This window comes from Sinohyriopsis cumingii, chromosome 16 (assembly GCF_028554795.1).
Source record: "Sinohyriopsis cumingii isolate HCF-2022 chromosome 16, ASM2855479v2, whole genome shotgun sequence".
Taxonomy (NCBI): domain Eukaryota; kingdom Metazoa; phylum Mollusca; class Bivalvia; order Unionida; family Unionidae; genus Sinohyriopsis; species Sinohyriopsis cumingii.
Window position 1 is genome coordinate 62,684,301 of NC_142976.1, and position 110,014 is coordinate 62,794,314.

General features: G+C 36.1%; 3 protein-coding genes and 1 pseudogene across 7 annotated transcripts in view; 1 reads left to right on the forward strand and 3 right to left on the reverse strand.

The window, feature by feature from the left end:
• LOC149780564 (uncharacterized) overlaps positions 1–621 on the reverse strand; it is a 1,267-nt pseudogene extending 646 nt beyond the window's left edge.
• Positions 1–8,149, reverse strand: part of LOC149780565 (uncharacterized) — an 8,795-nt gene extending 646 nt beyond the window's left edge. Inside the window, exons 1-4 of one of the 4 annotated variants that reach the window (XM_089937611.1) lie at positions 8,010–8,149; positions 2,347–2,515; positions 1,643–1,701; positions 1–831 (exon numbers count right to left, since the gene is read on the reverse strand). The exon at positions 1–831 is cut by the window's left edge and continues 646 nt beyond it. In XM_089937611.1, the coding sequence (XP_089793737.1) occupies positions 632–831; positions 1,643–1,701; positions 2,347–2,453 (366 nt within the window). In that variant the 5' untranslated portion in view covers positions 2,454–2,515; positions 8,010–8,149 and the 3' untranslated portion in view covers positions 1–631. Of the gene's footprint in view, positions 832–1,642; positions 1,702–2,346; positions 4,413–8,009 lie in introns of those variants that run through there. The other 3 variants (XM_089937610.1, XM_089937609.1, XM_089937608.1) reach the window with 3 other exon arrangements.
• Positions 8,150–12,797: 4,648 nt separating this feature from the next.
• Positions 12,798–72,597, reverse strand: LOC149780566 (short transient receptor potential channel 4-associated protein-like). 2 transcript variants are annotated; one of them, XM_089937607.1, is made up of 24 exons: positions 72,466–72,597; positions 66,341–66,460; positions 65,860–65,973; positions 64,081–64,141; positions 59,565–59,629; positions 56,615–56,774; positions 54,379–54,489; positions 52,469–52,531; positions 49,401–49,463; positions 48,097–48,219; positions 44,814–44,947; positions 42,576–42,655; positions 41,889–41,949; positions 39,399–39,457; positions 37,673–37,728; positions 37,231–37,276; positions 36,016–36,099; positions 34,017–34,107; positions 31,944–32,084; positions 31,084–31,198; positions 29,630–29,733; positions 26,905–27,053; positions 24,225–24,291; positions 12,798–20,869 (listed from the first exon to the last, which is right to left on the reverse strand). In XM_089937607.1, exons 1-24 carry the CDS (start codon positions 72,565–72,567, stop codon positions 20,747–20,749), a joined length of 2,292 nt encoding a protein of 763 aa, XP_089793733.1. In that variant the 5' UTR covers positions 72,568–72,597; the 3' UTR covers positions 12,798–20,746. The 2 variants fall into 2 exon arrangements, with proteins under 2 accessions (XP_089793733.1, XP_089793732.1); XM_089937606.1 differs by having other exon boundaries at positions 48,097–48,237.
• A 231-nt stretch (positions 72,598–72,828) lies between these two features.
• LOC149780567 (uncharacterized) lies at positions 72,829–76,714 on the forward strand. The gene has a single exon (XM_089937612.1). The coding sequence runs from the start codon at positions 73,359–73,361 to the stop codon at positions 74,772–74,774; it is 1,416 nt and encodes a 471-aa protein (XP_089793738.1). The 5' UTR covers positions 72,829–73,358; the 3' UTR covers positions 74,775–76,714.
• Positions 76,715–110,014: the final 33,300 nt, after the last annotated feature.

Below are 110,014 nucleotides of genomic sequence, written 5' to 3' on the forward strand. Positions count from 1 at the left end.
TTCTTTTGCAATGTTAAAACCACTGACTACCATTATGGCATCTCCTTTTTTAATATAACCAATTGATTAGTTTTAAGCATATCATAAAAACCACATTGTTCTGTGATAGATTTATTTAAAATTGATCCTGTAAATAATTCTGAAACAAACATTACACAACCCTTAGGATCACAACCTATCAACCCCTTTAGAGTTGCTGCAGATTTATAATCACTATTAAATTGGATCTGTAGGCAAAGTGCACTTGGAATTTTTAACTTCAGTTCCATCTGTAATAAAAATTGTAGTGGGAAAATCTTTCCTATATTCAGATGGCATGTTTTTTATTAGAGTATCTCTATTTGGCCAAACTGAATGCTGGCCAAGTTTTAAATACAAAAGATCGAGCCATGTCTTAAACACAACACTAGCTGACTGTACTGAGAGTCCAAACTGTGTGGCCAGATCTTTTAAACCAAAACCATGCCTAAGCCTACATATTGTTAAAAACAGTCCATCTTCCTGGCTAAGGCTTTTTGTATCCCTTCATCCTGGTCCATATTTGACTGGACACTCTGTAGGGGCTAGAAAGGCCAACAAAGCTAAAAATCTTATGTATTTGATTCCAGTATAGTATTTTTTTTTTTAAATTTCAGTAAGTTTCTTTATAGTTCACAATTGCTACACTCAATATTTGTTTCTTGGCAATTATTTTCTTCAAATGTTGAATTTCTTTATCTTTTGATAACATTTTAAGTTGAAGCTCTTGTATCTCTCTTGAACTATTTGACAATTTGAGCCTTAGATCCTGATTCTCAGCTGTAACTGCTAACATATCCATTGCTGATATCCCTGAAAAAATAAGAAAAGTATTTTTCTTCATTTCAGACAAAGTACCTGAGAGAAACTACACAAATAACTCAGGACAGTGGTAATACATCTGTGACAAGGGCTTCTCCAGTGTGTTTACCAAATGAGTTCAAACCATTCCATGAGAACACAAAGTGCATAAATTCATGTGACACTGAGGTACAGACAAGAAATCAGGCCTTATCGGATCACTGGTGTCATGAGAGAAAAGACTTACTGCATCTACTTTTAGAAAAGTAATATCAAGAAAATCTAAACCCAGTGAAAAGTTTATTAACAGTTTATTTTCAAAAAATGATGCGAAAGCCAAAGCTCTTGAATATGGTAAAAGACACGAGAAAACTGCTAAAGAAAAGTATCTTGAATTGTATCCTTCTAGGCATTTCCATGAATGTGGCTTTGTGGCTAATAATGACTTTTAATTTTTGGGTGCCTCGCCTGATGGGAAACTATGTGACAATGGAGTACGTGGAATTGTGGAAATTAAATGCCCCTCCTCTGCTAGAAAAATGACCAGTGAAAAAGCATGCAATGATATACCAGATTTCTATTTACAGAAGGATGAGCATGTATCATTAAAGAAAACACACAGTTACAATGCATAGATTCAAGGTTAACTTATGGTTACAGGTTATGAATTTTGTGAATTCATTGTGTACATACAGGAGGATATGTATTTGGAAATAATTAAACCAAACATTCATGACTTCAGTGTTACAAAAGTTAGCTGAATTTTACAGCGATTATGCAATTCCATAACCACAATCTTCAGAATAATGATTAAAATACTTACACGTGTTTTCAGTCTGTGTAGACATCCTTGACTCACAGATCATATCTGGACTGTTCAATCTGTAAGAAATAAATACTTATGCACAATGATCAACAAGTAGTTTTCATGTTTATATATATATATATATATATATATATATATATATATATATATATATATATATATATATATATATATATATATGTGTGTGTGTGTGTGTGATTTTGATTTTTAACGTAGCTTTAACAATTTTTCAGTCATGTCACTACGATGTCAGCAGTGTGGCAGTTTATAGTGATGCCTAGCACTGGGGCATCATGTCGCAGACATGTAGCATGATGTCCTACCCAGTCACATTATCCTGACACCAGGCCGACCAGTCCTAACTTCTTAATGCTGAGCGCCAAGCGAGGCAGCTGTTAGTACCATTTTTGTAAGTCTTTGGTATGACTTGGCTGGGGATCGAACCCATGACCTCCTGCATCCGAGGCGGACGCTCTAACAACTAGGCCACCGGAGTGGTCTATATATATATGTGTGTATTTATTGTGAAGTATAAGCAACATATGAAACACTTTTTAAGCATTATCAGTTCAATCACTTGCTAGCTTTGCATATTTACTTAAAGATTAAAGTCTGAATTTATTCTGAAATTAAACTTGTTATATTTCATATGTAAAAGATTAATAAAGCTAGACATATTCTGTGAGTTTCTTGGCCCTTACGCAGTTGTGTTTTTTTCCAAATGCAGGCATTTGCATTTATGTTGGCTGATTTCATTTTGTTGTGAAGAAGCTCTCTTCACTGAAGTTTTCTTGCTGGCATAGTACATGGACCATCAGCTTGAATGGGGTCTAGGTAATTCTCAGTTTGTCCATTTCCTCCGATAAAGTGCTTAAAAATATGTATATTTACAAAACAATTCATTATATGACAATCATAAAAGCAAATTAATCCGATGCAACGTACTTGAATTGATATTTTTTTATTAATATCAGCAAAGAAACATTTTATATCTATATTTTAAATTAGATGTATCAACAATGTAGTCTGAAATAAAGAATTCTTATTCTTATTCAAGACCTAGTCATAAAATAAATATATGCTTCATTATACATACACCAACAATAACCCAATGTATTAACCTGTTGTTAATTCCTTCAATACAACATAAAAATATAAAGAGGGCTGGTATGGGATAAATGTATACTTATAATTAAAGCACTAATATTACAGGGTGACCTGGATGCCCGAGTGGTCAAAGTCTCTCGCCTTTACCGGTCACTGCCATCTCACCTATGTCCACATAGGTTCTGATCTGGAGCTCGGTCAATATGAGTATGTGAAAAAACTTTTTAGTAGCTGCCCACGAGTCTGTGGTTCTTCCTGGGCTTTTCATCCACCAGATAAACCTGGCCACCAGGTATAGCCTATGATGTACTGAAAAAATATAGTTAACCCATGATAACAACAACAATTACATAAACCAGCCTTAGGAAATATGTATTAAATATTTTTCTATTTAACATTATTTTCTAGAAAACTACATATACTTGTTTACCATAGTGAAATCTAAACTGAATTACCTTCGAGCAAACGGCCTTGTGTTGGTTTATTCTGGCGATATTAAGCCATTCATGCAGTTGACCATGCGCTTTTATCCATTGTTTCACCTTTTCCAAATCAAGTTTTGGAGTCGGAAAATGTATAAAACGGCCTCCTTCCAACCTTTCCGGATATCTCTCATCTGTACTGCATGTTCCCCATGCACATCGAAACACCATTTTGTCAATATATCCCAAAAATCACGAAAGTCTGTAATGCAGCTGTATTCTTTCTCACCACACTTTTATCGGTAAAACATGGCGGATGTTACTGTAGCACCTGACATTCTTATCCGATTGGTCAATTTTTGTCGATTTGATTGACAGGTCAGATCTACGCATTAGCAATAAAATGTTCACTATGGCAGCCATATCTGAGGTCAGATCGGCACTATTACATTCAGGGCCAACTAGATATCATAAGAAATCTTCTGGTGAACACTCAGTGTTGATATTACTTTTTACAGACGTTAAAAATCCAAATCACATACACACTTTCTCGTGGTAAATCTATATATAGTCACACCATGAAAACAATCATTCATCTAACAGAAATTGGGTGCTTATTTGTACAACACCAAGTTTTATTCCAAGGATGTGACTTCTTGATGTTTCAGCTATTACGTAGCTGAATGGTTTATACTTTGGGCAGAAAATCAATCTTGTGTAGAAGTGTGTCTAACAGACATAACTGAATCTTTCACCCATATTATACAGTCAGTATTGCCATGCTGAACATGTCCACAAAAATTCCTTGCAGCAAAACAAGGCCATCATGTTAACTTATTTAGGATTCTCTGGCAGACTAAAGCTTTGCACATTTGTTAGCAAAGAATCAACTTTTGAATAGCGTCAACAACTTAAAATGAGGTAGTAACGATAGGTTTCACTAGCAAGGTTCTATTGTATGTGCTTATAAAGTGAGTAAAATTACTGCCAATTATATCATGCACAACACAAGTGCAAACTGTACATTGCTGATTTTATTCAGGTGTGGATCTTTTTAGAATGAAAGCTAAGTATGATTCAAGGCTAAAATTTGCAACACCAGGTCCTACAATCAAGATGTAAAACTGTCAACATTACTTGACAGTTTGATCACAGGAACTTCTATTTCTGATATTTACTCACACTGATGCCTGTACACGTATGGTTAATTCTGGCAGTGACCTCAGATAATGGCAATGACCTCAGATAATTGTTAAGGTTAAAAGAGATATATATATATATATATATATATATATATATATTAAAACTAATATTACAAACACAATGCAGGTCTAAACTAGTTTCTCTGTAGGAGTGTCAAGAGCAAAAAAAATGAGACAAGATGGCATCAAAATTATTTTTTTAAAAAGTATTTTCATGATTGCATAAATGATAAGTGCATTATGCATCGCAATAAAAAGTCATTTCATTTTACTATATATGTCACATAATGAATAACTATGAATATACATTTCTTTACGTTACACAGAATAAGCACTATATATAATAAAAAGTGATGAGAAATAAGAGGTTTCCAGTACTACCTGCCCTTACTTTTGGTATATAAAAAAATCCTCTATAAAAAATAAGACATGACAAGTGTTGTTCAAAACTCGTCTCACCTGTGTCAGTTGAGGTGTCACATAATACCACCCATTCCCACCACCAACTGTATAAAATCTGCAAAAACATGATGAAAAAAAAAAAAAAAAAAAATATAACCATCCCTAGTGTATTTAACTTGTAAAATCTGTGAACAAAAAACTTTAGCGGAAAATGTTAGAATCGCTGACGACAATGTCTCCACTGATAAAGTGATACCTATGTTTTATGATGCTTACACAGATGAGACAAAATCATTGCTCCTATATTGTATTTGTATTGAGACCCTCTCAATAAGGAAGTGAAACTTGTCATACTAAAGATGTTAAGTCAAAAATATGTTCCCGTATTGCATCATCAACAAAAACAAAGAACAATAAGGATACCACTCACAAGTCCGATGCATGTGAACCAAAAAATTGTGCTCCTACACCTGTGTTTAGATGCAGGTGAGAAAAACAATCTTGCTGCTATCTTACATGATCAGCCATAGACTAACAAACCAATGAAAAGTGATACTTATGTTGTACAATGATTCAGCAGTGGGATAAAAATCTTGCTTCTATCTTCTATTAAGTATCACTATAAGAAATAGTGATACTTATGTCTTACAATCTTTACACCAGTGAGACAAAAACATTGCTCCATTCTTTTATTAAAAAATGTATAGTCTACCCCAATAAGTGATGTCCATGTCTTACAATGCTCATGCAAACAACACATCAACTTTTCATCTCTCTTAAGCACTTTATAGAGACCGATCAAATAATGGCTTTCATTTAAGTCCATACTAGAGACCAATCAAATAATAGCTTTCATTTAAGTCCATACTCAATTATCTTGTCAGCCTTGGCAAAGATCTCAGTCATACTACGCGACATATTATTTCCCAGTACATTTTGTGTGGACATAAAAGGGACCTATCCTTGATAATTTTTCAGGAAAGTATTTTGTATTTTCTGAAATTTTTTTTCTTCATTAAGCTTTAAGTACTAGGGATGAAGTAGTGATGAAATGTAACAATTTATTGCCAATTAAAATAATTAAAATCAAAGGTGAACAGCGGATTTATCTATTATTGCACTTTCGATGAATATAATGAATGCATGCACTATGTACATTATTATATACAGACCTCCAAGCACAATCCAGTTTTTCTATCCATGTAAAAAATATACTGCATTGTGTACATCATTGTTTATAACAATGTAATCCAAAATGTTTTCCCACAACCTAACTAGCTGTACTAATGAATTCATTAAAATTAATAATTACATTGATATTTCTCCATTGTGATTAAATATTCATATTTTGGAACAGGACGGAATCCCAATTTTCAGAACCGATTCAGGTTTTCAAGAGAGATGGAGGAAAACTCCAGAAACTTCAAGTACCAGAATGTGTGAACTTGATGCTTTAAATACTACCATGAGATACCCGCAGTTGAAATCATATTTGTAAGCTTGCCCTATTCTCATATGAATAGAAAATGACACAGGAGATGTCAGAAACTCCAAATGCCTTCAAATGTACGACATTGAGTTTTGCAGCATGGTTGCATTTATAAAACTGCATTAAAACGCAGGTGCTCTGAAAGATTGTTGAAACAAATGTTTTCCTAATTATGTTGCTTATAGTGAGATTAACCAAATGACCATTTTGGCCCTTAGAGTGATCAATGAATCATCCGACAACTGGTTAAAAAAAATTCAATGTTAAAATATGAAATGACTAAATCTGCCGACAGCTGGTTACAAGACAAGAATAGGAATATTCAATTTGTTCATATGAGACAAAAATGTTTAATACTGAGCTGGGAAAAAAGGAGATCCAAGTGAATGATATTGCTCACCTGCCTTACAGAACTTAAAAGTTGATCACTACACTTAGCAGGCTTTTGTATTATTTTAAGAACACAGCCAATGTAAACTATCTTGTAAACTTTATGCTATACTGATTGCACATATTTTATTACATTCTGATAAACATTTTTTCTGATGATAATGTCATGATTAACATCCAGAATCCTGAAGATATAAACATCTACCATGAATCAAAGAAATTGGGTGAGAATAATAGTTTCTACTTCAAGAAAGATAACAAGCCTAGCTAATCAGATGCAAGGTATCTCATTAATATAGCCCATACTTTAAGTTGGATAAAAAATCTGAGCTAAAATATGGATTCAAGAGTGGCAACTAACTCAGCCAATCAGATGCAAGTCAACTCATTAACATGCATGGCTCTTGTTCACTTTCAATACCGTCCAAGATCATGATGATAATTGTCCCTATTCGGATCAAAATTGGATAGAAATACGACTTTTAGACTGGTTAGCCAATCAGATGCACAAGTACATCATTAATATACATGTATCTTGCTCATTATCAAATGCGTCCAAAATCTTGATGACAGATGTCCAGATCTCAAGTCTGATCAAAATCAGATCAGAAATACAGCTTCCAGCGGAATAACAAGTTAGCCAATCAGAAGCAAGTCACATAATTTGTATGCATGGATCTCACTTATTACAACTTTAGAGCTTAATGATATAAGCATACATTTCAAGTTTCATCAAAATCAAATCAGAGATGTGACATAAATAAAGGTAGCAAGCTCAGTTAATCAGATGCACAATCCCCTAATTAGTACCAGTGAATCGAGGACACTACTGAACTCCACTAAGGATCTTACTGATATAAACACATGTTCGGAGTTTGATAAAGGCAACAAGCTCAGATGCAAGATCACTTAATTATTATATGCTCATTTTTTTTCTCCGTTAACTTTGCATTGTCAAGAGTCGTTTAATATTACCCGATGCTGAACTCGCGTGCAAATACACATATTGCATTCATGTGCATAAAGGAACTACTTTCTATTGTAAACAAAAAATGGATGCAGACGCCAGTACTTTTGATTTGTAAACAAATCATGTACACTTGCCTAAGAGGCGCTTTACGTTGTGGTTGTTTAAATTTGTTTCTGAATGAACTAAAACATGTTTCGTGGGCTGCCACATACCAGCTGCTTTGGCACATTCCGCGTTAACTTTGTTGATACAATGTTTTGGATTTAGGCTAGCTACAGTATACAACAGATGCAAGAATGGGTCCATATAAATAACATACAAGTGACAAGTCATATACTGTCTTCTTTAGCTGGTGACAAGAATGGTAAAAAAATATGCTTACCGTTTTACATCCTGAATTTCCTCAAAATGTACTTTCTTAGTTCTGCAAATCTGAATTACATGAGCCATGTCATAGGTTCTCAATCTTGATTACACATTTCGAAATAACTGTATTCTAATTTCGATGATAAGTGCAATTACATCCTCCTTATTGCACTCAAAATGAAATAAGCATTAAATTCCATAGCGTCTTTTTGATAATTGCAATTGAAAGACTTCATATTTTTCCCAAATTATGATTTCAAAAATTCAGTGACAGAAACAGAAACACATTTGCAGATGTCAACACACTTCTCCCTTGCTTCTTCAATCCCATGTATTTCATGTGGAATTGTCACATATAAATCCAGTCCATAATCACGAAATTTCGTAGAATTGAAAGAAATACCAAAATCTATTTATTCCAGATTAAATGGAAAAGTTGTTGCAATGCACATTCATTCACAATATGACTTCAAATTTCAATTTTAACTAGACATGCCATTTTCTTTCAAAAGTTATGCCAAGCGCGCGACTAAGTTCAAATTATCTGGGCAGAGTTATGTGCACAGTAATGATGTTGTTGTTGTGTAATGATGAATATGCGCTTGTGTATTTATTTTGGAATGCGGCATACATTCAGTTACTTTGTTTCGTGTAGTGTATTTTGTTAATATAATTAAGCATTAGGTAGAATTTAAAAAAAGCATATAATAAAAAGGTTACTGCATTTGTATGGGAAAATATGATCTCATTTTGTAGGATGGATATAATCCCAAGGTCATGCAGTATTTGTTTTTCAAAAAACTCGTTCATATTTTCCCATACAAATGCAGTAACCTATAATTAATAAGAGTGGATCTAGCACACTAATGAACTCGACCAAGATCTTAGTGATATAAGCGCATGTTTAGAGTTTGATAAAAATGAGATCAGAAATGTGACCTCCTGGGTGGTAGCAAGGTTAAACAATGAGAAAGATTACCTCATTAATATGCATTAATCTTGCTCACTAATGAAATCATCCAGATTTTGATGAAATAAACCAATATTTTATGTTTGATTGAAACTGAATCAGAAATATGGACTCCAAAATAACAACAAACAATTGTTGATGGGTAAACACACAATGTATGACAGCTGCAGGACAAAACCATAAGCTTACTTGGACTTATGGCCAGGTGAGATAGGCACTTTAACACGGAGCTTAATTCTTAAAAAACCTATTATTATTTCCAGATCTGTCATTATAAAATGTTATTACAAATTCTCAAGTTCTGAATGATTTCAGAGACAAATTTTTATCTCAGTATTCATTTCCACTTGACTATAGGGATTATACTCCTTTCCACGTGAACTAATGCTACATATTAAAGTTTTATGATGTCACATGAAATTATGTACAAGCCTTGTCTTTGGGCATTATACCCAACTAAATACATTAAGAGTAAACAGCTACCTTAGAAGAAGGCAATAACAGAATTGTATAATGCCTTGGTAGATCATGGTCTATATACTGTTTGCCTGAAAACTAAGTAGAACAAACAGCTTAGATAAGTTTACAATTTTCATGGTTAGGATGTGTTACTGTATGTACTTTATCAAGTTACATTCAAATGAAAACAACACCAACCCAGACCCACCACTACATGATGCACTGTAGATCAGAGTCCATATAGTTTGTTAGGATTAATCAAATGAATACTGAATTTAGCTGATCTGCCAGTACCTAACATTGTTGGCAGATGGATTGCAACTTACAAGTGTATATGACATACAAGAGCAAATTCATGTACAAAATATATCCATGCACATACTGGCAGAACCATTGGAATTAATGAATCACTATTTTTGCAAAATGAAGCATCACTTCTGGCCTTGAAGTGTTCAAACGTATACATCTGAAATGATCAAAGACACAAATCAACCATAATGGACTGTTCGTTTTTTTTTTTTTTCCTTTCTCAGAAGAATATTCATCACTTGGGGCCTAGTTCACTTCTAACACAGGTATGGCAGTGCATAAATCTTGTGGGAGAACTATGTTACTAACATCCAGCATGCACACTACAATGCCCATTTTCTCAGATGGACTAGGACCCAATAACTATCCTAATAAAAGTTCAAATGGACAGGTCATGTTCCCTTAAATATGCTATTAAATATGCCTCAGTGTGTCCTTAGGATCCCATTTTCTCAGCATGATGGACAATAATGTGTTAAAAGTGATATTAAAATCAACAACCTAAACCAAAACAGAAAAAAGGTTCTGCTAAGTATAAAAACGAAATAAGAACAAATTTGAGACAAATATTTGACAGACTCTAATGAATGATTTACATGCATCTTGAACAAGAATACTGTAAACAGTACATTATATGCCTGCCATTTGGTAAACACTAATGTTATATTTCTTGCCAGTAAAACCTTCTTTGATTGGCTGGATACTTGACCTTTTAAATCCAAAATCAACAAGTCACAAATTTTAGTCAAGGTAAAAGACACGAAACTAAAGTTATTTTGCAGATACTAATGCTCTTTCTTAAGTCTTGATAACCTTGACCTTTGACCTATTAACTCACAAATCTATTGTTACATTTCTGGTCTCAAATGCAAGACATCCATACAATCTGGTCATAGTTTGTGCATGGAACTTAAATTATTTTTTGGAACCCATTTCCCTTCTTAGAGTCTAAGCAATGAACTAGTAAATCCCCCCCAACACACACACACGAACAGGTGCCTTCCATGTCTCAAATGCAATCTATCTACAAAGTTTAGTCACGGTATGTTATTTAGTTTTGTGTATATCATTTTTCATTCTTAAGTCACAGTGAACTTAATCTTTGTCTTTTTAACTCAAAAATAAATAGGTTTTAATTATTGTTCTTCCCATTTCTAAAACTATATTAATCACATCATTTCTCTTATTTTTATTCATTTTTTATCAACACATAATTTCTTGTCAATCTGGTTTGAAAAAATTTAACTTCTGACAGACATCTTTACCATTACTAATTCTTGGTATCAGAAAATAGATAAAGGAAATCTTACTGGTGTATTGCTGTTAGATTGTTTAAAAGTATTTGACCTGGTCAGTCACTGTATTATTACAATATTCTAAAACAATACGATTCCCTGTATCCATTTCCTGATTTTCAAAATGTAATGACATTTTTGATCTTGTATTTAAACATCAGATCTGAATTTGTATTACTGGTCTTTTGTGTCCTCAAGGGCTGATATGAGGACAAACTCTCATTTAATTGTTGACCAATGACACCCCCCTTCCTATCTCCTCATAGTGATAGGTCTGTGTGTGAGTGATGGCACAGGAGCTCAAACGTAAGTACAATTACTGATGAAATTGAGAGCAAGTTAAATTATGCCATGACTGACTTCTCAGCATGGTGAACCAACAATGCTACATGCATAATTTCTAAATAAAATCCTGAAAGTTTTACTGACACATATTAAAAGAAAAGAATAATGCAAAGTAACCTTTCTGTGTACTGCAGAGATGACAAGCATGAAAACTTTTAAGAGTCATGGCTAACAACACAGTCATAGAATAAACAAGCCAATTCTGCACTTAGGAAAACTTCATTTTAAAAGTGTTAGGCATTTTTATTGCCAAAATCACAAATTATATTTTACATTTCATGAATAGTCAACATAACTTGTGAAACTTTATTTGAAGAAAAAAACTCAAAAGGTCATCTTTTAAAGATAGAGTAAAATATAAAATGCATGAATCATCATTAGCCAAGTTTAAAACAACCTAGCAACAGATTATCTGAATACTTTCACTAGTCTCACTGGCATGCCATGTGCTCTTCTTCCCGATATACAAGAATGAAATGTTTGATAGGAGTTTTATATACAGTTGTTTTTTAATGTGACATTATATACAGTTGTTTTTTAATGTGACATTAATTTATGTAAAATCTTGTTGCTTTTAAACACAAAAGCATTTTAGCCCCAAAACAGAATTTTATTTTTATCTTACAAATTGGCTGTATTTTATTGCCTCCAATCTGTGAAAATACTTATCTGATGTAGTTAATGTATTTTGTTGTACATAATGTGAACAATGTTTTAATGCATCTCGATATGGTGTGAGAAAAGCCTGCAGCTCAATAGTCCATCAAGAATAAATTAAGTCTATTATTATTATTTGCAGTAGCAGAAGTAATTTTTTTACCTCAATTGCAAGCCAGTCACAAAGTTTGATAAAAGTAAGTCATGAAGATATCATGTAGAAATAAAAAATATTCTTATCATTCTGTAACCTTGACCCTGGAGTTTTTTGGACCCAAAAAAATAGACCTGTTAACCCTCCCAAACATTAAATCTTGACAAATTCAACCCATTCACAAACTTTGGTCGAGGAATTTGGTAAACAAGATATTGTGTGCAAACAGTTTTCCTTCTTTTGATCAATGTGACCTTGACATTTAACCTCTTTTGCCCAAAGTTTAGCAGCAAAACATGGTCAAGAACATAAGAGTTATAGTGTATGGATGAAACTGTAAATATATGGATGAACAGACGTCATAAAAAGCTCCATTTTGTAGCAGGCATGTACAAGTTGAATGTGGACAAATTTATATTTTAGAAAAGTAAAAGATATAACAATGAGAATAAGGCATTTACATTTGAACAAATAATGAAATTAATATTATTTGAGACATTTGCACTTTCACGTATATGTGTATTTGCATTTTGGAAATGATAATGGCAGATAATAGATTGAGTTGATGAGAACCAAGATTTAAGTAAATAAAAGGAATGAAATGTCCAATAAAAATCAGTTCAAGTTTTTTATGTAGCAAGATCATATGTAGAAAGCATCATGTTTATTCACTAGCAGTAGCTACATTTCTTACAACACAGAGTAGCTACATGTGATGAAATTGATGGGATGAAATTGATGGCTACATGTGATGAAATTGATGGGATGAAATTGATGGCTACATGTGATGAAATTGATGGCTACATGTGATGAAATTGATGGCTACATGTGATGAAATTGATGCAGTCATAAAATCATGCCTTGCTGATTATAATAAAGAGTAGATGATACTTGCATGTCCATGATAAATACAGAAATTAAACTTTAAAGCAATGAGAATTGAGATGCTGGGTTCAAATACCATATCAAACAGGACAAAAAACATTAAAGTATCTTGCAAGGTATTAAAAATCATGTTTCTTGTTTTTCTTCCCAAAGTTGATATCAATCTGCCACTAAATCAATGTATAAAAAAGCCAGTACCATAATCCCCCCCAAAATACATTTAATCTTAAAGTCTTAATTATAAATCTTTAAAATCTTTTCTTAATTTTTCCTAACAAAAAATTCATTAAAAAAAATTATGACATGTTTTGAGGAAAATATTAATTAACAAATAAGCAGTTAACAATCATGAACATTTTCTATTGACATAATTGTGTCTTGTTTGAAGTGCTTTGCATGGACTGTCAAACTATATCAATATCCAACATGGCTAATCATTTCCTCTTGGGAGTTAATGTTCATTTGTATATCTGTATAGGCCGATGCAGGATGAAGAGGTCTAAATACATATGGTGCTATATTATTTGAAATTATTCTTAGTAAGAGATGAGCAAGCCAAAATTCTAAATCAAAATTGTACTCATCCCTTGAAGTTGTCACAGATCACCATGATTTATTTCTAAAAATGAATTCTGAAGTGAGGACCACACATTGTCATATTTTTCTGCCCAATCACATAGTCATGGGTAAAAACAAAAAGCCCAAGTTTACTATAAAATTTTACTCTTCCTCTTTGCTGGCATCCAACCAAATTGGAGTCACTTTGTGAAACCACACTTTCATTTTGAGACATAATTTACTTGGCATGTGTCGCCTTTAAATCGATCAACTTTAAAACGTAAAAAAAACCATATAATTGACAATGCTGTTTAATTTGAAACAACAAATGCATCACACACAGTGTGAAACATATACTAACATGATATTTCATGGTTAATTTTGAGAATCACTACAATAATAGTTCATCTATATTTGAAAATTTTACAGCAGGATGACAGACATAATCAGTGTAAACCATGTTCTTTTTCTGCCTACTGGAAACAACACTCCAGACCATAAACAGCGCATGTAATTAGTCCAGGTTTAGCTAAAGATTTTTCAATAACTTCATGAAATGCAAACTGAGTGCGATTTAGAAAGCTGCAGATACACAAATTGGCTTTAGTTTTAACTAGCATGGGAAATCAAGGGAGATTATCACTTTACTGGTGTCAGTATGAGACAAGGTTGTAAATTTTTACTCTATTTAAATAACACATGCCCTGCTATCACATAATGCACCATACCAAATCACAAAAACTGTCAATGCCAGAGGAACACACGGTATGATGCAGATAAGAAATTTAAATGATGCTGTACAGAATACATTATATACTAGTGGCTCAAACTTATGTTTTAAGCTGTAACTTTTGATCTTCTATCACTGTCATTCATACATTAAACTGTTAATTGCCTCTGGCACTGACCATTTAAGCAATCTGATATGCAAGGCATGACCATGGTATGTAATATACATTCTACTCCTGATTCTTTGCAAACAGTGTAGGATCTGATCTATCAAGTGCATCACATAGTAGCAGCTCCAGGTCTATGTGGTTTGTATCTGAATACGTATTACACAGAAACAAGGATGGTAAATGACAAGTTTAACATCACTTGCTTTGTAGATGTCAGTAATTTACAAAATAAATAACCCCAATAAATCTGTCATACACACTGACTTCAAAAACTATTTATTCATTCATACATTCATTCATCTTTCTCTTCCGTACAATGGCTATGAACCTGATGTGCTGATGCGAGACATATAAAAGATCGTATTTTTAAAAGAAAGTATAGAAAACAATATACATATATTACAGTTTACTACCTATGGCACAGTATAGATTTGTACATCTGCATTTCCTGTAAATTAGAATTCTACTGAGAAAAAAAAAAAAAAAAAAAAATTACTTCAACAGGATTCACAGAATGAAACCCGTCATGAAATAAATGCACCGGAACTACTTCTCACTACAAGATTCAAGTATTTACAAAACTTTGTATTTGAGCAACAACAGTAACGCAATGAATCATCATGTGTTTATAAAAAGGTGCTTTTATCAAGAGATTATTTGATATAAATACTACACATAAAATATCTACCCATAGCACATCCATGACATTTTTACTGTAATTTTTCGTATTAATGTCACTAATGTATTAAAATCACTATGTACCTACTGGGTTGCATTTAGGATTTGGTAAATGTGGGCATTTGCCCCCACTGAATCTGAAAAAAGGGGATCCAACAAAATGAAAAGGGGGGACCTACCATGATGACGCAAAAAACAAAAACAAGTTTCAAACAGAGCAATAGCAAGTATAAAAAGTGTATTAAATGCATATATGTTCTAAATATTACAGTAGAACATTAAATACATGTGCTCTGTAAATTACAGTATAACACTGAAACCAAAATCTTGTTTTATAAGAACAGTATTTTCTCTACACAATGACCATTACAGAATCAAACCATGCACTGCAAAACATGTCACTCTGTCCATTCTTAATCTTAAACAGTGTCACATATTTACTGTGTCACTTGATAAATATCATGCAAGTATTTTTCTCACTTCGTTTCGAATCCTGAATCGCCCATCTGTGGGCTGAATTCAATGTGTCTGTCAGGGGTTGATGTCCTGAAATTAACAATTCCAAGTATGAAGGAATTTTCGTTGACAGTTTTTACACACAAATTGTAAAGCATGATTTATTTTATTCATTTCCAGTCAGATCGATTTTTATTTCCAGCCTAAATTTTTAAAAATTCTGACGTTGGAAGAACTCCTCAGTTTCAGCAACACCACTGTCATCAACGTCTGATATGAGGATTTGTTTGTTCACTGTTGCTGTGCCTATTGATGAAAAAGCTGCACTCTATTATTATAAGTACATGTATTACTGATAAAATAATGAGAAAGTCTCAGAGTTTTAATTGGTTTTGCTACTGTATTTAACACAATGTTCCTCCAAACTAACCTCAAACATCGATAGGCCCTTTCAATCAGGTCATGAAATAGGTCTTTGTCAAATTGATATAAAAGGCAGAGGATGTTACTATTGCATTATGTGCTCTTCTTGTCTTTCTTAGTTACCAATCAGAATTGAACATGTGACACACAGGAAATACATGACATATTTCAAAACTACACAAGGACAACATATCCACTGAAAGTGACAACTGGTTTTTTTTACATTAAAAGAAAACATATCAAAATAGCACATTTTCACAAAAAAGTGTGCACAACGCTAATTTTTTGCATGATTTAGCCTGCACAGAATTTGAAATTTTATAGCAAATATTTAATGGGGGGATTTTTCATGATCGCGTGTCCTAGATGCAACCCTGTAACTAAACACGTGATTGATATAAATTATTTAAAACCATTGATGACTGTTTTGTTTCCAATCATTTTCTGCATAAAAAATGCCAGCACTTTGGAATTCACACATATACAAGAATCATAATTATAATATAAAACTGCCCTGATACAGGTCAAAGTAAAACATCACAAAATGTACATGTCCAACAATCATTGCAAAGGACATGTCATGAAAAATATTTAATCAATATAACATTATTTGAAACCATTTAATAATGTTTCATTTCTAATCATTTTCTGTATGAAAAATGCCAGTGTCATAATTGGTACATAACCTAATTAGACAAAATCTCAAATTAAAATCCAATTAAACTGCCACTGTGCTATAGATTATGTAGCAGAGAAAATAGTAAAATCATAGTAAATTACTCCTCAGATGACATGCATTGTGTTCTATTTGCTAAGTCAATAAAAACAACCATTCTACTCATTCTCAATTGGCATTGATAAAAACAAACAAATTCAAAATATGCTGTGGATTCTGATTCACTTTATAACCTTCATGTTTTAATGATTTGTGTTTCAATACATTTTATGAGCTAAATTCTTGTCATAAGTCACTATAAATTTTCATTTCTGCTAACAGTACAGAATATACATCACTGCTTAATGAGTATTTCTTCTGATTCTAACATCACGCAATTGATAATTACTCAAGACAACAAAAATTTCAATATTTTGAAGGAAACAGATTGATTTTTAGTATTTGATCACGATTAACCAACATGCAAATGCAAGCATCTTAGACCCAGATCTGCCAACATTAGTGATGCTACTGTACTGTGACATCACAACTTTGGTATACTTTTTTCTGCAATAATATCACCATTTTTATACCAATGTAAAGCAATGGTTACAGCTCACTGACACTTCCAATTTCTATTGATATTTGACTAACAAATAATATTTTAAATATTCTAATGCTGAAAATGTAGCAATTATCGTAAATGTTCTTCTCAGTAAAAATGTTCTGTATTGGAGTCAACTGGAAGCAAGTCATGGGGGCAGTGCATGTGCTCGATCTCAAAATAATATCAAGATCCAACGAGTATGGTAAACATGATACTCTCAATTAGTGTTCTGCCAATACGTATTTAGCAGATGTTGTCACTGCAATGAATCTGATGATAAATCGTAATGATACACGGCAGACCTGCCAACCCTTACCCTGACAAGACCGTCTCAGCAAGGCAGTTGATTCCCACCCCCACCCCCAGTTTGACCAGTTTTCAGAAAGATGTAACAAAATATCATAAAGTGCTACTGTAAAGCTGGAAAACGTTTGGTACTTTGAGAATGCAGAGATGGAAAACATTATGTTCAACTGAAAAGTTTGTCAAGTACACGTAGACCTTATTTACCACTAGTACAGTTGCACAAACTTCAGTTCCAACCTATGCAGCTTAATGGATTGTTGCTATCTCTCAACTTGACATAATGCCTATAGTCTTTTTGTCCATTTCACATGATGACAGCAATCTTAACTCCCGTCATGAGTTATACTCAAACTGACACATGATGTGCAATAAACATAATTGTGTCAATTCAAGCTTTTATTCACAAGAATCTTAATATTCCTTTTTATTCTTCTGTGCCATTTATTAACATTTTTTAAGAGGCTTAATTTCCTTTTTGTCTCCAATATGCATCACTAGCTAGATGCCATTTGTAAAAAAATTCTATACTCAATAGTTTGATCATGCAGATGCTTCACATGAAAAAATATATGCAGTTTAAAGTGTCTGAGGTAATGCTACTAAGTTAGTCTGGTTCCCTAATTCCAACATGAAACAAGGATCCAAATCAAACATGGATGAAACAATTATCTGGATTTTTAGGTAACAATCATTTTTCTGTAGTGTTTGCTTTTATTTTGCAAGTCTTTATTTTAAGGGACACTTTCATAAAGACTTATGGCAAAATCATAAGGGTTGGCAGGTCTGTCATGGCATTACTAGCCATAGAATAATGTGCTGTCAGAATTAGGTCATTCATGTTCATGGTTTGGTTCATTTCATGAATAGATCAGTATGATAAAGGTACAAATCTATTTTAAACATGAAAATGGCATCAGAAATTAATGTGGAGTAAAATAAACTCTGCAAATATAACCAACAAATACAACTTGCTAAACTGTCATATGCAGGCTTCAGCTGATTTAGAAATAGACAGAAAATAGTTTAGTAAATTCACCCCATATAAAGCAACTTTAGCAACAATACTGATTCTCAGCATACATGATCTTCTATAATTAATGGTATCAGCAATAATTTACCCATGATTAAGTATGAGCATACCACAAGCAAATTTCAATTTAGCTGATATAGCTGTACATAAAGCTATTTCAACCCTTGAGGAATATATCTATATATTAAATCTGTCACTTGTTAATTTCTTAAATATATTTTAAAACATTATGGTTCACAGTGAATTGAACTGACATTAATTGAACAACTGACCACCATTATACTCATGTTTCTGAAGCATATTTATCTTATACTAGGAAAGTGAAAAAAATTAAAATATGTAATAAATAATTGATCATTATGTTCTTGCAACCTGAGGTGCCATTCAAACTCGTTCTCCCATTATATAAAACATATTGTCAACTGATATGAACAATTGTCAAAAGCTGACCACAAGATATAACTATATCCAAGTTTTTGTTAAAACTAGCTAGCTGTGATACATGCACTGTAAGTTGACATGCTCTCTACAATCTGCTTGACAAAGCTTTAAAAAATACTTCTGTAAGTAAACCAAATGTTTCTTAAATTGGGAATTCAGGGCCCATAACTCCTCCAAATGATGATGATGTAGACTTGGAAATCCAACTCATTCAAGGTCTTTCTAATATAAAGTCGTATGATAACTTGGACCTAAAATGCTATATTCCTTGGTAAAATTTTGCTATGGAAAGCAAAATTAGGAGGGTGGGCCATCAGGGGCCACAACTCTTTTAAATGATAATATGGAACACTTGAAAAGAAACTCTGCTTCAAAGTCTCGTCTATATAAAGCTGCATATAAAATCTGTTTGAAATGCAAACATGTAAATCTGCATATATCCACATAAGGAGAATGGGAAATCAGGTGCCATAATTCATGTGGAATGCTGGAAATCAAACTAATTATTCATCAATCTGACTATACAAGTCAAACTTGGTTGAAATTCAACAAATTTTGCAGCATTATCTTGCACAAAATCGAAGTCAAGCACCTTGTCCCTTTTAGTTCTTGTGTAGGGTTACAGAGTTATGCTGGTACCAAGCAGCGTGAACCAACAGATCAATGAATGGATTTGCAGATTGACAGACACATAGAAAATATTAATGTAGCATACTGCCTTCCTCATACAGGCACTAACAACATAACCTCAAAGACCTGCTGACTGAAAATATTTTGGCTGATCTAATACATTTCTGAATGTCACTCACTACTCCATCTAAAAACTAATATAGGACACATATATTTTAAAAATGAAACATGACCAATTTTGCTCAATGTAAATGACATTTATTTGGCATGCCATTTTACTCCAGAAAAATATTTGCTTTTTTTATATTAATGACTGATCGATTACTAATGGTCAGATACCAGCATCGTGACCTCTTTTATGACCCCAATTATCTTTATCCATGTAAACCCACATCCTCACTGTCAGGCACTGGAAAAAGTTGAAGAGCATATAACAATCCAAAGTAAAGATGGACAGACTTTTCAAAATGATTCAAAACTGGTTCTTGTGAAGGAACTTGGCAAACATACGAACACACGAGCAGCACAAGCAAGCTAAACAACCAATATTCTAAAATGCATCCATTTTTGTTGTGCTTGGCTGTAGAAATGTTGTACACTTACAGAAGGTGAATTAGACATTTCTGATGCACTGGCATCTGTCATTAGAAAATAATAATGCCTGCATTACTCAATATTATCACAACGGTGTACAACATAAACTATATAACACAATCCATGACGAGTATCATGGGATCTTTGGGCTTCTATTGGCCAAACAGCTCTCTAATATTTTAATGTTTTCTATGAATTCTTTTGAAGCTTCTGAATCACCAGCATGACCAAAAAGCCCAAGGCAACATTCCTTCAACTGGGTTAACTGCCAGCACTGCTTTAATCCTTCGATATACCAAAGCCAGGTGCAGAGAAGAATGTTCCCATGTAATGACGGCCAAATGCTATTGGCATCATTAGTGAAAGACTGGTACAAATGATCCACATTTCAGGTTTCCTATATCAGTTAGTCCTCTCACATGGCAAGCGAGATGTGTAGTGAATAATAGCTGTGGGTGTTTCATGCTCCTCTGCCACTAAAATTGATACAGTATCTTTCCAGTAATCAAAGCTGATTCTTGAAGACTGAAAATACAAAAGCAAGACAAATAATCTTGGGGTTTTAGAAACAAACATATTGATAATATTAAGAATTATGAAATAAAAACTTAGAAGAGTGAGAAGTCTTGCATTATGTTCCAAACACCTGAAGAAAAAAAAAACCCAGGGATGATTGAGTTACAGACTTCAAACCACCATACAAAATATTTTCACTAAATCATAAAATCTGGATAAAATGTCTGCTGAAATCCTTGACCCCACATCTTCCCCTTCACCTAAAGCTTATTTTTTCTTTCAAATAATTATTTTGTTTGAATTATGAACTGTAAACCAATCAGGTCTACTTGTTATAATTTACTCTCACTGGAAATGCTGCTTTAGGAAAGTGCACACAGATGTGTGGTTCCAAGTTGAAATAAATCGTTAAGATAAATGACTTGTTCATACCTATCCTTTAAATTAATTTAACTGACCATATTAACTTTTGTGCTTTTTTCTTACAGAATCACACATTTACTGAATCTGAATGCTCCTCCAGTGCCTGGTGAACCTCACCTAATTAAAAGGACATTAACTAGAAGCATGTTGGAATCGAAGGATGTATACAAGAGTAATACTTAATACCTTAACCAACATCATACTGGAGAAGAATGAATAAAAATGCCACCTACCCATTACTCCAATGCCAGCCAATTTCATGGTGGACTGGGGCAAAAATTAGTAACCAGTCTGTCTGGGTAGTTGCATTTTTAGGCATACTGAGTAACTTAAATCAACCAATTATATATTTTTTTATGATATTAAAAATATTTAAAAAAACCAAGTAAAAAATAAACCAAACTGTTTCTGATGATCCCTCATGAAAATTGATGAGATGACAAGATAAATAACTCGCACTTAATCTGATCACTCGATTTTAATACCAAATAACGACTCTTCTTAGTCAAGGTGATGTCTGACGATACATGCTACTTCCAATTCCCAACATCAACACGTGGAGGCATTTGGATGCAAAGCAAATGCAGCCAAGGAAAAAAGAACTATTCAAAAGGAATACGACACTATCGAATGAAAAGGATAGTTAGTGATTACAGAATTCACTCGGAATATAGAACAAGGATGCATGAGTTTGTTCAGCTCATCAGTGTGAATGATATCTGAGACTTTAGCTCAGTGACTTTTTATATGAGCCTCTCAAAATGTACCTAAAGTTACCAAATTTGTTTCAACATCATTTGTATCAACATACTGAGCAACACTACTTGTCTGATATATCCTGAAAAAAAAGCACATTTAATCAATCATGCTGGGCCTGGAGTTATGGAAGAGTTCTTGTTTGAAACAGGACTAAGCAGTTATGGGGGTTGTCATGTGCCAAATAAACATACATGGTCAACTCATTAGACAAACTGTATCACAAACATAATGTTCAGTAAAATATTAAATGTGACTAAAGAAAACTAGATGATGCAAATGTTTGAATAAGGTAAATTTATATATATATTTCAATACACTGATACGAAAATTCACTAAGCTACAGAAATGGATATCATTCCTGATGCTGAGCTGAAAGGACTGTAACTATTCAGCTACATTGTGCTGATGAGGATGCATTTGATCCAATTGGAGGTCCAACAATCTACTGGTGAAACTTGTCTTTCCCTAGACATAATGTCATTTGACACCACACTCATCATTGAATGCTAAGCTGAGTTTTGGTACGGTACTGATGACAAGTCAATGGATGAGAATCCTGTCTCCTTTACCGGCTATAATTCAGACTGGGTTATCTATGGTTAGATTACGATGCCCAGTAGTTAGACAAATTAAGTATTGTCGTGTTCTTTTTTGTTGTTGATCTGACATGTTTTGAAGTTTGAAAAAGATCCATTTGCTCTATCATATTCCATCAGATAACATACACAATTAACACAGTAAAGCGTCTTGCTAAAAATCTGGCGCCATTTTGGTTAAATGTACAGATTTGTCTGCCACCTAACTAGGTTGTAAGTATAACAAATCTGTCAGGAAAAGTTCATATTTGAAGAAATCTGCCTGTTTTCTTGGAAACGGGTCATATACAGTTGCTATAAATAGCAAATAAGGAAAGTACTCATATGCTATTCTTATTCAGAAGTCATCTTTTAAGAACATTCTCAAATTTATGAGTAGAATTAAAAAGATAATGTTAAAAATTACAGTATCAACTTTTTATTGCTTTAGTTTTATTTTTAACGTACCAAAAAAAGCAAAATCCACATACAAGCAAGCATAAGATGTAATGGTGAAAAAATGCACAACGATTATGCCAAAAATCTAATAGCTGGCATGTTATAAAAATCTTTTTTTGTGTGTTTTCGTTCTATTGCATGTTTCATTATATAAATAACCTTACTGTGAGCTGATATTTATATAATTTGCATACTTATTTGGCAAATTTTGCACACTGCTTAACCCTTTACCTCATACAACCGTCTTTGGACGCCTCTACAAAAGTCGCATCGAAAGCAACTTTTTACACTTCTACAAATGTCCCATGGAAGCGCCTTTTGACGTCTGCTGTAAACATCGGCCATTTTAAGCCGGTTTTCGTAGCGCCACCTTCGGGGAAAACCCCCTATTAGATACTACATTCATTTCTGTGAATGACAATTATGTCAGATCATGTGGTCACTGTTTATGTACTGGTCGATATCTGCTATTTAAAGTAACTGGGTCGTAATCTCCACACTCCAAAATGACGGTCGCGGATTTCATTCAGTACTTACGAAGTTTTCTTGATCAGAATCACAACTATGAAAGATTCAATAACCTAGGTAAAGGCTCTGATATTGATATAGGCTGCAATTAGTTTTTATAAATTATCAAATTTAGATGACTTAGTGATGTAGACAGACGAAAAACTTGTAAATTTCGAGTATGAGAAATGGCAGCTACGGTTGGTCACACGGCCTCACTGACATGATGGTGAACGAGTTCTCTCCAGATTTTAAAGCACATAACAAATTCTTCCGTGATAAATAATTACACAGCTATAACAATCGGACTTTACTCTTAAATTTTTCCACGTATAATAGATGTGTACCAAAAATGTAAAATGGTTAAAATTGCTGTTAAATGTAACATACACTACATTGCTTAACAGTTCACAGGCAGGCTATGCATATGCGGTCAACTAGATAACCTGTGTTCTATTTATAGCGAGCTGCACTTTGTCACTATGCTCTATGAGGTAAAGGGTAAAGAATAAAAATAACATTCAAATAAAACCCTCCTGAGGATCAGAAGAAACTGACCAAATCATTTGTTGAGACTGAAGAAATATCGCTAACCACAGTAGGGAAGATAATTAATTGGTACACAATATAAATCAACATACCTTTTCCAGGGCACTGCAGTCTTTATCTTTGTGGAGGTAGTGGTCCTGCCAGAATATCAACAAATCTCTGAAATTAAATTTCACAATAATTAAACTGAAAATGAACTAGTTTACAATTTTCCCAAGTGCAACACTTCAATTTACTCCAACACAGCAAAATTTTTCATAGTTCAATTGCTTTAAAATTTTAACTGAAACCTATTTTTAGAGTAAAATGATTCTTTGATGATAATTACCCAATTATAATGTTAGTACATCGGTAACCAACAAAACATTCCCATCCAAGATAAAAGAGACATTACTCATGTTCTTTGTCTATGTTTTTAGCAACAGAATGGCTAATAAAAATCGTTTGCTTGATATGGAAGTCAGACAAGAGTGGTCTTCTAGATACTGGTGCCTAAATCCAATAAATTGTCAGTCACTACTAGTGAAGATGTGCAGACTTCTAGATACGTAATGGATGGGAGGGGTGTGGGAGATTATGCGTTTTCTGATACAGAAAGTATTATCAAAGAATCAATACTTTACTCCCATTTTTTCCATTTCTTTGTTTTTTTCTTTAAAAATGTTGCATGCATTTTGGAGAATGGGTAAGAGGAGGGAGTTAACCTATTACCCTGGAGCTGACCCTGTCTCCTGTTACTTCAAGCATGTTAAGCAGCTTCCAGTTTTGTGTGAAATACAAACACGAGTTAGCACACAGCGTATGTATGGTTTTGTGAGATACAGGCATGGGTTAACAAATAATTTATGCATGGTTGTGTGAAATACAGGCATGGGTTAGCACATAGTTCATGTATGGTTGTGAGAAATACACATACGGGACTGCATCTAGGACAATAAAGGTTAAGCAGGAATATTATTTCTTCGTTCTCTGAGGGGTAAGAAAGAGCAGTATTTCCCTCTCATGATTGGCTCAATTCTCTTTAGGTACCATTTCAGAGCCCTAATGCAGTCCTGCTGATGCCTGTGGACAAGATTTCAAAAGAAGGTAGCAATTTCATGACAAAAGACTGATTCTCATGAGTAGGAACTTGTACATGACAGTGACAGCAGAAGCCATCTTGAGTGAAACAAAATAACTGCAAGAACTGTAGATATTTCATGCCAACATACAAGAAACGTATCTCAGTGACTCCGCAGTTTTCTCCATCTACAAAAAATAAAAGGTCCCTAAGAGACTCCTAAGTTGAACTTAAACGCCCATTTTGCTTTCAGGGGTCTCTATTATCTTATTCTTTACTATGACCTATTACATTTCCACCATCTTTCTTTAAATTACTTTAGTAAATTTACATTAGTAGTTCTTGTTGATAATAATTCACTGCTCAATTATTATTAATTCTTATTCAATATTGGAATTTTTAGATACTTCAGAACTGAAATAACAGTGCCTATGCATAGCTCTTTCTTGGGTATTTTCATTAAAATTTTTGCAGCTATAAACAAAATGAGATCACATATTTTAACTTGGTCATTTTCAAGTAAAAAACTATTAAAGATATTAACAATATGATTATTCCATTCCCCTCTGCAATTTTATGAACTATCAATCCTATTCATGATATCAGATGTTGCTGTGATGTCGTCACTGTTATCATTAATTTTACCTCAATCGTTTCCTTTCACTGCAAACCTCTAAACACCTTCATTGACCTATGCATTCGGTGTAAAGATGTAAAATATTCTTCAATTCTTTACAATTTGCTTGCTTAAAGCTCTTACCGAAGCAGGACATGTTAATCTTCATCAAGAATAAATTTACCAAACTTGAGCATCTCCATGATTTGGTGGACTTGTCTAACAGTTGTGGAACAGATGCAATACAAGGTGCTATTTTTAGTGTGCCTTTAATGCACATATAACATGCCACATCGTCAAGGTTTCTGTGCATCCTTTTGAATTCTACTGTAAACATGACAAAAGGGTCCAGCCTAAAGAAAGCATCGATTCAGCCTGTTGTACCAAGGACAAGGAAGCAGGTTTAAACAAAGGCAGTCATGAATTCTCTAGACAGTGGTTTGAAAGGTGTCTTATTGAACCATCAAAACTAACAGATGATTCCATTTTGGACAAAGGGTTGAGAGAAATCAAAACTTTGCAAGAAGGTTTAGTTATTTCATATATCCTTTCTGGAATGGTAGCCCTCATGATACAATCCATCTCACTCTAACCATAGAGTTGTAGGCAACAAACAGTAAGCTGTCTCCAGTACCGATGCTTGTAAAGATGTTCTCCGAAATGCATTAAGTTTAGGTGTTATGCATTACAAACCTCAGGTTATGTCAGTGTGCTTGATATATATGTTAAACATAAGTTGACCAACAAAAGTGTGTATCAGGTTATGTCAGTGTGTTTGTTATATATGCTAAACATAAGTTGACCAACAAGAGTGTGTATCGGGTTATGTCAGTGTTTGTTATATATGCTAAACATAAGTTGACCAACAAGAGTGTGTATCAGGTTATGTCAGTGTTTGTTATATATGCTAAACATAAGTTGACCAACAAGAGTGTGTATCAGGTTATGTCAGTGTTTGTTATATATGCTAAACATAAGTTGACCAACAAGAGTGTGTATCAGGTTATGTCAGTGTGTTTGTTTTATATGCTAAACACAGGCTGACTTATGAGTATACACCAGGTTATGTCAGGATGCTTAAGAAAAGAACTAGTACCTGAAATTTGACATAAAAGAGGCAGATCCACTGACATCTAACATAACTTCTTTGTCATCTTTCAAGGCCTGTAGGTACAATGGCAGCTTGTTCTTCCTGTTGGCAAACATCAGAAACACTAGAGTTGTGTTCAAACAGCTGACATTCTCCTGAAAAAGTTCATAAAACATAAACTGGAATTCTAATGCATTTACATGTAAAGCATAATCTTTGCTTGGTTGAATGTCAAAATTAAAAATATCAGATCCCATCATGATGTCATAATATTCATTGTTATCAACAATTTGCATTAAAGAATATGAAAACTTTAATGATGATTCTGACACTGCATATATCCCTCTCCTCCATCTGCAACAGTAACAGTGCATTACCATTTAAACAGCCTCAAATATATAAATGTCCACTAAAAGACTCAAGCATCATCAAGAAGTGTGATTGGTCTTTAACAGCACCTTTAACATATTATTGGACAAATTTTGCTTGAAGCAGGGCTTAAATGCATTTCTAAAGGAGACAGCAAAAAATGCAAACTTTGGCTGGTAACAAACCTTGGATTGCAAGCCTGATGCTCTATCAACCAAGTTAATGCAACTACAAAACAGACCGCTCCAGTGGCCTAGTGGTTAGAGCATCTGCCTCGGATGTAGGAGGTTACGGGTTCAAACCCCCACAGAGTAATAACAAAGACTTATAAAAATGGCACTAACAGCTGCCTTGCTAGCTGCTCAGCATTAAGAGGTTAGTGTTAGGACTGGTGGGCCTGGTTTCAGGATAATGTGACTGGGTGGGACATCATGCTACATGTCTGTGGCATGATGTCCCAGTGCTAGACATCACCATAAACTGCCACACAGCAGACATAACAGCAACATGACTGGAAAATTGTTAAAGCTACATTAAAAATACAATATCACAAACTACAAAACAGTCTGGTAAAAAGTACTCAGCTGTTATGCCTCCTGGTGCTCTGGTTTCCTCCACCCTAAAAACCACAGTACACCAACATCAGACCTGTCATCAACACACCATATAGCACAGTTAGAACTTTTCTTGTCTCTCCTGCATTTTCATACAAGTATTTTGTTACATTAAGGGCCTGTACAGCTTTAAGGTATCCAATTCAAAGACATTTAACAGACTTTCCAAGACATGTAAAATCATTGTCAAGGACTTGAATCATGACAAAACATCAGACAGTATAAATTTGTTTTTTCAAACTTTTAAAACTCAAATTATGGAGTAATTATCCTGCACATTAAGCAACACACTTTGCTTAAAATACAGCATTGTTCTAGTTCAGTTAATGCAAATAATCAAACGACTACCACAGCTTGAGAAAAATGACAAGTGACATCTGACCTTCCTTTAAAAAATCAAGGACATTCAAGCACCTTTTATGTAACATGTCATTTTCAAACTTTAAATCCACAAACTTTGCCATCTTAGAATTCAAGCACTCGAGGTTTCTAAGAACTTGTATGAACCATGTATATTATTTATATCATTTTTCCCTTTAAGTCACCTGAGGCTCCTTTTGAAATATCTCCGAGTACATTATATGCTCCCACATGATGTAAACAAAACAGCAAAGTCTGAAATGTCGGACAATGCATAATATACCAATATATCTGGGTCTATCATTATGAGTTTTAGATAAGAACTGGGTACTTTACTCCCCAATCTGGAAATGCCTTTTTAAAATTTGATAGTGTCTTTCGTACACACCAAAAACTAAAAATCTGAATGCATTACAAACTTTTTTTTAAAAGTCAATTTGCATAATAAACAAATATGCTCTCATTTAGTCTGTTCTCTGTTCAAATTACTTAAAATTTAAAAATACAAAAAGAATTTTTTTGAGCAACTTGTGTTTCTGAGAATAGGTACCAAAATCAAATGGGAAAACTAAACGTCGCAGCCTCTAAACTCCCATCCTCCTGAAAAGATGACAAATTTGCCATTCCATCAATAGCTCAGGTAAAGGGAGACAACACTCACAAAAAAGAGAAAATGCAAGAATATGTGACCTCTACCATAGTCACCCTTCTTAAGTAATATGATTATATTCTCAGAAAAGGATAAAATTTACTCTAATATGATGGAAGCAAAATAGAAATAGTAGGAACTTGATTAGAAATTTGCCCCTTGTGGGATTCTGGGCAGTCTGATGACTTGCTCATTGACTTATTCTACATGCCCTCAAGGTGTTAATTGAGATCTCGGATAATACTCACCTTTGCAACATACTGCTGACACTGTATAAGACAGCTATCAAACAAATGAATGAATGACGTGCAGTGCCTACTATACAATTCAAGAAATTCACTGGTGGATTTAAGCAACATGGACGACATGTCTAAATCACAATGCTGATGGCTGTTTTGAAAAACTGAATAGACTCGGGCAGCTTAACTGCTGTCATTAGTCTGAAATGAAATTTTAAACTGGTAAGCATCCAGTATACTGGTGACCCGCATAGCGCGGCTCAGGGGAGGTAATTTGTAAGAGTTATTTCCCTTTATCTATACAAGCCATACTTTTTTTTTCTTTCAGGGAGAAGGATTTGAGTTGTAGCAGTTTTATTAATTAATGTTAATATGACTGGGTAATGTATTCGATGGAAACAAAGTACAGCCTAATCTGCAAGTGCATTATACACAAATGCAAATATAGGTCTGCAGCGTTCTTGGTCATCTTCATCAATGTCATCTTCCCAGTGACCTACCTGTGTAAGGTTGTGTACATCAATGATTGTGATTAGTCTGTAGAGGTAGTCTAGCTGCTGGCTAAAGTCTGCGATGTAATTCAACAGTTTACTTCCTTGTTTCTCTGCAAAATCAACAGAAAGAATATTCAATTAAACAACCATAACACACGAATTAGTTCTCTCTTTAAACATGTCACCAAAATAATGATCTGCAAGACATATCAGTGGATATCATCACAGAAGTGTATAGCCAATATTTGAACATGATGACTGCATGCAGTGTAAAGATTGCAAGACGTTTTTATCAACTAGGTTTTGTATACTGTAGCTAGACTTATGTTTGTATTCTGAAATTAATCAAATTCAATTGCACACATTTCTTGTGATCAGTCTACAATAATCTATTTAAGATCATTATGTGAAGTGCTTTTTGCTGATCTACCAGCATACTGTGCAATGGAACATCAGTGTTGATCATGTTTGCAGTGCTGTGTGTAACATACATGGATAAACATTTCTCTTGACAAAGTAATTACTTGAATTTATCAAAGTATTGAGAATACTGAAGGTCTGGCAGTTAGGGAAAAAATGTAGAAACAGGATGAACACAAAAAGTGAGATACTGATATCAAATTACATTTATGGTCACATGCAAATACTAATATTATATATATATATATATATATATATATATATATATATATATATATATATATATATATATGTGTGTGTGTGTGTGTGTGTGTGTGTGTGTTATCTGAACTTTCTTTATATCTTAAATGAACATTCTGATCAAACATATTTAAGCAATTATAAGCACTGTGTATTGAAACAATGCTACAGTGAAGCTGTCAAATATCAAGAGAGGTAATCACTGGGTATAATCATTTCCTTGTAGAATTAAAATGAATTATGTCCATTTACAAAGAATGCCCATCTTTTCAAGGCCAAAATAACTCAGCTCCTTCACAAATATGAACATTTGAGGGTGGACTGCATGGTTTTGTGGGGTTTAATGTCACTCTTCACTACATGAAAATAGAGCGGCCAGTTTATTGTGATGAATAACCTGGGAAGACATAGTGAGGAACCACCAACCCATGGGAAGCTATTGGCAAACTTCCTCAAGTACCCATGCCGGTTGAGCTGAGACTAAAACTCATACACAGAGAGGCATAAGGCCCAATTTATCTGTCAAGGCAAAAGTCTGAGACCATTTGACCACATGGGACCTATCCTCAATTATGGAACTAGAAAGGAGTTTCTGGAAAATGAATGACCAATTACTGTGCCTAGCAGCTGACCTAAATAAAACTAGATTAAATTGATGCACAGCTGGACAAAGGTTGCACTAAATATCCTCAAATCATGTCCCCTGAAAAAGACAAGAATAATTATGAATAAGTGCAAACATGCTTATAATTAATATCTTGACATGCTAATTTACATACAAATGTAAATATTTCACTTACGCAGATCAAATTCATCCAATTCTGTTTGGAAATGCTCTAAGGACAGGACTAGACTACGAATGAACATGTTTGAATCTACTAGATTCCTATTGACTGTGCTGATGAACTTTTCAAACTGAAAAAAGACAAAAGGATATTCTGTTTAACAGGTGCTCTTCCATGATTAAAAAGTGTGGCAAAATGTAAATAAATTCAGTGCAATGAGTAACAGAATTTCCCATTATGTCTGGATAAGTATTATATTTTAAAGGTCTTGTTGCCTGACATCTCTTTATTTCCTAAACTTTCATAATGTGGCTCTAAAGATGGAGATGCACTCTTCTTCCACCGGATTTTTAACATAGCTTCAACAATTTTTCAGTCATATCGAAACGATGTCTACAGTGTGGCAGCTTAAAGTGATGCTTATTACTGGGGCATCATGCCACAAAACATGTAGCATGATGTCCCGCCCAGTCACATTATCCTGACACTAGGCCCACCAGTCCTAACACTAACCTCTTAATGCTGAGTGCCAAGCGAGGCAGCTGCTAATATAACGTTTGTAAGTCTTTGGTATGACTCAGCCAGGGATCAAACCCACGACCTTCCATATCCAAGGTGGAAGCTCTAACCACTAGGCTGCCGGAGCGGTCAAAGGAAGGATGAAGCTCTTTATTTAAGTACTACAGAAATACACAACTTGTGAGGGCCAAAGAATTTTTGTATAAAATGGAAAGAAATAAGCTATCCAAAAATCTTCAATCTGGACAATGTCCTCTTCATCAATACACAGCAGATCTCGGTCTATGTTGCTTGTTCTACTGGTTATTTTTTTTTACAAACTGCAGAGACCCAGATCTACTTATTCCCAGCTTTACCTTTTGCGGTGTTGTGAAGATGGAATCAAATGTTTTGAATGCTTCAATGTTGAATTTGATGAGCTCTCCCAAGAGATCAAAACTGCTCTGCAGGATTTCTTTATGTCTAATTTCATGTTCAACAATATTTGTGGCTACATGCTGAAAACAAAGAAAAAACAATTGTCATTTAGATTTTTTAGATGTAGCTTTAAAAAACAAAAACAGAAATAATACTAGGATATCTGCAGTGTGGCAATTTACAAGTGATGTCGAGCTGGAAAATCATGCTGCAGACATGTAGCATCATGTTCCACCCAATCACATTATCCTGACACTAGGCCAACCAGTCCTAACACTAATCTCTTAATTCTTAGTGCCAAGCTGCTAGTAATTATAATAATTTCCCTTATCAGAGAAAAATACTTTGATGATAGTAAATTTAAAATGATCTTGATCTGCAGCTGTTACATTCTGTAAACTTCTTACATGTTGGAAAACAAGAATTCTGCAGAATATACATCCAACCTGCTCTATCGGGGCATAATCCAAACTCCTGCTATGTTGCTTGAGTAAGAAACCAACTTTTGCCCACAGTGAGTATTGCCCACAATGAATTCTTGCATGATATTTCATGACTGTTCATGCTAGTGTAGTCGATAATTAGCTAATGCACAGACTTAATGTAATCATCTAAGTGTGAAAAGTAGGCCACTGTGACTTACATGTGGTGATTAGTATCCTCCAGGATGAATATACCCATGAAGTTCCATGACTGAACATACAACAGTATCTGAGAAACAGAACTATGTGCAAAACCATAATGTAATTAGTGGACTCTGAAGTCAGGTCACTGTGATTCAAAACTAAGTGAAAAAACTTAATATAACCAGTGGACTGTGAAGTCAGGTCACTGTGATTCAAAACTAAGTGAAAAAACTTAACATAACCAGTGGACTGTGAAGTCAGGTCACTGTGATTCAAAACTAAGTGAAAAAACTTAATATAACCAGTGGACTGTGAAGTCAGGTCACTGTGAATCACTTTTGCCTGTGGAAAGTAGCATTCTCCAAGATGAATAAGATGAATATACCCATCAAGTTTCATGACTGAACATATAAAAGTGTCAGAGAATAGAACAAAATGATGAAATTTAATGTAGATGATTATGCTATCTCTATGTTACATCTATGCTTTGTGGTTGAGACAGTGAGACTCTCATCCACATGGTTTAGCAAGTTTGGCACTCCAGTTGTAGTTACATTATGGTCCAGAGGAATTTATGAAGAACAAACAATTATGGACTTTTGGTGACAGTAGATACAGCTTCAGGAACTGTTAATTAAACCAGACTTGCACAACTACTTCAAAAAAATGATTTTCCATGCACTTATTGTTTTCAACAGCTAAATCCATCTACTGAATATAACAAGTAATGCCTCTTAAAAAGGCACATGTTTTCTCTGAATAAAAGGGTGAAAAGAAAAAATGTAAATGACATTCACAATCCTTGAATCAAATTATATTTAAAAACTCTTCCTTCAAAAACCATGACTATTTGCATTGCAAACCCTGATGTGTTAAGTCTGAGATCTGAATTCTGAAAAATCAAAATGTTTGTGTGACAAATGCAAATTATAACCTCTCACACTAATGTATACCTACATCAGGACTGTAATTAAAACTTACTTTTTTAATTAGACCAATCTTTTCTTATTTCATACATTTCCTCAGATACTGTCATGGCATTTTTGATTCGATTTGATATATTTCTTACACTTTTAAATATCATTTTTATACAGGACTCTTCCCCCCCCCCCCAATGATGTTTTGCGTGAAGATGATGATATTGTGCATTATACCAATGGTGTTAGGCACTATATATACTCACAAGTCGAGATCTGTTATTGAATCACATGCAGGAAGATCCGGTCCATGCAGTTTGTTATGAGCAATCAATCCAACAAAAAAACAGAACCTGATCTGATGTTGCATTATGCAACTGCAGATGAGGGACTATGCTGTCTGCAGTTGAACCTGACCTGTAAGCGAGTACATACAGTACATCCCACACAAAATCTACAGTGTACAAACCTGTAATAATCCCCTCCTCATGAGGAAAATCTGATCACAGTAGGATGTGCTACCCCGGAGATAGCTTTCAACGGCTCTGGCCAGCCAGAACCTAGAAATATACACAGATGTGCACATTATGCTTTGAACTACCTAATAATCTATAAGACCCAAAGCAGAAACATATACAGCTCTTGTATAAAACCAGAACAACCTAAGCGAAAATGCATCGATTGTAACTCTGCCAAACCAAGTGCTACGTAAGTTCTGAAAATGTGACAAATTTAAGCCAAATTACTTTAGCAAGATATCAAGATCGACAGCTAACACTTAAAAAAAAAAAAATGTTAACATGTAGTCCACCAAGATAAATGATAAACAATATTCTCTAAAAAGTTGTAAAGAGTAAAAAATGTGAAGTTCTTAATATATTGGGTAATGTGTTAGAGTCAAAGCATGCATGTATTAGCATTTAATGAAACCAGGAACTAGGGGCTATTCCATTTAAACATACGTGGTACCCTGAGAAGGCACATGTTTTACTCTATGGGTGACAATTGTACATTAAAAGTGCCTTGCCTAGATCCCACGTATATTTTACTGGCACAGCCCGTAAGATAAAATTTTCCAAATGAACATAAACCATAAAGTAAAAGAAAAAAGGTAAATATGCTAAAATTCTGTAAATATGTTTATATAATAAAAGATAAAGGAACAAAAATACTAAATCCTTGAAAAATATGGCCAAAATTGATTATACAAAATGCATTTCTAAAGTGGAGTTCACATAAAAAACTTGTTTCTCATAGGATGGACATAGTTGTACTAAACAACAACAAAAAAGGCATCACTTTCCTTGAACATATGCAGGATATGCCCTTGAATCAAGGTTCACCTTTCAGTAGGTATGTACTGTTCGGGTATTTGAGTATACACAATCAGAAAAAAAACACATACTGATTGTGATTTGCTCAGTCTATGAGCAGCCTGTTTACTATAATCAGCTTTGTCCTTAGCACTGATACATTTCAGTCTGTCATTTTTGTTAGATATAATAGCAACAGTCAAAAGACATTAGTCAGTAGACAAAAACAATGGAATTTTTCCACAAGCTCTAACCCTGACCTTGGTACATGTATTCATATTGCAAACACTGCAAAATTACTGCAACAATGTTATCAAAAGAAGCAATATTTAATACATCTTAGGCTCATGATTAGTGATGGGAATCGGTCAGAATTTCATAATCAATAATTAGTTCCATTTAACCAACTGATAATTGATTATAATTGGTTAGCAAGAGCACAAATTATTTGTTTGTTACACAATTATATCCTTGCTCAACAGTCCAAAATATTACATTTTTTCTATTGTGTGCTACTTTTGTTCTACAACTGTTAAATGAAAGCAATTTTTTTATGGCTTATCAGTCTTATATAACTGAAATACTGCTGCCATCCTCCAAAATCCTTTCATTCATATGTGATGTGTCTATAATTTAAAGTATAGAAGGACATGGTTTTCTTGTATGTCATTATTTACAAATACTACCAAGGATTTTACATTTTTAATTAAAACAAATCATCAAAATGTGTTTAAATTTATTAACTCAACAACTTAGCAGCTTAATCATGTAATTATGACTGTATGTTCCTAATTATGAAAGTTTGCACCTATGGATGATATGGTTTTATATTTGTAAGTTGTGAAGGGAATAAAATAATTCAGATCAACTTTAGTGGATTGGAAGCCCTATTTAGCTTACCATTTACAAGGCAGTTTTACTAACCTTTGTGTTTTGCAAGCAACTAAAAAGAAGTAGTCTCCCTTCATACACAATCAATTATGGATTCACATATTGACTATCTTATTGGTTTGCTCAACCAACTGATGATCAATTATAATCAATAATTGGAACAACACTACTCATCATAATATCACCACTGGTCACCCCTCCATGGCTGAGGACTTCCCTACACTTACAATGCCTTATTAAACTGATAACACATCCTGTTCTCACCTGAAAGTTGATGTTGTTGGTTCTTTTTTCATCACCTCCACAATCTTTGTCAGAAGCCCCTTGCTTCCTCTACACATGAGGGTCCTGCAATTATAGGAGGAACACATTTGATCTAGTTTGGTTGTATGTCTTCTGCTACTTGCATGATGCATGTTAGAAGCCAGTCATGACAATGATCTTTTGGCCAGACAGGTTTCAGTGTATTTACAACAACCAGGCACGTTAACAAGTGACAAAAGATCATCAATGAACTGCTTATTTCAGACAGTAGTTTAATCAAACTGTACTCAAAGCAGATGTAATTTCAAGAGAAAAAGTTTTCAAATATTCACAAAGAAATTATGTCAATCCTCATTTCAAATAACTTTATATTAAACATTAATTTGTAAATCACACCTGTGAAATACATCTTTATTTCACTGAATCCCTGAACCAGAATAATCTGATATCCTTCTATTTTACTCATCAATAAATGGAATACACAACTGTGTGTCATGTGGCAAGAAAGATGCATATAAAATTTACCATATACACTTGCTTATTTATAGGTCTAGTCCAAATGAAACACAGACCATGTGGTTGTAGATCAGGGTCTATGTTTGTTCTACTTATCACTCCTAACACTGCTCTGGTGGCGCTTTGTGCTCAGCATTAAGGGGTTAGTGTTAGGACTGGTCAGCCTGATGTCAGGATAATGTGACTGGGTGGGGACATCATGCTACATGTCTGTGGCATGATGTCCCAGTGCTTGACATCAATATAAACTGCCACACCGCAGACTTCTTAGGGATACGACTGAAAAATTGTTGAAGCTACGTTAAAAATCCAAATCACACGCACACTACTCCTAACAAACTACACAGACCCAGATCTGCCCATACATCATGCAACAGCTGATCTTGGTCTCTGCACTTTGCAAACGGACTCCTCTCCTGAACAATTATATAGGGTAAGCAAAATTTTAAAACATCTTGAAAAACCTGGCAACTTGTTCATCAAAATAATGTGAATTAACTGTCATTTAACTGCAGAGAAGAATATTTTCTTGAAATATATACCGAGATCCACAGAACATTAGTCTGTTGAATTTCTTTTTATACAGAAAAGACATGAAAATTGGAGAAATGTACAGCTTTGAGCGTTTATGCAGATAGTCCAACATTCATGTCTAAAATCCTTACTTCCTAAGGGATAAAAATATAAAGGTCCACTCACTTGTTGACTGAGTCTAAGTTTGGTAAGGCAAGACTTCCTGCCTTTGCTGAAAATCAAGAACAAATACTAATGAATCTTCAAACTCTAGAGAACTAATAGTCAAATATCCAGCTGGAATAAGTTAAACATTTCTGTTATCAAGGTATACCAATGAGCAAGTTGCAAATGACCAACATAAAATTATATCTCAACTCAAATTTCAATCTGACAGAAATGAATGTAATGGTGTAATACAAGGTAAATAAGGATGATGAATCCGTTTAAATTAGAATGATTCCCATCACTGTACCAGAATGGGATACATGTTAAGTATTACCCAACACAAGTGAGATGAAATGCAAATCAAAAGGCAGTCAATTAACATTTCTACAACACACAACTGTCTTAAATATTTACTTACAAACATACAATAAGAAAGCGCATACCAAATTAAACTACTTACAATTTATTCTCTTCACTTCATTGAGCTCGTTCTTTGACAAAAGCAGATGTTTGTAGCTGAAAAAAGATGACAATTTAGCTTTCTTCTTGCCCCTGCCTAAATGCATTGAAAATACTATATGTTCTTCTCTGGGGGCTCACACTGTTAATATTTTGCCAAACCCTCAAACTGAGATCATTTAGTTGTTGTTGTTGTTGTAAGGTATAACGCCATTTTTTAGCACACGATAGGCTATACATGGCGGCCAGTATTAATGGTGGAGGAAGAACCCGAGAAAACCCCAGAAAGAACCACTGACCCACGACAAGCCACTGGCAAGCTTTCTCACATATCCACATTGGCTGAATCCGAGACTCGAACCCATGCAGACAGAGGTGAGATGGCAGTGATCTGTAACGGAGAGCGTGTTAGACCACTCGGGGCCCCGGTCATTTAGTTAATAATGTGAATACTGAAACTAACATTCATATGTTGCTGGAATGATTTTTCAGTTCTAAAATGATACATTTTCCCTCCTGCTTTAACTAATCTACCATTGTAAGTGGGAAACAATTACAAATTCTTTTTTTTAAAATAATGTTTTTAACTCTTTACATCAGGATGAAAAATTTAGTTCTATAAAAATCAAACAACCACTAACAAATTAAATTCCTGGTGTGCCCTGGAGAGAGGACAATTTGAACAAAAAACTACAGTATTACTCATAATTGACAAGTATCATTCATGCTGAAATATGTTAGAATTTATGTACAACTGTGTGTGAAGGTTTACAAAATCTACAACTGACAAAAGATAATATTTGCATATTCATCCCTTTAAAAGAGACAACAGCTATCTTGAGTATAAGATGCATTGTACCAAACTACCCATTTATGACTGTTTTGTTTGTTTTGCTGGTTTAAATGACAATTTTAGCACATTTTTGGTTACATCATGCCAAGCAAATGGAAGCCAAATGTCCGTCCCAAAGACACACTGAGGCATCCAACCTTGACAGGCCATGGCAGGTATCAAACCCATGATTGCTGGATTGCAAATCTAATGTTCTACCAACTGTGCTGACATGGTTCACTCAACACTATGAAGGACCAGTTAATTAGGTTTTTCCATTCTTAGCCACAATGTTGATATTAAATTTGAAGGAGTGGTCATACGAAGTATAATGTAGTAGTGTTTTACTCAACATCCACACAGCAGTGGCTATATGATGCCAACAAATAGTAAAGTATTAACAGGTCATATGAAGGTGAGAGCAGTCATATGTTAACTGCCATGGTCTGTAGGCTTGCATAAAATAATTTACAATGTAAATTTTATTAAAATTAAAAAGTTAATTAGCTTTTCCAATAATTAACCATGAACTGGATCCGACTTGATCCTGGGATCATACAGTAATTGATATTAGATCAGAATTGTTACAATTATCTTTGTTCTAATGGAAGCGAGAAAAACATATCACAGCTTTCAACTGTCATAGCTTGATCTGCATAATTACTTCAAAGGACAATTATTGCAGCATTCATGCTGTTACTACATGTGAAGTATGTATAATTTAAAAAAAGATTTCTTTCAATATGGTATTAGGCAACATTACAACACCAAAATGGAACTTACGAAAGTGATTTTTTTAAAAATAAAATCAAAATGAGATGTCTTACTTCTGTCAATAATTTGCAGTTGCTCTTTAATATGCTCTAAATTGTAATGTAACAACATCAATACTTACTCTGAATGATCACAGAAACTATGCACTAATCTGAGGAATTGAATCTTTAAGGCAACCTCCTGATAAAATCAGAAAAGAAATCAATGAAATACACAATGTAAAATGTGAACAAAGTTATAATTAAGTATTACAAAATGTCTAAACTGAAAATATGGTTATTTCAATGAAAAGGAATGCATACAGTGATCAACAAGGAATATTAAAAGGGAAGTAACCCATATATTGTAAGGAACCTAAATATCACCATGTTTGATGGACATGTCTTTCAAATGTGTTCAAAACTATCAAATGACTGTTTGATAACTTGACATTTCAGACTGTGCACAAGATATCCATAAATAGCTACTACTGGAAAGCTTTCTCACATACCTGCATTTGCCTCAAACCTACGCAGACAGGTGAGATGGCAGTCATCTGTAAAGGCAAGCACTTCTGACCAATCAGCCATACCTGATCCCCATTGATAAAATATTCAAAGCACAACCATTCAATAATCTCCTTTTGGCAAACAGTTGTTAAAGGAAAGCATTGTTTTCATTTAATTTCTTCACAAATAAATGCTGTCACTATTTATCATGACAAGATTACCCAATACATGAAAATGTGGCTGGAAATAAAAATAAACCCATCACGAATAAGAGCAACTTATTCAATTCCTTGATCATGGTATATTGTAGTTCTTGACAATACAGTTGATGCTTTGATTAAGGAATTATTCCTGTATGATGTTTCCTACTTCCTGTGTCATGTGAATGTCTGTTTTGATGTCAGACTTTCCCTAGCTTGTTGTCAACAGCAATGGCATCAACCCTATCTTTTTTAAATCATGAAGTAATTGTACTAGTCTTATATATCTATATCTATTTCAGATTAAGAATAAACACTTGAGGTTAAATGACCTTCTTAAAAGCTCCTTCCCCCCACCTTTCATATATGATATATGCAAAACTAATGCAACAAGTACCTGTTCAAAAAATGTTTCCAATAAACACGAGTGACGTCATGTTTACACTTTATTTTTGGCTTGGGTTTGTTACTCAGAACATGTCATTCCAGCTGTAACTTAACCTGAGCCAGCCTACTTTACCATACACATCAAAGAATCAAAAATGGCTTCATTGCATATTTCAAAAGAATATTTTAATGGTAAATAAATCCTTTAAGAAGGAAATTACATCAACTGCCTTCAATCTTAATCCCACCCCTCCTTACACAGGATGGGGGTGATGGTGTGGCACTTTCAAAGATGATTGTGTGTATTTGGTTCAGTTTGATAACTGACATAACAAACCTGTTTTAACATGTAAAGCAAGTCTGAACCTGTACTTTTTTCCCTCCAAAACTAAACTAGAAATTTGCTTATAGAGCATGGATGCCCAAGAAATGATCTAGTAGAAACAATTAACACTATGTGCCCTTGACATTCTTATAGATGGGGAATAAAAATTAAAACTATTTAGCATATATTCCAAATAGAACAAGAGGCTTTTGTAGGTGTAGTGTAAGGCTTAATCTAATTAGCTTTGTGATGTGATGTGATTGTTATTTTTAACGTAGCTTTAACAATTTTTCAGTCATATTGCTACGATGTCTGCAATGTGGCAGTTTATAGTGATGTCTAGCACTGGGGCATCATGCTGCAGACATGTAGCATGATGTCCCACCCAGTCACATTATACTGACACCAGGCCGACCAGTCCTAACACTAACCTCTTAATGCTGAACGCCAAGCAAGGCAGCTGTTAGTACCATTTTTTAAGTCTCTGGTATGACTCGGCCAGGGATCAAACCCACGACCTCCCGCATCCGAGGCGGACGCTCTAACCACTAGGCCACCGGAGCGGTTAATTAGCTTTGTAATATCACTTGACAGTAAAAAGTAATCAGATATTCCACACTGGATTAGAACTGATTCACACCAACAACTGGTTTATGTTATACATTCAACAAGGGTTTATGTTCCATGGGAAAAATATTCTCAGTGCAGTCTTTACTCCCCTTCAAGCTGTATTGATATATTGTATTTAATAAATTGTACAGAATGCCTTATGCAGTTTTTCTTCAATAACAAATAAATTACAGTAGGTATGATTGCACTTATGCAAGTGAGGATGCTGAATGTCAAATTATGGATGTAAGTAGGGAGGTAATTCCTTAAGATTTACTTTATGGGAGGTAATTCCTTCAGGTTAAGGTTAAGGGAGGCAATTCCTTCAAGTTAACTTTAAGGGAGGTAATTCCTTCAAGTTAACTTTAAGGTAGGTAATTTCCTAAGGTTAACTTTAATTATGTATGCTCTATGGAGACCATGATGGTAAAGAAAACCAATTTACACAGGAGTTGAGTGGCAAATACAAGAGCATTATTTAAAGGTTTCAAAGTACGTGAACATTTATGGCCAAGTCCAATTTACACAGGGCCCAGTCAAAAAAGGATGCAAATATTTACAAATAAAACCCTTAAATCAAAATAATGTAAGAGAATACTAACAGGACTACATTCACAAGCTGCATTGTGCCCTCTTAACCTGTGTCGACTGCTGTATCTACCACTGAAAAGAGATATACAAATTCAGAATTTTATTTAGTCATCAGAAAGAGAAACAAAACAAATTCTTCATCATACACCTGATCTTCTTTCTAATACAAAGGGTATTTTCTCAAAATTCATAAGCAAAACTTCAACAACAAAAAAAAGAGGCTCTAGCCTTTTGTTTGTTTAGAGTTCTTTAAGGCTGCAAGCAAAAGAACACTTCATGCCAGGACTGAACAAGTTACTGGAGTGATGCTGATAATTTAAAAGAATGGTTTGATTTGATGTTTTGTGAAACAAAAACACAAGTTATTTAGTTGTGGTAATTGGAGTAAAGTGCCTTGCCCAAGAATGTATCTCTTAGAATATATAGGAGGGCACACCAGGTTTATTCTACATCCCTTAGCCAACAGTTTTACTGACTGCATTAAATAACAAAATGTAGATCTTAAACAGCATCTGATACCAGGATAAAGCACACATACATTCAGAATACTATGTCCTCCAACTGTCACAGCATTTTGAGGCTGATGTTATTGTTCTGTATTATTAATGCCTTGAAACCATCAAAGTAAACTATATTGATATTTCTCTTGCATAAAGAAATATATTTATCTTATTTCCCTATAGATAATTTGTACTTACACTTGGCACTTCCAGATAAATTGATCAAACAAATCACTTAATCCTGGAGCTAACTTTAACTCTGCTAATTTTCTTTGTACCTGTAAAAATTAAGTTATTATAAATGAATCTCCAGAACATTGTATGTGCTATTATTAAACACACTGAGCCAATAATAAACACATCTGCCCTAAACAATCAAAAACATAATGAAGTTTAACATACATTTATATCCCCTTTATCCTTTCAGTGTTTTCTAATAAATACTGGGAATAATTAATTTCCTGTGGTTTGAGATTACAATGTTAATTCATTTTATGTTTGTCATAGCACAACCAACAATGAACCTACAAGAATCATGGATCACTGCCTAGTAAATAAAAAAAACGCTACACAAAACTCACAATTTGTGCCAAATAATGAAATAATTTGTTTCCACACTAATCTGTCACATCATCAAGTCAGGTTTAAGCATTATCTTTTGTTTGAGAATGTTCTTAACTACAGACAATGCACCAATCAGAGTGTTAACAACTTAGGTATCATGTATCAAAATGCCATTGCCATAAAATGAAGAAGAAGGAAATGGTGGGCATAGTCAGCATGAAGATCTCCTAAATTTGATTTCTGAAAGAGATTTTAGCAACTAGCATATATACTTGCTTAGCGGGACTTTGAGGAATTTGAGTTGGGAAATCAAACTAAGCATCCAGAAGCCACAACCAAACATGGGGCCAATTATAATTGTAATCCTAATCAAGCTGTAATCATAATAATTGAATTTGGAGGCTTTATGATCATGATCGTCCTTCATTGGCAGTGTAATTACATAAATGTAATCATGATTGCAAATGATTACAAACAAAAACAAAAAAGATAACAAGCAAATACAAAGTGTAATCATAATCATTAGTACCAAATAACCTGTAATCATAATCATTAGTACCAAATAACCTGTAATCATAATCATTAGTACCAAATAACCTGTAATCATAATCATTAGTACCAAATAACCTGTAATCATAATCATCAGTACCAAATAACCTGTAATCATACCCATCAGAACCAAATAACCTGTAATCATAATATCAGTATCAAATAACCTGTAACCATAATCATCAGTACCAAGTAACCTATAATCGTAATTGTAATCAAGCACCTTTAATCAACTCCATGCCTGGCCACAACTCTCCTACCTAATGACTTGGAATACTGGAAGTCAAACTCACACGTCTCATGAGGTTGCATTACAAATTTTATTTAGCTGAAATCCAATACATCTTAGCAAACATACGCTGCATAAAGCCAAGTGTAAAAGTGTAGACAATGAGGACTCATATCTCTTGCAAATAATGTGGTGGAACACTGGAAACTAAACTCCTTCAAGGCTTTATTGACATAAAGTTGTGGTCTAAATTTGGCTGAAACCCAACCTTCCTTTGAAACATAAAGTTGTGGAAAGAAAAGTCAGAATGATGGAATACAAGTTATAATTTAATTGGAATGCTGGAACTCAAACCCACCCAAATTCTCATCAACATAAACCAGCAAGCCAAATTTACTTGGAAACCAGAATATCTTGGTAAAATAAGAGGGTCAAAGTGATAGGTAATTAGTTACATACACAAACCTCCTGTAAATGACGTGGAATGCCAGAAATTCACAAGATTTCATCATTGTAAGGTTGCATTAAAAATTTGGTTGAAATCCAACAATTACTGGTAAAAGGAAGCTACAGAAACCAGTCTGGTGTCAGGTAATTAGGGGCTATAACTCTAAAAAAAAGATGAATTATATGATTGCAAATCAAGCTCTTTTTAGGCAACATCAAAACAAAGCTGCACACCACACTGATGTAATCTTGTGGAAACAAAATTGGTGACGAAAAGACAGCTTTAAATAGCTCATCAACTTCATCGAGTGAAGCGCTAATGAATGAAGTCAGTGAGAGCTAAGTGAGGATCCACATCAAAATCAAATCTTAAAGGAAAAAAATCTAACAAACTAAAAGAAATAATAAATATGTTTACAAGTAAGCTTCTAGTATTCCTTCCTCTGGTCATCAATGGTACTCGAGTAGCATATAGTTTTCTGGTCAGTTCATATAGCTAGTACACTTGCAGTATCAGGAATGTCTTATGATTTATCTACAAAGCTCTACTAAGCTTTGTACTAAAGTCAAAGACTGATTATGAAATGAATGCTGTGCTCTTTTGTTTATATTAGCATGTTCTTTAACACTCAGAGATATTCACTGACCTTTTTCCTGTGTTTTCCCAGTAGAAAGAGCCCTAGAACATAAACAACCTCCACCTTTTGAATAAGCTGTTCTGTAATTTTAAGTCCCTGCTGTACTACCATGGGAGCGCCAGCTATGGTGGGAATTGTGATTCCTGAAACAGGTAATTTAATATGCAATTTAGTCGAGATCAAGGGAAAAGGTGTCAGGTTGGGTGTAATCATATCAAGGACTATACATCATAGAAGAAGAAAATAGCAAACAGGAGTGTATATGACAAACATGTATCTGACTACCAGACATAATGGATGCAGAGACTTCAAAACATTTTCCGGGATACAAAGTGTTTCCCCCAAGAATATCCTTAAGGACATGTGTATTTTATTTTCATTGTCAAACAAAGGTTTTGCTGAAAAATAAAATGACACAACATACTGTGTTATGTGGTTCCACAGGCATTAGAGCCTAAGAAAATCTGGGACTATTTCTAAAACTGAAGACTTAGAGAGACCCCCTCCCCTCCAATCTGAAAAAAGGGAGGGAATCTCTTGGATATTGAAGGAATTTAATGAAGAAATTCAGACAGGGCTTAGGGTTTTCAAGTAATTATTTTGTTTTCTGCCTGATTACTTAATAAACTACTGCAAGGATTAAAGTTAATGGACTGTCAAATATAGTTTACAGTGGTCTAATCTTGACTGCATGGTATAGTGCTATACATCACAAATCTAAAAATACATAGGACTACAAGTAATGTCTGAGAAAAGAATGTAAACACAAAAGTTAACCAGAACTAATGAACAATGAAATGTAGGTAACAGTGACCCAGTTGTCACAAGTACTTATCATGATGCAGATGTACACATTATATGATTCAACAGTTTATAGTAGCCAAAAAAATGTGCCAAATGCAAAAGTTAATCAAAACTAATGGACTGTGAAAAATGTCACAGTGACCTAATTTTCAATGAAAAGATTAAATACTCCATATGACACATTTAAATTATACGAACAAAGAAAATGTCCTATATGCAAACTCTAACCCGAGTGTTGATATCAAACATTTAAACCCACAAGTCCAAATTACTCTGCAATCCGGCCAAAATGTAATTTCAGTTTGAAAATATGAACGTATTATCTATAAAGGATAGATGAAACAAATATTCTATAAATGTGATCATTCTAAAACAGCCTTTTGAGATATTTGCTCTTCTTATCAGGGAGATTTTTCCAAAAATATGAACAGTACATAAGGAAATTTCTAAATAGCTTCTGGGAGATTTTCAGTAATTTCTTCCTCTTTTTGTCCAAATTTTTGTTTTCGAATCTATGAGTATCTATTATGATCAGGGAGATATGTGTGAAAAAAGGTACCTGCAAGGCCTCTGCATTGAAATATAAGATAGGGTGTTCCTGAGATGAAAATACAACTTTTAAAAACAGTTACAACAACAGAATCCCTAAAAAAAATACTTTCTGTAAAAAAAAAATTACAAAAAAACTTTTTTCTTATTTTTAACAGCAGCGCTGAAACCACCTCCGACCTTCTTGAGCAATAAGATTTTCAAATCAGTTATTGTTGCATGATTGGCACTATTTCCATCAAAGACAAACCAGATGCCACTGAAAGACTCTTGGTGAACACCCATGCCAATATAACCATCCATTCCAGAGAATTAGCGACATGAGTGAAATATTTTCATGGTGGCAGCCTTAATGGTTGTATGTGTGCCATCATTTTCATTTAGGACCAACTAGATACCAGAAGAAGTGTGTTGGTGAAAGCCCTATGTTGACAGCAAATACAAAACTTTCAAGATGACTGCCATACTGATCAGTACTGTTCACATACAGGACAAAGTATATTGCATTTAAAGTCTTCTGGTGAAAATTCAACATATGACTTTCCATGTGGGAGGAGTAGAAACAAGCTTATGAAGATGGCCACTGAGGCAGAGATATTGAATGTCAAAACTGCAATTTTCATTCAAGATAACTAGACACCATAAAACGTCTCCCAGTGCAACCACCATGTTGACAAGATTTTCTATACACGACAAGTCTCATAAAATTTGTTAGATGTACAATATCAAAGTGGCATCAGTTTCATATAGATATCATAAGAAGTCTTCTGTTGTAAACAACATGTCAATGCTATTTACCATTCAAGAGGTGTAACAATATTAAGATTTACAAGTTGGATGCCAGGGTGGTCAGAATGGCACTAAATCATTTAGGACCTACTAGATATCACAAGAATTTCTGCGAAAAATTCATTCTGATACGACTATCCATTCAGGATGAATAACAATAACCTAATTTTCAATATGGCAATAATGTACTGGATGTCTAATTGGTACCATTTACATTTAGGGTAAACTAAGTATTGTAATAAATCTTCTGCTGAAAGTCCCATCATCAATATGACTTTCTGATCAGTAGTAGTAATCAATATCGCTACTGTGGCAGCCATACTGGATGTGAAGGTGGTACCAGTTTCATTGAGGACCAGCCTTATCTTAGGATGAATGTTATGCATCACGTTTCACGGCAACCCTCCAGTTGACTATCATGTAAGCCCTTCAAGTCTACGACTAGCAGAGGTAAAAAGAGGAGTTTTCCCCTGAATTACTTTGCAAAATCAACCTTGCTTTATGTGCTATGAGGAAGGAAGACAAAAAAAGTACAACTTTAATTTTTAATTTTGTTGTTGCCATAACTCATTAACAGTTTTTACTGACCTATAATTGTTTTCCACATTTTACATGATTTATTCTACTAAGTATTTAATGTTGTTGTTGTTGTTGTGGGGTTTAACGCCATTTTTCAGCACACGATAGGCTATACATGGCGGCCAGAATTAATGGTGGAGGAAGAACCTGGGAAAACCCTGGAAAGAACCACTGACCCACAAGAAGATACTTGCAAGCTTTCTCACATACCCACATTGGCTGAATCTGAGACTCGAACCGGCACAGACAGAGGTGAGATGGCAGTGATCCATAACGGAAAGCGCTTTAGACCACTCGGCCACTCGGGGCCCCCAAGCATTTAATGTATGAAATTCATGCAGCATTGTATCAACTTGTCCATAATGTATATTCCACTCTGAACAAAACAGACCCAGATCTGCTGTTGCAGAAATCACTTATCAATCAGTATCTACATTTTTTTAATAACCATCTTCTGATTTCAAACAGCATACATCCCAGCACATTTTGTGACCATAAACCTGTGACACTGTCTGCAATTGGGTGTGTCTTGTACATGGATAGATAATAAACCACATCACACAAAACTTACCTCCAACAAAGTCATCAAACTCGTCCATCTGTGGCACGTCATACAATTCCTCTGCCATCTGATTCTCAATCCACTCCATCCAACAGTCTAACTCACTGACCATACCACGGAAACGGGGTGTGTCTGCAAGAACAACCCAATCTTTGGAAAAAAATTATAGGAATGGCAACTGTTTGTGTAACAGAATTCATATAATTTTCACAACATCTTCCAACACCCCCTACATCCTACTTATATTCAACCCACCCATGGCCATGGCCCAGAAATGGCCTGAGGTTCTGGACTGACTTTTTTTTAGCTGTGGACCTGTCATATGTAAGCAGCACTAGCCAGTCAGACCTTTAATATTTCTTATTTTTTGTTAATTTGAAGAAAATTTACTTTTCAATCTTTAAAACATCTGAAAAGTGCCTCTAATGTTGACCAATAGTGAGCAACTGAGTGCAAATGAAGAATGGAATCAACTGATAACCGGCCTAATCCTTGATCTTTATCAATCAAATGTTTGTCAGTTATTGACCATTGCTAAAACAAGCATTAATAGTATCATATTATCCTGTGTTCAAATCTTAGATTCAATGACTTTAAGTATGGCAGAAGGCAAGAATCAATCATGGGAAATTTGTCTGCTACAAGACGTGTTGCACAGCATAGCTTTAAACATCCCATGTCCAAAAAGAATGAAAATTATTATAAACATAAAACGTTATCAGTCTTACCAGGATCTGTGGGAAATGGTTCAGCCAAATGGTTAATTATAAAGAGAAGAGTTTATTTATATATTTTTTGTCAGTAATTTATTTCTCTACAATAGTGAAAATTCAAGACATAGTATTGTGAATTAATCCAAAATAACCCTAAATATCCCATGATAAGTCTCAAAATGTTACGTTCTGAATGAAATATAATAGTCTTGAATGTCCTGATATAACACAATAATGCAATCAAGAACAAGTAAGTCACAAAATCCAAATTAATGTATTAATCTATATGTCAATCAACATTTTTAGTAACTCCAGTGAATATTAAAAAAAATACAACACACATCTAGAACAGGAATGAACCATTTGTTTATAAAATCCTTATTTATACACATTTTCACTTGACCTGGATGTGAATCATACCAATGGAAAATTCTGACTGGGCCCAGAATGTTCCAAACCCAAAGGCTGTGTAAAACTTCTATTTATAACTGACAATCCTAGAATAAATTATGTAAACATTCTGTTAATATTATCTATAATACAACTTACAATCATGGATAAATGTTAAACATACAATTAAATAAAGATAACAATACTCACATTCTCTGGCAACAGCTAAGTGAACCAATCTAGGCAGAAGTTCTGGTATGCCAAGTAATAATTCTGAAAATAATTTTTTTAAAAATAGTTACAGTAAGAAAGATATTAAAACACTGACAAAAGTCCCATTTGATTTAAAGTAAAACTGTAACACATCACACTGAAAGTCATTCCAATGGGAGGGGGTAAGGGTGATTTATCAGTCTTTCCTATTTTTAGCGAAGAATGGTAGCTATATCTGAGGAAAAGCCAGCTTCATTTGTACAAATCTTAGAAGTCTTCGTGTTAAGATGCTTTCTGTCACAATGAATTTGGTTCAGTCATTCTGGAGAAGTTTCAATCCTTTTTTTATAGTAATGGCAGCCATTATTGATTACAGATTGACTTTAATTGTATAAACCTTAAGTCTTTATGTCAGGATGCTGTCAAAGTTGGTCAAATTCAGTTCAGTGGTTTTGGAGAAATGGTTGTTTTAAGGTCTTGCTCTTTACACTAACAGTGGCCATGTTTGCAGACGCAACAACTGTACAACAGACCTTCAAGGCTATATGCCATGCTCACTTGAAATTGGTCCTGCTGATTTTCGGAAGTTAAGAATGGTGATTGTTGATGGGTGATGAACCAACCATAGCTTGCCTGATCTTGCAGCCTGGCAAGCTGACAAGCAAGGAAGTGAGCTAAATGCCAAGTCTAATACAGATCACTAAAATGTGCAATATACATGACAGTGACATAATTTTCTCAAGTGGTTGTATTCGTCTTAATGATGCATATTGATATCAAAACGTAAATCTGCAGGTAATGCTGAATGAAACAAACAACTTTTTGCAAAGTTCAAAAATGGTTTTGATTATCAATCCACAAATCACATATAGACCTGAAAGAGTTAAGAGCATACAGGCCAAACCCTGGCAAGGAAAAAGTGTAATCCCAGTGGACAAAAAGAGTAATCCGATAAGAAAAAGAGTAATCCACATATAACATGATACAATTCAATGAGCATATGTACAAAATAATTTTTTTAACCAATATTGTCTTTTAACATCAATTACTGCTTCAAGTTTTCATATGTAGCACTGTTAGATTTAAAAAGCAAGAGACTCTCATGTTGCACCTTGTACCAGATGAGACTATGAATGTTTTGCACACCAGTAGAGCACTAGTACATGTACTAGATTACTGAGCCTGGATCTGAATTCAGTTTTATCTTTGTTAACAATACAGAACTATCTCTCACTACCAGTGTTCGAATGGTAAAGAATCAATATTCCTTTCATAACCTGACAAAGAAAAGAAATTTATATCTTCCAGTTATGGGGTCGTTTAGCTGGGAAATAAGATGAAAAAAAATTAACCATGTCCGCATGAAGTACATTGTCAGGTAGAATGCCAACTTGATACTTCAGATATTCTCCTTCTAATTTATTGGGAGCCTTTTGTGCAGCAAGGTGTATCAAATGACAGAGACAACCTGTGATGTACACTGATGAGACATTTTTCAAAACAAAGAATGCAACTCCTTTAAGAATTCAGTTATAACTGATGCATCAGCTGAAAACCCCATACAGTTCTGCCAATTTATATCGTGTTTATTCAAAACATCATCATACAAATCAAAGATGTTTTCTACAGTGGAATTTACTGTTAATTCTGGCAATGAAATAATAACACTCTGACTTTGCCCTTTTCGTTGTCAAAGTCTCATACACAGACAGAGTACAACTTTTTGACATAATTACTACTCCCGTCTGTGGCAATACTAAACAACCCAATTTTCATGGCTTCTGCAATTTTAAGTAAAGTATCTTCAGCTAAACACCAAACAATATTAGATGAATTTGCTCTTGCATATGCATGTATTGTACAATTTTGGAATCAGGAAATATCCGTTTGATCAAAGTAGTCTTCTAATGCTAGGGGTAGTCCGTGTTCTATTAAAAACTCGGTAAATAGCACCTCTGCGTTTATAACTTTCGTGTCCACAATTGAGTTATGCTGTAGAAAAGAAGTTACCTTAGTTTTCAAGTGTTGCTCCACATCAAATTTACCACCATGAATAATATTAAAAGCCTTTCCACACTGCCTGCAATGGGCGTGAATCTGCCCTAGAACGGAATGCTGTGTTATGTAATTCATATATTCATCTCTGAATCAGTTTTTCGTCTTTATTTAATCCAGCTGTGAAATTATTTGAAAAACATTTCTGCTCTAGCACACACATCGACTTGAATAAATCTGACATTTAGTGCCAAATATCCTACAGACTGGTGTGTGTGTGTGTGATTTGGATTTTTAACGTAGCTTTAACAATTTTTCAGTTATATCACTACGATGTCTGCAGTGTGACAGTTTAAAGTGTTGTCTAGCACTGGGGCATCATGCTGCAGACATGTAGCATGATGTCCCACCCAATCACATTATCCTGACACCAGGCTGACCAGTCCTAACACTAACCTCTTAATGCTGAGCGCCAAGCGAGGCAGCTGTTAGTACCATTTTTATAAGTCTTTGGTATGACTCAACCTGGAATCGAACCCATGACCTCCCGCATCCGAGGCAAACACTCTAACCACTAGGTCACAGGAGTGGTCCTACAGACTGGTTCTGTAACAAATATGAATTAGAACAAAGAAACTGTGAGTAAAGATTAAAAATTAGAAAACCAGTCTGCTCTCTCCTAAGCCATACAGCTGCTATAAATAGAATCCGGGGTCAGACGTTTTAAAGTAGAAACCAGCATGTTTCCTGGAAATAAGACAGCTGCAATAAATAGAATACAAAACTGTTAGGAAAGTGCATGCAAGTCTACAGACAAGCGTATTCTTATACAGTAGTTATGTAGAAGCCATCTGTTCTAGAATACAGTTTGTAGGATTAATGGATGTTAATAAAAATGAGAAAACAAATTACTGATTTCTTTTGGAAGAGGGATATAAAAGATCACATAATCCATATACGTTTATGCATAATTTAGTGAAAAATGCATAATGATTATGCCAAAAACGTAATGGCTGACATGTATGGTTAAGAGTACAAGAGAGAGAGAGGAGAGAGAGAGAGAGAGCTACCTTGGTTTATATCTCTGACATTGACAAAACCTCTAGTTCTCTTCTGTTTGTTCTGTGCAAATACTGCAACAGACAATTGCAAAAATTATAAATCATTATGGAAACAAGGATAAGTAATTAGTAATGTAAAATAAAAATTCATATGAGTTCAAATTAATATGAATAATATGGATAACAATTAAACAGTCACACATAGATCGGCAATTACTTATACTGCAACATGTACTCCAGCTTGATTTTAGCGGGCATACGTAAGTAATGATAAGCAGAATGGCAATTTAGCAAAACAGAACAAATCCAATTTCATATCCAGTACTGCGAAATCCTCTCAATGTGAAATAGGAAGCAAGAGGTCCAAGTGGGTCTGACATTGCTAACCTGGCTTACATAACTGAACAGTTGATGATTTCACCAAGTCTTATGAAATAAGGCAAAGATTCAACCTATGTAAACTATCTCACAATCATATCCTGACTTTTACCTAATTAACTATATCACAATAAAGACTAACAGATAAGACAAAATATTCTTTGTCTCTTGCTCGTGCTCATAAATGAAGTCATCCAAGATATTGATGATATATAGAGGATCTCAAATGGATAATTATGTAATAATGAATTTATGAAACGAGTTGAATAATGTCCAATTTATGCAAGCCTTGGTGAGCAAAAGCCGGACATTATTCAACGAGTTTCATAAATTTAATATTAAATCATTACCCATTTGAGATTCTTTTTATCACATCCACATTGTTAGATACGGTACACAGTAGGCCTAGAGTACATGTTTACCCTAGAATGTCCCTTTCAGAACAAAACATCACATTGTTGCAATTTTCATGTGAAATAGGATTACTGGATGCAGAAATTTCCACATTCACTGCAATGCATTTGTGACCAGATATCTGCAGTATTTGACTGGAACAATAGACTGCACAGAAGACGTAAATAAATTTCTTTTTGAGTCGGATTTGCATCCCGCATACACTGTGCAAAGATCAGCTGTGGTTGGAGAAAGTTACTGTCAGTTAAGAGACACATTTATGTCAAAATTCTTCCGTGAACAGAGGTGAGTTTATTTACTTCTGCAAGTAAACATTTAAACCACGCTTGTATATATGGTGGATTGTATACCTATGTTACAGATATACAGACCCTCCCCCACCCCACAATCAAATAAGCAATACCCTTAGTTTTACTTTGCCATGTTGTTCTTGTTTTGTAGTTTTACAGACCCTCCCCCACCCCACCATCAAATAAGCAATACCCTTAGTTTTACTTCGCCATGTTGTTCTTGTTTTGTAGTTTTACACCATTTTTCTCATGATGATATTGTTATACATAACAAACCCCTGTGGGGGTAACATATCCATATTCAGACAGCCAAAATAATTTTTCCTCAATTTCCTTTTGCGAGTTCAAAAATGGCTGCCAAAAATATTCATTCAAAACAAAACATTCTGGAAGGCGGGGTTACAAATACTTTCCCATGATCCCAGCCAATCATTAATGAGGATACTGCACAATAACTTCATGGGCTTATTTGGACCAATCAGAATCACAAAGTGATATTTTAATATGTGGTAATATCAAAAATATGAAACTGCACGTATTATAGGAAAACTATACCTACTATGTGATAAATTAAGGAAGAATATTAATAAGGGATTATGACAAAAAATTGACAACACTGCACATTCAGTGAAAATTGCCATTTTGAAAAATACATTCCTTAAGGCTCTATAAACATGTCACCTCTATACAAACAACACCTGTCAAAATGAATATTTTCGGTTCTTTGAGTGTCTTTTACATAAATGTTTTACAGCCAAAGTGTTTTTATTTTTATTTTTAAATACAGACCAAACAAACATGATGCTGGACTGAATGTAAAATATACATTATACTTACATGATGATTTATTTTCATAAATATCAAGGTCTGAGATGGCTACAGCCAGAATACGACAAAAGTTTCCCAACTGATCATCATTTAAGCACAATATCAAACTTCTGATATTTGCTGAAAAGATAAAGAAATCTACTCTCAGATCAAAGATCAACAAGCTCAAGTAAAACAAATACATGTTTTGATTTTAAAATGATATAGAAATAAATACATATCTTCAATGAAGATGAAAGCATAATGACTTTCTAAAACTTAACACTTTAAATTATGACCCAGAAATGATAAAAGAGTTAACTATCAGGCCAGAAAATATATACATGTTTCCAGTCAGCAGACAGTCCATTTCTCACTCCTGATCCTAGTGCTTCCCCACCCCCCATGGTCACAAAAACAAAATCACAAAAAAACATTAAACACATTTTTTAAATAAAAAAAGACCCACTTACTCTAATTTTAAAACCAGTGCAACTTTTTTTTGCCCCAGCTCATACAATCTTCATAGAAATGATACTTAGAACCCAAGTTAACATGCCAATCTTATTATGCCCAAGTGAAATTTAATGTTTTTTCCCAATGAAAGAAAACTGGAGATCCACATTTAAGTTTGTAACCTTGAAATTTTATGCATCTAACATATAAAGTTCCTATTATATGACCGAAAAATTCATTTAAAATAACTGCAAAACATGGCAAATAAAAATGAGAGGAATTGCAAGGAATTTACTCACATATATAGTAACATGTCTTACCTACGTCTCTCCCCTACCCAACAATGGACCTAAATCTCTACCAGTAGTCAAAACAAATGAAAGAAAAAAAAAAGGGAAGAACTCTTCTGACAATAGTGCAAATAAACTGACTGGTCACATGATGATAACCATATGTATTTTTCCCAGCAATACAAAAATTCTGCCATATATTGCATCATGGTGTAAGGCAATAAGAACAATAACTCTGATAAAAAAATCAAGAACAATAATTCACATTAAAAAATCAAGGATGCAGATTTGTTCCATATGTGCATCCTGAGATGATGTCCATAATACTAACATTACTAGACAAAAATCCCACTTGACAAGCTGCAGTCACAAAATTTTGCCTCACAATGCATTTAGCTGCAGGACAACAGGGACAATAACTTCAACAAGAAGATTCTCTCAAAAGGACCACCACTCTAACGGTTGAAAATAATTTCCGTGTTATCCAAGATAAGACTGTTGAGCATTCAAACCGTATCTGATATTTCTGAGCAATAACAAGATTTATAATCTGGTGTGAAAACCCATGTCAATGCCAATATGACTTTCCACTATGGAGAAACAGTAACAAGATTTTCAATGTCCATTTGGCACTGTGTTCATTTAGAAACAACTCGACATTATAAGAAACCTTTTAGCGAAAATCCCAAGCTAACTTGATGATCCAATCTCAAGGAATAGCAATAAAAAGGTTTATAAAATCAAGATGGCTGCTGTGGTGAGCAGATTAGATATATAAACAGCACTATTCACTATTGTCATTCCTGACCTACTAGACCCTGGTACGACTGTGTATAGGCATACAATGATCATGGTCTTTGACATTTTGACATCAAATCAGTTGGTTTCTTTATTATCCTTAGTGTATGCCACCAGCAAAGTCTGGTCAAGGAACTTATTCTTCGACAAATATTATACAACAAGGTCCATTTTTTCCCATTCACACTGATCATGACCTTTTGATCCCAAAATCAATAGGCCTCTCTCAAACTTTAGGTACAAACCCTCCAAAAATTTTGCCAAGATGTGTGATGTCAAAGTGAGGTTATTATGCAAACACAATTTTCTCTTCTTTCAGTCAAGGTAACCTTAATCACTAACCCTTTGATCCCAAAATCTATATGTAACATTCATACAAAAAAGAGTTAGCCATCCATTCTGATAACGTTCATAATCAACAGAAACAATTTTTTATTTATCAACCATAGTGACCATAACCTTTTGAGCTCCAAATCAACAATCTTCTTCTTTACTCTTAAGTACAAGCAATTCACAAAATCCAAATACACCATTTTCTAATCACATACAAAACTGTAGTTCAAATACATCAAATATACAGCTATTGTAACTCCTCGCTCTATACGGCAAGTTGTGCATATTATATTATTTTGTCTACCTTATTAAAGGTTCAGCCATTAAGGCTCCAATCTTAATATCTGGAATTCATTAATTCTTCCATAAACATTTTTTTTTATACTCACAAATGGAGTGTAGGTCTAGAACTATCCTCTTGCACTGCAGCATGTCTTCAACTAGTTGACAGGCATTGACAAATGTCTTCTGGTAAGCCAGTAATGTGAACAAGTAATTTAGTACATCCTCTTCATCCATCAGGGTCTTTGTAATCTTTTCTCCGACAGGCTGTGGTTAACAAGAATGACAACTCAGTTCATTTTCAAAAACTTTCTTATACATTCTACATTGTTGGTGTTAGTGCCAAAACTCCATTAAGGCCTTGGACAGAGGCTGATCCAGTGGCATATTCAGACAGATTTAGTCAAAGTACACTTTTTAAAAAAATGAATTAACCTCCTCTCTTTAAATGAGCTAAATAAAAATCTCTGCCAAGTTGTGATGGACAGATGGATTTACCAGATTACTATCACTGTCATGGTTTAACACAAAAATACAAAACCAGTGGGCCATTTTAAGAAAAATAAAAAATACACATTTCTTGATACTGAACCATCATAGACAAAATGATGCATGATTGTACTATGCTGATGTGGCAAGCTTTTCAGTGATCAAGATTATTTTGTATTTTAACTTATTCTACATGAGCATATTGAAAAGAATAAAATGTCTTACTTTTTCACACTGAACAGTTAATAAAGGTGATGACAACTAAGGTCCGATATAAATGTAACAGTAACTGGAATGATAGTTTGGCTAAATAAACAAATGGAAAATGAAAAAATATTTTGTTAGCTGTGTAACAATTAAAAGAACACATGCATGACAGAGCTACTGTATATACAGCTACTTGTATCTACTGCAGAAATTCTGATACTGGCGTTTATGTATATCAACGTGATATATCAGCACAAAATAGGCTAGACAGTGCTAATTAAACTTAAAAATCGTAAAGATAAAAAACTAATATGAAAATATTCTTTAGAAAAGTACATAAAATTGAAAATGAAAATATCATTAAACATTCAAACTAACAATATAAAGGTGCATTCCTTGAAAAAGTTGAATAATGAAAAGAATAAGTGATGCGAACTGAAAAATAATTTAGTATAAAAATGAAGTGTATGAATTGACTGCAGAAATTTAATAATTTTGCATCAAAATGAACAGTATGAACTGAATGTAGTAATTTGAAACAGCTTAAATATAACTGGTGATGTAAGCAAGTGTATGATCAAATAAAATAGCAGAGCCACATAAGATTTAAAAAGACCCTAATAAACACAACTGAGGGCTCCATTAAAGCCACCTATTCCTCAAAAGCTGAAAACGCTTGTAACTGGGAATTGATTTCTGGAAAAAAACTGTTGTTGTCTAGCTGCAAAGTACCTTTCCCATGGGCAAGCCAAGGAAACAAACATACGATGGTTTTCTTGGGTATCAAACTTGTGACAAATTTTGAAGATGAGTCCAATGCAGATCTGCCAACCCCGAGGAGTCTGTCTCAGTACGGCAGTTTATATTTTTCCATAAGATTGACCATTTTCAGTAAGGTGTAACAAAATATCAATAACTGCTAGTGTAAAGCTGGAAAGCGTAATTAAAAGTCTGACGCATCGACGATAAACATTATGTTCAACTGAAACGTTTGTAAAGTTCACGTACTTTATTTACCACTAGTACATTGCACAAACTCTAGTTACAAACCCTATGCAGCTCAATGGCTTGTTGCTATCTCTCAACTTGACATAATTCTTGGAAATTCTTTCCCATTTCACATGACAACAGCATCATATTTCCCGCCATGAGACATACTCAAACTGGTATGTGATGTCCAATAAGCGTAATTGTGTCCTTTCCAGCTTTTATTCATGAGAATCTAAATACTCCCTTTTATTCTTCTGTGTTGATTATTAACACATTTTAGAAGCTTATTTTCCCTTTCGTCTTAAACATGCATCACTTTTGGACACCATTTTTAAAAATTCTATAATCAACAGTTTGATCATGCATATGCTGGGGTGCTGACATAAAGTTAGTCTGGTTCAATGACTAATTTCACTAATTCTTAGATGAAACCCAGATCAAAATAAAACATGGATGAACCAATTATCCAGATTTTTCGGAAACGATCATTCTTCTGTAGTTTTTGCTAGTATGCTCTAAGTGTATTTTAAGGGTAATTTTAGTAAGACATACGGCAAAATCGTAAGAGTTGGCAGGTCTGCCATTGCTCAAAACTGACCTATCAATTTGGACAAATATTTTCAGACCTGAAGAGATAAACTTTAGAAATGTGCATGACTTTCAAATATTTCTCACTAAGACAGAAGCATCAGTATCGCCCCACCAAGCACCCTTACAAAAACTACCCCCAAGACAATAAAAACCTCACTGCCCATCTAATGCAAACCTATGTGGTCCATATCTATTTAGACTGCTAACTCATGAGGTGTAGCATGAACAGCCTGGACCTGTATATCAAGACCACCATCAAAACATGGATGAAAAACATGTGAATTTTAACCCAATGTCAAAAGGGGCAAGTGGGTGAATTACAGAAGGAATTATCTTAACTTGATAATGACTCATCCCAAATATGAAAAAATCCATCAAATGGCTTAGAAATAAATATATATATATATATATATATATATATATATATATATATATATATATATATATATATATGCACACAATTTAACCAAAACCAAGGCACAAATTATTTATGATCAATGGGTTGAGGAAGTGTCACTGACTGAAGCACACTAGCTTCATAATACAGGAAAGAAAGAGGCTTACAAAATACATGCAAGTGAAATAATTTAACCAAACTGACGATGATGGCAAGGTCTGGAAAGTGACTTCCATATCTTCATAACAAAATAGTCTCTGACTAATCTATAACAGCTATACAACAATGAAATGCAAAACACTCACCAACCTGAAAAGGTGATGTGTAACATGCTATCAAAGATCATAAAGCTAATAAAATTATTGCTTCTACAGTATACTTACACAGGCAGTCATCTTTGCAAGAACCTCCAGTACAAGAGCTTTTATTCTCAGCATTTCTTCACTCTCTGTAAGAAAGATCTCAATCTTATTCACGAGAAGAAAAAATTAGTAACAAATTCCAAAGAAAATAAAATACTTTTAAAAAGCCGGCAATTGACAAAACTTGACATTATGATTTTTCTAAAGCCTACTGCCCCCCTTTGAAACTGTTACAGAAAAAACTTTAACATAGTCTGAAATATGCGATGCATCCACTTAACAGAATTAATTGATCCTTAGTTCATTACTTAATTAAATGATCACAACTAATTAATTAACTGATCACTACTTCATTATTGAACAGGCAATGCATCAACTGATATTACAAAAACACTGGAGCAGCAATGAACACCAAATCGAATACGTTTTTATTTGTCGAAAGAAAATAATTTACTCCTTACACTGATGGAAGTTTTGTTAACTGCTTTCAATTTTAAAAACAGAAATGATGAATTGATGAAAATGTGAATCAAGTGTAAATTATCTTAACTTGACACCACTCGTTTTTTTTTTTACAGTTTCTAATAATCTAAAATGTACCTTGTTTACATACTTTTATTAGCAACTGTAATTTAAATAATTCATAAATTCCTATGCTTTGTATTAGATGCCTGTTCCATGGAAAGCATTGCAATATATGCTGTGCACAATAGATTCAGTGACCTGTAAAAATATTTTTGATGAATGATGGGCAATAAACAAATAGAAGAATAACAACAACTGAATATCTAGTTAACTTTTCTTCCCCAGTATAGCATGAGAAAACAATGAATTTATTGAAGACTCCCCCTTCCAATTAAATGGAATGAATAAAAACAGCGAGCTTTTTGTAATCTAAACATGAAAAAAATACAAGAATGAAAAGAAATCAAAGTGTACATAAACAATGAAGTGTAAAAAGCAGGTCACAATGACATACTTGTGACTTTGTAGTACTCATCAGGATGCATTGTGCTTAAAAAGCAAAAGTGCCTGAAAATCTCATCTTAGCATAATGTGTATACATATATATATATATAAAATTTGCATTCTTTGTTATGTTTTTTCACATTTATTTTTTTATTTCATTATATGCTATTGTAATGTAACATTGTATACTGGACTTAACCCTGTCCAAAATCAAGTTTGTTTTCTACTTGATCTAAATTATTTATTTTTTAATTCTGTCTATGGGTTTAATATTAAGATTATTATTAATAGAAGTAAACATGTTTATTTGGGTCTGGGTCTAGGTTATTTGGATTCTCCTGGCATACCTGACATAGTAGGTTCTATATTACAATTTTATTAACAGACTTTCTAATTATAACTAACAATTTATCTTGTAAACATTCAGAACCTTCCAGATTTAAATTTTCCAATATTTTGATAGAATAATCTGGCAAGTAGTTCTGTATCTTGAAGAAATAAACGTGTCATTTCATTGCATCATTCTGGATAGGAATAAAGATATTACAGATTTTTATATGTTCACTTCAGTTGCATCAAAAGTCCATGACTGCAATTTGATCACACTTTATTCTTTTATGATGTCAGCTCAGTTAAAAGCTGGTAAGTGTTAATCTCATTATTTCTGTTCCATGAGCCATTAAGATTTCTTTGTGTTGGTCTTGAATGCAATTCTTGCTCAAACAAAGGCTGGAAGATGTTTGCTCATTCAGTGTCATACACAATAAAGCATCAAATGATGTGGTGGTTGAAAAAAGATTCTTGCACGAATTTATAAATCAATAAATTTAACTAATTATTAATCAAAGTTCATCACACAGCTAAAGTTTGCTCAAATTATGGGACAATGATTTATATTTTATATAAAAAATGAAGCCGCCAACTGGCATGTGTCTTTGCAAAATTGTCAATCTTTACGCAATCAAATAACCAATGAATATAATCGTCCATTCCAATAAAAACGACTGCATTGTTCATCAACAATTATTATCGCTGCAGCTGTTCAAACAAACAGGCATGAAAGTGTTAATTAGAGGGTATTTACAATGGGCAACAAATACAGAAACACAAAGCTTTTACTGCAAAAGAGAAATTTGAAGCCCTGGACTGGAGCAAGTCTGGTTTTAAACAAATGCAATTAAGTAGCTGGAAGCAGCTGAAAATTTATGAGATTATTTTTAAAAACAACGTACACTACTGATACATACTAAATGTGCATCTCAGGTTATGTTGTTGTTGTTGTTGTTGTAGGGTTTAATGCCATTTTTCAGCACAAGATAGGCTATACATGGCGGCCAGAATAATTGGTGGAGGAAGAACCCTGGAAAACTCCGGGAAGAACCACCAACCCATGAGAAGCTACTGGCAGGCTTTCTCACGTACCAACATCAGCCAAGGTTGAGACTCAAACTCACGCAGACAGAGGTGAGATGGCAGTGATCTGTAACAGCAAGCGCTTTAGACCACTCGGCCACGCATCTCAGGTTATACATAAAAAATCAGGGCTCTGCGCTCAATCTTTCTGTATCCAGATTCACAATGGAAAAAATTCTAGCAGTACAAAATCATACAGACACTGCCTAATGACCTATGCGACTTGCACATGCAGGCAGGCATAAAGAACTGTACATGTGCTTCATATTTCTTTGCGTAATTTTCCCACTTCTTTGTGGGTGTTTATGTACTGAATTCAGAAACATTTATTTATTGGGAATGGAAATATAATGGATTCACTCTTACAGGTTCAATGAGATCGATTCGCGAGAACATGTGTTGATACTACAACTATAATCATGCTGTAGACATGTATAGGTACCAATATATGGGTCTAATAAAAATAATAAAATATTAAATATGCAATCTGTTTTCATTATTTCTCACTTGATTTAAGATGTTAACTGTACCAATGAAGCATGTAGTTTTGCACCCCTTCTGATTAACCAGGGAATAAGCATGCATCATTTCCTTCAGTTAATTGACTCATTTGCTTATAGCATGGTACAGTACATAACACAGTCCCTCTACAGACCCCAACCATCATGCTATAGCAGGGTACCACTGTGTATTTGTAAATATAGATTAAATATGCCTAGTACATTAGTACATAGATGACGAATACATCATTAGAAAAGTTTTATGACCACGCAACCAACAGTCACAAAAACTGATGTGATCATATAAGGAGTACATTAATTAACCAATGGAGCATGAACAGTAGATTAATGTGACCAATTGTTGATGTGACCAATTGTTGATACAAAAACAGTATTCCTTAGCATGCATTTTTTTTCTCCTCTTCTTGATGGTACTTGCAACTGTGTACCAGAAACTGATCTAAATATATGAGAAAAAGTACCACAAAAAGGCATTTTGACTCTGTCAGGCATGTTGACTCTGACTGACAAGTCTACACTGAATATCTGAACACTGTTTAAAGTTAACATATTGATTACTTCAAACAACAACAAATGTCATATTTTTTTTAAATAACAAAGCATGCCCTTCCTTCCAAACTTTAGTTAGAAGGGAAGAATGGTAAACTTTATGAAGAAAATAAAAACAACATTGGTACTTTAAAACTATGCTACAACATATACTACAAAGCTGGGGGGTACAGAACAGTGTGTGTGTGATCTGGATTTTTAACGTAGCTTTAACAATTTGTCAGTCATATCGCTATGATGTCTGCAGTGTGACAGTATACAGTGATGTCTAGCACTGGGGCAACATGCCTCAGACATGCAGCATGATGTCCGACACAGTCACATTATCCTGACACCAGGCTGACCAGTCCTAACACTAGCCTCTTAATGCTGAGTGCCAAGCGAGGCAGCTGTTAGTACCATTTTTGTAAGTCTTTGGTAGGACCAGGTCGGGGATTGAACCTATGACCTACAGCATCGAAGTCGGATGCTCTAACCAGTAAGGCACTGGAGTGGTCCGGTACAGAACAGGTTTTAATGCATTTTATTGCTAAGTGAGGTAAGATTAAAATTGGGCAGTCTGAATATTCATTACAAAATCTATAACAGAAGGACCGTGTTGGGCTTCATCTTGTTACCCCCTGAACAGCAGTCAAGCTTGACCATTTTTAGTTGGCAGGCAGTATTACGCAAAACATTGAAAAGTATGTGATTTGGATTCTTACCGTAGCTTCAAAAGTTTTTGTCATATCGTTAAGATGTCTGCAGTGTCGCAGTTTAAAGTGAGGTAAGTCTAGTACTGGGGCATTATGCCGCAGACATTTAGCATCATGTCCCACCCAATCACGTTATCCACACACCAGGCTGATGAGTCCTAACACTAACCTCCTAATGCTGAGCACCTAGCAAGGCAGCTGTTAGTACCATCTTCGTAAATCTTTGGTATGACTCTGCCAAAGTTCAAACCCATTACCTCCCACATCCGAGGCGGGTGCTCTTAACCACTCAAGACACCAGAGCGGTCAAAACATGAAATAATGATACTTTATTCAAATGTAGTACACTCTTGCTATGTAAAAAATGACCGATGACTTTTAAAAACTCACCTTTTCTACTCTTTGTGAATTGTGGGAACATGGAAGTCATCATCAGGAGTCTTATTAGCACCTGTAAATAGGCATCCAAAAGATCAAGAACAAGAAGAATTTATGCCATCACATAATTATTATTTATAATATGCATCCATAAATCTATGCACCCCCCAGGTACCATTTGACTGTACATGCAGTTCAAAAAACCAAAATCTGACTATAGCAGAGCACAGGCAATTTGCTGGAACATCTACTGGCAAAATGGCCATAATTGTCAATACATTTCTGCACAATGTTGGATCTTGTTCGACTCAAGCCTTTTGTTCAAAATGATGACTCCCTCCTTTCTAAACAGGTCAAAGTGATACCTCCCTCCTTTGTAAATAGACTAAACTGATGGGAAATCTGGGTGATTCGAGTCATTGATTACACTTTTAAATGGCAAAAAGGTTGGTCAACAACTGGTGTTTTTTGCTGGCTCTGCAAGTTAAGAAACATTAAAATACACACAAATATACATCATGCTTTATGGACATATTCAAAACTTCATTAAATCTGACAAAAACTACTGCATCAGACAACCAGGTAAAACAGTTCAAATTCTTCAAATAAGTGATTAACAGTGAGGGCAACTTGGCCAATCAAAGTACCATATTTACTCATTTATAAATTGCTCTGACTGGAACCAACACAGATCCTGATGCTCATCGCACAATGCAATAGCAGATTAGAGGGTGTTATTTTTCTTCCCTAACAAACTGCCCAGATCCAGATCTGTATCTGTACAGTTTGCAGTTGGACTTAGAGTATATATGGTACATCAAAAGTTGAAATATTGCATAAATTCATTAATATCCTCATGGTCTTTTTTAAAGCTTCTTAAATAATACAGAATTTAGTTTTGGCCCTAACAAAGTCTGGGATTCTGCAAACTTCCAAAGGTTTCACATTGTACATAGATCATGGTAAAAAAAAAAATAATATTATTTTAAGGGCAAAAGGAGCTCCTTAATAATCACACAAGTTGCTTTTAAAGATGTTTTGTATTACTTTACACCAATGAATATGTCTCATTTATTCCTTAAAAATATACAAACCATTTAAGATTCACCACTTGGAAAAATGGGAGGGAATTCATGGCATGAAAAAGTCAACTTTGCTTACCTAATATACTGAAGCAAAATTTCACTGAATTAAGATCACACTAATTGCTTCCTAGCATAAGCAGAGGTCTCGGAGACACTTAATCACATGTATTTGGACACAATTTTTGTAGCTGGGATGCAGAAAATCATTTACACAGGAGTCCTTCGTAAGCACACAATAGCTGGACAGCAAATTAAAAGGATTGCCAGTCCTGCTTCAACCACCTGCTGAGTGTGAAAATGTGCAGATCAATTGATTACTTTAGCTTTACAATTTACAATGACTGAATTCAGATGCAGAAAGACGCAGAGATGCACATGTGGTCATTATAAGAGTACATCAAATGAACACATTTAGCTTTCATTATTGTGTTTGTTTCCTAATGTAGCAGAATAAGTGAGTGTGACCTCAAAATCAAGACACATCGAGACTTAGATGCAATGCTGTTTGCAAAATCTGGATAAGTAGTTTCGGGTTATTTTAGGCAAATTGACGAAGATTGTAATGGGGACTGCAACTTTGCTGGCTGGACTCCTATTTGTACCTAAATAGGAGTCCTGGTCTCCTACTTTTATAATCCTAGCAAGACCTCTGATAACCATTTATAAAGTAACCCATTTCTAAAAAAGAAACTGAACAGATTCTCACATCCACTCCACCATGTTTGTAAAATGACGCAGCGAGCTTGTTCTGTTCCTCTTCTAAATTAGAATCATCCTGACCTCTCCTGCTCTCAAAATTCATCAGAGATTCCAATAAACCCTAAGGGGAAAAATATAACATTTCATTTAAAGTGTTAAATAATCTTACAGAAAATATATTTTGCTGAAGAAATTGAACTTATAACTATTATATTCAATGGTCTCAACACAATGTTTGTTTGTACATGTTTTGCATACTATCCTGATCTATAAAAAAATCCTGGAGAAGGTTTGATGTAACCGATATACGTGGAATTACCAAATACAACGCCACAAGAACAGATAAACCTTCAATAAGCACTGATGGACTGGTATGAACAACAAATAAGAAAGAAAACCATTCTGGCAGAGCATAATGTCAAATGATGCATGCATACGAAATTTCCCTACATAAAAAAAAGTCATACAAAACGTCTTGTGTTACTTACCTTGAGCACGTCGAAACAGCTACTTTTGTCACAAAGATAATCCACACTAGCATCATCAAGAGATTTAATAATCTCTGGTACATTCCGATCATCCAAAGTTTTAAGTATATGAGATGGGAGCTGAAAAAGAAAGGCAACACAAATACTTAGCAACGAATGCACATTTCAAGCCTATAAAATCAAATGGGTCAGAGAACACAAATTTTACCACCACAAGGTACATTCAAATCAGAACTTAAATTCATTGACTTTTCAATGTTCAGTCACTACTCATGGTATCAATGTTCTACTTCAGTCACTAATTTAATATCAAGAACCAAAACAAAAACAATAAAGAAACATGAAATGGATTTTTTTTTAAGTCATTGGATCCCAATGATAACCACTGCTCTTGAGCTTCATTACTCTCTCCTCCTTCTGCAACTCAAGTGCTTTCACTTCAGAGATTGAGGGGGAGGGGATAGGCCCTTGTCACCAAAATAAGAGGGAGTAGAACAAAAAGGACAGGGAGGATGAAACAGTCGTACCTAACACTTCAATATCCATCTATTTTTCTTCCATTTCCACTCTGTTCGAGTCCTATAGAAATCAATGTCTTTAAAAGAAGTTGTCTCTAGCTGTATAACATTAATCGGTTGATTTTTTTCCCGAGCTTAATCTGTTCCTTACCTGTGTATGTGTGTTGTTTTGCGCTAAGCTGACCCAGCTGATGGGCATATATATATAGTTTGGCCAGCTGGAACATTGTTGGAAACTGTTCTTTGTTATCGTTATGTGCATTGCCTACAGCTCACAGGTATTGTCTTTTGGATATTTCTAATCCAAAATAAGATTTTTTTTTACTAACAAGCACTTTGCTAAACTTTAACTTTCTTGAAATGGTGCATTACTGACTTCTATACCCCATCATTGCCACAGCATGCTTGTACAGTGGTATTTTGATCAAATAAATATCTTTATTTCCTAGTTTCATTCTTAGATTCTTATTATGAACCTTTATAGGGCTACATATACTATACTGAAGGTATTTTGAAATATGCATTTTTAAGAACTATTAATGAGTTTTTATTTACTGCGGTCTCATTATTACAAATTTATGGGGGTTTTTTTTCCACTCCTAAACCAGTGGTCATGCTACCAGGCAAACTGGGTTACTAAGTCATCTAAAAAATTTAAACTTGGCCTTCTTCTCTTAGGAAAGCAAAATTGACATCGCCTTGTTATTTTTTTTTAGAGGTACCTTGAGCAACATTATCTTCTGAGATGCCCCTTCACCTTGTCCAGGTTAGTTCTAGTGTTGTAATGAAAGGTATTCATCTAGCCATCAGTAGCTAGGCCTAGTTTTGATATCAATTATGCTGACAAACAAACTCACACATTCACATGCATGTGTTTTGATAGCTGATTGACCATTGACCATTTCCCAAGTTAGCAGCTATAAGCACTATCATTACCGAACATGCATGCTATCCTTTGAAGATAAAAACATACAAACTTATGTTTCGAAACTTTAACAATAGTAAATAAACAGCTATTTGTGTTTTAAAAATAGAATCGGTGATCTGGATATTTGACCTGCCTCTTGTACACTATTTCATCATAAAATTAGTTTGAAACTTTAAGTGTATCAGGAAATAATGGCAGATATCACGTTGTCTGGGAGGTACCAGTTTATTAGATTGTCTGTTTTTGCAAATCATTTGGCATATATATTCAGAATAATATACAGTGCATAGAAAGCAAAGCCTAGGTATTATATTTTTTAAGATTTAACCGTAAAATGCAACTATATATATATATATATATATATATATATATATATATATATATATATATATATTAGGTAGAAACGTATGGGAGAATGTTGTGTTGTAGAATTCATGAGAAGCATTTTAAGTTTAAAGTTGTTTTCTGACTTGACTCATGCTTGTGAAAATATGGCAAAAAGTTGCGAAGCAGATAATATTTAATCAATGCCTAAGATTAATACAAGTACATAGACAAATTAAAAAAACATAAATTTGCAATCCTATCAATAGATTGTTGTAATGAAGCTATATAAAGTGAGTGATTCCATTACAAAAAAACTCTTCTTCTAAAAACAGGCGCACTCATGTCTATGTTGATAGGAAAGAAGGGTAGTTTATGTACCTACTATAGAGGAGCCATGCCTGTAATTTATGCATTTCAGTGTCGTGTATGAACAGTTAAGGTAACGTTTTATCTGCAACAAAGAAATGACAAACTGTGTGATCTGACAACACATGTGCATTTGCCCTCATGGGTATGGTACAGGGGTTGTTTCAAACGTGTTTAGAATCTTTGAAAGTACCACTATTGTGAACTTTTAGAAAGTACATTAAAAATTAAATAAATACAAAAATATATAAAAGATTGATTAAGGGTAGTTGATTAAGCATTTTTACTAACTTGCAATTACAATCATGTAATCTAGTTACTCAGTTAAAATTTGGTATAACAATGTTACTATCTTTTTGAGTCATATGGCCAAAATAACTCAGAAATTTTCAACTTGAACATAAAGTATTGCTGAAATCCAATGTGAAATGCAAATATGAATACCTGGGAAATCGAGGGCATAATTCAAAAAAAAGAACACACATTATATATATATATATATATATATATATATATATATATATATATATATATATATATATATATATATATATATAAATAAATATAGTGTTTCTTGCTTCGCATTCAAGTCTAGCTTAACCCTGTTAAACCCAGGCATATTATACCACAAGCTGGTTAACAAGTGAAATCTAAAAACAGCACATACTCAAAATTTATAGAATTTGGTGATCAGCAGTCTTCTCCTCAACTAAAGTGAATTTGCAAACATGTAAAAATTATAAATTGTCTGAAATACCTTAAATTACAAAAATGTGTGATATCCCTACATTTCTTCAAATGAATGAAAAAGACAGTGAAAACATGTATCCCAATGTTTTTTCTATCTAGGATAATTTGGTGGCAAATTATCGCCTGTACATCAGAATTAACCTTGAATTGTTTTGTTTTACTCTGAAATAAAAAAAAATAAGAGGTGAATCGAAAGAAATAAATTTTGTTACTATTCATTGTTTCAACAGCATGCGTTGTAATTAAAAATACAGCTGTATTTTAAAATCTACTTAACAACACTCTTTACGAATATCCGTGTTTATAAGTCCAATTGCAAGATGAACAATCAGAAATTTATACCTCTTAAGCTGAGTATTTCACCTATTAGAATTACATATCTAGTGTTTGAAAAGATATATGTTATGTGGTGTTCCAATTTTGGTCAAAAGACTAACATACAGTTGCACTGTAACACATTTTTGAACCCTCAAATTGACATCATTAACTATATGAACTACTTGCGTCATGTTATGTTGGCAATGCCTGTTCTGGCTTGTAAAACTAAATTTTAGGCATGGCATATTAGCTAAATTTCTCACTTTTTAATACTTTTTTTTTACCAGCTCCAATAATCTGATATACTTCATAGCTTTAAAAATAAACTGATACCATCACTATCATCAGTCAGTATTTGCCGAATAAAATTGTCATGTAAAAATGATCCACGCTGGGTTTCTGGTCGCTCATTTTTAAGCACGTGTATGTAAAACTTACTGAATGATTACCCTGATGCTATTTAAAACTCTGGGGAGGTCCTTGAAAAATGGTAAATGATAACCAGTCTCACTATACGCAAAAATACATCTTCATAAGTGACATTTCACAAACATGGCTGAGAACTTTTTTTGTCCTGAAATTCTCCCAAATTAGAATAAATCAAAGTGATATTATCCAATGAAAATTGCCAAAAGGCTGTACAATACATTTTTTTCTCTGCCACCCCCACAAAGTCTTACTCTACTAAATGGATAAGCACAAAGTCAGTATATGCAATATATTAGTCAGTACACACATTACTGATGCTCCACTTCTTCTACCAGGCTTAATTTGCAAAAACCACTGGTTAAATTGATGTAGCATTGGACTTCTGACCTTACGGATTCGGGTTAAATTCTCACCATTGGCATCTACTGCACGACAATGGGCAAGGCAGTTTACTTGCCTCAGCCTGACATAACATTTTTAAAAAGTCTTGGTGTTTAGTAAACCAAACAAAACATTGACTTTGTTTCGTCACAGGAGTCTGACGTTTTATCAATAAAGTACGGCAAAATCTCTGACAACATGAAATCACCTTATCGGTAATATAAATGAACACAAGGAGTGCAATGGTGACCACAACCCTCTGCTCGATTTGATTTTTCTCGCGCGTCTTTAGCACTTCAGAATCGCAAGAAAACTAAAAAACTATACATATACGTTCAAAAGACATCGATGTACCAACTCAAAACTCACGCACAACCATTGCATGAATCCAATCAGGTGAATTAACATTTATTTTCACCATTACGGTCACAAACCCTTTATATTAGAATCCACCTGACATAAGTAGCCCATTCTACGAGTGTCTACCCTGCAGTAAAGATGCGTTAGGGTTAAATAATCATACTGAACATGGCGCAGAATCTGTGTTATCTTTTAATACTAGGGAAATTTAATAATACAGTATCAATAGATTATTTGAATTTGCTCAGAAGAATGAATGCACCATGAAAATGTTATTTACAGTATTATATTACTATTTTCAAAAGTTGTAAATAAAATGCTCTCATTCTGCACATACATACATGCATACAGTTGCTGATAGCGTTCAGACTGTCATCGCATTGTATACACATTAATCCTGATAATTTTATTAGTATTACCAATAAATGATAAATATAAGTAATTTTTTCATTTGTCATCTGCCTTTGCTCTATCATCATCAGTAAATCATACAAGAATCAATTTTGTTCTCTCTCACATCATCATTAATTGTAATGTATCGTATTACATATTGATTTTATCCATCACAACTATTTTCTTTCTCTCTCGCTCTCCCACAAACACATGATCATCATCAATGGTTACTCAGTGGTATAAAGTATCAGCTATTCTCCTTTCCTACTGTTTTTTTCTCACTCAATCATTATCATCATCATAATAAATAGTACATCTCTCATACAAGTATATTTTCTTCTCCACTATTATTTGCTGTTATGAAATAATATCTGTACAAACAACAGATGATCTTATCAGGTCCAGCATCCATCTTTAAAATTTGAAGTGTGATGATGTAATCAACAGTTATTTCTACTATCCGAACTTTAACTACATATTTCTATTCTGGAAATATGTATCTTAAAATGATACAATCTGAAATAAAAAGTAAGTGAAACATTGTATCTTGTGAAGTTACTGTCATCATGTTATTCAGCTCATGGTAGAATGGGCTACTTCCGTCTGGTGGATTCTAATAGAAACGGTTTGTGACTGTGATGGTGAAAATAAAGGTCAATTCGCCGGATTGGATTCATGGTCGTCCGAGAGTTATGTGTTGGTATGTCACTGTCTTCTGAATGTATATGCGTAGTTTTGCAGTCTTCTTATGCTTCTGAAGCAATAAAAGATGTGTGAAAAAAGTCGAACCGAGCGGAGGGTTGTGGTCACCGCTGCACTCCTTGTGTTCATTTATATTACTGATAGGTGATTTTATGTTGTCGGTGATTTTCTCTTGTCAGAGATTTCACCGTACTTTACTGATAAAAAGTCAGACTCCTGTGGTTTCTTATTCTACATGGCAATATAACATCAGTTTTACAGCCTTTCTTGATTAAATCCGTCCTTTCTAACAACAAGCGAGATATCAGAATTATCAATCTGAATAATTAGCACTGGCATGTAATATATTTTACTTTATATTGTATGTCCAATCTCGTGGTCTGACCTTTGTGTGGTAAATTAACCTCTAAAGTTAAATGTTAAGTACGAGATAAATTTATTGGGTGGCGATCCTGAAGATAGCACAATTCGATATATCCTTAAACCAGTCATAAGCAAGAATACTGTGTATTTAATTCTGAGCTGAAAAATGCATACGATATGAGTTCCTTTCACTTTCAAAAATGGTTTATTTTGATTGTACATTTTCACTGTACATGGACCTTAGTTGTGGTGATAAAAGTTTAGTTCCAAAAGTCAAAATTTTGTCAAACCTGGCTAATACGTCTATAAGCATTTCCAGAATACTGCCATTGATTATGAACCATGAAAATCGATTGCCCTTCGGGAGACTTTGATAACTTATGTCTCAACATTTTTCTCTGTTGTGACCACTCGGCGGTAATTTTTTTCTGCGCACTTTCGCTACGCACTTCCTTGTTACCGCGTATAACAATAACAAATAAACGAAATACCTTTTGTTACATCTTATAATTTGTTGTAGTCATTTTTGAATACTTTTCTCAACTTTTATTAAAACGTTTGTTTTTCTTAAATATGAATAGGCGTTCATATCTTTATCAAGTCTGATGAAATATGTACACGATGCAAGCGACTCAAGTTGCCCCTGGTGAGGGGTCAACGCTTATTGAAATATACATTGACAACAAAAATAGCAAGTCTGTGCTTTCTCTCGCATGGCCAAGGACTGTGACTAACTACCGGGTACTTATTTTGGTTGTGTTTTTTATTATGTGACGTTTTGAAGCCGTGTGACGGATTGTGTACTGTCTGATGATTTCTCCATTTTCCTGATTTACTTGAAAACAGTGAAATAATCATAATGGAACAATGGTAATTATCCAAAGCGTAGTTTTATATATCTATATTCATTGTAAATATGATATTGATTGTATACCCTTGGTGTTCTTTTAATGGCTTAAACGCATAGCCTGATATTTGGACTAACCGTTTATTATGGATTTAATTGTACAATAAGGAGGAAACCAAGCCCTGTCTAACGCACGGGTCGACCTGAGGTTCAGAGCCAACGGCATAGCTGTTTCACATTTGAAATAATTTAAAAGGGAAAGTATTGCAGCAACTACATGCATAATCCTTTCAATATCAATTCATATTCAGAATATAGTATTGTGTGGATTGTAAAATGAATCATGATCAACAAAACGAACAGGACAAAACTTTGACAGTCAGTCTGTTGAATCTCAGTTATCAGTCTAAATATTCTGAGACCAGTAATCTTCAGAACACTTTGAAAAACGACTGGAGTGAGGCTGTATCAGGATGGAAACCAGTGGTTCCTTATCCTCGCTATATTAACCAATCAACAACAGTCAATGGAGCTAAGAAACGTAAAGACATTGACAGATCATTGACAGATCTTCAACCAACTAACCATGGACGTAATGATTTTGCTAACTTCTCTTTCTCTGAGCCTATTGATTATAAATCTGTAAGATGTGTAGATGATGACTTTGAGAATCTACCTGTGCCCCCATGGAAATTAAATATCGAACAAGGAACATACAGATACATTCCCAATTCAGGGAGTTATAGGACTTTGAAATTTATGTCTGATGATAGGAAAGATTGGTACACTATCAGAAAGAAATTCCCAGAGAAGCTATCATCTTCTTGGCACCATAGTTGTAAAAGAATTCAAAGAGAAATTAAGAGACAACTGAAAAGGGATATGGATAATCAGAGGAAGACTCCTAATGGCACCAGAAAAAATGAGCAAGTGAATTCTGAACAGTTGAACAAATTGGAAATGGAGAAACTGTTCTATAGGCAAGAAAAGGAGAGTAGAGCAAGAAGCTCACAATCAGAGGGTGCAAATCGCCTAATGCAAACAATTACAGAAGATGAGATTGCAAATCATACACGAAGTACATCAATACCAGCTGGTGGTCAATTGAAAAAATCAGCCAGTGACTTGTTCATTGAAAATTTCTCTTCTAGAATAAGTGCCTTAGAAAAGGAAATGCGTCATGATTCCAGAGTTTTACACAAGAATGATGTGGAAGATATTAGCAAGATTGTTCAAAAACAGTATAGAGATAGGGCAAAGGAGAGTAAGGAAAATACACCTAGACTTCCTTACAAAGCAGAAACCCTCACTCAGGATATTTTCAGTGTTAAGAAAGTTGGGCACAGGGAGTTGAACCCATTGGAAAGAGTTGGCAGTTATCGGTATGTAGGACAGGGAGATGGCATCCCCTATCCACAAACATACCCGAGCTCAGAGTTGGAAAAGGCGCTTAATTCATATAAATCCTCACTTGAAAATACCAAGTTGTCACCCTTCAATACGCTAACGGCAACAAAATTAATCAACAAACGCTCTTCCAAAACTGTAGCAATGCCAGCTACTGTCACTGTCAGTGAAAATAATTCAGTTGGAAATAATCAGGATAGATCAGCTGGAGACAGCTCCCTAAATGAGACAAAGAACTCAGCATCCAGCAAAAAAAAAGCAAACAAAGGCCCAATGCCAGGAATTCTGCCAGAAATATCTGGTAGAAAAATGGAAGTTACCCCAATCTCACACAGATTACTATAATAGGATACTTTTCATTGCACGAAAATTTTGTGTTACTTTTCCATTTGCTGTCTAAAAAATGCCTTTCCAGGTAAGGAATATTGCATTTCATATGTGATGCATTTTTGATTTAAATCAGCTCTGTAAAATATGCTGTCCATGTATGTTTGATAAAATTGTATTGGAGATGGATGCTTCTTCATTCTTCCTAAAGGATACTTTATTAGATATTTTTATATAAACATTTGTTATTAACTCATACATGTCAACATATGGGAAGTTTTTGTTTGATTGACTTCTCTTCATAGTAAATAATGGAATTAGGAGTATTGGTAAGAAAGCAAGATTTATAATTTTGTTTTACCTGCAATAATTATAATTGTGTTGCAATAATCTGTGACACATACAGATTCATTTTTAAAAAGTGCAATACAGATAATTCAAGACATAACACACATTAATAATTGTATTGTTGGATAAGGTAACAGCACAACATGTAAATCTGACAATGTAAGTCTTTGCAATGTCTGAGAACCTGTTTTAAATGTTTATGAATGGAAACAAATATCAAAATTGCGGCAAAATTAGATTAAGGTCTTATTACTAATATGCATAGTTTTTATTGCATTGCAAGAAAAAAAAGAAATGCATACAAGAATGTGTGTGCCATTATTGCTGTGAGCTTGGAGTGATAAGATTGCACAATTGTTTTGAAGAAAACTGCCATTAAATTTTAGGATTTTTTCAATAATTGTATGATGTACTAAAATATATATTATCCTAAATTCACTGGATGCCCCATTTTGTTTAATTTGGCACTGAACCATGTAAGGGTCTGTACACTTCTTAGAGTGGAAATTATGCATGTCTTTTTCTTTTCAGCAGACATTTTTTAAAAATCCAATATTATCAATATATTATACTGTTAATAGTTGATTATTGAACCAGAAATGATATTGTTCTGTAATGTTAATCACCGATCTTTGTTTAAAGGAAACATTTTGTCTTCCATTAGTCTTGCTAGGATTTATTTTTAGGGTTTCATATTTTCTTACAATTTCTTAATTGCGAAAAGATATGAAAATGTTTTGCCATGAAACTTTGTGGCAGTATTATCAAAGGAAATACAGGTATCATGCTCTGAAGCATACTTTTTAACACAGTGCACGTTTGTTTTCTTTAAATCAGCATATTAAGGTGATCTTTAATTTTTCTGTGTTAGGGAATGGACCATAATTTTGTAAGTAAGGGATCTTTTTTAATCACATAACCACCGGGCCCTTTAAATGGGCTGGTGACCCACTGGGTTTTGTGAAGTTATTCAAAATGCAAAAGGACAGTGAGTGATATAAAAATTTAAGGGACCATCAAGACCATTATTATGGGCCGAACAATGTTCATGGAGCAAAATGAATGCCTTGTTTGAAGTGGTCATACATATATGCGCCATGTAAATTAATGAATAAATAAATAATTAAAAATCAGTTCAACTGTAAATATTAGTTTTTTCAAGGAATATACCAAAATAAATATTTTCACACCCTCATAATTATTGTCTTTTTAGCAAATTTAAAATGAATCTTGAAATAAATGTTTTCAAGCTGTGGGTAGAAGGGTTACAATAACCAGATTTAAGCAAAATTTATATCTGGATAGATGATACTTAAGAAATCACCATGTTTATAATGAAGTGTCTCACACTTGTATTTTTTATGTATGTGCTGTGTTGAAAATTGTGATGAATCTATGTTCAGATCATGTCAATTTTCCTATCTGATTAAAATATTTAAGGCCCTTTCATATGCGATCGGAGAACAAAGCAAAATGTGGGCTGAATTTGAAGAAGTTGCTAATTTTAACTGGTACTAATGTTTCTTGTTGGTGCTTGTATGCCAAATATGTAAAGTGATTAACGGTGCTATTTGAATAGGTGAATGACATTAAAATTATACTTAATTTCATGGTTCATTTCAGTGCTTTTCTTTTGTTGCCCATTGATAGCTGGTGTTTAAACTTATTAAATTTGGTTTCCATTACAGAATATCCATAATTCAAAGTGCATTTGCCACTTTTTAGACTCTAATTTGCTATATCCAAAGCTTTTCAGAATTTCAGTCTGTGTTTGAACGTGCCACATTATAATGACTTAATTGTCAGTTAGTGTTAGAGACATTCCTTTATTGCACATTACCTTATCCCACCATAAAGTATGTTAATATAATTTATGATAAATCAGTATTTCTCCAAAACAATCTTTAATTTATTTGAAACAACGGCATAAATTTTCGTTAGCAATACGCCCTTTCTGTGTTGACAGAATGCATACACGTTTATGTTTATAGACTTTAGCAAGATGCACTTCTTTGAAGCACAGGAATGTGAACGACGAAAAAACAATGAACACCTCCTTGTTGAAATAAGTAACCTCGTTCAAGTTTGAAAAATGGTCCGGAAACAATGAGTAACAGGTGTAACATGCACACTATTGCATATTCGTTAATACCGATCAGTCGCTGTAGGTGATTGAAACCGTAAGGCGACTATTCAACGAAATTACGGTCATAGGTGTTCATACCGTCTCAACACGACAGTTCGGGATACCATTTTCGAAATGACACGCACACACACACACTTCAGAAGACTCTTTGATCAAGCGTCATACTGTATCTCGTGAAACATGGTGGGGTTGGGGGAGGACGGAACCCAAGCTGCTAGCCTTAGGTGTGAAACCCCCAGAAGCTCGTGCATTTTAATTATTCATGGGCACAGTTTTAAGCATTTAACTGTAAAGAAAGCTTGTTCTGGTTTTTTTTTTTTTTTTTGGGGGGGGGGGCTTATTTTTCTTTTGGGTTAGAGGAGCTGGCGCCGACTTGCCTCCACCTCTTATAGATCCACCCATGTAAAATGTACAATATATTTTATAAAATGAACAACTTTATAACACATTTAGAAAACTTTATGAAATATCTTATATTGTTTACTATAGATCTAGCTTTTTTATACAATATATCTAGCTTTTCAAATAATACAAATTTGTTTTGCCTTATAACTATTTGTGCCTGGGGCGACTCTTGGTTGGCAAATTCAAGTATTCAGAAATGAATGGGGAGGCTCTTATTATATGTGGCAGCCCAATTATAATGCCCATGATTTTGGTGTACGAGATCTTCAGCGTCCATGGCAAACATTGGTAGCTTCTGCCCTCGCAAAAAAAAGACCAAACATATAGCGACACCTTGAATTTATTTTATGAGCTTAAACATAAAAACGACACGTATATTCTAGGTTTTTCATTGGACATATATTTGGGAATTGTATGGTACATTCCAATCAAGGTGCTGAACGTAATCAATGAAAAATACATAACAGGACAAGACAAACATATTTTATGCACAGTGTTTAGATATCAGATAAGCATCCGTACCTACAAGTCTGAGATTAAGAATGCACCAGTATCTTGAAAGTAGACCATCAAACAGTGCGTCATTATTAATTTAAACAAGTTTTTGGAATGTTGTTGTAAGCGATTTCAAGAATTCTATTTGATTCTTTGATGTTTATCATGGTTGGAAAGATAAAACAGTTGTTTTCTACTTGAATTTTCTAAAATAATGTTTAGAATATACTTTAAGCTTTCATTAGAGAAGGATAGTTACACCACATCTTCAAAATATGGTAAACTTTATTATCATTTTCAATCTAAAATCAAGTACTACATTGATTTAGCTCGCTTTCATACGTTTAGAATAAAATCAGTTATAAGAAAAATACAGTACGCGCATGTTTATAAAGTTTCTTAGTTTAGCAGTAAAATATTTGTGTTGTAACCTCACTATCGAAAGCTATTTGTTATATTTAGAATATAAAAAAATTGTTTTGTCTACCAGATCATTTTATCTAAGGTCAGTGTGAGAGCACTTAAATTTGAAATACTATCTTAATGCGTGAGAAAATGAGTTATTGGATAATAAAATACTAAATCACAATAATGTGGAGTGTTGAACAAACATATTGTATCCCATACCCTTACAAACGAACAACTTTTATAGCTGTACTTCAGGAAGTAGGTTATTTAAATTTTCACGAGGATTCGCTTTCTTTGGTTTTGTAAAGCGATATATTTGTGAGAAACACGAGCGTAGAGTTTACGAATGATAATGATATATGTTTTCATCTTTATCTTTCAATTTCTTTGCATCCTTTCGTAAGATAGTCATTTTTTAGCGTCAGTGACACGAGACTTCGCCTGGTATGACTGTACAAAACTATACGTACCATCAAAAGTGAACTTTACTTACCCCCCCCCCAAAAAAAAATTAATTAAACAGAGGATTTAATTGTTTTTAGACTTGTATGAAAAAGTGTTACCAAAAATCAAATGATTAGGATATGTAAAGAACAGGCATGTAGCGTACAATCATCTGTTCAAGGCATTTTATTTAATTATAATTTTGTAAATAGCTTGCCGATGATACGACGTATTTAGAACCACTTACTCGTATCTGTTACAGCGTTAAAGGGACGTTTTACCTACTTTCTTGAATTTGAAAAAGAAAAATATTTAAAAAAAAAAAGAATTTGAAATGCTCATACCTTTAAACATATATGACTTTTATGCTAATTTTTAAAACCTCTGTTGCAGAATTAAAGTGCTTTGAAGCTATGAGAAATTTAAAGTAGATTCCTACAGACTTAGTCGAATCTAAATGCTGTTACTTGCATGGTTCCGTAGGGCGTGATCGAATAGAAATACACAAATAAATGAATAAACACGTACCACCAGTAGGTGAAAATAACACATCCGCGTTTACTTGTAATCATGGCCGATCCAAGGGTTTTTGGCAGCCTAGGGGAGCTATGAATTGGGCACCCGTCCACCCACCCACCCCACACCCCAAAAAATTCACTGCCGACTAATTTACGTCCCTTAAAGCCATTTGCTCTAGGCTACCGTCTCAGTTCGCATATATGGTCGGCCCTACCTGTGATCAGGGATCCATGAGCAGATTGAGAAGAATGACGTCGATGGTCATATATATATATATATATATATATATATATATATATATATATATATATATATATATATATATATATATAAATATTCAACCGAATTGTTCCAACCGCTGATCCTGCACCACATCGGTTCATCTTTTACAATAGCAGATCCTTGCAATTATTGGCTCTACATTTGTGTAATGAGCATGCAATTCGTAACTTTATCACACCTCTTTAAAACTAATATGTTTTGCATCGAACTATCTATCTTAAAATTCTTGTAAATATTCTTTAATAAATGAAGATCATCCCATATAGTTTGCAAGAATGACCTACCAATGATAAAGTTTCAAGTTCATTAGAAATGAAATTCAGACTATTGGGTTCATATCAATGTAATCTGAATTTTTACGAGCCATTGTACCCTCCAACTCTAAAACAAAAGCCAGACGTATACTCATAACACAAAGTGGATATGGATTTAGCACCATCGAAACGAAATCCGAACTGAGCAGTAAATTTCATTCAGCTCTCATTACCAGGGTATACTCTTTCAAAGAGAGCGACATTAAATGGGTCAAAGACTGGTATACTTGTTTTAAGCAATTTGGCAATAAGCGTTAACATGTCTCACAATGCACTGGGAAGACACGCCTAAACATTATATGTACCATATTCAGCCAGGTGTATGACGGCCAAAAATTGGCACGTGTCCAAATACAACTCGGAGGCCAAAGGTGGATCGTCATTAATCTGTGTTAAGCAGTAGGTATATACTATTGCCTTATTGATTTGATCACGATCTTACATAATATATACATCATATCACAATCTTAATAATATCTATATAATATCACAATCTTACATAATACCCACAGCATGTTGGTCGAAATTCATAATATACAATTGGTGCTGATCATTGGACTTCAGTTGGTATGTAGAACCTATGTTGGACACGCTGCTTGCTTTGATAGTTTTTAAAGGGCATTTTCAGGCATTTTCTGGACCATAATCGTGCTGATGAAATAAAAACTAAGTGCCTTTTCCCAAGAACGCATAGAGGCAGCCACCTGGGCATGTCATGGCTATGTCCTCAGGGAAATGGGGATCAAGTAAATTTGTGATAAAGTTGTTGTTCAGGCATTGGGAGCAAAAAGTGGAGCTAGAGGACCCTTCCAAAACGAAAGATGTTGTAAAATCATGAAAATAGTCACTGTAGCCTTCTCTTTGTTTTCTTTATCACCGTTGCTAGTTGTTGTCGCTAACATTTCTTTGTGCCATCAGCCTTGCTCGGATTTTTTCTTCTTCAGATGCTGTATCAGTCAGATAATGTCGTATTTTGGATGTCTGTAAATACCTTTTCGCAAACTACCACACCTTAAGCTAGAAGCCTATATAAACAACATCCAGGGGCCCATAGGCCACTGGTTTGTTAAAGGACGCATGAAAGTCAAGACAGTGGCCTGCGCCATTGACGTGTATACAGACCGTTTCGAATCTCTTCAATGACTCAACTCGACAAGGGGAGCCCTGCTCCGAGTGTTGAAAGAATACGCAGTGGAACACATGTAGTTAGGGCCCAAAACTATTATTTGCGAGCGGAAGCGTCAATGTAACTAGCTACGTTAGCTGCTGCACAAACGCCGTGAAGAGGGTTCGAGAAGTGTCATACCTTTGCTGGCAATGTTTTGCTTAACAATGATTTTACTTTATTTTGTTGCTTCGCCACACTTGACAATTATATCTGCAACGCACAAAGTGCACGTCGTTCCGACTACGCGCTAGCTGGTCCGGTCACGTCTTGCGGCTCGCAATCCTTAAAGGTTTCGTAAACGCCTTTAAAAGGCGAAAGCGTCGACACGTATGCGGTTTTCAATCGAATAGACGTTCACTGACAACCGAAGAGTGCTTCATTATCTCTACCTGGTTTGTAATGTGGCGTGGCAGCACTTGCTCGTTGTCCGAGTGGACTTAATGGCATCTGTCAACAAGAGAAGTCACATTCAATGCACGTGCATTGTCGTCCGCTTGAATATGTTCCATGTCTCTGGAGCCAACCTTGGAAGGCGCGTGTCCGAAATCTCCGTACCTACGGTCGGTATACATCTCAATGATTTGGGGGAGTATGCCTGTTCGGAGTGAGGTGGAAGAGGACAAAACGCGCGAATGGGTCGTGGAACATTTTCTCGGCCAAGTGGTGATCAGCGCTGTTGACATTCATCAGTCACAAAGGAACGGAAAGTGAACAAAGTCCGGCTTTCTGTCCATAGCTTGCAGACAGTATCTTTGTGTTGCTTTGAGATATTAATCAAGTCTCTATCACGGTTGTTTCGCTTTCGCTCTTCTGAAGTATGTTTTTTCTTGCATTTAGTTGTCAAATACTTAATCTATTCAAGTAGCGTCGTAAATGTATCTTTTTTCATTCAGTTATTCCGGACCAAACGTTTTCAGAGAAAATACACGTAATTTCATAACATTCTTTTTTCGCATCATTTTGACGCAAGTACTATTACAAATTGTTAACTTTTCAATTGTTCAGTGTCATTCAAAATCTGTTTTAGAAAATATTTAACGCAGTTTAAAATTAAGAAACGTGTGATAGTTATTAGAAAGTGTTATTTCCAGTAAAATGTTTCAAAATATGCGAACTATTTCAAATTGTGCATCGAGATGGCATGTCTGTTAATGCGTCCGTAAATGATTGTCAGTTCTTTAACTGATAAGTGTGTCTTTGTTTACTAAAGAGTTTGAGGTACTGGTGAAAGATATATATAGAAGAGTGATTTCCCTTGTGGAGATTGAAAATTATCAGATGACATAAATATGTGGATTGTTTATTATCCTATACGATAGGCAGTCTGTATTGGCGAAACTGATTTTTTTCTTGCTTCACTATATACTCTACCATCGCAGCTCTGGTAAATTTCTTTGCTATCAGGAGATTGTCACTATACAATTTTGCATATTCTATCCATATGCTGGCGAGCTGGGCGTCAACATACAGGCATATATGCTAAGAGGTTAATAAAATAATTCCATACGCTCTACCCGTTAACTTTGTTTGCTATGATAACTTGCTAAGCTTGGTCTAATACGTGTCTACATTGTAATTTGGGCTAATAACAATTCTTCGTACAAATTTGTTCACGTGTTTAATGTAAAACTGTCTATACTCATTTTTTTTACATTCTGGTACGTTTGAGTACTTTCTTATTGGACTCTCTTTTTTTTGTTGACGAAGAAAGGTACACCATATAATGGCAGAATGGTGTATCGGGCACGTACTTTGTGAGATATCTTGTTCAAAGGAAATGAAATGACTTTTGTCGACGACTCTTCTCCGCTGGTTGTCGTTGGGTACCACTTAACAACGAGGTGTTGTCAACAGGCTGAAGCATGCAAGCACTTGACAACGAGGTGTTGTCAACAGGCTGAAGCATGCAAGCTCTTGTTTGAAACAAAGTCACTAAGCTTTGTAACATTACTGTTCTTGTCTAGCATTTTTTTCTTAAGGGAGTGCAACCTTTTAGGCCGAAGCAGCAGCCAGAGCACGGATCGGCAAGTTGTGTCAAGGGTACTTTATGATTTTCAAAGAAAAACGAACAAAAACAAAGTTGAAGACTGTCAAGGAGGAACGCATTAAATAGTGTTTTATAGACTTTTTTCGACAGACAAAAACGAGGAAGGACAATTGTCAAACACTCCCCATCTTTCTTGACACCAGTGGTGAAATAAATTAGTACGAAATTTCAAATAATCTTGGATGGGGTTTTTAAGTCGATCAGCAATTATGCATGTGGCAAATGAGTGGCATCGAAATAAGCATAATTTAGCCAGAGCGTTCCTAATTATTTACTCAACACATGGATTTGAAATTGGTCTCCAGGACCTTTTAAACAACGCCAAGTAATGAGCCTTGAGACTGATGGTGTGATGCATTTTTCTTTTTTGAAAAATATTTCTGAGGAATATAAATAATACCAGTGTTGCGATGATGTCCTTTAAGTGTAAAGCAAACTTTTATTTTTGCTCCATATTCTCACAGCTGATTATAGTCAGGCACGATTCCACCGTCTTCGCGAGGAATCTCTGCTGCAAAAGAAATCGATTCTCTTTGACTTTATTTTAGCAACGTGTAAGCCGATTGCCTCATCTTTTTTAACACCACATGATACATTGTGGAAGATGATCAAGAAAATATTATTAAAATATTTGATAAATTCGGTACTGCCTGAACCATCCAGTCCTGCAATCAATATATTAAAGGGACAGCGAAGATGCAATATATATATATATATATATATATATATATATATATATATATATATATATATATATATATATATATATATATATATATGTGTGTGTGTGTGTGTGTGTGTGTGTGTGTGTGTGTGTGTGTACCTTACCATATCGGAAAAAGGTTGCATTTTAAGAAGCATCTTCAAACAAGTTATCAAATCTCATCCGGGAAAGCAAAGAAATCAAGAATAATAATTACTATAGGTCTAAATACATTTAGTATACAAGTTCACTTAAAACTTACGCACATGGATTTTGTAAGAATGATGAACTATAGGAAAACAGTCATTTTGCAAGCCGCCAATGTGCAAATACATGACGTAGATTTTAAGATCACAAATCAGTTAGATGAAAATGTAAAATGTGTTTATATCCATTATGTCTTATTTATTGGGCAAACTTATCCACAGGTTACTACTCTGTAGTGAGCAATTATCCTAAAATATCATAAATATCAATTAAAGGTGATCACACATTTCATCCGTAACAGCTTATAGCTGAATCTGAAAAAAATAATCTAAAATTAGAAACAAATATGCAAAGAAAGATCACTCCGGAAGAACCATTTTTTGTTCATTACAAAAGTTCAAATTGAACTGCATCAAAAATTGCAATCTACGGAAAATAGATTTTGGTTGAATCTACTGGACCAGAGCTACTCACACGCTTACTTAGGGATAATGAAGCCAGAGCTGCCCATACGCTTACTTAGGGATAATGCAGCCAGAGCTACCCATACGCTTACTTATGGATAATGCAGCTAGAGCTACCCACACGTTTACCTATTGATAAATGCAGCCAGAGCTACCCACACGCTTACTTAGGGATAAAGCAGCCAGAGCTAGACAATATTTGCCCTTGGCTGAGCATATGTCCAAATGACTGTCCAACCAAGTGTGCATTCGTAATGGAGAAATATATAAAGCACATGCCATGACACATTTAAAGTGGCACCCTTTAAGCAAATCACCTTCAAAATATCATAGGTAGCAACAGCACCGGCCTTAGCAAACGCGGGGTCCGATTTCGATCATTTTGGAGGGGCCCCCTGGATTTACTCGCGGGGACTCCCTGTGAGCACAGAATTTGGGAATAAACGTTTAACCAAGTTTTATATGACATTGAACTTACTTTTTTCTTCCATTGCTTTAAAATTACCTTTTCTTCTTTAGATCTATTTTAAAAAATTACTGAAGTGCGGGGCCACACTGTCCTGAATAGCTTATAGGTGACTGAAAAATAATCTAAGATAGGAAAAATGTATATATTACGAAGCAAACATAAACATTGGCAGAATAAGAAATGCAGAAAATAAACGTGCTAACTTCAATGCACTCTTTGCTTCAAAACATCCATTACAGAAAAGTCCGACAACCAGAACACTTAGAAAATAATCTATTAGACTGACCCAGATATTTTTCCACAAAGTAATGAAAGTATAGATAGCATGTAGTAACATTTTTCACACTCCCAGTTGGAAAGCTGCTTATTGCTTGTCCTATAATTGGAACAAAATCGCATGAACACGTAATAAGGATAGCCTATTGCCCAGAGAGAAAACAAAACTAATGGAACAGGTAACCATTGCTCAACGTTGCCTAATTGACAAAAGGAGAAAAAAAAAAAAAAGGAGAATAAGACCGTAAGTGCAACTGGTGACTTTACTGCAATTACAAATGAATATTATATAAATGATAAATGAATATGATTGTACGTAATTAAGAAAGAATATTATATAAAATTACTAATTATACCTAATTAAGACATGACTGTTATAAAAAATTAGGAAAGTATTTAATTCCACCTAATTAAGAGGGAATATCATACAAAATGATAATTTATCTGATTCTACCTATATATGTCGAGTTTTGTGTTTGTCACTGTTTCTCCTGAGAATCAGTCTTCTTATTACTATATTTCAATAATAAAATAGTTTTAAAATCAAGAATTAATTTTTCCTTGAATCTCTACAAAGTAGTAGTAAATGTGTTATCGCTGCTCAAAGGAGCTTCTGAGTAAGCCTGTCCAAGCCGAATATTATTACCGGTACTTCCGGTCTTGCACCGTGAGACACGAGCCAAACACCTAACACAAGGAATTATTCACATTACTAAACACGCATGCTCATAATATCAAGAGAATCCATTATGTTAAGAAATTAGGCAGGGTAAAACTAATCATTGCAATCATAAAGTTTCGCGAATACTATACATTGACTTCGGTTCCCAGAAAGTCGCTAATTACTCGGTTTTAGAAATATCTTTCCAATACTGACTTCCCATAATGAAACAAATAATCATTAAAACCAAACAAAATGAGACTACAAATAGCACGCACCCTACGTTTATTGCATTCGCTCCTTTAATAAATATGTAAGAGTTATTCCCCTTCGGGTCCTCTTTCCAACTCCCTTCAATTAGCCATCTATTTCTCAAAATGGGCCCGATAATTTGTTTGTTAAAAACTTTTGCTACTATAGGAACAGGTCACGAATTAGTACGTGTTAAACTGACGCATTGCGAAATTTCGTTATTATCGGTCCACACTTGACTGGTTTAATGTAATAGTCCATATATCTTAGAAACGGCTCGACGAATTTTCTCTAAACTTTTCTCGCAGGTCCCTCCCTAACTAGAAACTTTAAAAGACGGTTTGAGACCAAAATGCTGTCTAAGTAAAGTTCAGTTGGAGCACATTTTTGACGGAAGCGGTCCACCTGTTGTGCATAGACGGTACCCATACTGACACTCCTATTTCTCTGATTCCCCTAGTCTGATTTCGTCTAGATTTCTTTTGTGGGTCGAACATATCGTTATAGATAAAATCTGAAGGATTGGTCCATGTCAAATTCTTTTAAGGAGCGGTTGTTCCATGTGTGAACTTAAGATGTAATCTCCCTGCGAGCAGTCTTATAACTACTTTCTTATATAAGTTTATTAATATATCTATTTTTCTAAATCGGCAGAACGAAGTTTGTGTAAACGTGTGCTACTGTTGGGACAAGGTCCGAAACTAGAAACTATCAAAAAAGGATTTAAATGAAAATATCGCAATGAGGGCTTTTACGTCATTGAAACTTTTCACTTATTCGATGATCTCTCTACATCTAGTTTTATATAGCTTGTACCCTAACGAAAGCTCGTATATCTCCATTTGGGTAATACTAATAATAACTGAATGCCCTTAAGAGTGTTCAAACTTAATGTCGCCTTTTTTTTTATAAAAAAAATCGGCAATTAGTAAGTGGTAACCTATTACTTATTGAATCGAGAATAAGGAATAAATAGTCTATACGATGTGAATAAGGAATAAATAGCCAGTTCGGTGAGAAAATTAGCAGTTAAATATTCCTTTTTGAACAGGTAACTAGTTAGTAGTAAATGGGGGCACTTTACCGTCAATGGGAATTAGCATTACAGAGACCCCTGGGTCAGATTAGCGTCAAGGGAAATTTAACATGGAGAAAAATCGTGGGTCAGATTAGCGTCAAGGGAAATTAACATGGAGAAAAATCGTGGGACGGTTTAGCGTCAAAGGAATTTAAACAGGATGGGACTTTATAGCGTCAAGGGAAATTGAACATGGGATTTTTTTTTTTTTAAATTTTTTTAAAAAAGGGGTAGGCAATGGAAAGGCTATCTCTTTTCGAGAAATATGGCTGGCCCTGAAAAGGGCCTTTGGGTTTATGTTAATATTAATATTAACATAGATGGCATCTGTCACATCTTCTTCTTCTTCTTCTTAAACTCCTTCTAACTGCCGGTCCATACACAAGTACCCTCTTGAGACATCCTTGTCTTTCTATGTAAACTCTCCTCATCCATTGACTAGTATCTGTCCTATCAACAACAGTCCACTTGGACCTGACATACATGAGCATGTCCGTCCTAAACATCATGGAAGACACAAGGATGGATGACTCAACTGTGGTCCACATCTTGAAGCGACGAGAATAGGTGAATCAATGAAGTGAACTGCGCTTATTTATAGGTACAGGAAGGATTGAAACAGATTGAATTCATTCACCAATCCGAACACGCGTTACAAAATTCAGTCAGCTCGCATCCAATCCGAAGAGAGCAGTCTGTGACGTCACGTGGTCTATATAGATTCGTTAGCGCTTGTGTGCAGTCAATCTATGCGACAGTGATTCAACATGACGGAAACTCAGAAAACGATCCATTGGGGTGCACCAGCAGGGGAGACTGCCCAAGGGAACCCGGACTTACTTTCAGAAGAGGTACATTGGGATTTTGTGGATTTTCTTACCTCGCAAGAATTTGTTCCGGAACCTTCGTTACCTTCTTCATTACCGCAAATGGAGAATTTTAGACAGAGACAGAAAGAAGAATTGGAGAAATTTATGCAACGACAAAAGGAAGCGGAACAAGCTTTTCTCCTACAGCAACAGCAACAGCAACAAGAAGAGGTAAGAAAAAAACAACAGCAACAACAGCAAGAAGAAGTAGCAGCAAAGAAACAAGAGGGTGAAAATCAAACGGCTACGGTACTGTTGGACATTTTAGCGGAGTTAAGAAGTCTGAAACAAATGTATCAGACTTCTTTATCACGACCGAAGAGAATACGACCTTCCCGAGCTAAACACGCCAACCCTGTGACTAAGCCTGTCCTACCACCCTTAGTGATTTCAACCCAATCATCAGAAGTAGGCCTTGGCCGTGGCAAAGGCTTAAAGCAGTTAAAGTTGATTGGTTAAACTCACTTCTACACCATAAAGAAAAAAGGCCCTTTTCAGGGCCACCCACATTTCTCGAAAAGAAATACAATTTCAATTTGCCAATAACTCAAAAATAAACCCCACCCATTTTACCCTTATAGTACGTGTCTGTGTATGAGTGCTTGAGTGTAGCTTCTTATTTTAAAATCAAAACTCAAAGACACTTACCTTATATCATTCATGTATTCTTTTATCCATTTTTTACAATCCAATTCACAATTCACCACAGAACACTTTAAAAAGTTCGTACACTTCTTCTTTCTCATTATTTAGTCTCTCTGTTTTTTGAATTTCTTCACCGTTTTTTTCTCATTTTCTTCCCTTCTTCTTTTCTTCTCCTGTTTCTTTGCCTCTTTTAAATAGAATTGTCTTCTTTCTTCCTCTTCTTCCTCTGAAGAATCCCTCTCTTCTTTCGAAGAATCCCTCTCTTCTTCCGAAGAATCCCTCTCTTCTTCTGAAGAATCCTTCTTTTCTTCTGACTCCTCTTGTTTCTTTTTTGGGCAATCTGGAGACCAATGTCCTTTTTCTTTACAATAATAACAGGTATCTTGACTTTTGTCTTTTTTAGTCCCTGTTTTTGTTCTTTTTTGACGGTCTGGACACTCTGAAGACCAATGCCCTTTCTTCTGACAGATATAGCAAGTATCTTGACTTTTATCTCGAAAGGAAGGAGAGTAGTCCGTCGGCTGGTCTGAAGAGAATTTTCTAATGACCCCTCGCAAAGCTCTGACGAAACGTTCCATCTGGGTAGTCTCTTCCATCGTTGTGCTCAGCTTGAGAGTGAAATGAATAGTGAAAGGACAAGACACACACCCTTTTTATATACGCTGGTTTGCCAAGACTATAAATTAGTCTATGGTGTTTAAACTTGAGTCATTTGACGTTTTGCACTCAAGATGAAACGATCCTATTCATTCGAGAAGAAAGAAGAAGAAGAAGAAAGTAAGAGGCAGAAACGTGATCTATCGCCTCGTACCAGGGCTGAAATCTTGGCACAAATTCATGCCAGTGATTTTGAAGAGGACATGAGTGAACCAGAATCCGAACCCTCTAAACCAAGTTCACCACCCTTAGTCAACCCTGAAAAGTACTATTCCATTCGAGAGACGGAAAAGCGCTCCTCTAGAAAATTTAGAACCACGGCTTACACATACACGGTGAAGTTTAAAGATTTCAAGGCCGACGTACCCTTGGAGAAAGCAGAAGGGTTTATCACCGAGATGTGGGATTCTTTGCTCACCGCACTCAAGCGACAATGTCAAGCCAAAGAAGACGATCGCTTGACACTATCCATAGATCACGACGGTTTGAAATCCCCTGTTTGGATCGAGTTTAGCAGACCCGCAGAACTGACCCCTTCCAAAGTCATGGACAAGATACAACAGGTGCAACAATCTAATGACCAGTTTGACATCACCGATGGTAAAGCCACACTGAAAATGGCCCACGTCTCTCCTCCTCAAGGGACAGGACGCAAAAAGATGTTATTGGTGGACGACCTTCGCAACACCAAAAAGAGTCTCGTCCGAATTAACAACCCTCAAGACCAGATGTGTTTAGCCCGTGCCATCGTGGTGGGACGAACCTATGCCAACAAGAACGACACGGTAGAATGGAAAAGAACCTGGAACACTATTCAACAATCCGACCGAGCCAAACAACGAAATGAAGCAGAACTCCTGTTACAACAAGCCGGACTGTCCAAAGACACACCCTGTGGCATTCCTGAGATGCAAAAATTGCAAGATGCCCTAGCTCCACGCTACACCTTGAAAGTGCACCCTCAAGAAATGCGTGGAACTCTGTTGTTTCGAGGCCAAGATTTTAAGGACGGAAAATACATTCATGTCTATCATCACGATGACCATTTCGATACCATTACCAGTATCACTGGATTCCTGGGATACAGTTATTATTGTGAGAAATGTGACTATGGTTATAACAATCGAGAGCAACACAAGCATTGTGGAATGAAATGCCCAGGATGTTTGGCCTCTCCACCCTGTCTGAGCGAAGGACCAGTGCCTTGTTCGACTTGTTTGCGCACGTTTGTCAGTCCTACCTGTTACCAACAACATCTGAAGACGCAAGGTTCACAGCAGAAATGTGCTTGTCAACTCTTGAGATTGTGCCCAACGTGTAGACAATGCATACGTACCAATAGTACCAAGGCACACGTATGTTCAGGAAAAAAAAAATGTCACATTTGTCACCGCATCGTGGACTTGGAACACCAATGCTACGTGCAAAAATACCAACCCCCACTAGAGAAAGAGGACGGTCACAAGAAGAAAGGCAATTTCATCTTTTTCGATTTCGAATGCATGCAAGAGACCGGCATTCACATTCCTAATTTCTGCGTGGCTCATCGAGCGTGCGAGAAGTGCATTCAAGAACCTATCTTCAGTCATTGCCCTCACTGCAGCAAGATTCCCGGAGGGCGTGAAAAAATCTTTCGGGGACCAAACACGTTAGCCGATTTTGCCCAATGGGTCTTAGACCCCATCGACAAGACGTGGAGCCAAGAGGACATCGAACGTTACGGAGATTGTCATCGTCATGCCACGGTGATGGCTCACAATTTTTCCGGATACGATGGACAGTTTCTTCTCAGATACTATACGGAACAAGGCACCGAACGTCCTAAAGTCACTTTGAACGGAGCCAAAATCATTTTCATGCAAGTGGGACAAGTACAGTTTAAAGATTCGATGAGTTACTTAGCCATGCCTTTGAGTCGAATGCCTAAAACGTTTGGAATGACAGAAATGGCTAAAGGGTACTTTCCACATTTTTTCAATACGGAAGCCAATCAACATGCCGTTCTACCCCATTTACCTGAGGCTCACTATTACGACCCCGACAACATGCGTACCGAACAACGAGAAGCTTTCTTCGCTTGGTACCAGGCTCATGCCTCTGACCCCTTCGACTTTCAGGAAGAAATGTTAAAGTATTGTCGTTCCGACGTGGACATTTTACGACGTTGCTGTGGAAAATTTCGAGAACTGTTCATGGAACACGGAGGGGTCGATCCTTTGAAAGAAGCTTGCACCATTGCCAAAGCGTGTTCCTTAGTGTACCGCCAACGATTCATGCCTGAAAACACCGTGGCTGTCATCAGTCCTCAAACGACCCACTATGTCAAGCGTCAATACTCGGTCAAAGCCCTACGTTGGTTACATTACTTGTGCGACAAGGAAGACAAATGGATTCAGCATGCCCGCAACGGAGGAGGCGAAAAGACCATCGGAACGTATTCGGTAGATGGCTGGGACTTGGAAAACCCCAAGATCGTGTACGAGTTTAACGGGTGCTTATTTCACGGATGTCCCGTCTGTTACCCTGACCGTGACACTAAAAATCAGTTTTTGCAACGAACCATGGAAGACTTGTACCAGGACACTTGTCAGCGTCGACTAAAGTTAGAACAGCAAGGATACCAAGTGGTGGAAATGTGGGAACACGAGTACGATCACCGTTTGAAAACCGATCCCGAGTTTAAACGCCTCGTGGAAAGTTACCAGTTCATGGACCCGCTGAACCCGAGGGATAGTTTGTACGGAGGAAGGACCAATGCCACCTGTTTGCTGTACCAAGCCGACGAAGAGAAAGGAGAAGAAATCAAATACTTGGACGTGTGTTCGCTGTATCCCTACGTGTGCAAATATTGTCGCTTTCCCGTGGGGCACCCGCAATTGTTGACGGAACACATCGACCTGAAAAACATTCGACAATACGAAGGCTTGATCAAGTGTAAAGTTTTGCCTCCCACGAACCTATACCATCCCGTCTTACCTCACCATTGTCAAGGCAAACTGATGTTTCCCTTGTGCCGTACTTGTGCCAAAACGTGCAACCAGGACCAACCTTGCCATCACAGCCAGGAAGAACGTGCCTTGACGGGAACCTGGGTCAGCGTGGAATTGTTCAAAGCTCTGGACATGGGATACCAACTGTTAGAAGTGTACGAAATTTGCCACTTTCCCAAGACACAACAGTACCACAAGGGTGACCCTACTCAGAAAGGCATTTTCGCCGACTACGTGGATGCCTTTTTGAAACTGAAACAAGAAGCCAGCGGCTATCCCTCCTGGTGTCACACTCCCGAAGACCAAATACAATTCAAAGAGAAATACTATGCACAAGAAGGCATCTCTTTAGACCACATCGAAAAAAACGAAGGCAGGCGATCGTTTGCCAAAGTGATGTTAAATTGCTTGTGGGGTAAAATGGCACAACGAGCGTGTTTACCCAAGACGGAATATTTGACAGAACCTTCCCGCTACTTCCAGATGATTCACGACAAAACCAAATACATGAAACACGTGGACGTCGTTCGAGAGGATTTGATCTTGGTCAATTACGAAGAAGATCTGGACTTTGTACAAGACGACCCTTTTGGAAATGTCATCATTGCGGCTTACGTGACAGCTCATGCTCGCTTAAAATTGTACGAAGCTTTAGAACTGTTAGAAGAACGCGTCCTGTACTTTGACACGGACAGTTGCATTTACATCCATCACCCGATTCAACAGCACCCTGACATCGAAGGAGACCGTTTAGGAGCCTGGACAGACGAGCATCCCGACGACAAGATTCTAAGTTTCGTCAGTGGTGGTCCCAAAAATTACGGCTACGAATACCGGGACAAACAAGGAGAAGTGCACACGACGTGCAAAGTGAAAGGACTGACTCTGAATCATCGTACCAGTCGAGTGGTCAACTTTGGGGTATTGAAAGAAGCCTTGCAATCGGGAGAGGATGGAAACTTTAAAGTGACCACTTATCAACCGAACAAGATTGTACGTTTACCCACTCACCACATCGTCAGTCGACCCCTGGAAAAAATCTATCAAATCGTGTACCAGAAGCGAGTGAGACTTCCCAATCACTTTACGTTGCCGTACGGTCACATCGATATTGGTCAGCATATAAAAAGGGACAACGTCCAAGACCAATAGTTCATTGTTCATTGAAGTAACTTACCATGTCGTTGACGAAGAAGAAACCAGATTGGTTAGGAGTCAAATGTTGGACATCACCGAGACCAGGGTTTTGAGGCTTGGACACAAGAGGTGGCCCAGTATGCACGAGAGTTATTCAAGGAAAAAAGTTACTTTTCAACCTGTGTTAGTGACGGTGCCAGAAGAACCCGTCACCCAGGACAGGACTGTCGTGGACAGGCCTGAAAGACCCTTTCGGGAGGACACTTGTGTGACCTTACCCCCTACTATAGAACTGATTAGAACTTTACCCAAAACATGTTGTACAGACACTTGTGTTTATTCCACGTTCATGGTTATCATGTGCCTTTTATTCTTGTACTTAAGCCTTTGGCTTTTATGTATTTTTGTCTTTCGTATTCATGTTTGAAAAAAACATTCAATAAACGTGTTCTGAAAAAGTATATAAACTCTTGTCTTGTTTGTTTTTCGTGTCACAAGTGACATTTCTCACACTATGGCTACCTCTGCTGTCTCTGCTCCCTCTTCCTCTACTGTCAAAGTCATCGACGAACACTTAGATCGTGCCAGTTGGGAGGCTTTGTATCTTCGCCATCCCTTTAACATGCTCATTGCTGGACCTAGCGGTTCAGGCAAAACCGAATTCGTCAAACGTTTGATCGAACATAAACATCATTTGATCGATCGACCCCTTCAACGAATCGTGTGGTGTTACAAAGAGTGGCAATCGGCGTACAGCCTCTTGCGAGAAAGTCAAGGCGATTCCATCGTGTTTGTGGAAGGCATTCCTAAAGAAGACGATGGCATCGTCTCTGACTCCCGTCTAACCCATTTGGTCATTTTCGACGACATGTTAGGAGAAGACGAAGAAGAAATTAAACTGTGGTTCACGCGCAAAGGGCATCACCGTAATGCCAGTGTCGTTTACATCACCCAAAATTTGTTTCAACAAAGTAAAGCCCATCGCACCATCAGTCTCAATGCGCATTACGTGGTCTTGTTTAAAAGCCCTCGAGATAAATCGCAAGTGCAAGTCTTAGCCAAACAGTTAGGAACGCCTTGGCTGACTCAGGCGTACGACGATGCCACTCAAACGCCACACGCCTATTTACTCGTCGATTTGAAACCTACGACTCCCGAGGATTTGCGATTTCGTACCCACTTGTTTCACCACTGGTGCCAAGACGGAGGGCCTGTCCTGTACACGTCTCCGTCCTCGACTTCATTTCACTCTCCATAAAAAAATCTATAAAAACCTCAGACCCTTTTTCGTCTGTCTCACACAGTGTGAACATGACGTCCCTTCAGTCGCATCTTCCCGTCAAATTGATTCGTGCCTTGTATGGCATCAGTCGAGAAAAAGATCCACAAACACGAGCTCGTGTCTTAGAAGCTAGTCTCAAAGAAGTCTTACGATGGTTCACGGTGACGGCACGTCAATTACTCCAAGGAATCATTCAGATTCCTCATCAAACCCAACGCTTTTTCGATCGAAACAAAGTCGCTTTGGTCCAACTGGCCGATCCCCGCATCGACACTCAAACCAAAAAACAAATCATTTTGAAACCTGGAGGGAGCGGTACTCTAGGAGGGGTCATCATTCGCTCACTCTTAAGATGGGATCCTAATGCCCCCAAAGTTATACCCAAGACAAAAGTCCAACGAAGCCCCAAGAAGAAAAAGACCAGGTCCCCAAGGAGAACTTCTCCAGTGGCAGGGCCCTCCTCTGCCCAGACGCCACCACCCCGGAAAAAGAAAAGAAGCCCCCAGAAAAAGAAACAGAGAAAAAGTCCCCAGAAAAAGAAAAGTCCACAGAAAACTAGTCGCAAGAGAGGCACTTCGGCCAGGACGCAACCTTACACTCGCAAACCACGACCTGCCACGGCGGTGACTGCGTCTCCGGCAGCCTCACGTTTGTCCACTTCTCCGTTAATGACACCCAGAACTGAAGAGTACTTGGAGACGTTGATCACACCAAGAACTTCTCCGTTGATGACCCCCAAAAGAACTTCCCCAGTGGCAGGACCTTCCAATTTAGTGGCAGTGGCTGCTGCTCACAAAGTACCTTCTCCCAAAATCAAAGTCCATGAAAGATCGGGCATGTTACAAGGTTTACTGGATTTGTCCAAGCAAGAACTGGCTCGATTTAGTCAGTTACGTACCCCTGCACGACGTGTCATGCCTGTCCTCAAACTAATACGACGTCAAGACAATCAGTGGCGACGCGTTCCAGTATAAAAAAGGCCTGTGACCAAGTCGGGGTATCAGTGTTTTTTGGTGCTCCTGAAGACTCAAAGATGTCACCCTCCAGAAAACCCCAAGGAAAGAAAAGGAAAGGACTGCCACCACGTTTAGCCAAACATGGGGACATGTTATCTGTCCTGTCCAAAGCTTCTCCACCCCTACGAAAAAAACTCATTCAAACGGCCTCCAAAGAGGTCATCGATACCGTGTGCGAATGTTGTTTGAACGTTTTGAAAGGCACGATCCCTTTGTCCAAACACCAGAAACAATGCTTAGGCAAACATCGTCACGTTCTTCGCCAAATGGTTCAAAAGAAAATTCCCATTCGTCAAAAAAAGAAGATGTTAGTGCAACGTGGAGGTATTTTACCTCTCTTGTTAGGCCCCATACTGAAAGGAGTCTTGGGAACCATGTTGGGAGGACTGGTGGGAGCAAGATAAAAAGGCCTCGGAAGTTCCAAGATCTCAGAATCGACCCCTGACAACCCCATGGAAGGACGAAAACTAGCTTTAGTGCCTTACAAACGATGGATGGAATACCATCGGTGGCAAGAACAACACACCCCGCATTTACCTCCCAATCCCCATTTGAGCGAGATGTCCCAGTTACAACACGAATTGCAGTCCTTGATGGATCGCCAAGATTTGTCCGAAACAGAAAAATCGCAAAAGTACGGTCAACTCTTGCAACGACTGCAACTCTTTCACCAGAAAGCTTTAGACGAAACAGCTCTACCCACTCTGAAAGATTTTAAGACCTTGATGAAAAGTCCAGCACCATCACCAGTACCAGTACCAGTACCACCAGTACCCGTGAGCAAGACAGAAAAAGGAGAAGAAGAAGTGGAAGGGTTTCAAACTCCACCAGAAAAAGTACGCAAGTTAACAACACCACCTACCTCCAGAATTGGATGGATTAAAAAGATGATGGCCACCCCTTCTTCCTCACAAGAGAAAAAGAAAGTGAAGACAGAAGTGAAGACAGAAGTGAAACAAGAACCGATATCCCCCGCTCAGACATCCTTCTCCTCTTCGACACCTATTGCTGGCCGCACACGCAAAGCATTGCAATCCAAGAAAATACCTCAAGAGAAAAAGAGTAGCATCCTCCAAGAGTGGGTGTCTTATTAACACACCAACCAACACAAAAAATGGAAAAAGTCTTAGCCAGCATTTACTACGATCCCTCGCATCCTGCAGGTTACGCAGGAGTTCAAAAATTGTATCGTGCTGCCAAAACGCGACTGAAAAGTCTCCGTTTACCTCAAGTGCAACGATGGTTACAAGAACAAGCTACCTACACTTTACACAAACCCATTCGACGCAAGTTTGCCAGAAGTCGCACCCGAGTGGAAGGCATCGATCATCAATGGCAAGCCGATTTAGCCGATGTCTCTCATTTGGCCAGCTACAATCGTGGATACAAATATTTGTTTTGTGTCATCGACGTCTTTTCCAAATTTGCCTGGGTCGTACCCTTGACTTCCAAATCGAGCAGTGAGTTAGTGCGAGCCCTGCAACGGGTGTTGAAACAAAGCGGTCGTCACCCTCTTCGATGGCAAACGGACAAAGGCACCGAATTTCTGAACCAAGCTTTCCAAAAAGAATTAAAGAAACGTGACATTCATTTTTTTACCACCGAGAATCCCGAAACCAAAGCCAGCATCGTGGAACGTTTTCAACGCACTTTGAAAGAACGCATGTGGAAATATTTTACGCATCACCACACTCTGAAGTACATCGACATCTTACCGCACCTGGTGCAAGCGTACAACCAATCTTACCATCGAAGCATCGGACGTGCCCCGCAAGACGCGACTCCCGACAACGAAGTGTTGGTGTTTGAGCGTCTGTTTGGTACGTCCCCGACGAGGGCTGTCCCCGAGAAAAGTGGAATGTTGGCCGTAGGAGATTGGGTGCGCATTGGCAAAACCAAACGCACTTTCGACAAAGGTTACTTACCTAACTGGACGACCGAATTGTTTCGTGTCACTGGACGAGTGCATGGCCGTCATCCTGCCGTCTATAAATTGGAAGACATGAACGGAGAAGTGCTCAAAGGAACGTTTTATTTGCCCGAGTTACAACGTGTCACCAAAAAAGAAGACGACGTGTACGACATCGAAAGCATTCTCGAACGCAGAACCCGTAAAGTGGGCAAACGACGTGTCAAAGAAGTCAAAGTACGTTGGAAAGGATATCCACCCAGTTTTGATTCTTGGATCGACGCTTCGCAAGTCATCGACTATAAAAAGAAGTGACCATCATGCCTTTTCACACAGACGCAGCTACGTCGACCACTCCTCCTTCACCCAGTTCTTCTGTGCAAGATTTACAAAAACAACCCTTGTGGGTGTGGTGTGGAGAACGTGTGCCTAAAACGCAAATCGTCTTTTTCTGCCAAATCTTCGTTGTGTATTGTGTCATCGGGGCAGCCATCGCCAATTTGAGTTTGCAACAAGGAGACAAACAATTGTGGACCATTTTATTGAGCAGTTGCATCGGTTACCTGCTTCCTAATCCCTCCCTGAAATTCACCTCCAACGGGAACCACGGTAACCTTGTGTCCAGTGCCAGTGCCAGTCACCACTCCAACCACAACCAGAACCCCATTTTGGGCGGAGACACGCCTCTGACGTCCACTAACCCCTCGGACAGCCACAGAACTCTGGAATTATGAGTCACCAAAACCAATTTTACTTAACCTTACCCAGTGACAATTCCATGGAGGTGTTTCCCAAGAACACGTTGTGCTGTTACACGGCCAAATTACCTCAAGCCATCCCCTTAGATCACGAAGCCCATTGGGAAGTGGCTTTAGTAGAAATGATTCACCCGACCCAAGTCCTCAATGTCCTTCCCAATCAAAATTTTTTTGATGTGGAAGTTCATGACGAACAATTGCAACAGTGGATGGATAGCAATGTCAAATATGACAAGAAAACCCGTACACAAAAGTACACCACCTATCACTTGTTCATTTCCCCAGGCTATTATTTTAGTGGTCAACATTTGGTCAGCACCATAGCCTCCAGGTTTAATGCCGTGTTTCTGAAAGCTTTGGAGCATGTTAACAAAAGTGTCACCATGGAGTACCACAAAACAGCTCGTCGCTTCTTGATGAAATTTGAACGGAGTAAAATCCTGTCCATTTTATTTTGTCCTGAATTGTATGACATGTTGGGCGGAGACATGAACCTGAGAATCAGCATGATGAAGAAAAGCGAATTACCCATCGTTTACGACAACGAGTCTTTTAGCAAGTTATTTCGTGCCCCGGTAGAACTGAACCAAGGACTGAATTTGATGTTTGTGTACTCCGATGTGGTGGAGTATAACGTGGTGGGACATACCTCCGTACCGTTACTGCGTGTCATTCCTTTCAAAGTGGATTCTGCCACGAACACTGACGAGGAAGGTGGAAACACTTACCACGTCCACCGCGAATTTGTACATCCTCACTATTTGCCTGTCAGTAAGTCGTATTTGGACACGGTCAACATTACTATAAAAGGAGATTTGGGACAAAATATTCCATTCACCAAAGGAAAAGTCACGGTGAAACTCCATTTTCGAAAACGGTTTTCTCACGATTCGTAAGTCATGTATCCAGTGTACCGAGGGGTTGCTCGACAGCGAGGACACGGTTTAGGAGATATGTTAAAATCGGCCTTTCGTTCGGTGGCCCCGGTGTTGAAACCGATGGTGACACGCGGATTGCACGCCTTGAAAGATGCGGCACTGACGCAAGGCAAAGAATTTCTCCAAAATGTCATCATCGACAAACAAAACCCTAAAGAAGCCTTCATGAGGGCAGGCAAAAATGTCTTGCTGCAAACGGGCAAAGACATTTTGGGTCACCGAGAAACACCTATAAATGCCCTGCACGCTACCGAGTCAGGCATTCAGCAAGGACAAGGCAGAAAGAGACGACGAAGAAAACACCCTTTCACCAGACTTCAAGCGAGAAAGGCCAAGAAAAGAAGAACCGTTCGAGACTTAGACGTTTTCGATTATTGAGAAAAGAGACAAAAAAATGATGCACCGAGAATCTTGCGCTTGTTCCAAGACGGAACTGGATCTGTTTGCCATGCCCCCCACGATGATGACGATGCAAGAATCCCAGTGGGTGGAATTTCACCCCGTCTCCTCATTGACCGATTCCGCTCCCATCGAGTTTGAAATCAAAGGACAGCCCGAAGATTACATCGATCTGAATAGCAGTTACTTGTACCTGAAAGTCAAAATTCTAGATAAGACTGGAGGTGCTATAGACGATGAAGCAGTAGCTCCCGTCAACAATTTCATGCATTCCTTGTTCAGTGGAGTGGACTTGTACTTGAATAACAAACTGGTCAGCAGCAGCATGGATACTTACCCTTATCGTGCCTACCTGGAAAATCTCTTGACGTACGGAATAGATGCCAAGAACACTCATCTCAATGCCTGTGTGGTATGGGAAGCTGACGAACCTACCAAGTTTGAAATATTGGAAACTGATGAAAAGAAAGACAACAATGATGGATTTGTAGAACGAAGAAAGAGAATCACGGGAGCCGACACAAGTTTAGAACTGATGGATCGTTTGCATTTGGACATGTGGTTGCAAGAAAAGTATTTGCTGAACGGGGTGGATGTCCGCCTGAGACTGAATCGTAGCAGTGCCGCTTTCCATTTGATGGCTGATAGTGACGGTTACAAAACCAAAATCCTAGAAGCCAGACTCTACGTACGCCGTGTGGAAGTGTTACCTAAAGTGGGAAACGACATCAGTCAGACGTTGAGCAGAACGACTGCCAAGTATCCCATACGACGCGTGGAAGTGAAAACCTTCACCATTCCCAAGGGACAGCGATCCATGATCGAAGATCATCTGTTCCAAGGACAGTTACCCAAACGTTTGATCGTTGGTATCGTCGAGAATACAGCCTTCAACGGAGCTGCCGAAAAAAATCCTTTCTACTTTCAACACTTTGGCGTGTCCAAAATCGAAGTCAGTCGCGATGGCAAGACCTTGTGTACCCGACCTTTCGAACCTGACTTTACCAAGAAGAATTACTTGAGATCGTACTTGTCCCTGTACGAAGCCACCGGACAGTTAGGAACCAATACCAGTCACGGTATTACGTACGAGGATTATGCAGGAGGCTACGCTTTGTGGGCTTTCGATTTCACTCCAGACCAAGGCAGCGATGAGGGACATTTCCACCCTATAAAATCCGGCCAGATTCGTGTGGAAATTCAGTTTAAAGACCGAGACCCTGATGAAACGGTGAACGTCATCCTGTATGCAGAATTCGATAATACCATAGAAATCAACAGTTTGAGAGAAGTCATCCTAGATTACTAGAAACCATGGAAGACTGCTATCCCTCTTTACCTAGTAGAGAAACTTTTAGTGTTGGATTATTGTTAAAAAATGCTAGAGTTGTTGTTGTTTAGTGTTAAGTGATTTTTGAATAAAAAATGTTGTGTTTTGAAAAAATTGTTTGATGTTATATTGTTGGATTATTGTTAAAAATGTTAGAGTTGTTGTTTAGTGTTAAGTGATTTTTGAATAAAAAATGTTGTGTTTTGAAAAAAATGCCTTTGTCTTTTGTTTAGCTTTAAGAATGTTGGATTGATGCTCTTTCATTTCTTACTATCCCTCTCATGACACTCACTGAACGTTGCGACTCAAAAACCGTGTGGGGGATGTTTTCCTTCACGTCCGCGCTTTGACTTTAAGAACCGGGGTTGTTTCCAGTCTAACCATCCATTGTCGACTCATCCTCCTAAGAAGATGTGCTCCAAACTAGCTAAACTCAACGAAGCCTACGTGAATTTGCATAGGGTCAGACATAGTCTGATACCGAAGCCAGAAGAAATAGAGAATGTGAGAATGTTAAAAATCACTGAAGACCTGATAGAAGAGCTCTTCAGAGAAGAAATGAACAGGGAAAAAGAAGAATGGACAGAGAAGTACAGACTTCAGAGACAGCAGCAACAACAACAACAAGAGCAGCAGCAGCAACCTGAAGCTGACAGAGGCTTTGTCGATTGTCGTATCGACACCAAAGAGTTCTTCTTCTCTTTCCGAAGAAGCAGACCTATCGCCAGAAAGTCTATCCTCAGAGGACATCGCATTCTTAGAAACTAAAAAGAATGCCATAGCAAACAAAAAAACAGCCCTTTTCAGGGCTACCCCAATACTCTAGAAAAGAAATAACGATCGATTTGCCAATGTGTGTAGGTAGAGTAGTGTGAAAATAAACACTAACTCTTTTTTAAAAAATGTGAGGGTATGTGTTTGTGTGTTTGTGTTTGTAAGTGGTTAAGTAAGTTGGTATGGATAGTAGATTAAAATGATGGTTTTTTTGGTGTTTGAGGTGTATATTTGGAGTTAGATTGGATTGCTTTGCGTATGTGGATAGTCTATTGAAGTGATTTATAAAAAAAATTTAAAATAGTGATGGGTAGCATAAAAAGTGAGTGAGTGTTTCTTTTAGGTCCGCGCGTTGTTGTTTTTGGTCATGATGAAGGTAACATCAATTTTTTTTTTTTTAGGGGGATGTTTTCCTTCACGTCCGCGCTTTCACTATAAATTGAAACTCGCTGGGCAGTCTAGCTACCCTTGTTGATTGATCAACACCAAAAATGAACACGAGACTGTCTAAACTGTTGGAACTTCATGTGCATCTGGAATATGCCAGGCGCCTGTTGAATGAACTGGCCGCGGAAGCCATTGTGGAGGAGGGAAGGATAAGAGAGGAGGAGGAAAGAAGAAAAAAAGAAGAGGAGGAGAGAAGATATAAAGAAGAAGAAGAAGAGGAAAGAAGATACAAAGAGGAGGAGAGAAGAAACAAAGAAGAGGAGGAGGAGAAGGAAAAGAAGAGAAGAAGAATAAATTTCAGAATCCCAGAGAGCGAAAATTGGGATTCTGAAGCGACATATCCTGCCTCTGCTCTCTCCCCCAAAAAAGTAAAAAGTAACTGGGGGATAAGATGTGTATGTGGCGCCAGGCCTGGAAGGTGCCACCATTAACCAGGTGTCCATGAAGTTCCAAAAAAACAGCCCTTTTCAGGGCTACCCAATACTCTAGAAAAGAAATAACCATCAATTTGCCAATGTGTAGGTAGAGTAGTGTGAATATAAACACTAACTCTTTTCTAAGATAGTGTGAGGGTATGTGTTTGTGTGTTGGTGCTTGTAAGAGCTAAGGTATGTTTGTGGGAATAGTAGATTATGGGTTTCTTTATTGTTTCTTAGCGTAGGTGAAGAGTATAGTTAGGGTTCTGTAAGCGCTCACGTACGATTGTGTGGATAGTAGATTATGGATTTTGTTTATTGTTTCTTAGCATATGTGGAGAGTATAGTTTGGGTTTTGTAACCGCTCACGTACGATTGTGTGGATAGTAGATTATGGATTTGTTTATTGTTTCTTAGCGTATGTGTTTGTGTGTTTGTGTTTGTGTGTTTGTGTTTGTACCCGCTCACGTACGATTGTGTGGATAGTAGATTATGGATTTGTTTATTGTTTCTTAGCGTATGTGAAGAGTATAGTTTGGGTTTTGTAAGCGCTCACGTACGATTGTGAGGATAGTAGATTATGGATTTTGTTTATTGTTTCTTAGCGTATGTGTTTGTGTGTTTGTGTTTGTGTGTTTGTGTTTGTACCCGCTCACGTACGATTGTGTGGATAGTAGATTATGGATTTGTTTATTGTTTCTTAGCGTATGTGGAGAGTATAGTTTGGGTTTTGTAAGCGCTCACGTACGATTGTGAGGATAGTAGATTATGGATTTTGTTTATTGTTTCTTAGCGTATGTGTTTGTGTGTTTGTGTTTGTGTGTTTGTGTTTGTACCCGCTCACGTACGATTGTGTGGATAGTAGATTATGGATTTGTTTATTGTTTCTTAGCGTATGTGGAGAGTATAGTTTGGGTTTTGTAAGCGCTCACGTACGATTGTGAGGATAGTAGATTATGGATTTTGTTTATTGTTTCTTAGCGTATGTGTTTGTGTGTTTGTGTTTGTGTTTGTGTGTTTGTGTTTGTACCCGCTCATTGAGTCATCCACCCTTGTGTCTTCCATGATGTTTAGGACGGACATGCTCATGTATGTCAGGTCCAAGTGGACTGTTGTTGATAGGACAGATACTAGTCAATGGATGAGGAGAGTTTACATAGAAAGACAAGGATGTCTCAAGAGGGTACTTGTGTATGGACCGGCAGTTAGAAGGAGTTTAAGAAGAAGAAGAAGAAGATGTGACAGATGCCATCCATGTTAATATTAATATTAACATAAACCCAAAGGCCCTTTTCAGGGCCAGCCATATTTCTCGAAAAGAGATAGCCTTTCCATTGCCTACCCCTTTTTTAAAAAAATTTAAAAAAAAAAATCCCATGTTCAATTTCCCTTGACGCTATAAAGTCCCATCCTGTTTAAATTCCTTTGACGCTAAACCGTCCCACGATTTTTCTCCATGTTAATTTCCCTTGACGCTAATCTGACCCACGATTTTTCTCCATGTTAAATTTCCCTTGACGCTAATCTGACCCAGGGGTCTCTGTAATGCTAATTCCCATTGACGGTAAAGTGCCCCCATTTACTACTCTAGTTACGTACTCCTTCTTAAATCGGAAATAAGGAATAAGTAACCAATTTTATGGCAGTTAGGAAATCGATATATTCTTGATTTGCTCTCCTTGAAATTATTCTGCCCTGACAAAAGCGTGTGACATTGGACATGAATCCAAACAAACTGTCACAAGGATTAGAAAGTTCAATGCCAATCACATCTTAGTCTTCGATGATGCTTCGAAATTTTGGATCGGTTTTCAAACGTCGATCATTGTCGTATTTCCACATTTCCATAGCGGTATTATTGAATTCCTAAATCCTGGCGTCGCTGGCAACATCCGTCATCCCTCCAACAAACATCTGATGATGCATTCTGTGAAAGGGATCTTTCATTTCTCGGTGAGGATAATACTTGAAACATCTGTACAAAAACATTTGTTAAATTCGTATGTCAAGAGGTGGTGAATGTGAGTGATCCCCCTCTTCTTATGGTATTTTGGTTATCGTTATCTAGAAGATGCTGTTGCCGGATCGAGTAAACAGTAAAATAAAATTTGAAATTAATCGATGGAATAACATAGATATGAGCAGAGATTTTGAAAAGAATAACACGATCCCCCGTATGTAAAATATTACAATTTAATCAGTTACATAAACAAAATGAGATTGAAAATGACACTTGAATCATTCACGTTCTCTTAGAAATATAGTCAAAAGATTTACGCGAAATTTAATTAGCCGTTCTGTTTTACTGATAGAACAAATTTCGTCACATAATCGAGTGACGAGCGAACTCAGATTGCTGGAATGTTAGCATCTCTCTCTCTCTCTTCGGGTCACCAACCGTCTTGGCTGTAGACTGTATCTTTCCCACTGTGCAATACAGTATAGAACTATTTTCTCCATCAAATAAGAATTTAATATATATATCAGGTTTTTTCGTCTCCTGGAACTAAACAATATTTTCACTCTTTTTTACGTCAGGTATCGTCTATCAAAATTCAACATCACTAAGCTATGGTCAGTTCGCAACCAACTCACAACCCTGTTATCACGAATATATGTATTTTCTAGCGGCTCCTCACATAATTAACTGCAACTATGACATAATTAGACCTCTCAGATAATATTACTGCCCCGCTGTGGCTATAACTTATCAGTGAACTATGCCTGTCGACACACGCTCTACTAGTTACACACCCTCGATTCTCGGTTGAAAATAAATGACTACTTAATTATACAACGAATTAATGGGCTTCACTCCTTCTCTTAACTTTGCTAATAAGCGATTTATTAACATACCTTTCCAGACATAGAAAAATCAATTCTCAGCAAACACGATACAAATCATTTAAGACAGATAATTTACTTATCGCCAGGAATGCATGAAGCCTTTATGATACTCGATTTTTATAAGACACAAACATCTAAATCCGAACTCATTCATACAATACACGAGTAACATAACATTTGAGACAAGAGCCATGCAAACAATTACTTTTAAACTCAAGTTGTTGTTGTTGTTGTTGTGGGGTTTAACGCCATTTTTCAGCACACGATAGGCTATACATGGCGGCCAGTATTAATGGTGGAGGAAGAACCCGGGAAAACCCCGGAAAGAACCACCGACCCTCGAGAAGCTACTGGCAAGCTTTCTCACATACCCACATTGGCTGAATCTTAGACTCGAACCGCCGCAGACAGAGGTGAGATGGCAGTGATCCGTAACGAAGAGCGCTTCAGACCACTCGGCCACTCGGGGCCCCTTTAAACTCAAGGAAAAGTTATGTATGAATTTAAAATGAATAGATTCAAAATATAATTACACATTTACATCAACGAACATATACCGCATGCGCTGAGACTAACCTTGTGCTTTATTCGAGACTTGCACCTTTCTATGACCTCTCTCCTTTCCTGTAGCCTAACTGTCAGACACGCGTACCTAGGACAATCTAAAATGAAATACTTATTATTTTAAGGAGTTAAACTTCTGGATTGCCTCAGAATTTAGACTGACTAATTCCGCGAGGGGACTTTCTTAAAAGCCTGAATTCCATCTCAGAACACATATACACATAGCTTAGCCAACCAGGGTTACATTCTTTACCCGCCAAAACTTTTATCACATCCATCGAAGTCAGAATAACCCTCTCCAGTCCGCGTTTATTGATAGATAGTATGAAAAATAACTAATGGAATATTTAAACTGGTCGTTTCCTACTTTCATGTAAATGATCTCGGCTCTATTCATGGTGACCTTTGGAAATTCAGTTCGTTGTTATCAAAAATGTTTCAAAAGAAACAGACCGTCGTACTTTGAGTAATTGTGAGCGATCACTGTAACGTAATAATGGCAGTTGCCCTAATGATTTGATATCCTCTCCATCACAGTCTTCGTCAGCGTGGTCCAAGACTGACTGAAAAATAACAGAAATATCACTGTTGCTATGAAATATCTTTTCACGTCCACCTGGAAGCAAGTTATAGTTCCCACAGTGATAAAGAAGATTCCTGAATAAGTTCGTGACATGCTCAGTGAGCAACATAAAAATTAGGAATGTGAATCGCAATGTCTTAAGAACATTTACAGTACAATACAAGATAAAATCTCTGAGATTGTCCTGCTACTTTTGGTTCCTGTGATCCAGTAATTCCTCTGGTTCTTTGTCGTACCTCAAAGTGTGATAATGATGATTAAACTCGGCGACTTGATGAAAAACAAGACATCGTTTCTTTCCTGGACAGATGTGTGCATCTTTGAAATTGGTACGCACGTGCACAAACACTTTCTGTTATTGGAATTGTTTAATGTGCACATCGGTCGTAACACACTTGACTCACTAATATTCGTATGCAGGCAAAACACTGATGTGGACGCTAAACAACCACGAAGTCTCTTTATCCGCAATATATGATGAATCCTTTTTCATATTTGTCTCAATAGTAACTGTTCACGATAAATCCTTCGAATATCAAATATAATGGAAACGAAACATAAGTTTGGTGATGAATGCACTCGTCTGGAAAATGGAGTCGTCGAGCGAAATGGTCTCCACGAATGACATGAAAGTAAACTTTCAATTTATAGAAAGGGCTATCACCTCTTGAATTCTCTGCATTTCACGAGCCCCACGCACGGTCTGTTTCGAAATCTCTGCATGTTCCAAAGGGTCTCTGCTTCTCCCCGTCGTTCTGCGCTCTCGATCGACTAATACTTTTCCATAATCTCTTCCATTCCGGTGTATCTATTTTCTCTGCCACCATGATCGCGCGCGATAATCACATGTGATTTTGGTTGTTGTCGATCTTCTCGATACCTCTTTAGTAGTCGGGAGTTGATCCACGAAAAAATCTGCATCGTTCGCGTGCCCGATGAAGGTGAAACATGTATCATATGGATGGTGCCTTTTCCATTCGTCATGTTAAACTCATCGTTCGATTGTTGAATGTGTTGGTTGTTATTTCAGTAGATGTACTGAATTCAATCTAGACACGAGATTTCATATTGTCGTGATTGACAGAAAGTCTCAAACAATCTTAATATTCAGCTAGATATTGCCATGTCAACTCAGTGATCATAGATAAGATATCAATAAAAATACAACGGGTTTACTATGCAGGGAATTGGGACTCGAAGTCTTTAAGATTGACCATGTAGATGCAAGCAGTAGTTCTACATTTCATGGAAGTAACTTTGCGAGTAGCTTGAATCTGAAAATAATTCTTAAGGGCTACCGAACGATTCGAACTGTATGGGACAGTATATATATATATATATATATATATATATATATATATATATATATATATATATATATATATATATATATATATATATATATATATATATATATATATAGTGACGTTTGCACGCATTGGGGTGGGGTTCTTCCAATATAATTTAATTAAATTATGATGGAAGTTCCACCCTGGCTGGTGAGATTAGAAAGTTAAATTAGTGACGAGGTAGATTTACAGCTCTGAGCCCCCAGTCAGCAATGACGACGGTTAAATTATAGAGAACACGAAGATGAAAATTCAATCAATAACAATTTAATAAATTCGATAAATTAAAATGATAACTTCCAATCACTCGTCTTTCCCTCGACCAAGTGACAGCCTAATTCATCCCGTGATTTACAGTGTGAGTTCGATTTTTCCCCTGTCCTTGCATCTACTCATCTATTTCTTTCCCGCTGATTCCTTCCTTCTTTCCGTTTCTCCAACTCCTCCTTCGTCTCCGTTTCCCTCTCTACTATCTCCTCCTCCAATTTCGCTCCCAGACTTCAACTTCTCCTTTCTTCTTCTTTCCCTCTCTACTATCTCCTCCTTCAATTTCGCTCCCAGACTTCAACTTCATCTTTCTTCTCTCCTTTCTCCGTCTCTCTATCTAAGACTACGGGACCAAACTGTAACTGGTCTGTCCCTCAAAGCTTCCTGTGAAAAACCACAAGGCGTTAACATATGTTTTATCGAATCTCACCTCACACTATATCGACAATTAATCATCAGATAAGCTATCACGGTTTCGGTCACGCATGCATACACATCGAAGTTCCCACACACTTCTTACAGGGTAAACAATGGGGTAATAACACGGTATCAGCGAGTTGTTATACAGACATCAATACATTGCGTCACGTCAGTATACACACATATATATTTAATCTCATCGTACTACAATCTGACAACAATCAGACGCATGTCTGTACATTACAAATATTAAACAATGGCAAAATCTATAATCATGTGAACACATGTGTTAGTCTACTATAAAATACCCACATAGCAAATTACAATATTAACTCTTACGACGGCTAGCAAGCTATATAATTCTTTACAAATATCAACTCATTTCTTCAAAATATGCAAACATATTAACAAAGCAAAGTAATTCTTCGTACTACGATTCTAGTAATAATAAAGTATACATACGACCTACAATTAAAATGCAGTCGCATTCTACAAAGACCGAACAAATATCCCACTGACTTTATTTGAAGCTTTCTGTACTCAGAATTTCCCGCTCTAAGATTTTCCCGCCAATAACGAATGGCTATTCGGAGTTACGCTAACCTCTTCTCTGGGTAATTTCTCTCAGCGAACCAATTCTTGCCGGAAGACGTGGAGATGTCATTCTACCCAAATCAAGGTCTCTCCCCTATCTCAATTCTGATTGGGAGGCGCTGTCATCCTATCCAATCGTCTTAGCGGCCAGTTCAACCTGTCTGTCTGTTTGCAGGGAAAAGAAGTTAAGACACTCCCACTTCTTCAGGCAACTTCTTTGATCTTGGAAAATATTTCCACACCTAGGTGATAATTGGCTATCTGTGACTTCGCAACTCCTATGTCCGGCTCTCCACTTCTAACTACGACAATCTTACGTAATGGATTAGTGCTAGCCTTCGGCAATGTTTAACATCAAACAATGGCCTGTCAGAATTACCT

Coding starts and splice junctions, on each gene's coding strand:
- LOC149780566 (XM_089937606.1), bottom strand. CDS start 72,567: ATGTTGAGACATAAGTTATCAAAGTCTCCCGAAGGGCAATCGATTTTC. Junction 36,100..37,230: donor AACTTAGACTCAGTCAACAA/GTGAGTGGACCT, acceptor CTATAATTGCAG/GACCCTCATGTGTAGAGGAA. Junction 34,108..36,015: donor CCAACAACATCAACTTTCAG/GTGAGAACAGGA, acceptor GTATATTTCTAG/GTTCTGGCTGGCCAGAGCCG.
- LOC149780567 (XM_089937612.1), top strand. CDS start 73,359: ATGAATCATGATCAACAAAACGAACAGGACAAAACTTTGACAGTCAGT.